This window comes from Humulus lupulus, chromosome 4, assembly GCF_963169125.1.
Source record: "Humulus lupulus chromosome 4, drHumLupu1.1, whole genome shotgun sequence".
Classification (NCBI taxonomy): Eukaryota; Viridiplantae; Streptophyta; class Magnoliopsida; order Rosales; family Cannabaceae; genus Humulus; species Humulus lupulus.
In genome coordinates, this window is record NC_084796.1 from 175,805,677 (window position 1) to 175,949,855 (window position 144,179).

Here is a 144,179-nt window from a genome sequence, read left to right on the forward strand (position 1 = left end):
CATAGTTGTGTTGCAGGGCATGGCCTTATATGATTATGTGCAGGGCATAGCCCATTGATTATGTTAATGCGTGTTTAGGTGTTTGATTAATTATGCTATGTATGTAAATATGTGAATGATTGGCAAGAGTCGGGAACAGTGAAGGCCGAGAACGGCAAGGGCCGAGAATGGCGAAGGCCGAAAGCGGCAAGGGGCTGGTAGCAGCGAGTTGCCAGGGCGACACCCTAAAGGATGCCTGGGATATCCTTACGGTGTGGACCGCAAACCCAGGGCCTGGTAAAGTGCTTGGGACGGCATTGCCGTATGTGTTTAGCTTAATGATGGTCTGTTTATATGTTGAGTGATTTATATGCATATGTTGTCTATTTGTGTGGGGTTTTCTTGCTGGGCTTCGGCTCACAAGTGCTCTGTGGTGCAGGTAAGGGCAAGGGGAAGATTGGCCAACCTTGAGTACGGAGGGCGTGAGGCGATGGGTACATGTCTGGTCTGCATGGCTGCCACGGCCAGGGGTATCTTTGGGAGTTTTTTTGTACTGGATTCTATTTTTTCGTTTAATCGACTTTAAACACATTTTGAGTTGTAAATATTTATGTAACGCCCTGGATAGCCAAGACCATTACACTGTGTGTTCATAAAGTGCCAGACTTGCTAATCAAGTCAATCAATTGAAAGCGTGTCATCGAAACTACAAAAGAACTAGGGTTTAAAATGTTTTGGTCTCAAAAGCCACATTTTCATTAAGAAACGTTATTTATTTACACGGGATCCCAAAAATATCAGTTTAAAGGCCATTTACAAAAGTTATAAAGTTCATATACAATAACCAGCCATACTAAGGCAAAACAAGCAGTTAGGTAATCCCTGTCCTGACTCACTCCTCGACCATGGTGATCGAACAGCTGGCTATGTACATTCCACCTCAGAGCTCTCCTTCTCAGGCTTGGTCCATCTTGCCCTTGCCTTTACCTGCACCACGTAGCACCCGTGAGCCAAGGCCCAGCAAGAAAACACAACAACAACGGAGCATAAGCAATTAACAAACAAGTCAATATCTCACATTGCATTACATAACCTCAACCATATCATCAATCAGTATAATCAAGCATTCCATATACTAGGCATATCAATTTATATCATTTACACTTCACAAATGATAACTAGGGCTAGCGCCCTCAGGCTGCTCCCTCCGTTATCCCGTTGTCCTTAGCTACCAGTGGCCAATCTGCACCCTGTGCACTAATATCATGTACGACACTCTTAGACCGCTTTTACATGTCCCATGGCGTAATACCAACATTGACACGATAAAATTCTCGGGAGCACTTAGTCCCATCATAGTCATACAACCGGGTGCAGTTTTCTTACCTTTCAGTTCACTAGCTTCCGATGCCCCAAAGCCACGAGCACGGTCCTCTACCCCGAGCCTCTCCAAAGACCTAATCACAACACAAATGAAACATCCTTTGTTACTAACCAATCCAAAACTACTTCCCGAAACCAATCCCACACTCTCGGAATCCCCCAAATCCCTAAAACAATGCACCGAAGACATCCCCCGAACCCCTGGAGCAAAGGCTCAAAATTGCAAAATCCCATGCTCTGAAATTGGCCTAGCACCACGGCGCTGCCCTATAGGGCCGCCGCGCCCAGCAAGTCAGAGAGCTTGCTCTGCCCAGAATCAGCCTCGCGCCGCGGCGCCCAAGAACAGAGCCGCGACACTCCTTTGCGAGCCCAGAAATCTGGGTTTTTCCTTGCGTTTTTCCCGAACCCAAACCTCTCCAAATCATTCCAAACTCATACCTAAACCCCAAAAACAATTCAAAACCCCAAATAGACCATTCAACAACCTATAAACATCATAATCTAGCTCAATTACACAACCACTCCCAGAATTCATACTTAAGTTTCAGATTCATACACTTAAACCAAAACTTGGGAAAAGTACAAACCAGACCTCTAGATTCTTAAACCATAACAGCTATGAGATTTCAAACATGTTTAATACCCTTACCTCAATCAGAAATTCAACTTGAGCTTCCTCCAATCCAAGCTTTAAACTGAATTTCCCCTTGACAAACCATTTGAATTCCCATGCAAAACAAGCCATGGCTATCTTTCAATTCCTTCCAAAATCAAATTCAGAACTTAACAAAACAGGGACTAAATCCTTACCTCAGTGTAGACCTTGATCTGTGTTTTATTCCACACCCTTAAACCCTTTACTAGCCTCAAAGAACACATCTCAACTCCTCTTCCACTTTGCCTTCTAGGTTCTTAATTCCCCCTTTTTCCTTCTTGATTCCTCTAGCCTTCCAAACCTTAATTTCAGTTATACTTAGCATAAAAGAACCGTGTATATCCACTTCCCTCAGCCAAAGCCATCTAAACCACTGCCAAAAGACCACCTTATCCCTCCACTAATATCCCTTCCTAACTAAACCTCAAGGGCACTCTTGTCCTTTTACTTACATTACAATTCTACCACTTCTCCAACAAAACCTGTTACTCTCTATGGTTACTAGCAGTTACATAAGTTACCAAATTACAAGTTACCATTATATCACAAGAACTAAATTACAAAATCCCCAAATTACCCCTAGGCTCCTCCCGAGCCGAGTATAAAATCCTGTTGTGACTTTTAAGTTATCTAGCTTTCTAGGACTGTCTCGGCACGTGCATCACATTGATATCACCACACCCACGTGGTACAAATCACATAACATAATACACATAGTCATGCATCTCAAATACTCAAATAGTCATATAACATGCTTTAAATCATAATTATGCATCTTAATCATTAAAATCATACATAATTCCCATTATGCCCTCCAGGCACACTAATCAAGGCCCTTAAGCCTTATTAGCCAATTTGGGTCGTTACAATTTATAAACAATACTTTATTTTGGGATCCCTAATGTAAAACACTCATAATTTTCAATGAATGATTACATTTTCAAATTATGTGATTTTCATACAGTTTAGTTACACTTTTGAGCTTAATGCTTGGTTAGCAAGCTGAATGCACCTTTTGAACTCACTTAGTAACGGCTCTAAGGTAGTAGGGCGTTACAACTTGGTATCAGAGCGAGCCAAGGTTTATGGTTCCTGGAGATTGACCGAACATGTACGCTTGCTGTCAGTGACAAGCTCGACTCAAGGTTGGTTGGTAATAATTGACTTATATGTTTGAGTATGTGCTTAAATGCCCTGTTTGCCTGTTTATTTCACATAGAGCATGATGAATGAGTTGACATATGCATGATGCCAGGGCATGGCCCGCTGAGTGTTATATGTTATTTGTCTAATACGTGGATCGTTGTTATGGTTGGCTGATGTGAATTGGGAGGTTGTTTTGGATTTTGTTATCATGCCTAATGAGCGGCGTCGTTGATTACAGGCATATTGTTGTGATGCCTCAGCAATCATCTATACTCCGCTGCAGCTGGGCCGAGGATGAAAATCAAGGTCAAGACCCTCCACCTGCCCCACAAAATTGGCAACAGATGTTCGCCGAAATGGAAGCGAGATTGCAACGAACAGAAGAAGAAGTCCAACAGCTGAGGCAGCATGCCCCTCCACAGGTCACTGGGTTGCCAGTTCAGCAGGTTGTGGCGCTAATGCCGGTTTAGCCTGTGATGGAAAATAGGTGGGAACCTTTGTATGAAAGGGTTAGGAAGCAGCATCCTCCCACATTTGAGGGTGGACCAGACCCACTGCGGGCAGAGCAGTGGATGATTATGGTTTCCTCTATCCTGGATTTCATGAGGGTTGAGGGGAACAAGAGAGTTTCCTATGCCAGTTACATGTTTAGAGAGGATGCCCGCATCTGGTGGGATGTGGTGATTCAGAGAAGGAATGTGGCAGTCATGACCTGGGAAGAATTCAAGAATATCTTCAACGAGAAATACTACAGTGTAGCAGTCTGAGCGGCAAAGGTTGACGAGTTCATCAACCTAACTCAAAACCAGTTGATCGTGACAGAGTATGCTTTGAAATTTGATCGATTGGCAAAGTTTGCGCCAGCTTTAGTGCAGACTGATGCAACAAGAAGAGATAGGTTTGTACGGGGATTGAATGTTATGATCGCCCGTGATGTGAAGATTACTTTGGACCCAGAGACTACTACCTATGCTCAGGTTGTGGACAAGGCCCTTACAGCTGAGGGGGCCGAGGATCAGATTTGGAGAGAGAGCGTTGTTAGGCGCGATGCTAGGAGGACCGTGCCTTTTTTATTGGATCCAATGAGCAGAAAAGGAAGGCCCCAGATTCCTTTGTTCCTCCCAGTTCTGATAAGAGGGCACGGGGTGCTTTTAGTGGCCGTCAGGGCGGAAGTGACAACTGGAGGAGTTTCCCATTGTGTCCTCGGTGTAGACGACGACACCAGGGTGAGTGCAGGATTAGGGCCTGCTTTGTCTGTGGGAGTGCCAATCATTTGAAGAAGGACTGCCCGCAAGTCAAGAAGGAGGAGCCGAAGCAGGGTGACAGTCTCGCTCCTGCCAGAGTGTTTACTTTGACTCAGAATGAGGCGGAGGCTAGCCCCTCAGTTGTGACAGGTCAGATTTCTAGTGCTGGTTCTTTGTATACTGCATTGATTGATTCGGGAGCTACCCATTCATTTGTGTCTGCTAGAGTGATACATCAACTGTGTAGACCTAGTGCTTTGTATGCTAGGGGTTTTCAGACTTTATTGCCAACTGGGGAACTGGTAGTCTCTAGGAGATGGATTAGAGCTTTACCAGTAGAGGTAGATGGTAGGGAATTGTCTGTTGATCTGTTTGAGCTTGCGATGGATGACTTTGATATAATCCTAGGGATGGATTGGTTATCGAAGTATGGGGCGATGATTGACTGCAAGCGTAGGATGGCGAGTTTTGAACCAGAAGGGGAGGTACCCTTTGTATTTGTGGGAATATCCAGTGGACCGCGGGTACCTATGATTTCAGCGCTGAAGGCTAGAGACCTGATGTAGGAAGGTTGCATAGGATTCCTAGCAAGTGTTGTGGATACCTTCAAGGTTATGTCGGTTGGACCGGGAGAGACCAGATTGGTGTGTGAGTTTCCAGATTTATTTCCAACGGATCTAGCAGGGTTGCCGCCACAGCGGGAGATTGATTTTGTTATAGAATTGGCACTAGGGGCAGAGCCAGTATCTAGGATACCTGACAGAATGGCTCCGGCAGAGTTGAAAGAGTTGAAGATTCAGTTGCAGGAGTTATTGGTTTTGGGGTTCATCAAACCAAGTTTCTCGCCATGGGGTGCTCCAGTGTTGTTCGTCAAGAAGAAGGATGGATCTCTTAGGATGTGTATTGATTACAGGGAGCTAAACAAGTTAACTATCAAGAACAAGTATCCACTGCCTAGGATCGACGACTTATTTGATCAGCTACAGGGTAGTACGGTGTTTTCCAAGATTGATATCCGGTCAGGTTACCATCAGTTAAGGATTAAAGAGGAGGACATACCAAAGACCGCTTTCCACATGAGTTATGGACATTATGAATTCCTGGTTATGTCCTTTGGATTAACCAATGCTCCAGCACCTTTTATGGATATGATGAATAGGGTTTTCAAGGACTATTTGGACAAGTTTGTAATCGTATTCATCGACGACATTATGGTGAATTCTCAGTCAGAGATAGAGCATGAGCGGCATCTACGGCTGGTATTGCAGCGGTTGAGGGAGCATAAGTTATATGCTAAGTTTAGCAAGTGCGAGTTCTGGTTATCACGAGTTACATTTCTGGGCCATATTGTTAGTAAGGAGGGGATTTTAGTCGATCCAAGTAAGATTGAGGCAGTGAGACATTGGCCTAGACCGATCAATGTTCCTGAAGTGAGAAATTTCCTGGGATTGGCAGGGTATTATCGACAGTTTGTTGAAGGGTTCTCCAGGATAGCTATGCCATTGACAGAATTAACAAAGAAAAAGACAAAGTATGTTTGGACAGATAGATGTGAGAACAGTTTTAAAGAGTTGAAGCGATGATTGATCACCGCGCCAGTGTTGAGTTTGCCGACAGATAATGAGAAGTTTGTGGTCTACAGTGATGCTTCCAGAAAGGGTTTGGGGTGTGTGCTGATGCAAGCTGGTAAGGTGATAGCCTATGCATCGAGACAGTTAAAGGAGTATGAGCAGAGATATCCCACGCATGATTTGGAGTTGGCAGCGGTGGTATTCGCACTTAAGATTTGGAGACATTATTTATATGGTGAGAAGTGCGAGATATACACCAACCATAAAAGTTTGAAGTACTTCTTTACTCAGAAGGATCTGAATATGCGCCAAAGATGGCGGTTAGAGTTGGTTAAGGATTATAATTATGATATCCTATACCATCCTGGGAAGGCTAATGTAGTTGTTGATGCATTGAGTCGAAAAGGCCCAGGACAATTGTTCAGTTCGAGACAGTTATTCGATAAGTTAGCTGAGGAGATGACTAGAGCGGGTATAGAGTTGGTGGTTGGTCAGTTAGCCAACATTACTCTTCAGTCTACACTCCTTGAGAGGATCAAGGAGGCACAGGGGAAAGATTCTCAGTTGAGAGGTCACAGAGAGAACGTCCTAGTCAGAGCGGCTAAGGACTTTTCCATTTCAGATTTGGGATTACTGAAGTACAAGGGTCCGATTTGTGTTCCGGTGGATTCTGGTATTCGACGGGAGATTTTAGATGAATCGCATACCACTCCCTATTCCTTGCATCCGGGTACGACGAAGATGTACCAAGATTTGAGAGCTTTATATTGGTGGTCGGGCATGAAGAGGGATGTGGTGGATTATGTGGCCAAGTGCTTAACTTGTCAGCAGATCAAGGCTGAACATCAGAGGCCAGTGGGGTTGCTGCAGCCTCTAGGGATTCCAGAATGGAAGTGGGAAGATATCACCATGGATTTCGTGGTTGGTTTGCCGAAGACCGTGGGTCAGCATGACTCGGTGTGGGTGATTGTGGATAGGTATACCAAGTCCGCTCACTTTCTACCAGTTAGGACGACTTATACTGTGGAGCAGTATGCAGAGTTATATGTGAAGGAAATTGTTTGACTTCATGGAGCTCCGAGGTCGATAGAATCTGACAGGGACCCCACCTTCACCTCCAAGTTCTGGGAGAGTCTGCAGTAGGCTATGGGCACGCAGTTATAGTTTAGTACCGCCTATCATCCTTAGATAGATGGACAGTCTGGGAGGATGATTCAGATATTGGAGGATATGCTGCGAGCCTGCATGCTGGATTTTGGAGGATCTTGGAGTAAGTATCTCCCATTGATCGAGTTCTCGTACAACAACAGTTATCAGGCGACCATCGGAGTGGCTCCATATGAGATGCTTTATGGAAGGAAGTGCAGATCACCTATCCACTGGGATGAGACAGGTGAGAGGAGTTATTTGGGTCCTAAGCTGGTTCAAAGGACCAGTGAAGAGATAAAAAAGATTAGAGCTCGAATGCTCACCTCCCAGAGTCGCCAGAAGAGTTACTCAGGCCTGAAACGCAGGAGCGTGGAATTTCAGGTTGGTGACCATGTGTTTCTTAGGGTTTCACCTTTGAGAGGAGTGAAACAGTTTGGTGTTTAGGGCAAGCTGAGCCCTAGGTTTTTTGGCCCCTTCGAGGTTCTGGAGCGGGTTAGGGAGGTAGCCTACAGGTTGGCAATGCCTCCAGCCTTATCAAGGGTTCATGGTACTTGTGATTTTGGTGCTCAAGAAGCTCAGGACACAGGTAAGAAAACCGTTGTACCCTTAGATCAGGGCGAGGCCCCATAGTTGTGTTGCAGGGCATGGCCCTATATGATTATGTGAAGGGCATAGCCCATTGATTATGTCAATGAGTGTTTAGGTGTTTGATTAATTATGCTATGTATGTAAATATGTGAATTATCGGCAAGAGCCGGGAATGGCGAAGGCCGAGAACGGCGAAGGCCAAGAGCGGCAAGGGGCCGGTAGCAGCGTTTAGCACGCGGAGTGCGAGTTGCCAGGGCGACACCCTAAAGGATGCCTGGGATATCCTTACGGTGTAAACCGCGAACCCAGGGCCTGGTAAAGCGCCTGGGACGGCATGGCCGTATGTGTTTAGCCTATTGGTGGCCTGTTTATATGTTGAGTGATTTATATGCATATGTTGTCTATTTGTGTTGGGTTTTCTTGCTGGGCTTCGGCTCACAGGTGCTCTGTGGTGCAGGCAAGGGCATGAGGTGATGCGTACATGTCTGGTCTGCCTGGCTGCCATGGCCAAGGGTATCTTTGGGAGTTGTGTTTGTACTGGATTCTATTTTGTCGTTTAGTCGACTTTAAACACATTTTGAGTTGTAAATATTTATAAACATTACTTTCTTTTGGGTCCCTAATGTAAAACACTCATAATTTTCAATGAATGATTATATTTTCAAATTATGTGATTTTAATACAGTTTAATTACACTTTTGAGCTTAATGCTTGGTTAGCAAGCTGAATGCACCTTTTAAACTCACTTAGTAACGACTCTAAGGTAGTAGGGCATTACACTACTACTCAATTTAGTAGAAATCGAGGTCCCGAAGGCTAGCTTTTGTTACCTAAGTATTTATTTGGTTTTAGAATTGATGATTACCCATTGATTTTGTGACTAGGTTTATCGCCAAGGCTCAGGTCTGAGGATCTTGCTCAAGATCGTTCTGTATTCTTCGCTCGGGATTTGAGGTAAGAAAACTACACCCATGTGTCGTTGTGAACGAGACTGAGATTCCCAATTATTGAATGCTTGTACTACGCATTTGTAAGATTGATGTGATGTACGTGCATAAATGGCCTAAGAGAGCCAAGGCTGACAGTAAGCGTATTGAACGCATCTCGATCTAAGCGACTCGGGGCCAGTGAGATCAACGGGGTGCTTGGCATAAGTGTGTCGACCCTGAATATTTTTGAGCTTGAAATTATGTGATTATCATTGATTAGTTGATTATTCGTACTCTGTTTTATAGTTGAATTGAATGAGTTAAGATTGATTGAATACCATTATTACTACATGTGTCTGTTGTTTTCTTGGGTTTTCTTGCTGAGCTTTGGCTCCCGGGTGCTACATGGTGCAAGTACAGGTAAAGGGAAGCTAAACCAGCCATGAGTTGGAGAGCTCTGGGGGCAAGGTGTACATTGCCAGCTGCTCGTCCGCCACGGTCGAGGGAAAGTACAGGGACAGGACCTTAAATTTTGTATTTTTCCATTAGAGTGGCTTTTGGTTGTATAAAACTTTTGAGAATTGTAAATTATCACTTATACCCTGTTTTTGGGATCCCATGTATTAAACATCTGTTCTAATGAAAATTAACCATTTATGTTCAAAATCTTTTAACCCTAACTTAATGGTTGACCTTAAGATCATATTTTTTTCCAAATGACTTGATTAGCAAGTCTTGCACTATTTCAAGTACACAGTGTAACGGTCTTAGTTATCCAGGGCGTTACAACTTGGTATCAGAGCAGTCTATGTTTAAGTGTTCCTAAAGACTGGCTGGGCATGTTCACTCGCCGCTAAAGACATGCTCAACTCAGGGTTTGGTAACTATATTGTTATCCCCATTTCCTGGAAGGGCTTTGGGCCTTCGCCCTGGCCCACGGTCAGAGGTCCGGCTCGGCGTATGGGCCTGGCCCCTAGTCCCTTGGTTTGAATATCGCCCAAGGGAATTGGTACGGACCAGGGACCCTAGACTGGGCCCTTTTGGAGGGGTCCGGGACGTACCTCCGGGTTCGTCTTCATCTTGAACAGTCCTGGCGATGTCCAGAGCGCCCGGACAGTCGCGGCCTACGCATCCCTATCCCGGAGCCTGGTATGGTCTGGGCCCGAGGTAAACGGAGCGGGCCAACGGTAAACGGACCTGGATCACCTCCTCCCCAGTTGAAGGGCCAGGCGTCCAGGATCCTGAAACCGCCTCATTTCGCGTGGGTATTGTCCCCCACTTTTCGCCTGCAGAAAAGGTCGCTTCGGGATTGCCCACTGGAGTGTCAGGACTCCGCAGCCAAGTACCTTGACCGGTCTCGTCTCCTGAATCAGCCTCGTGACTCGAAGTGGTCAGAGCCAAAGCGCCATTTTGTCAGGCGAAGGCTTGTGTCTCAGGTGAACCAGTTGGGCCTTAGCTGGTTTAAATTTTGTGTATTGTATACCTTTTTGTATTGGGCCTCCACTAGAAAGGCCCCTTGTAACCATTTCTCTGAGGGGCCCGGGTCGGATCCGGCCCAGACCCGGTGTTCCCCTCAGCTTATAAATATAAGCTGTCGAACAACGCACAAAGGGAGGAAAAAAGGGAGAAACTCTGTTCAGATAGAGTCAGAAAACTCCATTGTAAAAGCTTCTTATAGCTCTAATATATAGACTCGTGGACTAAGGCTAGTTAACGCCCCAACCACGTAAAAACCTCGTGTCGATCTTCTACTTTCATTATTATTATCAGTAAATATTGTTCATTAATATAGTTGCCGAAAATCTCGGTTAACAGTTTGGTGCTTTCATTGAGAGTTGAAGGAAGCTAGCGCCAACATCAGGCCTTTACTACGATGGTGAACACGCGTCACACCACCTTCGACCCTACTTCCAGGCTCACGCCATAAAGGTCTTAACCAACCATCCCCTGCGACAGGTGTTGCAGAAACCTGAGTCGTCAGGGAGACTCCTGAAATGGGCAATGGAGCTGAGCCAATTTGATATATCTTACGTGCCCCAGGTGTCCATTGAGGGACAGGTCCTGGCCGATTTCATCGTCGAATGCTCCGGGATCCCCCCAGAAGAGAGTGTTCCCGTGGCCCCCGCGGCGCCCGTTTGGAAAATCTTCGTGGACGGAGCCTCGAACGAGAACGGGGCCGGCGCTAGGATCATCTTGGTGTCATCGCAGGGGCACCAGCTACAAAATGCCCTCCGTTTCCAGTTTAAAGCCTCGAACAACGAGGCGGAGCATGAAGCTGTCCTAGCCGGCCTGCGTCTGGCCCGGGAAGTAAGGGCAACGAACCTCGAAATTTATAGTGATTCTCAGTTGGTAGTCAGACAGATTTCGGGGGAGTATCAAACCAAGGGAGAACGAATGGCGGCATACGTGACTCAAACGAGGGAGATGCTCCAAACGTTCGCGGCGCATTCCATCCGCCAGATCCCCCGGGAGAAGAACGTGTTCGCAGATACATTAGCAAAGCTGGCAACCGACGCAGAGGCCGAACCGGCCGGACTGGTTCCCATCAACCATCTCCCCATCCCAAGCATCAGGGCTCCCACCGTCAATATGGTCGACCACTCCACTTCCTGGATGGGGTCGCTGATCCAATACCTGTCCACCGGGGAAGTTCCGAACGATCGAGCCGCGGCCAGGAAACTCCTATACCAGGCCCACCGGTACGTCATGATGGACGGGAAACTTTATCGCTGGGGACTGTCTATGCCTTACCTCAGGTGCGTGTCCGGGACCGAGCTGGGAGCCATCATGCACGAGGTCCACAAAGGCTTTTGCGGAGATCACACGGCCAGGCCCAGTCTGTCCAAGAAGATTCTGCGCCAAGGATACTTCTGGCCCACCATGAAGAAAGACTGCATAGACTACGTCCGTAAGTGCGAGCAGTGCCAGAGGTACGCGAAGATCCCTTGGGCCCCCCCGACAGAGATAACCTTGATGAACAGCCCCTGGCCCTTCGCAGTGTGGGGAATCGATCTTGTGGGATCTCTCCCGACCGGGAAGGGAGGGGTAAAGTATGCCATTGTGGCTGTAGACTATTTCACGAAATGGGTCGAGGCGGAGCCCATGAACATGATCACGTCCAAGAAGGCCTTAGATTTCGTCGTCAACAGCTTAGTGTGTCGGTATGGTCTCCCCTACAAAATCGTGTCCGACAACGGGAAGCAGTTCGACAGCTTCCACTTCACGGATTTTTGCGAAAGACACGGTATAGTGAAGAGTTTCTTGGCAATTGCCAGACCACAAGCGAACGGGCAGGCCAAAGCTGTGAACAAAATCCTAAAAGGGACGGTGAAGAAAAAGCTCCAGGCCTGTAAGAACAAATGGCCCGAGGAACTCCCCCGCGTATTGTGGGCCTACCGGACGACCGAAAGGACGTCAACCGGGCACACCCCCTACTCAATGGTTTATGGATGCGAAGCCGTCATCCCAATTGAAACGACCATCCCATCCCATCGACGCGACACATATGATCCTACCCAGAACCACGCCTTACTCCCGGAATCACTGGATCTTATCGAGGAGATCCGGGAAGAGTCGCAAGTGCAGTTGAAGATGTACCAGGGCAAGATCGCGTGACATTTCAACTTCAAAGTCAAGAACCGCAAGTTTGAGACCGGAGATCTAGTCCTGCGGAGGGTCTTCCTTGCCACTCAGGATCCGGGAGTATGGGTTCTCGGCCCTAATTGGGAAGGGCCGTATGAGATCCAGCACGAGGTCTGCCCCGGAACGTACCGCTTGAAACGGCTCGATGGTTCCGAGGTTCCGCGAGCCTGGAATGCGAAGCATCTCCGCAAATACTACCAGTAGTCCTAGAGCTCGTCCTAGTTTAGTATTTACGTTGTAAGCAATGTACGCCTCAGGGCTAATTCACTTTTGAACAATGAAAACGACGTGTGTAAAACATCGTAAAGGGCTATTGTCACCAAGAAAATGTATGCCTCAGGGCGAATTCCTTTCGAATTTCTTTCCCAAGTGACCCCAGACCCGTCTCCGCTCACTTGCGAGGGGTGTCATCCCAGGCACATGCAAAAAAGAGGACCGAGCCCAAGGCCGGTCCCACCCCGGCTGAAACGATGTCCGGGGGTATATTAAAAAAGGGACCAAGCCCAAGGCTCGTCCCGCCCCGGACGAAACGACGTCCGGGGATATTAAAAAAGAGGACCGAGCCCAAGGCCGGTCCCACCCCGGACGAACGATGTCCGGGGGTATATTAAAAAAGAGGACCGAGCCCAAGGCCGGTCCCACCCTGGACAAACGATGTCCGGGGGTATATAATAAAAGGGAACGAGCCCAAGGCCGGTCCCACCCCGGACAAACAAGTCCGGGGGTATATAAAAAGGGACCAAGCCTAAGGCTCGTCCCGACCCGGACGAAACGATGTCCAGGGGTATATTAAAAAAGGGACCAAGCCAAGGCTCGTCCCGCCCCGGACGAAACGACGTCCGGGGATATTAAAAAAAATGGGACCGACCCCAAGGCCGGTCCCACCCCGGACGAACGAGTCCGGGGGTATATAAAATGGGACCAATCCCAAGGCTCGTCCCGACCCGGACGAAACGATGTCCGGGGGTATATTAAAAAAGGGACCAAGCCCAAGGCTCGTCCTGACCCGGACGAAACGATGTCCGGGGGTATATTAAAAAAGGGACCAAGCCCAAGGCTCGTCCTGCCCCGGACGAAACGACGTCCGGGGATATTAAAAAAGAGGATCGAGCCCAAGGCCGGTCCCACCCCGGACGAACAATGTCCGGGGGTATATAATAAAAGGGAACGAGCCCAAGGCCGGTCCCACCCTGGACGAACGATGTCCGGGGGTATATAATAAAAGGGACCAAGCCCAAGGCCGGTCCTACCCCGGACAAATGAGTCCGGGGGTATATAAAAAGGGACCAAGCCCAAGGCTCGTCCCGACCCGGACGAAACGATGTCCGGGGGTATATTAAAAAAGGGACCAAGCCCAAGGCTCGTCCCGACCCGGACGAAACGATGTCCGGGGGTATATTAAAAAAGGGACCAAGCCCAAGGCTCGTCCTGCCCCGGACGAAACGACGTCCGGGGATATTAAAAAAAAAGGGGACCGAGCCCAAGGCCGGTCCCACCCCGGACGAACGAGTCTGGGGGTATATAAAATGGGACCAAGCCCAAGGCTCGTCCCGACCCGGACGAAACGATCTCCGGGGGTATATTAAAAAAGGGACCAAGCCCAAGGCTCGTCCCGCCCCGGATGAAACGACGTCCGAGGATATTAAAAAGAGGACCGAGCCCAAGGCCAGTCCCACCCCAGACGAACGATGTCCGGGGGTATATAATAAAAGGGAACGAGCCCAAGGCCGGTCCCACCCCAGACGAACGGTGTCTGGGGGCATATAATAAAAGGGACCAAGCCCAAGGCTCGTCCCGCCCGGGTGTTTTCCGGGGAGATAAAGATATCTGGTTTGCCCCGGGGTAAGGTCGGGGCCTAAAACTGAAAAGGATGAAATGCCCAGTTGAGCCGAGCCCCGGGAGCCTTGGACCGAGAGCCAAGGCTAGAGACTTGGAAAATTTAGTTAGGCCTAGTCCCGGCCGTTGGAACCAGGACTAAAACCCCTGCAATTAGTTAGTCGCGGCAACAAATCGAAATCTCTACTGAACAATGGAAGGAAGCTTTCTTAAAAAAAAACAAAAGAAAGTAGCAAGGTTTTAAGTTTAATTACAAGCCAAAAACAGTAACAAAAGCACAAGGCCAGGACACGGGCCTACAATGCATCCGCCCGGAGGTCCGCATCCTCCCTCTCCTTGGCCTCATATTCGGCACGCTTCGATTGTGGATCAGGGAAGACGTGGAGGTTCATGTTCTTATCCTTGCACCAGGCCATATAGATGGCCTCGTCGAAGGTAACATCCACCAAGTTATCGGCCTCCTCCTTCTCCTGACGGGTCGTCTCATGCGCCGCCTTCTCCTGAAGCAGGGAGTCGCCCAGTTCGCAGACTCGGGCTTTCAAGGCCAAGATCTCCTCCTTGTCCAGGGCGGACTGTGCCGCGGCTGTCTCCAAGAGCGTCGCCCTTTCATCGGTGACTTTTGTCTTCCGGGACAGCTCCTCTTCCAGCCCAACCTTGGCGCGGCCAATCTCCTCACGCTCCGCCTTCAAGCGGGCCACTTCTTCCTGGAGATGGGCCGTTTCCCGGCTGAGGGTCTCCTTGATGGCCTCCCTCTAGTTCACGGCCGCCTCCAGCTCCAGCTTGGTCGTCTCCATCTTTATGGCAAGCTCGGCTACTAGATCGGCACTCCTCTGGGACAGTAAGTCAACCTGGAGCAAAGAAAAGTTAGAAAATAAAACAACCAACAAATGATGGAAGGAATATAAGTGAGGCGAACATTACCGCGGTGGCCTGGTGGCGGAGAGCCTGAGAGATGAACAGCACGTCTAGGTTAGCTATCGTGGCGTACCTCTTCAGCTGGAGGTTGGACATAGTGCTCCCAACCTGATCCAGCAAATCAGCAGCCATGGGGGCGATGTCTTGGCCCAGCTTGGGGCGGAAGCCCGCCTCGGCAGCTAGCCGGTCCACGATCGGCTGGGGAGCGCTGAACTCTGCAGGACGGTCCGAGAACTCGACCTGACGACGGATTGTCAGGGCCTTGTAAGCGTCATCCCTCCAGCACCGGCCGTTTTTCCAGGTCCGGTTGATCAGCCGGGACTGTTCGTCCCGCAGGGCGATCTCCCCCTCCTCGAGAAGAGTTGGGTGGAGGGGAAGGACTGGCGGAGCAGGGATCTCCTTCGCGGTTAGCCGACTCTCCCCATGCGACTCCTCAGCTGTTTCCGACCCTGTTGCTCAGGGCCTCTTCCCGGGGTTGCCTTCCCCGGCATCGACTTCCAGGCCCCTCTTCCCCGAGCTCCGGCTAACGGCCTCTCCCGCTTCCAAATCAATCACCGGGGGTTGGTCCGAAGAGAAGTCGGCGGCCGGCTCCACGGCTCAGAAAGGAACCACGGCCAGAGCCTCGCCTGGACAGGGCACTATCCCGGATGTTCCACTGGCGGGGAGGGGCTCCGTGCCCGCCACAACGTTTGGCCTCCTGGCTGCCTTCTTGACCGACCGTTCCTTGATGAGCCTCCTCATTTCACTGGTCGGGTTAGACATGTCGGAATCCTCTGCAAAAGTACAGGAGAAAGGAGTTAGAACGATAAGCAAAACAGATGAAAATACACAATAAAAAATGGCCCGGGACGAACCCTCATCTAAGCCCTGGGCAAGACTCAGTTCCTGTAAAGAAAACGAGTGGATCCGGTCTCCTGCGTCGTCCGGGGTCAGGAACCCCCCGTATTGGAGGAACCCGGACAGGAACATTAATACCTCTGATCCCACAGGGACGGGAGATGAAGGCCTCATCTCCCCATCAGCCCCAAACGCGGGGTCCGGCGGCTCTAGCCTATCCCTAGCTAAGTCCCCGACTTGGGGAGCATAAGTTAAGATTAGAGGGGAGTTACCTCGCCCCGATACACTAGCCCCGGGAGTCCCAGCGTTTGGTAGGGCATCTTCGAAAAGCTCCTCCAGCTCTTCTGAGGTGGCCTCTTCCGCCGGAGGCTGGTTCTTCTTACGCTGGGCTGCGGTGGCCCGCGCCGCTCTCACCACCTCGGCGATGAGATCGAGGGCCAGCTGCTCCCGAACCTCGGCGTCCTTCTCACATGGGATGCCCCGAAAGCTCGGGACGACAATGGTCTGGGTGGCTGCCAACAACCCTATTAGCCGAAGGTTGTCATCATTGACATAGCCCCCAACGTCCAGCTGCTCCGCGGTCAGCTTGGCATAGAATCTCCTCCTTTCCAGGAGGAACTCAGTGAGGGGGGTTTGAATGAAGGGACCTACGACCCGGAAGATGCGATAAAAGGTGGAAGGAAAAGATGAATAAAAGAGAGGGTCCGGAGGAATACTTACCCACTCGCTGGAATTCCAGCAGAAGTGTGGGGTTCTTGTCAATAAGGAACCCGGATGTCATGAACCAGTAATGCCGGACATTCGGGGGTGCTTCCAGGTGCTGGTAGGAGCAGGGTAGCCACTCCGCGGCTGCAGCCTGTAAAAGCCGTCCAAGCTCTTGTCTTTAACATTGACTTGCGGAACCAACTTGTAGAAGTACAAGACTTCCGCCGGAGTAGGCTCCGCGATCTCCTTCGCGACACAGAACACCTTCCACCCAGCAAGCAGGCGGTACGCTTGCGGCAGCAGTTGGAAAGGTGCGATCCCCACATATGTCAGGAACCGCACAAAGTAGTCATGAAGCGGGAGCGTAGCTCCCGCACTAATATGTCCGACGCTCCAAGCCCTGAATCCATCCATGGACGTATGCGCTCGTTCCTCTAGCCTAGCCATGCGATTGTGGAAGAGGCCCGGAGTCGATTCGATGCCCAGCTTCGTCTCCAGGAGCAGCATCATCCGGTAGTTCTGAAACGAGTTGGCCGTTATGTCCATTTCCCACCTGTTGCCTTTGGGCGTCTTGGATCCGGGAGCGACTACAGGGGCCCTGTTGACCTCTTCTTTGGAATGGAGTGTAACGCCCGTGACCATAACTGATGATCTGGGAACAAAGAAAGAAAAAAAAACCAAGCAGTCAGTACCTAAACCCAAAAGAATCGGTCAAGGTACAGGGAGTATCCTAAGGACTGCTTGGAGTCCTGTCGGATCAGGCCCGGGACCCCGACGAGCCCCGGGACCCTGATCGGGAGAGAAGACTACTAAGGTCCGTCCCTTGTCCGGGAAGCATCCGAGTACGGTGCAACCCAAACCAGACAGCCTTCCTAGCGAATTCTAACGCACAGAGCCTAGACGCATGCATCTAGAGAGCATAAATTCACAAAGTTGGTAACAAGATAAAAAAAAAAAAAAAGAGGGAGACTTACTGTGTGGTGTCGACCGCTGAGGCTGGTGGCTGTCCGACCGTAAGGATGGCAGAACTTCGTTCTTGAAGTGGCACAGCCGATGCAGTAATTCTTCGACGGCACAGACCCGAGAAATGCCGTCAGGTTGAGGAATGAAGGTTGAGGCTCTGGGAAACAGGCGGTGGCGCAGAACTAGCAAGCGGTGGAGTAGTTCGTCGGCGAGGTCGGACATGCAAAGCTCTAACAAGCGTTTGGGTTTTTTCTTAAGCTGGTTCGAAAATGGAAAAGTGCCGAATGTTGTTCTCTGAGAGTCTTTATATCAGCCCCCAAATTCGGGCCCACGATCCAACGGTCAAGTGCCTCTTCATCCGACGATCAAGAATCGCGCAGGGGGCATTTATGAGTCCTTTTGGTCTGGATCCTCGACGTCTCAAATCCGACGGCCCAGGAGTGGCGAATGCCAAAGGACGCCCCATCCTACGGTCCACCTCGTTCCAGGGACATTAATGATGCCTTCCCCCCATGCGGATGTGACGCCTCGTGACGTGCGCTGACCCCTAGTCTAGGCCTAGCAGTCTCTGGGAGGCCTAGGCGACTCTTCGAGGCCCTTGCAACAATCACATGGCGACACGTGTGTCATTTTTCTTAAAGCGGGCCAAAGGTAAACGTCCCCGGATCACGGTAAACGATCCGGGCTGAGCAATCTGCCACTGCCACGGCCTTTCGGCCAAGCCTCCTAGCTCGGGCAGGAACTGGGGAGACAACTTGGCGAGCGCCGCGAGGGTGATGCAACCCTCCTCCCGGCAAGCCCGGGTGAAGGCTTGGGGGGTAAATGTTATCCCCATTTCCTGGAAGGGATTTGGGCCTTCACCCTGGCCCACGGTCAGAGGTCCGGCTCGGCGTATGGGTCTGGCCCCTAGTCCCTTGGTTTGAATATCGCCCAAGGGAATTGGTACGGACCAGGGACCCTAGATTGGGCCCTTCTGGAGGGGTTCGGGACGTACCTCCGGGTTCGTCTTCATCTTGAACGGTCCTGGCGATGTCCAGAGCGCCCAGACCGTCGCGGCCTACGCGTCCCTATCCCGGAGCCTGGTATGGTCCGGGCCCGAGGTAAACGGAGCGGGCCAACAGTAAATGGACCTGGATCACCTCCTCGCCAGTTGAAGGGCCAGGCGTCCAGGATCCTGAAACCGCCTCATTTCGCGTGGGTATTGTCCCCCACTTTTCGCCTGCAGAAAAGGTCGCCTCGGGATTGCCCACTGGAGTGTCAGGACTGCGCAGCCAAGTACCCTGACCGGTCTTGTCTCCTGAATCAGCCTCGTGACTCGAAGTGGTCAAAGCCAAAGCGCCGTTTTGTCGGGCGAAGGCTTGGGTCTCAGGTGAACCAGTTGGGCCTTAGCTGGTTTAAATTTTGTGTATTGTATACCTTTTTGTATTGGGCCTCCACTAGAAAGGCCCCTTGTACCCATTTCTCTGAGAGGCCCGGGTCGGATCTGGCCCAGACCCGGTGTTCCCCTCAGCTTATAAATATAAGCTGTCGAACAACGCACAAAGGGAGGAAAAAAGGGAGAAACTCTGTTCAGATAGAGTCAGAAAACTCCATTGTAAAAGCTTCTTATAGCTCTAATATATAGACTCGTGGACTAAGGCTAGTTAACGCCCCAACCACGTAAAAACCTCGTGTCGATCTTCTACTTTCATTATTATTATCAGTAAATATTGTTCATTAATATAGTTGCCAAAAATCTCGGTTAACATATATATATATATGTGATTACATGTTTAAATGCTTGAATGAAATATAAATGTTTTAATAGGGAGCATGAGATAGTGATAGGGCCTGGCCCTTGACTGTTGTGTGATCATAATGAGGCATGCTTATTAGGGTTGCTACTACATGTGAATGAATGTTTGATTACATCCTAATTTCATATGGGTGGTTGAGTTTCAATGGTGGATTATGGAAAGACTATTAACCTGTCATCATTGCATGTCTGTCGAGTCATTGATTGCAGATAAACTTGGATAGCTATGCATCCAAGGTGATCGATATGACTAGCCAACACAAGGTTTGAGGCTAGAGATGATGAACAGGGCCAGAACTCTCCGCTAGTCCCTGAGAACTGGCAGCAGATACTTGCTAATATGCAAGCTCGATTACATAGTCAAGAAGAGTAGATCCATCTTTTGAGACAGCAAGCTCCATCAGGGAATGTTGAACCTATTATGCCACTTGTTGTGGCATCAGTCGTACATCCACCTGAGGTTGGGAACATGTGGGAGTCACTTTATGAGCGGTTCAGGAGATAGCACCCTCAAACTTTGAGGGGGGACCAGATCCACTTCCATCTTGGATTTCAAAAGGGTGGAAAGTAATCACAGGGTGGCCTGTGCCACCTATATGTTTAGAGAGGATGCTTGTATTTGGCGGGAGGTGGCATCACAGACTAGGGATATTTCTACTTTGAGTTGGGATGGGTTCAGAAATCTATTCAACCAAAAGTATTATAATGTTGCCATCAGGGCAGCGAAGGTTAATGAATTCACAGGGTTGGTACAGGGCAACATGTCAGTTACATAGTATGCCTTGAAGTTTGATAGGCTAGCGAAGTTTGCATCAGACTTAGTGCCTACAGATGCGGCCAGATAGGACAGGTTCATCTGGGGGCTTAATTCCAAGATAGCCCGGGATGTAACGATTACATCAGTACCTAGGCAAACGACTTATGCCCAGTTGTTGACAAGGCTCTTACCGCTGAAGAGGCATAAAACAAGATTTGGAGGGAGAACGCGGCGAGACAGGATGTTTGTAGGGCAGTGCCTCCATCCATAGGGTTTGGTAGGGGCAGAGGCCCCACTAATCTGAAGAGGAAGACCCCTGACACTTCAATCACTGCTGGTCCTGATAGGAGGGGTCAGGGTGCTTAGGGTGGCTGCCAGGGAGGCGATGAGACATGGGGGAGTTACCCAGAAAGCACGAGGTGCAGAAAGCAACATCCGGGTGAATGTCGGGCAAATGCTTACTATCTATGCAGGGTGGTGGGAAACCTCAAGAAGAACTGCCCAACAACGAAGAAGGAGAAACCAGGGAAGGTGGACAGCTTGACTCCAGCTCGAGTGTTCATCTTGACGCAGGTAGAGGCCAAGGCTAGTCCCTTAGTGGTGATAGGTCAACTTTCTAGTGCTGGCTCCTCTTATACTGTATTGATTGACTCTAGTGCTACACATTCGTTTGTCTCTAGTAAATTAATTGATATATTGTGTAGACCTAGTGAGTATTATACTGCGGGGTTCAGGACTATATTGCCAACAGGGGAACCGGTAGTTTCTAGGAGATGGATTAGAGTAGTGTCAGTGATAGTAGATAGTAGGGAAATAATAGTAGATTTGATCGAGTTGAGTATGGATGACTTTGATATGATTCTAAGGATGGAGTGGCTAGTCAGATATAGAGCTACAATAGATTGTAGGAAGAAGATGGTGACCTTTGAGCCTGAGGGTGAGGATCCTTTTGTTTTCGTGGGTGTTATGCATGGACCCTGCATACCCATGATATCAGCATTGAGAGCTAGAGACCTATTACAAGGAGGTTGTATAGGTTTCCTAGCTAGCGTGGTGGATACCACCAGAGTTATGTCAGCAGGGCCGTGAGAGACCAGATTGGTAGAGAGTTCTTGGATGTGTTTCCTGAGGACTTACCAAGACTGTTGTCGCACACGGGGATTAAGTTCGTCATTGAGTTAGCGCCAGGTACAAAGCCAATGTCAAGGGAACCATATAGGATGGCTCCAGCGGAACTGAAAGGATTGAAGATACAGTTACAAGAACTTCTTGATTTGAGGTTTATCAGACCTAGCTTCTCACCATGGGTTGCTCCAGTTTTATTTGTGAAGAAGAAGGACGGGACTCTGAGAATGTGTATAGACTACAGGGGGTTGAACAAGTTGACCACCAAGAATAAGTACCCCTTACCAAGGATCGATGACCTATTCAATCAGTTTCTGGGAAAGACGGTATTCTCGAAGATTGATCTTCGATCTAGTTATCAAAAATTGAGGATCAAGGACAAGGATATTCTGAAGATGACCTTCCGAAGGAGGTATGGGCATTATTAGTTTCTGGTCATGTTGTTTGGGATGAGCAATGCCCCAGCATCATTCATGGACCTGATGAACAGGGTGTTCAAGGACTTCTTGGATCAATTTATGATTGTCTTCATTGGCGATGTCTTGGTTTACTCTAGTTCAGAGGAGGAACATGAACAACATCTCTGACAGGTACTGCAGAGATTGAGAGAGCACTGGTTGTATGCCAAGTTTAAAAAATGCGAGTTCTGGTTACCAGAAGTGACATTCCTTGGACACATTGTTGGTGAAGATGGGATTAAGGTGGATCTAGCTAAGGTCGAGGCGGTGAGAGATTAGTCGAGGCCAAGGAACGCCTCAGAGGTAAGGAGCTTCCTTGGACTAGCAGGATATTATAGACAGTTCGTGGAAGGGTTCTTGAAGATTGCTTCACCGATGACAGAATTGACACGGAAGAATTTGAAGTCCACTTGGTCCGACAAGTGTGAGAATAACTTCCAGGAACTGAAGCAACAGTTGATTACTACTCCTGTGTTGAGTCTTTCTTTGGAGGGAGGGAGATTTGTGGTATATTGTGATGCATCGAGATTGGGGTTGGGATGCGTGTTGATGTTGAATGAGAAGGTTATTGCTTATGCGTCATGGAAGCTGAAGGAGTATGAGCAGCGGTATCCTACCGTTGATCTAGACTTAGTAGCGGTGGTATTCGCACTGAAAGTTTGGCGACATTACTTGTATGGTGAAAAGTGCGAGATATACATTAATCATAAGAGCTTGAAGTATTTCTTCACGCAGAATGACGTGAATATGAGGCAGAGACGTTGACTGGAGTTGGTGAATGATTATGATTGTGATATCTTTTACCACCCAGGGAAAGCCAATGTAGTGGCAGATGCATTGAGCCGGAGGGGCCTGGGACAGTTGTTCAGCTCTACACAGATATCAAAGGAGTTGGCAGAGGAGATGGCTAGAGCGAGGATAGAGCTGGTTGTGGGCCGATTTGCCAATATTACCTTACAGTTGACCCTTCTAGAGAGGATAAGAGAAGGCCAGTTGGTTGATGTACAGTTGCAGGGAGTTAGAGAGAATGTCCTAGCTGGAGTGGCTAAGGATTATTCTATTTCAAAGACTAGTTTATTATGGTATAAGGGTCGGATTTGTGTCCCGACAGATATTGAAATTAGATAAGAAATATTTGATGAATCTCATGCTACACCAAACTCACTCCATCCAAGCACCACGAAGATGTATCATGATCTACGAACTTTATATTGGTGGCCTGGGATGAAGAAGGATGTAGTGGAGTACGTGGCCAAGTGTTTGACCTGTCAGCAGCTGAAGGCTGAGCATCAGCGACCAGTGAGGTTGCTACAGCCTTTGGGTATTCCCGAATGGAGGTGGGAGCATATTACTATGGATTTTGTGGGAGGTTTACCCAGGACAGTGGGGCTACATGACTCGGTGTGGATGATAGTAGACAGATATACCAAGTCAGCTCACTTTCTGCCAGCGAAGATGACCTATACTGTGGATCAGTAAGTGAAGTTGTACATGAGGGAGATTGTACATCTCCATGGGGTTCCCAAGTCTATAATATCAAATCGAGATCCCATATTTACCTCTAAGTTTTGGGGTAGTTTGCAGAAGGCTATGGGGACTCAGCTGAAGTTCAGTACGACCTTTCATCCTCAGACTGATGGATAGTCTGAGAGGACCATTCAGGTATTGGAAGACATGCTTAGGACATGTGAGTTGGACTTTGAGGGGTCTTGGAGTAAGTATCTCCCATTGATTGAGTTTTCATGTAACAATAGTTATCAATCAATGATTGGAGTGGCTCCATATGATATGTTATATGGAAGAACGTGTAGATCGCCAATTCATTGGGATGAGATGGGTGAGAAGAAGTATTTGGGATCGGATTTGGTTCTGAAGACTAATGAAGATATCAAAAAGATCCGAGCTCGAATGCTCGCTTCCTAGAGCAGACGGAAAAGCTACGCTGATCCTAAGCGTAGGGGCATGGAGTTACAGGTAGGGGACCACATGTTTCTGTGAGTGTCACCACTGTGAGGGGTGAAAAGGTTTGGGAAAAAGGGCAAGCTAAGCCCTAGATTTAAAGGACATTTTGAGATTCTAGAGAGGATCGGGCTGGTGGCCTACAGATTGGCACTGCCACCATCGCTTTCAAGGGTTCACGATGTATTCCACATTTCTATGCTTCGAAAGTATTTCTCGGATATGACTCATGTATTGAAATATGAGAATTTGGAGTTGTAGACATATTTATCATATGAGGAGCGACCTATTCAGGTCCTAGACAGGACAGACAAGGTTCTACGGAACAAGACAATTCCTCTAGTCAAAGTGTTATGGAGGAATCACAAGTTTGAGGAAGCGACCTAGGAGCTTGAGTCAGCGATGCAGGATCAGTATCCCGAGTTATTTAGGTAAATTTCGAGGATGAAATTCTCAGTAGGTGGGGATAGTTGTAACGACCCAAAATTGCTAATTGGGCTTAGGGTCGTGATTAGCGTGTTGGGAATTCATAATTGGTTTATATATATGTTTAATTGGTTAAATGTGTGACTACATGGCATGCATGATTAATACGATTATTTGAATATATTATATGCATGTTTATGAGTATTAGATATGCATGTGGGCCCTTTATAGCTTATAAGGGCATATTTGTAATTTAGTCCTGTTGAGGGCATAAATGTAATTTTGTGTGATAAATTGTTGAGACCACATTATTATGTGTATATATTGGCAGTATATGGCTCGAGACAGTCCTAGTGAGCTGATTAGCGAAATAGTCACAGCGGGGTTTAATACCCGGCTCGGGGAGAGCCTAGGGGTATTTTGGGAATTTTGAGAATATTTTGGGGTTGATTGAGTAATGAGAAAGTATTTGGTAATTAATTAGATGTGGCGGGGTTAATTGGTTAACGTTAGGAATACTTAAGGTGTTAGCGGGAATTTAGGAAAAGACTATTCTACCCTTAGAAATCATTAGAAGGTTGAATTAACTTAAGGGCAAAAAGGTCTTTTTAGGGGTTAAGAGATATACTCAGAGGTGTAGGAAGTAATCAGAAACTCTAGGAAAAATTCTCACACCTTCCCTTTCCCTCTCACTCACGAGTCTATCTCTCTATTTCCCTCTCTTTGTACCTTGAAGCTAAGGAAGAAAAACACTGAAGAATTTGGGTCTTAAGCTGGAAATTTTGGAAGAAATTCAGATGTGGAAAACTTGGGAATTTAAGCTCCAGGATTGAAAGTTTGAAGCTGAGTAATTGGGATGCAACATGAGGTAAGAATTTGTGTTAGTTTCTCTAGAATTCTATTGGGAACCATGTTAATGTTTGAGTTTGCATGAGGCTTAGTTTTGTTAGCTGATTTTGGGTGTTAGGAAGAATAGAAATTGTTTATAAGGTTGGATATGATGTTTAAGTTGTGGGGATAAGGATTCTGGGTTTGCTTATAAATTTGGCTAAAGGTTTGGTTGAATTTTTGAGGTTTTTGGCTAGGAAGGATGAGGAGAAAACCCATAAATTATGGGTACGTGGGGGCGTGCCACGACCCAGCTCAAGGGTGTCGTGACCCTCATGCCTAGAATGCCCTGGGAGGGCTCTCTGTTGAGGGCATGCTGCGACCCTAGGGGCAAGTCGTGGCTCGCCTCCCCCAGATGCGTGGGGTTGTGTCTCTGACTTGAGGGCGCACCGCGACCCTAGGGCTAGGTCGCGACTCACCTAGGGGATTTTGGCCTAGGTTGGTTTTTAGGGTTAGTAAGGTTTAGGGGTTCGAACCTAAGTGCTCGGGACGATTTCTACTACCCTGTTTAGTAGAAATCAAGGTCCCGGATGCTAGCTTTTGTTACCTAAGTATTTATTTGGGTTTAGAATTGATGATTACCCATTGATTTTGTGACTAGGTTTATCGCCAAGGCTCAGGACTGAGGATCATGCTCGGGACCGTTCTGTATTCTTCGCTTGGGATTTGAGGTAAGAAAAATGCACCCATGTGTGGTTGTGAACGTGACTTAGATTCCTAATTATTGAATGCTTGTACTACGTGTTTTTAAGATTGATGCGATGTACGTGTATAAACAGCCTAAGAGAGTCGGGGTTGACGGTAAGTGTACTGAACATAGCTCGACCTAAGCGAGTCGGGGTCAGCAGATCAATGGGGGGCTTGGCCTAAGTGTGTCGACCCTGAATATTTTTGAGCTTGAAATTATGTGTTTATCATTGATTAGTTGATTATTGGTACTCTGTTTTATAGTTTAATTGAATGAGTTAAGCGTGATCGAATACCATTATTACTACATGTGTCTGCTGTTTTATTGGATTTTCTTGCAGAGCCTTGGCTCACAGATGCTTTATGGTACAGGTAAAGGTAAAGGGAAGCTGGACCATCCATGAGTTGGAGAGCTCTGGGGGTGAGGTGTACATTGCCAGCTGCTCGTCTGCCACGGTCGAGGGAAAGTACAGGGACAAAACCTTAAAAATTGTATTTTGCCATTATAGTGGATTTTGGTTGTATAAAACTTTTGGGAATTGTAAATTATCACTTATACACTGATCATTGGATCCCATGTATTAAACATCCATTCTAATGAAAATTAACCATTTATGTGCAAAATCTTTTATCCATAACCTAATGGTTGACCTTAGGATCACATTTTTTTTTTATTCAAATGACTTGATTAGCAAGTCTTGCACTATTTCAAATACACAATGCAACGGTCTTGGTTATTCAGGGCGTTACACCCACCCACGTCCTAAGGAAAAGGGAAGGAAGTCTAGAACCGCGAACTGAAGTTTGCATGCTTGTTGACTATCCTAAAGGAACTAGGGGTGGACTTATCTATAGTCATTCAGAAAATAAAGTGTTTACTTCCACGAATGCTATTTTTCTAGGAAATGACTATGTCCAAAACTTCAAATCGCGCAACAATGTAGTTTTAGAGGAGATGGTTGAAGAATTGAGTCCAACCAATGTTCCATCATCATCAACGCAAGTTGATGATGAAATTACCACACTTCATGTCCAACCGATGCAAGTTGATTTAAATGAAGAAAGTACCATTGTTTCTGAGTAAACAATCACGGAGCCTCGTCGTAGTGGGAGGGTTTCTAGGAACTCAATTCGCTATGGTTTGGATGATGAAACCAATATGGTTGTTGGTGACACTGGTGACGATGATCCATTGTCTTTCAAACAGACAATGTCTAGCCCTAAAAAGGAATTATGGCTCGAAGCCATGAAACAGGAAATGGAGTCCGTGTACTCAAATTTCATCTAGGATCTTGTGGAAGCACCTAGGGACTTTAGGGCCATTGGGTGCAAATGGATCTACAAGAACAAACAAGGTGTTGTTGGAAAGATTGAAACTTATAAAGCTCGATTAGTGTCAAAGGGTTATACCCAAGGAGAAGGCGTGGACTATGAGGAAACTTTTAGTTCGATAGCCATGGGCAAGTCCATCTGCATCCTCATATCCATAGCAGCCGCTCTCGACTATGAGATCTAGCAAATGGATGTCTAGACAGCTTTTATTAATGGGAAGTTTGACGAAGTCATTTATATGGATCAACCAGAAGGATTTAAAGTAGATGGACGAGAAGGAAAAGTTTTCAAGTTGAATAGCTCCATTTATGGACTTAAGCAAGCTTCTCGTTCCTGGAATCTTAGGTTTGAAGAGATAATCAAAACCTATGGCTTTGAACAAAATATTGATGAGCCTTGTGTTTACCAACTGAAGGCAAATCAAATAGTGGTATTATTGGTTCTTTATGTTGATGATATCTTACTCATTGGAAACAATGTTAAGAAATTATCAGATGTGAAGAATTGGCTGAGCACTCAATTCCAGATGAAGGATTTGGGTGAAGCGAGTTATGTTCTAGGTATCCAGATCATTAAAGATAGAAAGAACAAACTCTTAGCTCTATCTCACGCAGCTTACATTGATAAAGTGCTTGAACGTTTCTCAATGACGAATTCTAAGAAAGGACGTCTACTGTCCCCCATGGAATTCATCTTTCAAAGAAGCAGTCTCCCCAAACTCCTAAAGTGGAAGATGCAATGAGAAAAGTTCCTTACACATCTGCAGTTGGAAGTCTGATGTATGCGATGTTGAGTACTAGACCAGATATTTTTTATGCAGTGGGAGTAGTGAGCAGGTATCAGTCAAACCCAGGACCAAAACATTGGATAGCAGTTAAGCATATCCTGAAGTATTTAAGACGAACTAGGGATTAAATGTTAGTCTACAAGGGTGGTGTTCTGAACTTTGTAGGCTACACCGATTCAGATTTACAGACTGATGTCGATGACATGAAGTCTACTTCTGGAATGGTGATTACTCTTGGGAGTGGAACTGTGATATGGAGAAGCGTAAAGCAGTCTGCAATCTCATATTCCACCATGGAGGTTGAGTACATAGTTGCATCTGAGGTAGCTAAATAAATAGTCTGGCTAAAGAAGTTCAATTCAGACCTTGGTGTTATTCTAGATATGGATTATCTGCATGTGTTGTTTTGTGACAACACAGGAGCAATAGCCATCTCGAAAGAACATCGAAGTCACAAGAGGAGTAAGCATATAGAAAACAAGTATCACATAATTCGAGAATATAAGGACAGGGGAGATGTGAAGGTTATGAAGATTTCATCTGAAGACAATCTTGTGGATCCGTTTACAAAGACATTGCCAGAAGCGACATTTGATAATCATATCAAGGAAATGGGATTAGTAGAATTAAGGCATTAGTTTCAATTAGTGCAAGTGGGAGTTTGTTATGGTTTTATGCCCTAATTAAAACTCAATTTCTTTGTAATCTCATTTTATTATCTATAAAAGAATAGAATTCATTTTTGACTTGGTCAATCACTTTGCTCACATGTTTTATTTTCATGATTATATGTTTAACATAAACTTCTGTTAAATGCTGAGCATATTACTAATCATATTTATAGTGATGTAATCACTGTTGAATATAAATATGATTATATGTTCAAAATAAATTAGTCCTAAAATTAGTTAGTGCATAGGATTTACACTGACTTGTCAATCTACGATATGATATACTTACACATTGTAGTTTCATGTTCTTTCCAGAACATTAGCAAAGTAGATAAGATCGGATGTATTTGTTACATCGGACTGGACAGATACTGACTTTAGATAAATAAGTAAATGTACCATTATTATCTAATATAGTCATATCATAAATTTGACCATAGGTCAATTCAATCTCAATTCTGAGTGGTTAGTATTCTAACTGAGTGTATTATTCAAGTCCTTTTATTTGTTCGTTTCCAGCTTACCCTACGGACTAGCCCATACTTACATCTTGGGGACTTGGTAGTATAATTGAGTGGGTGTGTTAATCATAGATATGAACATCTATAGCTTCCATCAAGAAGTGAAATGTTGATCACCTTATAGCTTGGTTCAACGAGTTAAGTGATTGAGTACTCATTTATGTCGTTAAAGTTCATGAAAATATCATTTATAAGGAACTTAGTGTATTTAAGGATAAAATACTGTAACATCCCACAAATTCTACCATGAGAATTTTAAGGGGAAAATAATACTTAATTAGAAAGGGATATAATTGGAAAATTATGAAAAATTAAGTCAGTATTGATTTAATTATGTATTGGGATAATAAACGAATATTTATGTCCCAAATTATGTTTTATTCTTTGGAATGGTTAATAAATGATATTAAAATTTAGAAATGGAAAATAATGTGAATTTAAAGAGTTTTGTCTTTTAATTTTAATTATTGTTATTATTTATTGGGAAATATATAATAAGAAATCTTTAAATTGATAAATAGGAATTACCAATTTTTGAAAATTTACATTTTAAATTATGAGATTTAAAATAAAAGAAATTTTGATTACTCAATTATTATGGTATTTATGGAAATAATGTAAGATGTTTTTATTTTAATAAAAAGAGAACTTTATTAACTAATTGTGATAAATTGATGTAAAATGCCATCTAATTATATTTTGGGATTAAAATATAATCAAGATAAATATTAGTCCAAATTTAAAGTGTTTATTTTAGCAATTAAGGGTTAAATTAATTAATAGAATAGATAATAAATAAATAAAAAAGTTATATAATAAAATCAGATTTCAAATAAAAAGAAAAACGTTAATTTTTAAAATAATAGCTTTCATTCTCTCTCTTTTCTCGGATGCCCTCTCTCTCCCTCGTTTCTCTTTCTCTCACGCCAGTCGTCTTCCCAAGCTCTGACGACCACCTTGCCGACCTCCGATTGGTACACGCGCCTGACCAGAAGATATAGAGGCCACTGAACTATCGGCCACTCGGGCCACCGGACCTGAATCGCCGATTAAGCCTCCCAAACAGTCGCTCAAAGTTTCGACGTCAGTTATGGTTTTATCTTCGATCCAGCCGCCTTGAGCCTCCGTTGGCCCAAGCTACCACCACCATCATGTTCCTTACTTCATAGGCTTCAAAACCCACTAAATGATTGGCTTAATGGCCATCAGAGTTTGAAGTTGACGTTCGCCGCAATCCATGGAGATTTCTGAACTATCAAGTTTAGATTCGAGTTTTTCTTAGCCATTCCAAGCTAAACCACCACCACAACGATATTTCCCATGGCATGGGCTTCAAAACCCAGTGGTTAGTTTCCCAAACCACCACTGTGGAGTGGTGGCACCGCCGCCATCATCGGAGCTCCACCGTGAGTCACGGTCGGCGACCACCTCAGGGGCTTCAGAGCCTCTTTTTTAGCTCCATAGAGAAACGCTCAACTCGTGTCGAGTCCCAAACGTTTGGTATAATTTCTAACCCCGATTTTAATTGTTTTGGATTTTAGAAATTAATTGTGATTTAGGAAATTAAATGCAATCATGTATGTTGATAATATGTTATGAGATAATAAACCTATTGTAATGTTATTGGACTGCTCTAGGACTGTTATATGTCTTGTTTGTAGGATTTTAAATTTGGGGATGTCCGATTTGCTATTGTTATGCTGCCCGTTTTTTAAGAAATTTATGGACTCATGTCGAGTTAATTTTTATAAAAATCGTTATCAAAGGGTAAATTATGATTTTTGAAATCCCTGACGGAAATTTAAAGTTAAGACATAATCTTTACAAAAAAAAATTGTTAATTGAGAGTTATACATTGGTAGGGGGTTAATTCTCAAAAGTTGATGGTTTAAAGTATCGAGCTCTTTGATAGAAACCATTTAGAACCTGAGAGGCAAATTTTAAAGCCTAATTACATAATTGAACATAAATTGGCATCTAGATAGATTTGTTTTTGTATAAAGGGATTTTGAAAAGGAAATTCACTATTTTGAGTATAAATATTGTTATCAACAATTGCTTATGTCTAATTAATGTGTTATTATGAATTGACCAATGTGATGTTGATAATGAAATTGGAATTTTTATAAAAAGGAAAATGGTTAACTCACGATTTTGGGTGGATTGGAAAGAAAGAAACAAATGGAGTTTAAATTGTTTAGTTCCAGTAATTTCAAACTTAAGGTCTTGGAGCATTGTAATGACAATAATATCTATAGTGGAAGCCAATGAACGATATGTTGGGGTTTTATTTCCTAATTAAAACTCAATTTCTTTGTAATCTCATTTTATTATCAATAAAAGAATAGAAATCATTTTTTGACTTGCTCAATCACTTTTCTCACATGTTTTATTTTCATGATTATTTTTTTAATATAAACTTATATTAAATCATGATCATATAGCTAATCATATTTATAATGACGTAATCACATTGGAATATAAATATGATTGTATGTTAAAAAATAAGTCAGTCCTAAGATTAGTCAGTGCAAAGGATTTACACTGAATTGCCAATCTAAAATATGGTCTACTTACACATTGTAGTGTTATGTTCTTACTAGAACATTAGCAAAGTAGATAAGATCAGATGTATTTGTTACATCGGAGTGGACCGATATTGACTTTAGATAGATAAGTAAATGTATTGTTATTATCTAATGTAGTCATATCATAAAGTTGATCATAGGTTAATTCAATCTCAATTCTTAATGGTTAGTATTATAACTTATTGTATTATTCAATATTAACTAAGAGTCTTTGTAAATCGGTGTGAGCATATTTACACCCGTGATAACATTTGTGACCTGGGGACCAATGCTTACCCTTGGTGGGATTGCATGTTTGGAATGGATAATGTTGATGTTCGATTCCCAATTTTATTGGTATGACTGTTTAGGGGTACCTATTGGCCCCAAATTATTTTGGTTACTCCCAAATTGACTTCTAAGGTTAACTTTGGTGTATTGTCAACTACCTTGCAGGTTAATGGTATTATTGACTATTATCTCCGTGAGTTGAATTGTCGTTGTATTGTTAGATTTGGTGCAAGTCATGAACGATTTGAATTAAATGCTCGAATTAGGTTCTATAGAGGTGATCAATTAAGGGGAGTGGTTAGATAAATCTAATTTAGGAAATTATGTCAAGAAGGACTTGTAAGAGTTTGATCATAGTCCATGACCAGTCTTAACATGCTAAAGAGTACACATAGGTTATCGTTGTCCAGCTAGCCTTGTGACCTAATTAGGCATCTCTTTCTCTGGCCTCAAGATTAGTATACAACTCTACCATTTTGTATGTTTGTTAGAGTGTTAATTGCCAAGCCTTTATACATAATATGCTATATTGAATAGCTAAAGGCTTATTAAGGAAGAATGTAGTTATAACGTCTCAAATTTGCTAATAAGGCTTAGTGCCTCGATTAGTTAGACGTGAGGGCATAATTGGATTTTTATGAAAAATTAATTGAATACATGTGTTATTATGTAGCATACTATATATATACATGTTTAAGTGTATTAAATATGCATGTGGGTCCATTCTTTTTAATAAGGGCATATTTGTATTTTTGACCCATTGAGGGTATAAATGTAAATTATATGTGCTTTGTGAGTGAGACCACATTATTATGTAGATATATTTGAGATGTGTGGCACGAGACGCTCCTAGTGAGCAACCTAGCGAAAAAGTCACATCGGGGGTTAATATCCAGCTCGGGGTGAGCCTAGGGGTATTTTAGAAATTTGGTGTGTGTTATTGGGGATGTTAGAGTATGGGTTAAAGTTGGGGGAAAATACTAGTGTTGGGAAGACTAGCAGGATTAATTAGGGCTTTTAGATGGAATTTGAGGTTTAGTGGAAATGTGGCAAAAGAATAAATTTCCCTTAAGGGCATTAAAGGGTAGGCTTAATAGGTAGGGACATTATAGTCTTTTTCCTGGGGATAAGTCAGACTTAGCCTGAGGCAAACCTCTCATTCACGCTTCTTTCTGTTACTCTCTCTCTCTCTCTCTCTCTCTCTCTCTCTCTCTCCCTTGCAAGTGGTTCTCTCAAGCTTGTGAAGGGAATTTGTTGAGTTTCAAGCTTAGGGCTGTCCTTGGTGGGAATTGGAAGCTAGGACTTGGGAATTAGAGACTGTCAAGATAAAGGATCCAACTGGGGGAACTTGAATTCTAGGAGGTAATCTTAATTCTCAAGCTTTTAGTTTATGGTTTTCGGTATTTTGGTTGAAATCTTAGAGTTCTGAGTTTGGTGGTGTTTAGAGGGTTTTGATGATTGCTTTGTGGTTGTTTTGTATTGCTGGTGTAATTATGTGGTTGAATTGGGTTAGAAATAGAGCTTGGGTGGATTGGGAAGGATTTGCGATTTCTAGAATCGCAGGAATTCTGGGTTCGTGGGGTTTTACCGTGGCGCTGTTCTTGGTGCGCCGCGACCTGCACGAACTCAAAGGCCTAAGGGGTTTGCTAAACTGCCTTAGCGCCGCAGCGCTAGGTAGATTGCGCTGCGGAGCGTGTCTAGAAAATGGACTTGGGAGGCTCTTTAACTTGAAGAGGGTCGCGTCGCCTTTGAGGAGCAATGCGGCTCAAATAGAGAGTTTTATCCAATTGGGGTTTTTAAGCTTGGGAACTCAAACCTAAGGGCTCAGAAAGGATTCTACTATCTAGTTGAAACTTTTAATTGGTTTAGTCCATGATGGATATCCATTATTATGTTGTGACTAGGGGTACCGCAAGGGTCGAGAAAGAAGGGATCGTGCTCGTTGTCACCGTACCCTATCATTGAGGACTTGAGGTAAGAAAATCGTTTCTTGCACCTAGTGTAGGGTGTGTGTCCCAATTGTAGGGCACAGAAGGAAGTGTGCCATGATACCATTATAGTTGAATGTCTGTGGTGAATGAATTTATGCTATTATAATTATTAGTATTGAATGTCTGGTCGGGAGACCGTTAACTACATCACATGTGCAATGTGCGTCGTAGTGGCGAAGCCATAATGAAGAATTGGGATCCGCCACAATGGTAGGGCCATTATGAAGATGGAATGTCCATCCACTCGGCATGAGTTGTATAATGTTTGGAAAATATATTGTTGGAAAGTCTATATGAATATGATGTGGTTATAGAGTATGAAATATATTATAATGTTATCTACTTATACGTATGATTGCTGGGTTTTCTTACTGTGCCTCGGCTCACGGGTGCTTCATGGTGCAGGTAAGGGCAGAGGAAAGATGGACCGACCATGAGTTGGAGAGCTATGGGGGCGGTGTGTACATACTCAGCCTGCTCGGCCACCACGGTCGAGATATTTTTAGGGAACAGGAATTTAGTTGGAATTTTGCCGCTTAGGTCGACTGAGTCTGCAATTATTTTTGGATTAACTTGTATTTATTTGAAACCTTTGGGATCCCATGTAATTACTTAAGATTTTAAATTAAAAGTCCAACTTTTTAATCAAAACTTTTGATACTTAAAACTTCATTTAATCCTAATTACACTTTTAAGTCCAAACGACCCACTTAACGAGTTAAGCACTATTTTTAACACACGGTGTAACGAGCCTGACTATTCAGGATGTTACAACTTGGTATCAGAGTTGCCAAGGTTTATTAGTTCCTGAAGATTGGCTGGGCATGTACACTCGCCGCTAAAGATAAGCTCGACTTAGGGTTTGGTAATTAATGAGAAGATTATGTGCTTAATTGTTTAAATGAAATATGTGTGCCTTATCTGCACCCCTGATTAGGGAGCATGAGCTTTACTGATAGGGCCTGTCCCTTGACTACTAATTGAATATGAGAATGTATGCTTGTTATATTATTGATGCATGTTGAATGCCAACTAACATGATGTCTGTGAATGTTGTTTAGTTGCTCGATTATGAACTGTGGGGCAGTTGTGGAATTTGTTATCATTGCCTGATGAGTCGAGTCGTTGATTGCAGTTATACTTGGAGAGTTATGCCTCCAAGGCTATCAGTTCTACTAGTCGGCACTGAAATCTGGGCTGGAGATGATAACCAGGATCAGAACCCTCCGCTAGTCCCTGAGAACTGTCAGCAGATGCTTGGTGAAATGCAAGCCAGAATGTAGAGACAAGAAGAAGAAATTTGTTAGTTAATTCAGCAACAAGTTCCAGCAGGGAACACTGCGCCATTCGTACCACCCGCTGCCCTTGTACAAGTTGTACAACAACAGACAGAAGTATTGAACAGAGGGGAACCCTTGTATGAGCGGTTTAGGAAGCAACATTCTCCTACGTTTGAGGGAGAGCCAGACCCAGTGTGAGCAGAGCAGTGGATGAGTATGACCACCTCCATTTTGGACTTTATGAGGGTGGTAGGTAATGATAGGGTGGCCTGCGCCACTTACATGTTCCGGGAAGATGCCTGAATCTGGTGGGACGTTGTATCTCAGACCCGGGATGTTGCTGCTTTGAGTTAGGATGAGTTATGGGATCTGTTCAACGAGAAATACTACAATGACACAGTTCGAGCTATGAAGGCAGATGAGTTCACCAGACAGAATTGACACGCAAGAATCAAATGGGTTGTATGCCCTGAAGTTTGACAGGTTAGCCAAGTTTGCTTCTGAATTGGTGCCAGCTGATGCTACCCGGAGAGACAAGTTTGTTCGTGGATTTAACCCCATGGTAGCACGGGATGTTATGATCACCTCAGTGCCTAGGGTTACTGCATATGCTCAGGTGGTTGAGAATTCCCTTACTGTTGAAAGCGCAGAGGATAGGATTTGGCGCGAGAGCGCTACGAGGCATGATGCTAGGAGGATGGTACCTCTACTTACTGGGTATGGTAGGGGCAGAGGTCCCAGTGAACAAAAGAGGAAGACCCCTGACAGTTCTACTACCCCTAGTCCTAACAGGAGGGTTTAGGGTACTCAGAGTAGCCGTCAATGCGGCAATGAGGCTTGGAGGAGTTATCCAATGTGCGCCAGATGTCGAAGACGCCATGTGGGAGAATGTTGTGCTAAGGGATGCTTCCTTTGTGGGGTATTGGGACATTTCTAGAGAGATTTCCTGCAATAGAAGAGAGAAGAACAAAAGAAGGTTGACAGTTTGGTGCCAGCTCGAGTTTTCACACTGGCCCAATCAGGGGCTGAGGCTAGTTCCACAGTAGTGATAGGTTAGATTTCTAGCGATGGCTCTATTGACACTGTATTGATTGATTCTAGTGCTACCCATTTATTTGTTTCTAGTAGAGTGGTTGATAGATTGTGTAGGCCTTGTGATTTCTTTATTGTGGGGTTTGGGACCTTGTTTCCTAATAAGGAACTAATAGTTTCTAGGAGATGGATTAGATCCTTGCTAGTAAAGGTGGATGGTAGAGAGTTATCAGTAGATTTGATTGAGCTAGCTATGGAGGATTTCGATATGATTTTGAGCATGGATTGGTTAGCCAAATATGGGGCAACCATAGATTGTAAAAGGAGGATGGTGACCTTTGAGCCCGATGGAGAGAACCCGTTTGTATTTATGGGCGCTGTGAATTGGCCTCGTATTCTGATGATCTCAACACTGAAGGCTAGAAACCTATTGTAGGGAGGATGCATGGGATTCCTAGCTAGCGTAGTAGATATCACCAGGGATGTGCCGGTTGGGCTGGCAAAGACTAGATTGGTCTATGAGTTTTTAGATTTATTTCCAGACCTGCTGGGATTACCACTGCAGCGAGATATTGAATTTGTTATAGAGGTGGCACTAGGGAAAGAACTAGTATCAAGAGCACCATATAGAATGACTCATGCAGAGTTGAAGGAATTGAAGGTATAGTTACAAGAGTTACTGGACTTGGGATTCATTAGACCTAGCTTTTCACCATGGGGTGCACCAGTGTTGTTCCTTAAGAAGAAATATGGGACATTGAGGATGTGTATCGATTAAAAGGAATTGAACAAGCTGACTATTAAGAACAAGTACCCACTGCCAAAGATTGACTTGTTTGATCAGTTTTAAAGTAGGACAATATTCTCAAAGATTGATCTTCGATCTAGTTATCACCAACTGAGGATCATGGATGATGATATTCCGAAGAAGGCATTTCGTACAAGATATGGACATTATGAATTTATGTTCATGTCGTTCGGGTTGACCAATGCCCTGACATCTTTTATGGATCTGATGAACAGGGTGTTCAAGGACTGCCTCAACAATTTTGTGATTGTCTTCATTGGCGATATCCTAGTCTACTCTCAGACAGAGGTAGAACATGAGCAACATCTCCGATTGGTACTTCAAAGGTTGAGGGAGCACAGATTGTATGCTAAATTTAAGAGGTGTGAGTTCTGATTACCTCAGGTGACCTTCCTTGGTAACATTGTTAGTAGAGATGGAATTAAAGTTGATCCAGTTAAGATTGAGGCAGTGAGAGATTGGCCAAGACCCAAAAGTGCCTCAGAGATTAGAAGCTTTCCTGGATTGGCAGGATACTACCAATGCTTTGTAGAAGGATTCTCGAAGATTGATACACCACAGACATAATTGACACGCAAGAATCAAAGATTTGTATGGTCAGAAAAATGTGAGAACTACTTCCAGGAGTTGAAGCGACGATTGATTATAGCTCTAGTATTGAATCTTCCATCTAATCAGGAGAAGTTTGTGGTTTACTATGATGCGTCAAGGCAGGGGTTAGGTTGTGCCCTTATGCAGGCAGAGAAGGTGATCGCTTATGCATCACGATAGTTGAAAGAGTTTGAACAACAATGCCCTAGGAATGATTTGGAGTTAGCAGCAGTGGTCTTTGCACTGAAGATATGGCAGCACTACCTTTATGGGGAAAAGAGTGAGATCTACACTGACCACAAGAGCTTAAAGTATTTCTTTACCCAAAAGGATCTGAACATGAGACAGAGGCGTTGGATGGAGTTGGTGAAAGATTATGATGGTGTGATTCTTTACCACCCAAGGAAAGCCAACGTGGTGGCAGATGCCTTGAGCCGAGGGGTCCGGAACAGTATTTCAGTCTAAAGCAGATCGAAGGAGTTGGCAATATGACTCGAGCATGGATTGAGTTTTTCATGGGTCAGTTAGCCAAAATCACCTTGCAATACACTCTTTTGGAGAGGATAAAGGAGGGTCAGTTGAGTGATCCTCAGTTGATGAGGCACAAAGAGGACGTCCTAGCTAGAGTGGCTATGGACTATACAATTTCAGAGATGGGGATGCTAAGGTACAAGGAGTGGATTTGTGTTCCGATGGACTTTCCTATGAGACGAGATATTCTAGATGATCTCATACAACACCATATTCACTTCATCCAGGCACCACGAAGATGTACCAGGACCTAAAAACCTTATATTGGTGTCTTCGGATGAAGAAAGATGTGATTGAGTATGTGGCTAAGTGCTTGACATGTCAGCAAGTCAAGGAAAAACATCAGAGACCGATAAGGTTATTATAACCTTTGGGTATCCCTGAATGGAAATGGGAGGATGTCACTATGGAATTCGTAGTTGGGTTACCCAGAACAATGGGTCAGCGTGATTTAATGTGGGTGATTGTGGATCGGTATACCAAATCAGCCCACTTCTTGCCAGTAAGGACGAACTATACAGTGGATCAGTATGCTGAATTTATGTGAAAGAAATAGTATGTCTCCATGGGGCGCCTAGGTCTATCATGTCAGATCGAGACCCCATCTTTACTTTCATGTTTTGGGGGAGTCTATAGAAGGCTATGGGAACTCAGTTGAAATTTAGTACGGTTTACCATCCTCAGATAGATGGTCAGTCAGAGAGGACGATTCAAATACAGGAAGACATGCTTCGAGCATGCGTTCTGGACTTTGAAGGGTCCTGGAGTAAGTATTTTCCTCTGATATAATTATCCTACAATAACAGCTACCAGTCAACCATTGGAGTGATTCCTTACGAGATGTTATATGGTAGGAGGTGTAGTTCGCCCATTCACTGGGACGAGATTGCTGAAAGGAAATATTTGGGTCTTGAAGCAGTTCAGAGGACCAATGATTCCATAGAAAAGATTAGAGTTAGGATGCTCGCATCACATAGTAGACAGAAAAGTTATACAGATCTGAGGCGCAAAAATGTGGAATTCCAAGTGGGAGACTATGTCTTCCTTAGAGTTTCACTGCTGAAAGGGGTGAAAAGGTTTGGGAAGTAGGGAAAGTTGAGCCCTAGATTTTTAGGACCATTTTAGATCCTGGAGAGGATTGGTTAGGTAGCCTATAGGTTGGCTTTACCACCGGCTTTTTCAGGAGTTCACAATGTGTTTCATATATCGATGTTGCAGAGGTATGTACCAGATGCAACTCATGTATTGACATATGAGGATCTGGAGTTGCAGAAAGACTTGTCATATGAGGATTGTCCAGTATAGATTTTAGATGGAAATGATAAAGTCTTAAGGAACAAGATTATACCTTTGGTTAAAGTGTTGTGGAGGAACATCAAGGTCGAGGAGGCGATCTGAGAGCTAGAATTAGACATGCGGGATCAGTATCCTAAGTTGTTCAAGTAAAGTTAGAGGATGAAATTTTTAGTAGGAGGGGATAGTTATAACGTCCCAAGTTTGCTAATAAGGCTTAGTGCCTCGATTAGTGTGCCGAGAGGGCATAATTGGATTTTTATGTGAAATTAATTGAATACATGTGTGATTATGTAGCATACATTATTTATATGGTGAAATGAATATATATATATACATGTCTATGTGTATTAAATATGCATGTGGGCCTGTTCTTATTAATAAGGGCATATTTGTAATTTTGACCCGTTGAGGATATAAATGTAAATTATATGTGCTTTGTAAGTGAGACCACATTATTATGTTGATATATTTGAGATGTGTGGCACGAGTTGATCCTAGTGAGCAACCTAGCGAAAAAGTCACATTGGGGGTTAATATCCATCTCGGGGTGAGCCTAGGGGTATTTTAGCAATTTGGTGTGTGTTACTAGGGATGTTAGAGTATGGGTTAAAGTTGGGGAAAAATACTAGTGTTGGGAAGACTAGCAGGATTAATTAGGGATTTTAGATGGAATTTGAGGTTTAGCGGGAATGTGGCAAAAGACTAAATTGCCCTTGAGGGCATTAAAGAGTAGGCTTAATAGGCAGGGGCATTATAGTCTTTTTCCCAGGGATAACTCAGACTTAGCCTGAGGCAAACCTCTCATTCACATTTTTTTCTATTGCTCTCTCTCTCCCCCTCAAGTGGTTCTCTCAAGCTTGTGAAGGGAATTTGCTAAGTTTCAAGCTTAGAGCTTTCCTTGGTGGGAATTGGGAGCTAGGACATGGGGATTAGAGGTTGTCAAGCTAAAGGATCCAGCTGAGGGAACTCAAATTCTAGGAGGTAATCTCAATTCTCAAGCTTTTAGTTTATGGATTTTGATATTTTGGTTGAAATCTTAGAGTTCTAAGTTCTAGGTCCTGAAGGCTAGGAATCAATTTTAAAACTTTTAATTGGTTTAGTCCTTGATGGATATCCATTATTATGTTGTTACTAGGGTTACTACAAGGCTCGGGAAAGAATGGATAATACTTGTTGTCACCTTGCCCTATCGTAGTGGACTTGAGGTAAGAAAACTATTTCTTGCACCCAGTGTAGGGCATGCGCCCCAATTGTAGGGCACGGAAGGAAGTGTGCCATGATACCATTATAGTTGAATGTCTGTAATGAATTAATTTATGCCATTATAATTGTTGGTATTGAATGTCTGGTTGGGAGACCGTTAATGGCATCACATGTGTAATGTGCGCTGTAGTGGCGAGGCCATAATGCGAACCTGAGATCCGCCAGTGGTGGGGCCAGTATGAAGATGGAATGTTCATCCACTCAGCATGAGTCGTAAAATGTTTGGAAAATATATTGTTGGAAATTCTATATGAGTATGATGTGGTTATAGAGTATGCAATATATGATAATGTTATATGCTTATATGCTGGGTTTTCTTGCTGGGCCTCGGCTCACGGGTGCTTTGTGGTGCAGGTAAGGGCAAAGGAAAGTTGGATCAGCCATGAGTTGGAGAGCTATGGGGGCGGCGTGTACATACTCAGCCTGCTCGGCCGCCACGGTCGAGATATTTTTGGGGAACAGGAATTTAGTTAGAATTTTGACGCTTAGGTCGATTGAGTCTGCAATTATTTTTGGATGAACTTGTATTTATTTGAAACCTTTGGGATCCCATGTAATTACTTAAGCTTTTATATGAAAAGTCCAACTTTTTGGCCAAAATTTTGTTACTTGGACCTCTTGTGGATTTAGTAGCAATGAATTTTATGAATAGTATTTTCAGAAGTCTTGTATTATTGTATAAGTTTAGTTTAATTCGAATTGGTAAATAACCAAGTGTTATTAAAGTTCAAATTTTTTAAATTTTCCTCATTTTTATAGACTTTGAGTTCTGGTTTTATTGTTAGAAGCCTGTCATATTTGTAGGATTTGTCCTATGAGTGTGCGGCAAACGTACCTAACGTAGCGTGTCGCTACAAGTGGTATCAGAGCTAGAGTTTAGTTGATTCTGTAGACTCTAGAATAATAGGTTTTAGTGACAAGATACGCTACTGAGTTCCACCGCAAGACAAACCACATGCAAATGGTTAGTATGTAAGAGTTCTGTTTAATTTAAGTGTATGCTCATGATGGTGTTATGAGCCATAGAACTCTGCATGTGCATAAGCCTTCATGATGAGATTATGTGTTACGGCTTTGATGTTTATATCAAATTTTGGACTTTAATTGAGAAGATTACTTGAACATGTTCTAAATTGCCATCGTTGTGATGATTAGTTGATTATATGGAATCATTATTTTTATGTTTCCTTTGGACAAGGTTTTTTATCGAAAGTCAGCCTTAAGTAAAACAAGAGTATTCATGTAACTTTGTGATGGCAAAAGGAAATGTGAGAAATTAAGCTTAGAGTTCTTTGGCTAAAATATGCTCTATATACTTTTGAGAATAATAGTATATAGGCAGCAATATGAGAGCATAAGCGATCAATTAAGAAGAAAACCGAAAGACAAAACAAGTGTTTTAGATGTACGTACTCAAGAGAGGTGTAGAAAATGTGCATTAAAGATTGGGTCTTTAGCACGACCCAGCATAGTAATTGACTTTGTGGTCAAACCATGTGGTATTCTCTAGTAATTTAAAGAATAAGGGTGCTTCCATTTATGGTTGTAGAAAAATTCAGCTACTAGTGGAGTAAAACCTCACCTTCCTGGGTAAATCTTATTACCTTGCGTAAACCCTAAATCCCGATCCGTTGCATGATGAGCTGTGTAATTAAAGGATTAACCTCTAGTGCTTTAGTAAGTGAAATATTGGCTTAGGTCAACGAATGAGGCTGCAACTAAAATAGTAATAACTAGAGAGTTATTTATACTCTGATGATCAAATATCATAGTCAAGTGGGTAATCCCTATATGTTCAGACTTTGTGGGTTATATTATTAGCAATGAGATTATTGGCCGATACGAAATTACTCGTAGTGATGAGGCCGATAGTAGAACAAAACTTAAAACATTGAATTTTTAAGGACTTAGATTACCTGTTCTAGAATGTTTTGTAAAAAGGTACATAGGAAAATGTGGCAAGAGTTTGGCAAGTAGTAATTTTTTTACCATAGTAAAACCAGACCCAACTCGAGTTATGAAGTAAAATATGAATGCCATTTCTTTTCGGGGTTGGAAATAAACCCAGTATGAATAGTTGGTTGTAAGAATTACTATGTAGAGTTTACAACAACTAAAGCTTGATGAACTTATCATAGAGTAAAGAGGGTAAATAGTAGGAGTTGTACCTCTTTATGTAATTAAAAAAAATTAGAAGTATGCATTATTGGTCATTTTTTTAAATTGTCTTATTCTCACACATAAAATTCAAAGTTGATTTAATCGTCTTCATGACGAAAGACCACAGAAAGGGAGTTAAAAATAAATATTTTGACATGGTTATGACTGTGTCTGAGTGTTGGGACATTGAGTCTCCCATCGTTGTTTACATATTGCATTCAAGGCTAAGGTTTTAGGACCACTTCCTTGAAAATATTTGTGTGATTGGTTCTGTAAGTGATTGTGAATGTGTGTGATTTTCAGAAATTACTTGGTCGGGTGAAAATAATTAATTTTCTAACTATTTAATGTCATGACTATTGGATTTGACTGAGAAATGTTACGTGATATATGCTATTGAGTTGTGAACTCAATTTACGTCGTGATTGACAATTTATGATTGAGGCACTACGCCTAGTAGAGCATGTATTATGTTCTAATTGTTAGGGGAATTAAGATGATGAACATGAGAAACCTAATGATCAAAGTTAATTATGTTCAGACATAAGATTCCTATGCCATGGTGTTATATTTTGATATATGAAATGTTAAAATTGGATTTTGAAATTGATATTTGAGAGCTAGTGAGAGACAGGCTTTTCTGGATTGGTACCTAATGGATAGCTTATCTCACGACCTCTCATCAATGGCATGTGTTTGAAATGTTTACTTACAAAATGCTTTGAAAGTTAAAATATATTGAATAAGCTTAGTTATGATGGTTAATCGTTAACCACTAAGTCCAAAATTTCAATAGTTTGACCTTCATTTTTCCAAAAGGTCACTTTTTACATGATTTTTGACAACTCTCAAAGTATTTTTACAGTAAAAATGTTTTACAAAAAGACATGCTCGAGACATGCCATGCTCATGATTTTGAAATCTATTTTTTGATATAGATTACAGGATGAATTCCTGTGTGGAATATTTTATCGTATGGGATGTGCTTATTTCTAAAATAAGTGTCAGATAGTAGTAATTTCCGTACATTCACGTTGTATTTTAATTTCGAGGAAAAAATTCTTGTAAGAGGTGTATATTGTAACATCTCGCAAATTATACCATGAGAATTTTAAGGGAAAAATAATACTAAATTAAAAAGGGATATAATTTGAAAATTATGAAAAACTAAATCACTATTGATTTAATTATATATTGAGATAATAAACGAATATTTATGTCTCAAATTATGTTTTATTCTTTGGAATGGTTAATAAATGATATTAAAATTTAGAAATGGAAAATAATGTGAATTTAAAGAGTTTTGACTTTTAATTTGAATTATTATTTATTGGGAAATAAATAATAAGAAATCTTTAAATTGATAAGTGGGATTTACCAATGTTTGAAGATTTACATTTTAAATTATGATATTTAAAATAAAAGAAATTTTGATTACTCAATGATTATGGTATTTAGGGAAATAATGTAAATATTTTTATTTCAATAAAAAGAGAATTTTATTAACTAATTGTGATAAATTGATATAAAATGTCATCTAATTATATTTTGGGATTAAAAATAAGCAAGATAAATATTAGTCCAATTTTAAAGTGTTTTATTTAGCAATTAAGGGTTAAATTGATAAAAGAATTAATTAATAAAATAGATAATAATTAAATAAATAAGTTATATATTAAAATTAGATTTTAAATAAAACGAAAAACCTTAATTTTTAACATAATATCTCTCTTTCTCTTTCCTTTCTCGGATTCCCTCTCTCTCTCCCGTTTCTCTCTTTTTCTCTCACGTCAGTCGTCTTCCCGAGCTCCGACGACCACCTTGCCGACCTCCGATTGCTACACATGCCTGACTAGAAGATTCAAAGGCCACTAAACTATCGGCCACATGGGCCACCGTACCTCACTCGCCGATTAAGCCTCCCAAACAGTCGCTCAAAGTTTTGACGCAGTTATGGTTTTATCTTCGATCTGGCCACCTCGAGCCTCTGTTGGCCAAGCGACCCCACCATCATGCTCCTTACATTGCAGGCTTCAAAACCCAATAAAGGATCAGACTCAATGGTCACTGGAGTTTGAATTCGACCTTCACCAGAATCCATGGAGATTTCTGAACTTTCAAGCTTAGATCCGAGTTTTTCTAAGCCATTCCATGCTAAAACACCACCACCACAACATTTCCCATGGCATGGGCTTCAAAACCCAGTGGTTAGTTTCCCGAACCACCATCGTTGAGTGATGGCACCGCTGTTGTCGGCGGATCTCTGCCGTGAGTCACGGTCGGCGACCCCCTCAGGGACTTCAGAGCCTTTTTTCGAGCTCCACAAAGCAACACTCAACTCGTGTCGAGTCCCAAACTTGTTGGTATAATTTCTAAGCCTAATTTTAATTGTTTTGAGTTTTAGAAATTAATTATGATTTAAGAAATTAAATGCAATCATGTATGTTGATAATATGTTATGAGTTAATTAGCGTACTGTGATGTTATTGGAATACTCTGGGACTGTTATATGCCTTGTTTGCAAGTTTTAAAATTTTGGGGATGTTTGATTTACAGCTGCTGTGCTGCCCATTTTTCTAGAAGTTTATGGACTCGTGCCAAGTTAATTTTTATAAAAATCATTATCAAAAGGTAAATTGTGATTTTTGAAATCCCTGACATAAATTTAAAGCTAAGTCATATTCTTTACCAAAAAAAAAAAAAAGAAATTTGTTAATTGAGAGTTATAAATTTAGGCAGTTAATTCTCAAAAGCTAATAGTTTAAAGTGTAACGCCCTACTTCCTTAGAGCCGTTACCAAGTGAGTTTTAAGACAAAACAGTGCAATGAACTCGCTAACCGAGGTTTTTAAAACAAAAGTGTGACTAATAAAAAGTTAAGGCTGTAATCTTTGAAAATGCGTCGTTTCATTAAAAACTTCTAGTATTAAGCATTTGGGATCCCAAAATAAGGTTTGAAAACTATTTACATCTTGAAATAAGTTTACAGTTGATAAATTATAAAATCATAGATTATTACAGCCATTTCTCAAATAAACCCCCAACCAAAGCAGTCGGGCAGGCCAAACATGTACGCGTCGCTTCACGCTCTCCATACTCATGGTTGGTTGACTCAGTCTTTGCCCTTACCTGCAACACAGAGCACCCGTGAGCCGAAGCCCAGCAAGAAAACTCATGCAGAACATAACATATGCAATTTATACAGTTTATCATATCAGATAATCCACAGATAAACAAGTCAACCATTAGACTAAGCAAACACGGCCATGCCGCCCCAGAAGCCTTACCAAAGCTTGGGGTCTCGGTCCTTACTGTAAGGATCTCACATGTATCCTCTGGGTCCTACCCTGACTATAAGCATCCCGTGTGCTAAGTGTTACTTCTGGCCCCGCTACCGTTCTCGGCCTTGCCGCCCTCGGCCATAGCCGTTCATTTCACTATAATCACACATATAGTATATCTCAAAATAACATTCAAACAAATATCAATTCATTTAAATCTGCACCCTAACATGTAATGCAATATAGGGCCGTGCCCTGCAATCATCTCATCATGCAACATGCAATATAGGGCCGTGCCCCGCAATCACACTATGGGCCCATGCCCCATCCTACGGGTGTTATAGTTTTCTTACCTGTATCCCGAGCTTCACAATGCACCAAAGTCACGAGCACGGTCCTCTAGCACGAGCCTCTCCAATAGCCTAGTCACAACACACATAAAATATCCTTTAATACTAATCAATTCAAAACCACTTCCCGAGACCAATCCCACACTCTCGGGACTCCCAAATTCCTAAAACAATTCATCGGAAACATCCCCCGAACCCTCGGAGCAAAGGCTCAAAATTGCGAAATTTCCCATCCTGAAAATAGCCTAGCGCCGCGGCGCTGCCCTAGAGGGCCGCGGCGCCCAGCAAGTCAGAAGCCTGACCCTTCCTGGAAATAGCCTCGCGCCGCGGCGCCCAAGAACAGGGTCGCGGCGCTCCTTCGTGAACCCAGAATTCTGGGTTTTCTCTTGCGTTTTTCCCGAACTAAACCTCTCCAAATCATCCCAAACAAATACCTAAACCCCAAGATCAATTTAAAACATCAAATAAACCATCTAACAACCCATAAACTCTAGATTCAAGCTCAAAACACAAACATACCCAACAATCCACCCTTACATTGCAAATTTCAGCAACTTCAAACTAAAACTTTAAAAACTTAACTCAAGCTTTAAATTTCACAAATCAAAACAGAAACAACTCTTAAATATGCATAAAATCCTTACCTTAAGTAGAAAATTCACCCAAAAGCCTCCTTGATCTCCTCCTAAACTCCCACTTCAGCCCCTTTTTCTCTTCTTCTTCTTCTTCTCATTGCCCTAACTTTCCTTCTCTTTATTTTTAACAAAGCCATCAAATAACCCAAATGCCCAAACCGTGTACCCTATAATCCCAGCTGAAAATTGTCTAAACCCCTTGCCAAATGACCATGCTACCCCTCCAAATAATCCTTTCCCAACTAAGTCCTCAAGGGCACTCTAGTCCTTTCACTAATATTTCAATTCTACCATTTTCCAACTAAACTTGCTACTCACAGCAGTAACTAATGGTTACCCAGGTTACTCAATCACCAATAACCATTACCCGCTAAATCTCAACTTAGCCATAAAATTCCCGAGGTACCCCTAGGCTCCTCCCGAGCCGGGTATAGAAATCCTGTTGTGACTCTTAAGTTAATTTTCTCTCTAGGACCGTCTCGGCACGTGCATCACAATAATAACACCGCACTCACGTGGTACAATTCACAGAATACAATTATCACATATATGCCCTCAGCGGGCTAAAATTACCAATTTACCCCTATCATGCAAACGGGGTCCACATGCATATTTATTTCACCTAACATGCATACTAACCACGTAGTCATGCATCTCGAATGTTCAATTAGTCATATAACATGCTTTAAATCATAATCATGCATTTAACTCATAAAATCACACATAAATCCCAACATGCCCTCCTGGCACACTAATCAAGGCCCTTAAGCCTTATTAGCGATTTTGGGTCGTTACATAAAGACTCAAGCACTTTGATAGAAATCATTTAGAACCTGAGAGGACAATTTTAAAAGTTAATTACATAATTGAACATAAATTAGCATCTAGATAGATTTTTTTTTTTTTTTGTATAAGGGGATTTTGAAAAGAAAAATCGATATTTTGAGTATAATTATTGTTATTAATAATTGCTTATGTTTAATTAATGTGTTATTATGAATTGACCAATGTGATGTTGATAATGAAATTGGAATTTTTATAGAAAGGAAAATAGTTAACTCATGATTTTTGGTGGATTGCAAAGAAAGAAACAAATGGATTTTAAATTGTTTAATTCTAGTATTTTTAAACTTAAGGTCTTGGACTATATTAATGACAATAATTTTTGTAGAGGAAACCAATGAACGATATGTTGGGGTTTTATGCCCTAATTAAAACTCAATTTCTTTGTAATCTCATTTTGTTATCTATAAAAGAATAAAAATTATTTTTTGACTTGGTTAATCACTTTGCTTACATGTATTTATTTTCATGATTATTTGTTTAATATAAACTTCTATTAAGTCCAGATCATATAGCTAATCATATTTATAGTGACGTAATCACAGTAGAATATAAATATGAGTATATGTTCAAAAATAAGTTAGTCCTAAGAATAGTCTGTGCATAGGATTTAAACTGACTTGCCAATCTACGATATGGTCTACTTACGCATTATAGTGTTATGTTCTTTCCAGAACATTAGCAAAGTAGATAAGATCGGATGTATTTGTTACATCGGACTGGACCGATATTGACTTTAGAAAGATAAGTAAATGTACCGTTATTATCTAATATAGTCATATCATAAAGTTGACCATAGGTCAATTCAATCTCAATTCTGAATGGTTAGTATTCTAACTGATTGTATTATTCAAGTCCTTTGATTTGTTCGTTACTAGATTACCCTACGAACCAGCCCATACTTACATCTTGGGGACTTGATAGTATAATTGAGTGGGAGTGTTAATTATAGATATGAACATCTATATCTTCTAGCAAGAAGTGAAAATAATTATCACCTTATAGCTTGGTTCAACAAGTTAAATGATCGAGTACTCATTTCTGTGATTAAAGTTCACGAAAATATCATTTACAATAAACTTAGTGGTATTTAAGGATAAAATACAATGACGGGTAAAACGGTAATTTGTACCCGACTCAGTTGTAGATCATCTATAGAAGATTGAATGACAAATTATGGTTGTAACAATGGATAATGTATTTATTTTAAGTGTAAAGCGTTCTATGAGTTCAAGAGTGCAATTCCGAGTCTTTAGTAGAGTCGCCAAGAATTAATAAGGTAGTAAAATTAATTTTACGGTAACTTATTGGAGCTTGAATTCATGGGTCCATGGGCCTCACAATGTCTTTGATTAAATTATCTAGATAGTCTCGATTAATTAATTTAATTATCAATTAGGATTGTCAAAATTGTTTTGTGTCAATTTTAGACAATTTTACTAAGATGTGGATTTTAGAGAAGAAAAGAGATACTTGAGCAAATTTATTAATTATGAAAAATTGGTGTCAAATTGATAAATAGTATTAAATCAAGGTTCACATTATAATTAGTTAATTTGAATAAATGATTTAATCAATTAATTAATTAATTTTTAAATATAATTATAATTATATATTTGTATATAAAGTTTTAATAAAAACTTATTAAAACTTTATGAGGTTTTTTAAACGAAATCAGTTTATATTATATTTATTTAATTAATTAATAATAGATTTGTTTTATTATATAATTATAGAAAATAATAGTATTTGAATTTAAAGATTTTTATGCTTTGAATTTAAAAATAAAAAAATCCCAAGGCTTGGCAAAATATCTAAAATTCAGCCATATAGAGATTTTTAAGCTATTATTTTAATAAATTAATTAAACTGAATTAACCTTAAAGTGTTGCTATAAATAGGTACTTGAGTGTAGGATTTTGGGATCTGAAAGAAGTGAAAAAAACAAAAACATAGGCTCAAGAGACCTATTGTAGTCTCTCTTCTTCTCTATAATTTTTCTGTTTCATGTGTTGAGAATTGCCTACTCTAGTCTAGGTGATCAAAGGAAATTGTGGAAGAGTGCGTAGTTTAAAGATCTTGTTTAGTCTCTTGTCATTATTTTGCGACAGAAAGAAACAATGGTTAGAGAGAGTGAAGGAAGAAGTCTCAATATCCGCTGCGTAAAAGTAAAATTCTTAAACTCTATTATTTGATTTACTTAATGAAATTCATTGGAAACATGTTTCTAGGTTATTTTATATGTTAATTTGTTTAATAGATGAAACATACATGAAAATATTTATGATCTTGTAAAATGTATTCCCAACACGATATTATTATCACAACTTAATTGATTACTCAAATTTTTATAATAAACGTAAGAGATTATAATAATCTATTTTGATTCATTGATATTTGAAGAATAAATTAATGGTTTCCAAACAAATCAATTCAGGGCTTAGAAGTTTGAGATTTAAGCTATTTGTTGTTCTAACCACTTGAATTAAGTTAATGGGTTATGGGCATAGAGAGATTATCCAAAACTAAGGACTCTATTTTAAATCAGCTATACTTATACGGCTTTGATATTTTACGTGAGTTGTTGTATTATTGTTTTATCAATATGAATATTAGTATAACTTGGGTCAATACTAATAATAATAAAGGTTTCTGTGATTGTGTTTATTAAATGGTTACGACTTTGAAGTCAGGGCCATTATTAGATGATAACTAATATTATCATTTTGTAAATTTTGTCACCCTTAGTATGCACTAGATTTTTAAAGTGCATAATTTGGTGAGTTAGTGATTAACTCAATTACGATCCTTGGATAGGATTAAAGGCTATGGGAAAAATATTGGTTGATAGCTCTTGCTGAACAATCTTATATATCTAAGGACCTAAGGTAAGTAAATCTCACCATACGTGATTTACTTGATTATGTGTTTTATTATATGGATGCATATAAACTACATGACTTATGTACTCTTAGATATTATTAAGATACAGACTCTATGGATGTGTACGTGTTGCCTGATTATGTGATATGAGGTGTTTCGATAATTGAGAAAGATTGATATTGTAATGCCCCAAATTTCCTAATAAGGTTTAGGACCTTGATTAGGTGGCCGGGAGGGCCATAATTGATTTATTATAGTATTTAATGATTATATGCATGATTACGTGAATTATATTGTTATATGATGGTGAATGCATGCATATGGGCACATATGTTAATTATGTGGGTAATTTGGTAATTTGGCCACTGTGGGCGTAATTGTATATTTTGGGTGCATGATTGTGATTAATTAATATAGCCACACTATAAGGTGGATTGGTTCGAGCTATCGACATGAGACGATCATGAGATGTAAGTGTTCGGTCTAGTCATAACGGGGTTAAGTTCGGGGCTCGGGGTGAGTCTTGGGGTGAATTTAATGATTAGAGAATTACCGGGAATTAAAGGGTAATGGGATATGATTTATTGGTATTTGGGAATGTTGAGATTAGCGGGAATTGGTGAGCGTTAATTATAATTAACGGTATAGGTTAGAAATGACGAATTTACCCTTGGGAGTGTTTAGAAGCTTTTAAATTGGTCTAGGGGCATTATGGTCTTTTGACCTTAAGGATTTATATCAGATTTTGGGGGTTTGGAAGGCTGTAGAAACAGAGCAAAACAGAGCCTAACCTCATCCTTTCATCCTTTCTCTCCCGTACAAACTTTCCTTCATCCTTTTCTTTGAATTTTGAGAGCCACCTTGAGGAGTTAAGCTTGGAGATCAAAGGGGGAAGCTAGGGAACTTGTCACAGCCATTAAAGGGGATTCAAAACCGTGTTTGAGGTGAGTTCTAGTTATGAATTTAAGGTGTGCTCTGTTTTTTTGAGTTTCTTAAGTTTTTAAGCTTAGGATTGGACTTTGTGAATTTTTGAGTTTTTGGTTGGTTTGAGCTTCAGGTTTTGGTGGTTTTGGACCATTGAGAAGTTTGGTAATATTTATTTGATGATTTGGAGATGTTTAGATGGGTTTTTGGAAGGTTTTAGAAGTGGAAAAACGAAGAAAAATGGCTGGTGCGAAGTTGGGCCGCGGCCCTGTTCTTGGGCGCCGCGGCCCTAGCTTGAAGAAGATGGTGGAGGCTCTGTCTGGGGGGGGGGGGGGGGGGGGCGCCGCGGCATGGTCCATGTAGGGCCGCGGCCCTTAAGGGAAAAAAAAATACTAAATGGTGGTTTTTGTGATGGGAACTTAACTCTAAGGGCCTAGGATCGATCCTACTACCTAGCTGAGTGGGATTTGATATTCCGGAGGCTTGGGTTGGGTTTGGAAGTATTTAATTACTCATTTTGATGAGGTTTTATATTTGGTTATGACTAGGTGACCACTAATGGACTAGAAGTTGATCGTTCTCAAGGGTCATTCTTTTGATCGTTCTAGCTCGACTTTGAGTTAAGAAAACTGCACCCTGTGTATGTGTGACATGCATGGCTATTATGATGCATGTTGGTTGATTATTGAATATGACATGCATGGCTATTCTTGATGCATGTTGGTTGGTTATTAAGCGTGGCATGCATGGCTGGTATTGATGCACGTTGATTGCAGGATATATTGCATATGATGCACTAGAAACATGTGATTAAGACATGCTTTGTATACTGGGTATGATATTGTTCAGAGCTTGAACCTCTGTGTTCATGCATAGTCCTAATGGTACTAACACCTGTTAAGTAAGCATGCTGAATACCTTGTTTATGGATAATAGACATGTGATATATGTTTGGTGGCATGGCTTACCTGTGTATGGCGCTGACTTATTAGTCAGAATCGACAAAGGTGTCAGATCCGTCGGTGAAGCTGTGACTTATTAGTTAAGTTCACCACGGGCTGAGCACTGGTCGTGTTTCACCGATCCAAGGGTCAGAAATGGCAGTGCGTTGTGAACGCCGGGCCAAATAAAGATTGGATCCAATCAAGGTCGGCATTGAATGACTCATATGGGGTATTAATGCTGGACCGACCGGAAGGTCAATGAGAACTATAAGCGCTTGCCTGGTCTACGACCAGATGACTATAGCCAAGGTATATGACCCCGGTGACTGTTTGTCACATGGCTAAGGGACGTTGTCCATAGTTTCGACTCTAGAGTCGTGAGGAAGGTTATGTTGGTGACAAATCACCATGCACCTGTCCTAATCAAACTTATGAAAAGATCACTTATCAGTTAAGCCCTGGTGACCCTATCGTCACATGGCTAGAAGGAGCGATGCTCATTATTGTGACTTTTGGCTATTTGTCACCTATTTGCTTGGACTGATAGTCCTGAATGGTTACTATGGTTATTGTTGATATTATATCATGTTATTCTGTGTTTTCTTGCTGGGCTTCGGCTCACGGGTGCTACGTGGTGCAGGTAAAGGCAAGAGGAAGCTGGACCATCCTTGAGTTGGAGAGCTTAGGTGATGACGTGTACATATGCAGCTGCTCGTCCGCCACGGCCGAGGTTTTAAAGTGGAACTAGGGTTGAACCCTGTTTTGCCGCTTAGAACGGCCTGTTGTAAATATTTTCTGTAATAAACTCTGAAACTTTATTTTTTGGGATCCCAATGTATAAATTAAACGTTCTAGTGAAACGTTACATCCTAACCAAAGTTTTTAATCCCTAAACCGCTAATCATACTTAGTTCACGATTTTGGCCAAATGACTCGATTAGCGAGTTTAGCACTGTTTACAAGGCACACTGTAACGGTCCCTGGAGTTTGGGGCGTTACAGATATGGTGATTGTTACCCCAAAAATTTACATGTATGACGTGGCACCAAAATTGGATACGCAGAGCAGACTGGGTACACCCCCCGGCAGGTTGGTTAGTGTATACCTGCAGGGTATACAACAAGCTACTACTCAACATACTATCTCCAAAGGCTCAGCTACTCAGCAGGACCACCAGAAAACTTTTTGGTCAGTATGACAGGCAGAGTGGTCGGAATACACTTGACAAATGAATAATACCCACTGCTCGATACGCTTGCCAGGAGAGCAGCTGGTTGGTATGACGAAGAGACGTACCTGCTCATATGAAAGTAGTTACACTCTCCTTTAGAACTCCGCAAGAATCGCCCAACCACCCGCAAAGAGCGCCTAACAGCCCTAAAGACTCGGTCAAACCTCCTAACAAATAGGATTATAACTACCTACGAGAAGAAAGGGATATTTCCCCATCAGTTATGCTCAAGCGCAACCCTTGGGCGATAGGGACAGTATAAATACAAACCCTCCACCACAATGGAGGGGGTTCACGAAAATAGCCTACCGACCAACATCAAAAATATACCGAGTAGCCTGGCTTGGTAATTAGCAGCGATTCTGTCATTCTGTATTGTTATTTACACCTAGAAATCTACCTGTATTCACTGGTCATCTTGTGTTAACCTTTAAGATCAATAAAAATCTAAGAGGAAGTAGGTCATTACCAATTCTTGGGGTCGAACCTCTATAAATCTTGGTGTTCTTTATTATTTATTTCTAATAGTTATCAAGTTCTTGGCTTATTTATGGTTCACTGATTGTCTAATTGAAAGCTCTCTAATTAATTTTTGACTCTGTGTTAGTTGAATAAAAACCCAGTAAACATTTTGGTGTTTTCATTGAGAGCCTAAGACAATCATATTCAGATTCCAGTGCTATAAGGATGGTCGTATCAACCAAAAGGTCAAGCCAAGAGCCTCCAGAGCCTGAGGCTGAAGTCTCTCACCAAGTCCCATCAATGAGCAATTTCAATGGGAAGCGAAGTGATTTGCCACCTAGGAATCCATCTGGTGTCGGGGGGCAAACCATTGGGCCCACTGCACAAGGATGCGGAGCTACTGCCTCTGTTGGAATCATCCATGCAGGGACTTCAGGAGGAGTTGCTGCATTGGGTACTGACTAGCCAGGACCCATGACTGGAGGTCCTAGACAGTATGAGTTCCATGTAGATATTGAAGGACTTTACCCTAAGATTGATCAGATAATGGAAGTCTTGGGGCAGATGCAAGATCAGCTTGCCACCATGAACCAGGGGCGAGCTACTGCTCAGGAGGCCCTTAATGAGGCTTTCGAAAAACAAAGGAGAGACTTCCAAGAATAGATGGATCGACATGCTCGGGAACTGCAGGCTCGTCAGGAGGACATGGAGCGCCAGACTAGGGAGGCCACTGAATCCATCCACAATTATATACAACAGCAGCAGCAGACTCAGGGTATGGGAACTACAGTTGGAACTACTACCCAGAACCAATAGCGTCCTCTTGTTTTTGGTTTCGTTGAGGTTGTCATGCAAGGACCAGAGACTCAACCTCAGAATGGGAATCAAGGTTCTGCTAGGAGTCATAGGTCTGGTCGGGGCGCCTAAGTCAATAACAATAGGCAACCCTTACCAGCTGATGAACAGGTCCTGCCAAGGCGTGGCATGGGACAAGACCATGCCGGAAACTTTCGACCAAGATCTCAGGGCAGTGGTCATGACAGGAATACTGGTGCTGCAGGACGGGACAGTAACTCACGAGCTCCAGTGCATAATAGAAGTGGTCAGCCCCAAAACTACCAGCAACAACCTAGTCGGTGCAGACAGCATCAAGAATACCAACCAAGATCCCGAAGAGATGAGCCGGAAGTTAGTAGTGCATACAGACCCCATTATGTTGATGGGTATGATCATGATGAGGCCACGAGCCAAGTTCTCCAGCCGCATGATCAAGGTCAGAGAGGTAACCAGCCCGAAGGACCGTTTGTCCCACAAGGGTAGGATATCCTGAATAACCAACCACCCCGAGGTGGAGGGTTTCAGGGAGTACCTCAAGTACCAAGTTGAGCAGACAGCCAGAATGTTGGGGGCAGGCCTCGACCAAACTCTGTTTTCAACCGAATGAGACCCATGGGAGGTGAAGACCTTCGAGATGCTTTTAATCGCAGTAGGGAAAATCGGGATTCACACAACATAGCTCTGCCTGAGCTTGTTCGGGACCCGAGAATGGATGAGGTCCACAATGCAGCACAGCCCCAGGCAGCTGTAGACCCTAACATCCAGGCCTAGCTGGATCTATTAACCTGACTGGTAAGGGACTTGACAGCCCCCAAGTTAACAGATATTGAAATGGAAAGACAGCGAGGTTCCCCATTTTCAGACTGTATTAATCAGCTGCCCATACCTGTTAAATTTAAAATGCCGACATGGAAGATGTACACTGAACTGGAGGACCCAATATCTCATGTTCACAACTTTGAACTATAGACTGACTTACAGGGAGTTCGGGATGACGCCAAGTGCAGGATCTTCCCAGCCACTCTATCAGAAATCGCCCAGCAATGGTTCTTCAAACTACAGTCGGTGTCGACTACATCATGAGATGGATTTGTATGCACATTCTATTCCCAATTCTCCTCATCAATGCCCCTCCCCGCTGATCCGAATGACCTGGTGGACATAAGGCAAAGAGATAATTAACCTTTGAAGGACTACATTCAACGTTTTATGCGGGAAGCGACCAGGGTGAATTCCCTTACTAATGATGGCAAATTGATAGCCATCAATTCGGGAGTCAAAGTAAAGAGTCTATTATGGAGTAGTTTGAAAAGGAAGTCTGCACGTACCACCCAGGAGTTCCTCGATCGGGCAGAAGAATTCATTAAGTTTGAAGAAGCCGAGCAAAAGGTGGATAATCTAACTCAGATAGTTGCTAACCTAGGGAAAACAGATGCCGGGAATATCACCAAGTCTGCAAAGGGAGGTAAGAATGGGGCTAAGAATGGAAAACACAGTAATGGGGCTGGGAGTAACGGTAACTAGAATGACCAGTAAGAAGCCCAAGACCTCCGAGCCGCCGAAACTGCTAGAGTATGTGCCCAAATTTATTACTTACTCCATCATGTTAGAGACCCAGGCAGATGCTTTTAATGCCACACAGGCTGCCGTACCATACAGAAGACCTCCACCAATGAAGAAGGATGTTAATAGACGGGATATGACCAAGTTCTGTCGGTTTCACAATGACTATGGTCATGAAACCAATGAATGTAACCACCTAAAGGAGGAGACATAATTCCTCGTTTGACAAAACAATGCTCATATGAAGAGGTATAGGTCGACTGCCGACCAGCATCCTCAATAGGCTCCTTAGCAACAGTCTTAACAGTAGCAAAGCAATCAACCCCTTCTACCACCACCAGTTGTTGGACGACTAGATATGATCTGCGGCGGACCGCATTTGGTCGGAAACTCCAAGGCATGAGCAAGAGGACGATGTGTTGGCTTTCCAAGAGCATACTCCCAAACAACCTCGTTACGAGTGTGAGCCCATCACATTTAGCAAGGAAGACGCAAGTCACGTACATCATCCACATAACGATCCATTGGTGGTAGAAATACAGATCACTAATATGATTGTGGTTTGAATGATGATTGACCATGGGTCATCTGCCAACTTCTTGTTCAAGAGCACCCTAGAGAGGATGAATTTGAGCATCAGAGATCTAGAACCATGCAAGAAACTACTATAATGGCCTTATTCGTAGTAATCGAGATCCCTTTGTCGTACAATGCCATGATAGGTCGACTAGCCCTATATGACCTCCGAGCAGTCACTTCAATCTTTCATATGCTCATCAAATTCCCAACCTGGGTAGGAATAGGATGTCTCAAGGCCAAATGGTGGCTAGAGAATGTTATAATTCATCAGTAAAAAAGGTAGGGAAAACAATTTTCACCGCACAGCCTGCAGGACCTAGTCACCAGAAATAGGATGCAGCCCAAAACGGGGGGGAGGATATAGATCCTCATTTTGGGGATATCGATACAGGGGTGGGTCCATTCGAAGAATTAGAAGAGGTCCTACTTGACCCAAAACACTTGACCAGGGTTGTCAAGATAGGGAAAGGGTTGTCTGGGAACATAAGATCTTCCTTGATACAGTTCCTATGGAACAACCAAGATATATTCGCATGGTCTCATGATGACATGGTGGGAATCTGCCCAACTATTATAAGCCACGTCCTCAACATCAATATTGAAAACTTCAAACCCATACAGCAGAAAATGAGGTTACTGGATCCAACGAGGGAAAAAGTGTTGAAGGAGAAGGTGGAGAAGCTTCGAAATAAAAACTCCATTAGGGAAGCCTTCTGCCCAGTGTGGGTGTCCAATCCCGTATTGGTACCGAAGCCTAATAAAAAGTGGAGGGTGTGCATAGATTTCACAGACCTAAATCAGGCATGCCCAAATGACTGATTCCCGCTTCTAAGAATTGACCAGTTGGTGGACGCTACAGCTGACCACGAGATCTTAACCTTTATGGATGCCTACTCGAGGTACAACCAGATAAGTATGCATCCACCCGACCAGGAGTACACCAGCTTCTGCACAAATATGGGGCTGTACTGCTATAGAGTTATGCCTTTCGGCCTAAAAAATGCTGGAGCCACGTATCAGCGACTAGTAAACCGTATGTTCAAAGATCAAATAGGAAATAACATGGAGGTTTACATGGATGATATGTTGGTGAAATCCAAAAATGCTGGGGGGCACGTTGAGAACTTGAAGGAATGTTTCAACATCTTGAGGCAATATTGAATGAAGTTGAACCCCCTGAAGTGCTCTTTTTGTGTAGGGTCGGGGAAATTCCTGGGATTCATAGTTCCAGAGGAATTGAAGCAAACCCCGAAAAGATAAAGGCACTGTTGGACATGCCCTCACCAGCTAGAATCAAGGATGTGCAGAGCCTAACAAGACGCATAGCAGCACTTAGCAGATTCATGTCCAAATTCATTGATAGGTGTGTTCTGTTTTTCAATATCCTCAGAGGCACCAAGAAATTTGAATGGACCAAGGAGTGCGAACAAGCCTTCCAAGCTCTAAAGCAGCATCTGGCATGACCCCCGATCCATTCAAAACCTCTGGAGGGCGAAGAACTGTGCATATACCTAGCAGTAACTCAACACGCTATCAGTACAGTCATGGTCAGAGAAGAAAACAAGGTTCAATATCTAGTCTACTATGTCAATAATAGACTAATCGAAGCCAAGAGCAAGTATCCCCTAATTGAAAAATTAACTTACTGCTTGCTCCTGTCTTCCAGAAAGCTTCGTCCATACTTCCAAGCTCATCCCATAAAGGTTCTTACCAACAAACCATTGTGCCAAGTCCTGCAGAAGTCGGACACCTATGGTCGGTTACTCAAATAGTCTATAGAGCTCGGGCTGTATGAAATTAGCTATCAGCTCCGAACAACAATTAAAGGACAGGCTCTTCTAGATTTTGTAGCTGAATGTACCAGATTCCCAGGAACAGATGAAGAAATGACCAAGCAGTCATCAGAGTCTGGATCATCGCTCAGTACAGACGCTGGGTAGAATACAAAGGACCCAACATCCAGCACTGTTCATCCCAAAGAAGAACCCTAAGTCTGAAAGTTGTATGTCGATGGCTCATCTACCGACCAGCTGTCTGGGATTGGTCTCACACTAATCACTCTTGAAGGGCAACGCATCCATTGTGCACTTTGTTTTGGATTTAAGACATCTAATAACGAGGCGGAGTACAAAGCTTTAATTGCAGGCCTGAGATTAGCTAAGGAAGTAAAGGCTGAATTCCTGGAAATATATAGCGATTCACAATTGGTTGTCAATCAAGTCCTCGGTTAATACACTGCTCGGGGAGAAAAAATGATGGCCTATTTTGATAAGATCAAAGACCTGCTCGCTCAGCTCAAGAAGTACAACTTCCAACAGATACCAAGAGAACAAAATGCCACAGCAAATGTGCTGGCCAGACTAGCCAGCAGTGATGTGGTGGACAAAGCCAACTTGGTTTCTATTGAATACCTAGTTGAATCAAGTATCAACCTGCCAGAGCTAGTCCTTCTAATAGACAATACTCTATCTTGGATGACCTCGATTACAGCTTATCTAGAATACGGAGTCCTACCTAGCAATCGCAATGAATCCAAGAAACTGATGAGGAAAGCTGCTCGGTACCTAATCCTCGGCGGTTAATGTTAAGAAGGGGGTTTTCCATGCCATTGCTCAGGTGTGTCAACCAAACAGAATCAGGAGGGCTCCCGAAAGGAGGTACTTGAGGGTTTTTGTGGGAACCATGCAGGCAGCAAAGTCTGTCTAAGAAGATTTTAAGGCAAGGCTACTTCTGGTCAACTATGAACGAAGATGCCTTTGTATATGTTCGAAGGTGTGATAAGTGCTAGAGATTTTCCAAGATACCCCGAGCAGCCCCAAACAAGCTCACTCAAATGCAAAGTCCATGGCCCTTTGCCATTTGGGGAATTGACCTTATTGGTCGATTGCCAAAGGGAAATGAGGAGTACAATATGCAGTGGTAGCAGTAGATTATTTTACCAAGTGGACGGAGGCCGAGCCACTGGCAACCATTACTTCAAAAAATGTATTGGACTTTGTAGTGAGAAATATAATCTGTAGGTTTCGTCTACTTCAGAAGATAATTTCCGACAATGGCACCCAGTTTGACAGCCAAATGTTCACTGATTTCTATGCTACACACGGCATCACAAAAGGTTTTGCAGCAATCTCACACCCTCAGGAAAATAGGCAAGTAGAAGTTGTTAACAATACTCTCAAATAGACTCTGAAGAAGCGTCTAGAAGAAGCTAAACGAAACTGGCCTGAGAGACTGCCTAAAGTACTCTAGTCATACAGGACTTCCAAACAAACAGCAACTGGTGATACCCCATTTGCACTCGCGTATGGGTATGAAGCAATGTTGCCAGTTTAGGTGACTCCACCATCTCACCGGCGTACAACATACGACCAAAATTGTAACCACAAATTGTTGGTCGAGTCTGTAACGCCCTGGATAACCAAGACCGTTACACTGTGTGTTAAAATAGTGCAAGACTTGCTAATCAAGTCATTTAAACAAAGTGTGAATTCAATGTCATCAACGGATTAGGAATAAAAGATTTTGGTCACAAACAGGCTATTTTCATTAAAAATGACAGTTTAATACATGGAAACTCAAAACAGGGTTTAGATGTCTTAGTTACAATAAATTCCGAGAGTTACAAATAACTCAAGCCACTCTAATGGCAAAATATACATTTTAGGTTTCCTTCCCTGTACAATTCCTCGACCGTGGCGGCCGAGCAGCTGACAATGTACATCTCGCCCCTAGAGCTCTCCAACTCATGGTTGATTCATCCTACCCTTGCTTTTACCTGCACCACGTAGCACCCGTGAGCCGAGGCCCAGCAAGAAAGCATGCTAACATAGCAAGATCAACATCATTTATCAAATATCCCACAATGCACAACCAGGAACTCAACATTTCATAACATTTATCCAATCAGTGATAACACACAACAGATTAACAGTTTGTCATCCAAACAACCAACAAATCATGTTCATAACACAATATTCACGATCATAATCCACAATTTATCACATCCATCAAATAATATTCAGGGTTAGCGCCCTTAGTCGCACCCTCTATTTAACACACTGTCTTCGGCTCTCTTAGGCCGCCCCCAATGTAATACTCACTGACTCCGGCCAGCTTAACCGAGCTTAGTGATAGATAAGCTGCCTCAGCTAGCAGTGGCTGAGCCGCGCCCTGTGCGCAAATATTTATTCCGACACTCATAGGTCGGTTATTGCATGTCCCATGGCATAATAATACCATCTCATGACATGATATACAAATGTCAGAGCTCTTAGTCCCATCGTGTTCACATGGTTAATAATATTCACATAACAATGCATACAAGCATAGGGAACACTTAGTCCCAACCTAACCACATAATCAGGTGCAGCTTTCTTACCTTTCGATTCACTAGCTTTGATCACTTGACTCCTTGAGCACGATCCCCCTCGAGCCTTAGCGCTCACCTAAACACAATCATAGGTCAAAGTCATCACCAAATCTCAAGTCCAAAACCTAGCCTTGGGACCAATCCCGAGCCCCCGGGAAGTTCTAGTTCCACTAAACAAGGTGGTGGAACCAAACCCCAAACCCTTGGTCAAAAACCCTTGCAAATAACCCTAAAATCCCTTTCTGGAAACAGGGCAGCGCTATAGCGCTCTTAGGAGGGCTCTACAGCGCTACAAGCAGAACCAAATTCCCCCAGAAAGCTTGGCCTAGCGCTACAGTGCCCAAAGGCTAGCGCTGTAGCGCTAGTCACAGACAGGCCAACTCCAAATTTCTCTTCCTGCGATTTCCTCAAACCAAACTCAACCAAAACTTCTCCAAACCTTTTCCAACCTCAAAAACAACCTTATAAACATAATCCACTCATCCCAAGCACCCCAAAAACTCAAAACCCAATCACATGCATCTCTAATCCTAGAATTCATCATAGCTGTCCCTAAGCTCAGAAACTCAGCAAAACCAGTCAAAACATCAGAGTTGGAGGCTTAGAATTCATACCTTTAATGGAGTTTCTATTTCAAGACAGCCTCTACACCTCCCTAGCTTGCTCTTCCTCACCCCTTTGGCCTGAATTCCCTAAAGTTCCCACCAAACTCAGCTTATGCACCATAGTTCAAAAACCAAAACCAGAAACTGAAGAAACTATAGAACCTTACCACAAGTGTTAGGTTGTTCCTGCTAAACCTCTGCCAAGACTCCAATCCTAGCTTAGGATTCTTGATGCTTAGCCTAACCCAGTTCTTCTCTGAGCTTTTGCTCCAAGAAAACCTAAGGAAAATGGTGTGAGAACCACAAACCGACCCTAGAGAAAACTCTCTGTTTCCCTCTCCTTTCTCTTTTCTTTCTTTTCCTTCTTCAGACTTCTATAGTATTCTACCACTTCCACTAACATAAAACCTCAGTAATACCTATCTTTAAAAAAGCCAAATGACCTTAATGCCCTCCCTTTTATTTCTAACCCTTTTAATCCACTTAGGGGCATTTTAGTCATTTTACCCAATTCCCGCTAACTCCTCGAGTGTCTCTAACATTTCCCGCTTAATTCCCGATACCTAAATAATCTCCAATTATATTCCTCGATGTTAAAAATAGACTCCAATATGCTCACTAAATTCCCATTTATACCCCTAGGCTCACCCCGAGCCGGGTATAAATCCCCGCCATGACTTTTTCGCTAGTCTGCTCACTAGGATCATCTCGAGTCACAGATCACAGATATATCCACATAATAATGTGGTCTCAACATTAGCTTACCAATATATACACAAGTATGCAATTATGCTCTTCAATGAGCCAAATTACCAAAATACCCTCACAGCAGAGTATATAGCCCCATGCATGCCTTTATCATCATATAATAATATGACCCACATAATCATGCATATAATCATATAATAGCACAGTAAATCAATTATGGCCCTCCCGATCTCCTAATCAAGGTCCTAAACCTTATTAGGAAATTTGGGTCGTTACAGAGTCCTTGGACCAGATTGAAGAGAGACGTGAAAAGGCCAACATACCCTGGGTTGCCTACCAGCAAAAGGTTGACAGGTACTTCAACTCCCAAGTTAAAAAGCGAAAATTTGACGTGGGAGATCTAGTCCTGTGAAGAATATTTCCAGAAACTCGTGATGCTTCAGCAGGAGTGCTAGGGCCAAGCTGGGAAGGCCCTTACTAGGTTACAGAGACAGTATCACCAGGCATGTACAAGCTAGCACGGTATGACCAAGATCTCTAGTTAGTACCTGTCCCCCGTTATTGGAATGGGGAACACCTGAGGAAGTACTACCAATAAAGATCATTTTTTAGTGATCGTTGACTGGCCAGTATAGGCACGAACTGCCCATACCACCGACCAGCTCAAGTTAGCTGTATTAATTATGCACAGACATGATTTTCCAATTTATTGTAATAATTAATATTTATAAATGTAAGCTACATTGTAGCGACACAACTTGTATGGCTACATTTTAATCAATAGGACACGATTTTTTTCCCATTAGTAAAAGCCTTATTTTTACAATGACTATCTTGCTAACTGGTGATTTATTTCACGAATTGTCAGTAGTGTATGAGATATTTTTTTAGCTTTTGGCAAACCCAAGTAGTCCCAGGCAGGTTATTACAAGCAGCTCTGGTCAATTAGCAAGTGACCAAGAGGATAACCCAAGAGTTATGAATCCTGCTCGGTCAATTGGGGGCACCATAGTCATACATGGACAAGCAAAGGAAAAAGTGTGTAATTAAAAGGACTTAGAAACATTAATTTTTAATGTTAAAGTGCTTGCGCGTTTCTTGGTATACACCAAGCAATAAAAAGAGCCATAAACAATATATGTAGATAGGGTTGAATAGTTTTTGTTTACAACTCATTCGAAAAAATTGAATAGGTCCAATGAACAGAGTCGTATAGCTCCAAAAAGCAGTTCACGCCAAGCAGTAATAATGAATAGAGTACGAGCAAAAATTTACTCTAATAAAATGCATCTTGTAGATATGTGTCAAAGGCCCAGCCATTTTGTTCAGGCTTAAAGGAAAGAAATTCAAGAATGTGAAATATTGAAAATAAAAAATGGATAAAGTTTGTTAAGAGCCCTGGATGTGCTGGTCGGGCTCAGCAACAAGGGTGTCGACTAGGAGGCTGGTGGACTGGTCGGCAGGTGTTGGAGCCTCAGTGGAAGTATTTGGACTAGGGGGCAAGGCATCCTATTCAGGGGCTGTGATGGTCGGCTCAGTGGGTGGCATAGCAGAGTCTGGCTCGGAGGCTGGGGGTTGTTTGGTAAGGACAGCCAAGGCCTATTTCTTCTCCGGCTCAGTGCAATAGTGTATGAGCTCATCGAAAGCTTCCCCCAGATAGCTATAATCCACCCCTTTATTGCCCACCCAGAAGTCATAGAAAGTGCTCGTGCCAAAAGCCTCGTAGGATGCAGCATCAGCAGCCTTACCACCTTTCTCTTCATCAAGGGCCTTCACCAAGTCATCCCTCTCTTCCTGAATGGCTTTCCCCTCAGCAGAATTCCTCATTGAAATGTCCTTCAGCTCGTCCACCCTTCTCTCCAGTCGATTTCCATCAAGATTCCTCTGCTCGGCGACATTCTTGGGCCCCCTCATTTTCTTTAGAAATATGCTCCGTGGTCTGCTGAAGATTTCGGACTTGCTCGGTCAGTTGGGAAATTTGAGAGGCTTTGTCCTCGGACTCTTTCACTAATCCAACCACATGTTTGCTCACCCCCTTGGCTCAAAGATGAGCGTAGCTGAGAACTAACATACCCTACAATATGAAATGAAAAAATTCAGAACAAGTAACAAAAAAGAAAGATTAGTTGAACAATGAGCATATCAATTATTTACCCTATAAACTTCCTAAAGGCTGGTTCCGGTGATGTATTCGAAAGATTGTCAAATTATTTTATAATATAATGTAATACTATATTATATTATAATATAATGTTTTAGATTAAATAAATGTGACAAAGAGTGTCACATATTGTAACATATAATAAAGAGTTACAATATTTAGATATATGAGAAATATCCAAATATGTAACATATTTGGTGTTACAAATTCAGCTACAAATTTGTAACTTCGAAATTTTAACATTTATTGTGTAAAGTTGTTGTTACACAATATTGAGATGAATTTCATAAAAGTCATATGTGAAATGATTGTTAGAGATATGATTTTAACCCCAATAATGTGTTTTGGGGGTTACAAAATCATTTGGGAGGGTTTGGAACCGTTTGGAAAAATAACACATTTTCAAGTGCTAAAATTGGTCAGTGGCCGCGGCCACAGAATGTTGGTGGTCGCGGCCTGTGGGACAGAGAGCAGTGGCCGTGACCACAGGTGTAATTTTGACCAAATTTTCAGTTTTTCAATCTTTGTTGAACAGTTCTAAAAACCCAAATAACTCACAAATGTCATTTTTAATTCCATAAAAATCCAATTAATCATTGGTAACATCCATGGGGGTTGGTGGAATTTGAAATTCAAAGGGTGTCTCTAAACTCTATAAATATGAGCCTATTGCTCACTTGAAACACACAATTTTTCTATCCATTAGAGCACTTGACTAGAAACACCTTGAGGCTTGATAATTCCAGAAAGCATTTCCTATAATCTGTAAGAGATCCCTTAGTGCTTAAGTTCGGGGGAAATAAGCTTTTGGACAAAGGTTTCAAACCTTGTTCAAGTTGGTGATCCCCAACACTCTTCACTTTGGTAGTGTGAGTGAGAGTTGTTTATCTTTTGTTTCTTGTTCCTTTCTTTTATTCTATTGCTTTTCATCTTTATATTCTTCTTCTCTATTTATTTGTATTTCTTGTTTAAGAGTTGTAATCTTTTCTTTTCTTTTGTTTCAAACACTTTACTTTATTTGTAATCTTTTGCTTAGAGTTGTATTTCACTATTCTTTTCTTCTTCTTCTTCTTTTGCTCATTTGTATTTTCAATTATAGAGTTGTAACACTTTATTTAATCAATCCTTGTCTATTATAATATTCTTCCATAGAGTTGTAATTTTCTTACCATTTCCATTGAGACAAATACTATTTTTCATAACAGAGATTTGGTACCGAGGGTATCCATAAATTCAGCTTGGGAGGAAGACACCATTTTTATATGTCCTTATTGGATGGCCATGGCTTTCTTCAAAGGCCCGTGTATCTCCTCAGTAGGGTCCTCAACAACGCCTTTTGGAGCTCTGCTCGGGGTGGCTAGCCTTGGTGTGGTAGTCGTGTGGGTAACCTCCTCGGCAGGGAGTCATTTGCTCTTGCCAGATTTGCGCGACGGTGTACGCGCCTTTTTATGAGAAGGAGTCTTATCAGAGGTCTTCTTGACCTACTTGGTAGCTTTGGCAGGAGAGTCAGCTTTCTGACGCTTGGCCGAGGGAGACTCACTACTAGGACCACTTGTATGCTTCTGGCAAACTTCTTGAAAAATACAGATGACATATCTGCAAAATAAAAGCAAAAGATTAGTAAAGGTGCTAAGCAGGGTCAGAGCAAGCAAAAGATCATAATTAAGCCAAAGTAAAAGCAAGTCATGAAAAGAGAATCAGATTACCCTCTTCGGCTCCCCCTGAGCAGTCGGTTGCCTCGTGCGGAAGGTCCCCATCATTGCTTGGTGAGTCTGAATCTATATGCTCTACTGCAACCTATTTTCCCTTTCTAGGCAGGGGGCAACGACTGTTTTGGAAGCACCTTGTTTAGTAGGCTCCTTGATAGTGACTCCGGCCGAGCTTCTTATTCGATGGGCAATGCAGGGTCTGGACAAAGGAATTGATGACTTGGTTTGCTTCTTGCTAGGCAGTGGACTGGGCGACCTAGTGCTGGACCAAGATTTCCTAGGCGGTTGCCTAGTAGGGGTGGCACCCTTGGCCCTCGTCTTGGGATCAGGGTAGAGCCTAGTAGATGTGAGTCTTTCTGTGGTGGTTAGGGCCACTAGATCTTTACGGCAAGGGTCAATGGCAGCTTGTTTTTTGGCCCTTGTTTCCATCTCTCTGGTGAGGGTCGGCCAGCTAAAGGGGTCGTTGCGACGGAAGGACGGGTGATTAGCAACAATGTCTGTTGTGACAAAGTAATGGCTGGCATACTCCCCAACCTTGGAGACACCGTCTGTATTCGCTAAGTAAATGTTGGAGTCTTGGTGGCTAAACTAAAAATACCCTGACCTGCCCTGTCGAGGGATGGACTTGAGGTCAAAGAGATAATTTATTTCATGTGTAGTTGGCACTGGCCAATTTAAGGACTTTTACAGAACATAAAGGGCCGAAAGGAAACAGATGCCCTTAGGACTGATTTGGGTGGGGCAAAGCCCAAAATAATCTGTCACACTGCGGAAGTATGGCAGAAGTGGAAGAGTGGCACCAACGTTAATATGAAATCTACTCCAGGCGCAGAATTGGGCTCTAGGGTGCTTGACAATTTGTACACCAGCAGGTTTGATAATTGAGACATCTTCAAGCTTGAAATGCTCTTTGATGTTCTGCAGCTGTTTGTCAGAAATAGTGCTAGTAGGAGCTATGTACAAAGGAGCTTCCTTCGTCTCCAATGTAGGGTTAAGAATGGCCTCAGTATAGATCATTGTGGTGTAGTCCGTTCTAGCTTCCCATTTTTGCCCTGAGGTGCTCCGCTCTTCCTCATGGGGTGGGAACTCCTGCACATCCCCCACGGTGGCATGACGTGCCACATAGGGATCTTCCTCCTCCGTGCCATGGTTATTTTGTTTGACGCGATCCATTAATCGTTCCAAATGATGGGTTAATAGGTCGGTTCAGTGGTCACCTTCCCTCTGCGTACACAAGAAAAAGGGAAAGGTGAGGTGAGAGCACCAAACAATATTGGTCGTTAGGGATGTCATAGGTTATACCGACCAGCCCATAACAAGCACGGGATGACATACCGTACAGCAGGCAGATCAGATTAAAAGCAAGTGAACCCAAGAAAGTGGAGGGTTTTCCCCAAATTTTTTTTTTGAGTGGTGTTCTTCGTGTTCTTCAAGAACACCAAGCCTAAAATCAACAAAAAGGGGACGTTAAAACCTAACTTTTACAAAATCAGAGGTTCAAATGGATTACCCAAGCCGAGGGTCACTCAAGTTATTCATCTTTCTAGAGATTCAAGCAACATGCATTCAAGAAATCTAGGAATTTATCAAGAAATTTCCCATAGTCGCAATGAAAAAACGTAAAAAAAGAAAGAAAGCATTTTGCATGAATTACATGAATAACAAAAAGGGAAAGTGGAAGACTTACTGGTAGCAAGCGACTGGAGCGAGTGCGGTACGAAGAGCTTTGGTAGAGCAAGACTAAATGAAGGTTGGTGTGGAGGTTTGAGGTTTGAAGAGCTTCAGGTACTGGTAAGGTCTAGAAGAGGAAGAGTGTAAAATGATATTAGGGAAGGAGGAGGCTATTTATAAGCCAGATGCAACGTCTTCTCTCCTCTCACAACATTGATGAGTCATCTCTTCAGCTGCTGCATCCACTCCTCCCCAGACACGTTAGCACGTCCTTCTAATCACATCGCCTCAACCGTCAGGTACGTCAGCCACTTTTTGGTAATTGCACGGTACAATTAGTGGAGGAGCATTATGGCATTTTATGGTTCCAAAAAGAGGCGGGAAAAACTAAAAATTCATTTCTTGGAAATACTAAGGCTATCAACTACACCAAGTGTTATGCCACGTAGCAAGGGGCATGTACCCCTGAACAGGCTGGACGGTATGGTCCCCAGAAGAAAAGTTTCCATGATGCCTTTACACCATTACAAACTTGGGGGCAAATGTTATCCCAAAAATTTACATGTATGACGTGGTACCAGCAATTCTGCCATTCTATATTGTTATTTACACCTAGAAATCTACCTGTATTCACTAGTTATCTTGTGTAAAACTTTAAGATCAATACAAATCTAAGAGGAAGTAGGTCATTACCAATTCTTGGGGCCGAACCTCTATAAATCTTGGTGTTCTTTATTATACATTTCTCATTGTTATCAGGATCTTGGCTTATTTATGGTTCACTTATTGTCTAATTAAAAGCTCTCTAATTAATTATTTGACTCCGTATCAGTTGGCTAAAAATCCAGTCAACAGTGATTATGAGTGCATTTTTAGACAATTTAGAAGATGATTGGTTTTGTATTTGTACTTACTTTATCTGAGTAATTAAGAATGACAAACTTTATGATTATGCTCGCATAGTTTGATTTTATATCTATGGGTATTTTGTTGATGAATGAGTTCGCGTCTCTGCGATGTTGTGCAGTTGGTATGACTAGGGTGAACTTTGTGAATTGTTTTGCTGGAAGTCAACCTTTTGACTTCTCTGGCCAAGACATGAAATAGTTGTGTTATATACGTTAGTATAGGAACACAAGCACATGCATACACTTATCATAGAAGATTTACATAGATATTGTAACCTAGTAGGGCTCGTCATGATGCAGTCTGACCCGCTCACAATTATTATCAGTTCGTGACAATTACCATCGACCCGGTTCAAGTCTGTGACAATTATATTCGATCTGGTTCAAGTCTGTCACAATTATTATCGGTCTGGTTCAACTCTGTGACAATTACTATCGGTCTGGTTCAACTCCGTGATAATTATATTCGGTCTGGTTCAAGACCGTGACAATTATTATCGGTCTGGTTCAAGTCCATGACAATTATATTCGGTCCGGTTCAAGTTTGTGACATTTATCTATTATCTGGCCTGGTTCAAGTTCGTGACAATTGTTATCAGTCCTGTTCAAGTCCATGACAATTACTATTAGGTCTGGTTTAGGTCTGTGAGAATTATTATCGGTCCAGTTCAAGTCCGTGACATTGGGTCATTATCTTGTCTGATTTAAATCTTTGACAATTACTATTAGGTTTGGTTCAAGTCTGCGATAATTTGACTTAGACGAGTAACGCAATATTAACTAGGAGTCTTTGGAAATCGATGTGAGCATATTTACACCCGTGATAACATCTGTGACCTGGGGAACGACGCTTACCCTTGGTGGGATTGTATGTTTGGAATGGATAATGTTGTTGACCTAGATTTTGGCCAACTGACACGGAGTCAAAATACGCTTGACGTGGAAGGATACGTTGAAATAAATGTAATGACGAAAATAATAAGAACACCAGATTTTAGAGTGGTTCGGCCCCAGGATCTTGTAATAACCTACATCCACTTGGATTATTATTGATATAAGATCAAAAGGAGTGATCAAAGAACTAGGGTTCAATGAGTTTCACCAACCTCTGAAGAACAAGACAATATCTCAAATAGAATCCCTCTAGTCTCAAATAATTCGAAAGCCAAAAGTCCCTTCCTTGAGCTATCTTCCTCTATTTATAGGCTCAAGGGGGATTACATGAATTTGTTACAGATATTCTTTCCTAAATAATTGGATACTCAGGAGATTGTGAGAGTCAATTTCGGGATTTACAAAGATCTTTATAGAAACATCATGAAGCATGCGGAACCTACGACCATACTGATCGCAGGTAAGTTTCGGCTGCCTACTGCTTATAATTTGTCTTTTGGTCGATATCCTAGCAGATTTCCTCCAAGTGTCAGCCACGTGTCCGGGAATCACTTGCCACATCATCCATGCCAGTATTTTGGATAACATTTGCCCCCCAAGTTTATTTATTACGAGCAATAAATAAACTTTTGAGGAAGCGATCCTTCGGTGACCCCGCCGTACCTGTTAGAATCCTTCGTGTGTTCTTGGAAGAAGCAACCTACTCTTGTCTAATCACGGCTTTTCGCTTCCCCAGTAATATTTTGACGGCTATCTCGTTTCCCCATACTTCGAAAAAGGGGAAGCTGATGATTACTCCCTTTTACTGCCACAGACAAAAATATATATATAGCGTCTCTGAAGTTCTCCTTTTCTTTTTACGCACGCCATTACTCTTTCAAGAAACCCTAAAACCAGAGCTTCCATTTTCTTCTGGAGACCGTCCTTCTGCGTTTTCAAGACTCAGTCCGCGAGTTCCCTGATCTCCGAAAACTCTTACCAACCTCCACGATCTTCTTCCTGGTAAGTCTTGGAACCTTTATGTTTCATATTTTTGTAGTGCATGTTTCTGTATGTTGACTGTTGAGTTCATCTATTTCTGGGTTGAGATGCTTGTCAGTAGAATGTCTTGTGGGTGAAAAAATTTACGAGTTAGTTTGATAGTCGAGATCATACTTTTTAGGACGTAAAACCGAAGTAAAAGTTCGATTTTTATGCCAGCCGAAAAAATAGGTTTTTTCCTGCCCTAAGAGGAGTTGAAAAAGCTTTTACAAAAAACTTTTTGCTTTCACCTTTTGATCTGTTTCTCAAACTGTTCGCGTGGAAAATTTTAGCCTTTTGTTAGAATGTTGCTGTATAAAAGCTTAACTTTTATACTCAACCAGCGTTATTCTAAATTTTTTTAAAAATTCTCTATCCTCACCTCCCCATTCTTCTGTTTGCAGACTTTAATGCCAGATTTGTGGGGAGGTGAACGGCCCATCGACGACGATCTTCTTGCCCAGCTGCTCGAAGGAGAAGAACAACCGACCGACCCAGTTCACGAAATCCCATTTTCACGATCTTCTTCTAGACCTCGTCCATCACCTCCTCAAATGGCTCGTTCTAAGTCTTTAGGCAAGAAAAGACCTGACTCCAAAAATAGCCCAAACTCTCCTGCCCAGCCTGATTCACAGGCTAGGGTTCCCTCGACCAATGGTCGAGAAAATGCCGCCCCAGACCCTAGTATCCAAGTCAGGGCCCGCCCTCATCATCAAAACCTTCCTGATGTCGAGTGGTATCTCTCCCCGACCAGCCAAGTGACTCTTCGGATGCTTGCCAACTACTGCAGGAAGTATCCTCTTACAGGGGTTAATCTCAAAATTCTAGCTGCAGACCACAGGGCTAACCTTCCCGGAGGTGTATACAGTGCTTGGTCTAGATATCATATAGAGGCGGGGGCTATCCTCCCTCTACATCCTTTTTATCAGGGGGTGGCCAACTATTTTGGTGTCGCCCCCTTTCAAATTACTCCGAATGGATATAGAATGCTGGTCGCACTCTATATCCTGTACAAACTTAAAAAATGGCCAGAACCTACCCCCCATGAGGTCAATTTCCTTTTCGACCTCAAGTCCAACCCTCAACAGTATGGGACGGGCTTCTTCCATCTTTGTCACCAGGAGACGAGTCGGAAGTTCCTGAGTGACACTACGCACATATCCAACGTGGGGCAGTACAGTAAGCAGTACTTCCTCACGCCGGACATGACCACCAACAATCTGGCCTTCGCTCGAGGAGGTAAATGCTTTTTTTACTGGTTGATACTTTTCATCAGCGAATTTTCCTTCATTTTTCTTAAAGTACACTTTGCCTTTCAGGACCATGGCTACGTCCGACCCCAGCACCAGACATGGTGTTGAGGTCCACCGCATTGGCCAGGATGACAAACGCAGAAAAAAGCGTCAAGTCCCTGGTCACTGATGAAAATCTGAGGCTATCTGGCCTCCTGGCTCCTCGTCATGAAACAAGAGGACCTGTGGTAGCAGATGCCATGGCCGAGGGGGATTCCGAGCAGCAACCCCCAGCGTCCCCTCCTCGAAGGAGGCCGACGGGGGTTACAATCAGGGAACCCACGGGTAATCCTTTCGCAGAAAGGCCTTCTGCACCCCAAGGTAAGGGGAAACAAAAGGCAACAGAGTCTGTTGTGGACTTGGGTGAATCCTCCGATGAAAACGGTACTATTATTTCGCTTTTAAATAGTTTGCCAATTCCCTGTCACTTGTTTGACGGGGAGGGCAACTTTACGTATACTCCAAATCTAGGGCCAGGCTTCTTCGTGCCAGATAGTGAATGTGTGACTAATAGAGTCAATAGTACAGCGACCAGTAGTTGTAGCTCGGGTATTAAACTTTGTGACCTCTTTTCTGTTTTATCAAGAGTTTTTATCCGCCTTTATCTTATCATTTGCATATGTTTATTTGTACGCAGATATGGCCGCTCCCAACGTCTTCGATTTGTATCAGACTAAGGAGGAGGTAGAAGTCCCTCTAGTTCGGCGAAAGACGTCAAGGAGGCACAACGGCGAATCGAGCCAAGAACCTCCTGCCAAGAAGGGTCGAACAGAAGATCCTTCCAAGGACGTGCCAACTAGGCAAGCTTCTGCCCAGCCTTCGACTCCTGTTGAGAAGGAAACCCAGCCTGCTATGACGAATCCTCCACCTACAGCTGCTAAAGAATAATCCCAGCCGGCCGAAGCTCCTGGGGCCAAACTTTCAAACCGCACCTTGCGAGCAGCCAATGATCGCCTTGAACACATCGTGAGGTATGACCGCTGCAAGGATGCGATGGCTGAGGCAGAGAATATGGGGGTTGACCAAATTCTGAATAGGGCCCTAAACGAAATTGCCAGCGTAAGCATTTCTTGTCTCTTTGGCTTTCGTTTTTTCTTCCTTGCAACAGACTCTAACTTTATCCTTTGTCCACAGGCCTTGCTGACTGCAACTGCTGCTCGTACCCGTGCCCAAGCTACCATCGACCAGGCTCGGGCAAAGGCCATCGAGAGGTACCAGGTGAAAGCTGCTGAGGAGCTTCAGGCTGCAGAAGCCAAGCATGTTGGGGAGTTGGAGGTGGTCACCGAGCAGAAGGATGCTGCGGTGGCAAAGCTGGCGGAGGCTGAAGCTTCCAAGGCAGCCTTGAAGAAGCAGAGGGATGAGTACCAGGATTCCAGCCGAGTCCAATATCGTGAATGCAAGAGACTCAAAGAGGAGCATCTTGCAAAGGATAAGGCCATAACTGTTCTTGAGAGCCAAATAGAGCAGCTGAAGCTTACCAATGCCAAAGATCTGGATAGGTACAAGAATGCGACGCTTCTGTGTTTTTACGATTTCTAGAAACACAACCGGGGTGCCAACTTTGACTACCTTCCAGAAGATGCCAGGAATGCTGAGCTGGCCCGCTGTACTGCTCGATTGGCTGAAGAAGAGGAAAGAGCAAGGATCCCTGCTTCCCCAAGCATCGCTGGCGCAGAGGAAGGAGGAGCTGTTGAGGACACGACCAATCAAAATGTTGATAAAGACCCTCCTGCTCCTAATGCTTCTTGAACTTTTTATTTTTTCTTTCTTTAATTACACGACCCACGGGTCGTGATGTAAAGACTATATTTTTTAAATTTGCTGCATGGGCAGCAAACTTTCCTTTTATTTGAACAATTACATCCAAGCGGTGATGCTTGCGGTGTAAAAGACTGCATTATAATGTTATAATATTTTCATTTACTATAACATCTGTCCGTATGACCGAACTTAGCATAGTACTTTGGTTTGATTTAACAAAATATAAATTTTGAAAAATACTCTAAGTACCTTAGCATGCTTTCACTTATTTTGTTCATGTGTTTACATACCTTTTGGTATGCTTTGCTATCGATGTACCTTATATGCCCCCCAAGTGATCAAGGAGCTTTAGGTCCTTGGTCACTTGCCTTGACCACAACCTGTTCGAACATTTCTGCTCGGTTGGAAACGTAACACTTATAATACAGCAAAACAACACACGTAATGACCAAATACTTGTAAAAATAAATTCACAAAGGTTGGCAAGAATGACTGGCTGCGCACAGTCCCTTATAATCTCGTATTAAAAATGGACTAAACATGTCTTTATGAGTGATCCTAAAAAAGGATCTTACATTTATAAGCGATTAGTCATACAACGTGGCTAACCTTTTTTTTCAAAACTTGTAAAAAGTAAAATTTTAATACAAGCTAGTCCATTAAAAAGGACTGTTCACTGATAATACTTGCGCAGGTGTTCTCCATTCCAATAGCGTGGAACGAGATCTCCGTTTAGGCGTGCAAGTTTGTAGGTGCCCGGGTGAAGGACTTCTTCAACCTGGTAAGGTCCTTCCCAGTTTGGCCCGAGTACTCCAGCAGTAGGGTCGCGGGTGTTCAAGAAAACTTGTCGTAGCACCAGGTCACCGACGTTGAATTTCCTTTCCTTTACTTTCGAGTTAAAGTACCAGGCGACCTTTTGCTGGTATGCAGCAACTCGGAGCTGGGCTTTCTCTCGTATTTCATCAATTGAGTCTAGGGACTCCATCATTAGTTGGCTATTCTGGCCCTGGTCGTATGTGATGCGTCGATGTGAGGGGGGATCTAACTCGACAGGTAACATGGCTTCATATCCATAGGCTAAGGAAAACGGAGTATGACCTGTCGCTGTTCGGTGAGAAGTTCTATACGACCAGAGGACTTCAGGCAGCTGTTCTAGCCATGCTCCCTTGGCGTCTTCAAGCCTTTTCTTCAGGGTGTCCTTAAGCGTTTTATTTACTGCTTCGACCTGTCTGTTTGCTTGTGGATGCGCAACTGAAGAAAAGCTTTTGATAATCTCATGTCTTTCGCAGAATTTGGTGAATAAGTCACTGTCAAATTGGGTTCCGTTGTCTGAAACAATCTTTCGAGGCAAACCATACCAGCAAACAATGTTCTTGATGACAAAGTCAATAACTTTCTTGGTCGTAATGGTAGCGAATGGTTCAGCTTCGGCCCATTTGGTGAAGTAGTCAACTGCCATAACTGCGTACTTCACTCCGCCCTTTCCCGTTGGCAAGGATCCAATCAAGTCTATCCCCCATACTGCAAAAGGCCACGGACTCTGCATCTGTTTCAACTTGTTTGGGGCTGCTCATGGAATTTTTGAAAACCTTTGACATTTATCACATTTTCGTACAAACTCCATCGAATCTTCGTTCATGGTCGGCCAAAAATAACCTTGCCTTAGAATCTTTTTTGCCAAACTTTGCCCCCCAGCGTGATCCCCGCAAAAGCCTTCATGTACCTCTTTCATTAGCTCCTTAGCTTTTTCTAGTGTAATGCACCTGAGTAGTAGCATGGAGTATCCTCTTCGGTACATAACACCATCGACCAGTATGTACCTAGCAGCCTGCCTTTGTAGGGTTCTGGCCTTGTTTCTATCTGTTGGTAGTGCACCATTTGTCAGATACTCCAAGTAAGGTGCCATCCATGTGTCTTCTACCTGGATTTCCATACTGGCTCCAATTGCTTGTATGCTTGGCTCACTCAATCTTTCTACTGGCACAATGTTCAAAGTGTCAACATCTTTCGCGCTCGCGAGTTTGGCTAAGGCATTTGCATTCGAATTCTGATCTCGCGGTATTTGCTGGAGGGTATACTTCGTGAACTGGGCTAGCAGGTCTTTGGTTTTATTCAAGTAGGCCACCATCTTTAGGCCTTGTGCTTGATATTCCCCAAGAACTTGATTCACTACCAGCTATGAATCACTGTAAATATCAAGCGTCTTTATGCTCATGTCTTTCGCCATTCTCAACCCAGCGAGGAGTGCTTTGTATTCAGCTTCATTATTTGACGTGGCGAAGTCGAACCTAATGGCACAGTGAAATCGATGCCCTTCTGGCGTTATCAATATCACACCCGCTCCTGCGTGAGATTCGTTGGACGACCCATCCGTGAATAACTTCCACGAAGGAGCTTCATCTTGAGGCTCAGGCGCACTAGGCTGTTCGCACTGCTCGCTGTCTGGGAGTTCGGTGAAATCTGCAACAAGATCAGCCAAGACTTGTCCCTTTACTGCTGCTCGCGGTGAATACGTGATATCAAACTGCCCTAGTTCGACTACCCATTTTAATAGGCGCCCAGCCCTTCTGGTTTTTGGAGGACTTGCCGAAGGAGCTGGTCAGTTAAAACCGTGATAGAGTGGGCTTGAAAGTAAGGACGTAACTTCCTTGAGGCCAAGATTAAACAGTATGCTAACCTCTCGATGGGAGGATACCTCAATTCTGCTCCAATCAGCCTCTTGCTTACATAGTAAACTGCTTTTTGTACGCCCTCTTCCTCTCGTACTAGTACCGCACTAGCAGCAACTTCAGTGATCGCCAGGTAAATGAACAAAGTTTCTCCTTCGATTGGCTTTGATAAAATGGGAGGTTGTGCCATATGGGCCTTCAAAGCCTGAAAAGCTTGCTCGCAATCTCCTGCCCACTCAAATTTCTTATTGCCCCTAAGTAGATTGAAAAAAGGGACGCATTTGTCTGTTGATTTTGAAATAAATCTACTTAGGGCTGCAATCCTCCCGATTAAACTTTGTACATCTTTGATCTTTTCTGGCGATTTCATGTCGATCAGGGCTTTTATCTTGTCGGGGTTGGCCTCGATTCCTCTTGAATTTACAATGAACCCCAAAAACTTCCCTGATCCAACTCCGAAGGAACATTTGAGAGGATTTAGTTTCATCTGGTACTTGTTCAATACATCAAAACATTCTTGTAAATCCCTTACATGTCCTTCTGCCTTCTTCGACTTTACCAGCATGTCGTCCACGTATACCTCCATGTTTATCCCGATCAATTCTTTAAACATGTGGTTAACTAACCGCTGGTAAGTCGCACCTATGTTTTTCAGTCCGAAGGGCATTACTTTATAATAGTACAAGCCCGTATCAGTCCGAAAGCTGGTGTGATCTTCGTCAGGGGGATGCATGCTAATCTGATTGTAGCCTAAATATGCATCCATGAAGGAGAGGATATCGTGTCCTGCAGTAGCATCGACCAACTAGTCGATTCTTGGGAGTGGGAAGCAGTCCTTTGGGCAGGCTTTATTGAGGTCTGTAAAATCCACACAGGTTCACCATTTTCCGTTAGGCTTGGGAACCAGCACTGGATTGGAGACCCGCGATGGATAAAACGCCACCCTGATGAACCCATTCTCCTTTAACCTCTCAACTTCTTCTTTTAAGGCTCTCGATCGATCTTTATCGAGCAGCCTTCTTTTTTGTTGCACGGGCGGATAAGTCTTGTCTATGTTCAGGACATGGCTGATAACTGCAGGGTCTATCCCAGTCATGTCTTTGTGCGACCAAGCAAAGACTTCCTGGTTCTTCATCAGAAATTCCACCAGTGCATGCTTCGTGGTTTGTTCCAGGTTTTTCCCGACCTTCACGACTCTGGTCGAGTCTTTTTTGTCAAGTTGGACCTCTTCCAGGTCCTCGACGGGTCCTACGTTTTCTTCAAAATCCCCAAAGCGAGGATCTAAATCTCTATCCTCACTTTGGGCAACACCCTATTTGGTGACTTCATCACCGGATTGGGCTTGTGTATCAATTTCCATCTGCAGCCTATCTGGGGGAGTGCTTTTTGACGTTCCCTTTTTCGCCTTCGTGACTGAGGCGTTGTAGCACTCTCTAGCTTCCCTCTGGTTTCCCAACACGCGTCCTACCCCTGCGTCTGTTGAGAATTTCATGGCTAAGTGCCACATAGAGGCGACGGCCCGTAGATCAACCAGTGTAGGCCTTCCAATGACGACATTGTACGCCGAAGGATAATCGACTACTATAAAAGTAGTGAGTAATGTCCTGGTAGCAGGCGTTGTACCCGCTGTCACCGGTAGTCTGATTGACCCTGCAGGGGCGAGTCCCTCACCAGAGAAGCCGTATATTGTTTGGTTGCAGGGCTCCAGGTCCTTAACGGACAACTTCATGCATTCCAGTGAAGACTTATACAGGATATTCACCGAACTTCCCGTATCAATTAGCACTCTCTTCACCATCATGTTGGCCATTTGGATATCCACGACTAGCGGATCAGAATGTGGGAACCGGACATGCTTGGCATCGCTATCAGAGAAGGTTATCTCGCCCTCTTCTGATCGAGCCTTTTTTGGCGCACGGTCCCCCACAGTCATCATCCCGATGTCCTGGTCATGGCGCAGAGTCTGAGCGTATCGTTCCCTAGCCTTTCTGCTATTTCCCGCGAGGTGCGGGCCTCCACAGATGGTTAACAATGTGCCATTCACGGGGGCAGGCTGCAAAGGTGGCGAGCGTTGGCGTGTGGGCGCTTGCTCGTTGCCTCCTGAAGCTTCTCGTTGGGAATTCCCCGAGGCCCGTACATATCTTCTCAAGTGTCCTTGTCTGATAAGGAACTCGATCTCATCCTTCAACTGGTTGCACTCATTTGTGTCATGTCCGTAGTCATTATGATAACGACAGAACTTGGTAGTGTCTCTTTTCGAAATATCCTTCCGAATGGGGGCAGGCTTCTTATAAGGCACACTGGAACTCGTGGCTTGATAAACCTCTCCCCGAGACTCAACTAGGGCAGTATAGTTAGTGAACCGAGGTTCATAACGGTTACCCTTGGCTCGTTTATTGTCAGAGGTGGAAGGCTCATTGTGTGGTCGTTTCCCCCCATTCTTTCCATTGCCGCTGCCGTTCCCGTTGCCCTTGCTGTTGCCGTTAGGCTTAGACCCATTGGCGGCTTTGGTGGGCTCGGTAGCCTTCTTTTCCTTGCCTAGAGGCTTTCCATTGTCGGCAATGGCATCTTCGAGCTTGATGTAACGATCAGCCCGGTCCAAGAATTCCTGGGTAGTTCTAACCCCATCTTTTCGGAGGCTTTTCCAGAGAGGGGTGCGACGCCTAACCCCTGCGGTTATGGCCATCATTTTGCCTTCGTCCCCCACTTTTTTTGCTCCAGCTGCTGCTCGCATAAAGCGCTGGATGTAGTCCTTTAGTGGTTCTCCATCCTGCTGCCGTATTTCAACCAGCTGGTTTGCCTCGGTTGGATGCACTCGACCTGCGTAGAACTGTCCGTAAAACTCCTTTACGAACATCTCCCAGGAAACTATGCTTGCAGGAGGGAACTTGAAAAACCACTCCTACGTGGCATCAGAAAGTGTTGCAGGGAAGATCCTGCACCAAGCATCTTCGGACACTTTCTGAATGTCCATTTGTATCTCAAACTTATTGACGTGAGATACCGGGTCACCGTACCCATCAAAATTCGGAAGCGTAGGCATTTTAAACTTGCTAGGAGTCTTTGCCATAGCTATCCTCTGGACGAAAGAAGTGCCTTTCCTCCTGTCGTGGTCGATGTAAGATGTTCTTCCCCCAACCAGCTGTTGCACCGCCTGGTTGAGGGCATCTATCTGGGCCTGCACAGCGATAGGAATCGATGTGGCCTCTGTTGCTAGGGGGATGTTCTCGCCATGTCGCTCACGACAATAATTGAGCACATCTCTCAAATCCTCGTCTCTTCTCCGCTGCTCGCTAGCTCCGAGCTGGTTGAAGACGTTATTTTGCATGGGTTGCCCCCCAGCGTCCCGTCTGTCGGGTTGGTCATCTTGAGGTGACTGGCTCCTGTTTCCACCTCTTTCGTCATTCCTCCGACCGGCATTTCATCTGCCGAAATCGGCTTCATCATAACCATTGCCATCTCTGAATCGTGATTGGCTCTGACGGGATCGACTGTTCCCTCGATTTCCTTCCCGGGCTGAAACGTCCCGAGCGTTAGAGGGTGGCCTACGTTGGTCGTTAGGTCCCCGTGCATTATCATGCCGTGGGGGACCTCGGACCACAGAGCCTAACTCTGAGTTCCTCCTGTTACCAGGAGGGTGCTGTCCTCTGTTCGGAAGGTTTGGGTCGTCGCCCCTATGGCGTCTAGGACTGGGAGGCTGATGCCCGGTCCTATTCTGCCTCTGATGCGGGGGATTGCCGCGACCAGCTTGGGATGGAGGCTGTGCCTCAGGGTCCAGTGGGACATTGTCATGGGGCACCTGAGGCTGTTCGGGCCTTTGCGGACTCGAGGGTTGGATAGGTGGGCAAGGATTAGGACCCCTTTGTGTTGGTCCATTCGTAGGTTGATCAGGCTGCGAGGCAGGTGCAGCCTGATTCCTAGCCAATTGCAAGGCTGCCTCGAGGGCTGCCATGGCTTTGCTCTGGCGATGGTCCATCTCCGCCTGCCTCTCTCTTAACTCCACGCGCTGCCGTTCAATTTCTTGCTGCTGTCGCGCCATAATTTTGGCAGCACTTTCCTGGCTGACCCTCAGATTGACCAGCTCTTCGTGCAACGCCCCCAGAGTACTTTTTAGCGTCGCGTCATCCATTTCTTCCTCCTCAAATTCCAAATGTGGCTCATCCTCAGCCACGTTGGGAGGGGGAGGAGGAGGCGGGTTAGATGGTGCAGCGCCGGCCGCCTGTCCAGTTTTCCTGGTGGTTTTCGCCATTGGTTTTCTCAACGGTGATATATCAAGCTCTCAATGAAAGCACCAGAATGTTGACCCAAATTTTGGCCAACTGACATGGAGTCAAAATACGCTTGACGTGGAAGGATACGTTGAAATAAATGTAATGAAGAAAATAATAAGAACACCAGATTTTAGAGTGGTTCGGCCCCAGGATCTGGTAATAACCTACATTCACTTGGATTGTTATTGATATAAGATCAAAAGGAGTGATCAAAGAACTAGGGTTCAATGAGTTTCACCAACCTCTGAAGAACAAGACAATATCTCAAATAGAATCCCTCTAGTCTCAAATAATTCGAAAGCCAAAAGTCCATTCCTTGAGCTATCTTCCTCTATTTATAGGCTCAAGGGGGATTACATGAATTTGTTACAGATATTCTTTCCTAAATAATTGGATACTCAGGAGATTGTGAGAGTCAATTTTGGGATTTACAAAGATCTTTATAGAAACATCATGAAGCATGCGGAACCTGCGACCATACTAGTCGCAGGTAAGTTTCGGCTGCCTACTGCTTATAATTTGTCTTCTGGTCGATATCCTAGCAGAGTTCCTCCAAGTGTCAGCCACGTGTCCGGGAATCACTTGCCACGTCATCCATGCCAGTTTTTTGGATAACAAATGTTGATGCTCGATTCCCATTTTTATTGGTATGCATGTTTAGGGGTACTTGTTAGCCCCAAATTATTTTGGTGACTCTCAAGTTGACTTCTAGGGTTAACTTTGGTGTATTGTCAGCTACCTTGCAGGTTGATAGTATTATTGGCTATTATCTCTGTGAGTTGAATTGCCATTGTATTATTAGATTTGGTGAAAGTCATGAACGATTTGAATTAAATGCTCGAATTAGGTTTTGTAGAGGTGATCAATTAAGGGGCGTGATTAGATAAATCGGATTTAGGAAATTATGTTAAGAAGAACTTGTAAGAGTTTGATCAGAGTCCATGACCAGTCTTAACATGCTAAAGAGTACACATAGGTTATCGTTGTCCAGTTAGACGTGTGACCTAATTAGGTGTCTCTTTCTCTAGCCTCAAGATTAGTATACAAGGCTAACATTTTGTATGTTGGTTAGAGTGTTGATTCCTGAGGCTTTATACATAATATGTTATATAGAATAGCTAAATGCCCGTTAAGGGAGATTATAGTAATATGATAGTCACGAAATTATTATTAGTGGGGTAAGAAAGTAAAAGTTCTCAGTTAGGTTTATGTAAATAGGTGCTCAAGAGATTATCATAGACCATAGTGTTGGCACGGAATAACGTTTTGACCATTGCGGTCTTGAGGGTGTGGTATCACCATAATAACTAAAGTTGTCGCCACCCATCAGTGAAAGGTTATAGATGAACCCTAGTTGAGGGATTTTTTTTGTTTTTTTTTTGCGTTGTACTATGATATCAAATGAACATAAGACTATGCTATTTTCTTTCAGTAGCTAATACTTATGGCCACTACTTTGTCAGATGTATAATTGATTATTGGAGCATGACTATATAATGTTTGAATTAATGATGACAGAATGTGGACTCATGTAATTTTCCTATGTATGTTACGCTCATGGCTATGTTATCTTGTCATACATTATCAAGTCACGACATATGTATATATGCATACATGCATTGCATGGGATTTACTTACTAGGCGTTAGCTCATTATTTTGTTGTTTTCCCCTTTTTAGGTGTGGCTTTATGTTGTCCAAAAAATTAGCATTGGTGACGTGGCAAGTGATCCCTGGACACGTGGCTGACACCTGGAAACGTTCTGCTAGAGTATCGACCAGGAGACACATTAGAAGCAGTGCGAACTTGTCTTATCTGCGACCAGTCTGGTCGATAGCTCCGCATACAAGGCAACATTAATGGGAAGATCTTTGTGAATCCCGAATTTATCTCACACAATCTCCTGAGTATCCGATTATTCAGGAAAGAATATCTGTAACAATCTTTTGTAATCCCCCTTGAGCCTATAAATAGAAAGAGATAGCTCAAGGGAGGGGACTTTTGGCTTTTGAATCATTGGAGACTATAGTAATTCTCCGAGTAATATTGTATTGTTCTTCAGAGATCAGTGAAACTCATTGAACCCTAGTTCTTTGATCACTCATCTGATTTCGTTATCAATATCAACCTAAGTGGACGTAGGTCATTACCAGATCCTGGGGCCGAACCACTATAAAATATTGTGTCTTATATACTTTCGTCATTACGTTCTTCTCATTACTTTCATTCATATCAAGCATATTCTGACTCCGTGTCAGTTGGCCAAATCGTGGGTCAACATTCTGGTGCTTTCATTGAGAGCTTGATTTATCGTTGTTGAAAAAACTAATGGAGAAAGCTGGAAAGAAAACTGGACAGGCGGCCGCCGCTGCATCGTCAAACCCGCCACCTCCTCCTCCTCCTGCAAGCATGGCAGAGGATGAGCCACAACTGGACTTTGAGGAGGAGGAAATGGATGATGCAACGCTGAACAGTACCCTGGGCGCGTTGCAGGAAGAACTGGCTAGTCTGAGAGCCAGTCAGGAGACTGCCGCTGAAGTTATGGCGCGGCAGCAGCAGGAGATTAAACGGCAGCGCGCAGAATTGAGCGAAAGGCAGGCGGAGGTGGACCGCCGCCAGAGCGAAGCCATGGCAGCCCTCGAGGCAGCCTTGCTATTGGCTAGAAATCAGGCTGCACCTGCCTCGCAACCTGACCAACCTGTGAATGGGCCACCCCAGAGGGGTCCTAATCCAAGCCCACCGATCCAGCCTTCAATTCCGCAAAGGCCCGAGCAGCCTCAAATGCCCCATGACGAGGCACAGCCACCATCCCAAGCTGCTCGGGGTAATCCCCCGCAACAGAGGCAGAATAGGGCCGAGCATCAGCCTCGCAGCCCTAGACGCCGTAGGGATGATGGGCCGAACCTACCGAACAGAGGTCAGTACCCTCCTGGCAACAGGAGGGACTCAGAGTTAGGCTCTGCGGTCCGGGGCCTCCCACGGCACGATGATGCACGGGGACACCACGACCAGCGCAGGCCACCCTCTAACGCTCGGGACGGTTCAGCCAGGAACGGACATCGAGGGAACAGCCGATCTCACCATAGCCAGTCGAGGTTCAGAGATGGCCACGGATATAATGAGGCCGACTCAGGCAAAGGAAATGTCGGTGGGAGGAATGAAGAAAGAGGTAAAGGCAGGAGCCAGGTACCTCAAGATGACCAACCAAATAGACAGGATGCTGGGGGGCAGCCCAGACAAAATAATGCCTTCAACCGGCTCGGGGGTAGCGAGCAGCAGAGAAGAGAAGAGGACCTGAGAGATGTACTCAATGATCGCCGTGAGAGGCATGGAGAGAACGTCCCCCCGGCAACGGAGGCCACAGCGATTCCTGCCGCTGTACAGGCCCAGATAGACGCCCTCAACCAGGCAGTGCAACAGCTGGTCGGGGGAAGGACTTCTTACATCGACCACGATAGGAGGAAAGGCACTCCTTTCGTACAGAGGATAGATAACACCGAAACTCCCAGCAAATTCAAGATGCCCACGCTCCCAAACTTTAACGGATATGGAGACCCAGTCTCGCATGTCAATAAGTTTGAAATTCAAATGGACATTCAGAAAGTGTCCGAAGACGCTCGGTGCAGGATCTTCCCTGCAACACTTTCTGAAGCTGCGCAGGAGTGGTTCTTCAAATTCCCTCCCGCAAGCATTGTTTCCTGGGAAATGTTCGTACGGGAGTTCTACGGACAGTTCTATGCTGGTCGTGTACACCCAACCGAAGCAAACCAGCTAGTCGAAATTCGCCAGCAGGATGGGGAGTCAGTGAAAGACTACATCCAACGTTTTATGCGAGCAGCAGCTGGAGCGAAGACGGTCGGGAACGAAGGGAAGATGATGGCCATAACTACAGGAGTAAAACGACGTTCTCCCCTCTGGAAGAGTCTCCGAAAGGAAGGGGTGAGAACTACCCAAGAATTTTTGGACCGAGCTGATCGCTATATCAAGCTTGAAGAAGCCATTGTCGATGATGGAAAGCCCTCAGGCAAGGACAAGAAGGCTTCTGAACCCGCCAAGGCCGCCAATGGGCCCAAACCTAGTGGCAACGGAAAAAGCAACGAGAACGGCAACGGTAATGGCAAGAACGGTGGAAAATGGCCGTATAACGAGCCTTCCACCTCCGACAACAAACGAGCTAAGGGTAATCGTTATGAGCCTCGGTTCACTAACTACACTGCCCTCGTTGAGTCTCGGGGAGAGGTTTACCAGGCCACAAGTTCCAGTGTGCCTTACAAGAAACCTGGGCCCATTCGAAAGGACATTTCGAAAAGAGACACCACCAAGTTCTGTCGTTACCATAATGACTACGGACATGACACTAATGAATGCAGCCAGTTAAAAGACGAAATCGAATTCCTTATTAGACAAGGACACTTGAGAAGATACGTACGGGCCTCGGGAAATTCCCAACGAGAAGCTCTATGTGGCAACGAGCAGGCGTCCACGCGCCAATGCTCGCCACCATTACAGCCTGCCCCCGTGGCTGGAACACTCTTAACCATCTGTGGAGGCCCGCACCTCGCGGGAAATAGCGGAAAGGCCAGAGAACGATATGCTCGGACTCTGCGCCACGACCAGGACATCGAGATGATGACTGTGGAGAACCGTGCACCAAAAAAGGCTCGGTCAGAGGGAGGAGAGATAACCTTCTCCGACGACGACGCCCAACAGGTCAGGTTCCCACATTCCGATCCGCTGGTCGTAGACATCCAGATGGCCAATATGATGGTGAAGAGGGTACTGGTCGATACAGGAAGTTCAGTGAACATCCTGTACAAATCAACACTGGAACGCATGAAATTGTCCATGAAGGACTTGGAGCCCTGCAATCAAACGATATACGGCTTTTCTGGAGAAGGACTCGCCCCAGCCGGGTTGATCAAACTCCCAGTAACGACGGGTACAAACGATATACGGCTTTTCTGGAGAAGGACTCGCCCCAGCCGGGTTGATCAAACTCCCAGTAACGACGGGTACAGTGCCTGCAACAAGGACATTACTCGCCACTTTTGTAGTGGTCAATTGTCCTTCGGCGTACAACGCCGTTATTGGAAGGCCCATACTGGTTGATCTACGGGCCGTCATCTCTATGTGGCACCTAGCCATGAAGTTCCCGACAGACGCAGGGGTAGGACGCGTTTTGGGAAACCAAAGAGAAGCCAGGGAGTGCTACAACGCCTCGATCACAAAGGCGAAAAGTGGAACGCCGAAGAGCACTACCCCAAATAGATTGCAGATGGCAGTTGATACACAAGCCCAATCCGGTGATGAAGTCACCAAATAGGGTGTTTCCCAAAGTGAGGATGGAGATTTAGATCCTCGCTTTGGGGATTTTGAAGAAAATGTTGGACCCGTCGAGGACCTGGAGGAGGTCCAACTCGACAAAGAAGACCCAACCAAAGTCGTAAAGGTTGGGAGAAACTTAGAGCCTACCACGAAGCATGCACTAGTGGAATTCTTGCGAAAAAACCAGGAGGTTTTTGCCTGGTCTCATAAAGACATGGTTGGGATAGATCCCGCGGTAATCAGCCATGTCCTGAATATAGACAAAACCTTTCCACCTGTGCAACAGAAAAGAAGGCTGCTCGATAAAGATAGATCAAGGGCCTTAAAAGAAGAAGTCGAAAGACTAAAGGAGAATGGGTTCATATGGGTGGCATTTTATCCATCGTGGGTCTCTAATCCAGTGCTGGTTCCCAAGCCTAACGGCAAATGGCGAACCTGCGTGGATTTTACAGACCTCAATAAAGCCTGCCCAAAGGACTACTTCCCACTCCCGAGGATCGACCAACTGGTCGACGCTACTGCAGGACATGAGATCCTCTCATTCATGGATGCATATTCAGGCTACAACCAGATTAGCATGCATCCCCCTGATGAGGATCACACCAGCTTTCGGACTGATACGGGCTTGTATTGTTACAAAGTAATGCCCTTCGGACTGAAAAACGCGGGTGCGACTTACCAACGGCTAGTCAACCACATGTTCAAGGAGCAAATCGGTGTAAACATGGAGGTATATGTGGATGACATGCTGGTAAAGTCTAAGAAGGCAGAAGGGCATGTGAGGGATTTACAAGAGTGCTTTGATGTGTTAAACAAGTACCAAATGAAATTAAATCCCCTCAAGTGTTCCTTTGGAGTCGGATCAGGGAAGTTTTTAGGGTTTATCGTAAATTCAAGAGGAATAGAGGCCAACCCCGACAAGATAAAAGCCATGATCGACATGAAGTCGCCAGAAAGGATCAAAGATGTACAAAGTTTGACCGGGAGGATCGCAACCCTAAGTAGATTCATTTCGAAATCAACAGACAAGTGCGTCCCATTCTTCAATCTACTTAGGGGGAATAAGAAGTTTGAATGGACAGAAGACTGCGAACAAGCATTCCAAGCGTTGAAAGCTCATATGGCACAACCTCCCATCTTGTCGAAGCCGATCGAAGGAGAAACTTTGTTTATTTATCTGGCGACTACCGAAGTTGCTGCTAGCGTGGTACTTTTACGGGAGGAAGAAGGCATACAGAAAGCAGTCTACTATGTCAGCAAGAGGCTGATCAGTGCAGAATTACGATATCCGCCAATCGAAAGGTTAGCATATTGCCTAATTCTAGCCTCTAGGAAGTTACGTCCTTACTTCCAAGCCCATCCTATCACAGTTCTAACTGACCAGCCCCTTCAGCAAGTCCTCCAAAAACTTGAGGCGGCTGGGCGATTGTTAAAATGGGCAGTCGAACTAGGGCAGTTCGATATAACCTATTCACCGCGAGCAGTAGTAAAGGGACAAGTCTTGGCCGATCCTATTGCAGAGTTCACCGAGCTCCCATACAGCGAGCAGTGCGAACAGCCTGAAGCGCCTGTGCCTCAAGATAAAACTCCTTCGTGGAAGCTATTCATGGATGGCTCATCCAACGAATCCCACGCTGGAGCGGGAGTGATATTGATAACGCCGGAAGGGCATCGATTTCACTGCGCTATCAGGTTCGACTTCACTGCATCAAATAATGACGCGGAATACGAAGCACTCCTCGCTGGATTGAGAATGGCAAAGGATATGAGCATAAAGACGCTTGATATCTACAGTGATTCACAGCTGGTGGTGAATCAGGTTCTGGGAGAATACCAAGCGCGAGGCTTGAAAATGGTGGCTTACTTAAATAAAACAAAAGACTTGTTAGCCCAGTTCACAAAGTACACCCTCCAGCAAATCCCGCGAGATCAGAATTCAAACGCAAATGCCTTAGCCAAACTTGCAAGCGCAAAGGATGCTGACACTTTGAACATTGTGCCAGTAGAAAGACTGAGTAAGCCAAGCATACAAGCAGCTGAGTCCAGTATGGAGATTCGGATGGAGGATACATGGATGGCGCCTTACTTGGAGTATCTGACAAATGGTTCGCTGCCAACAGAAAGAAACAAAGCCAGAACTCTACAAAGACGAGCTGCTAGATACATACTGGTCGATGGTGTGATGTACCGAAGAGGATATTCGATGCCACTACTCAAGTGCGTTACACCAGAAAAGGCTAAGGAACTCATGAAAGAGGTGCATGAAGGCTTCTGCGGGGATCACGCTACTTCTGGGCAACAATGAACGAGGATTCCGTGGAATTTGTACGAAGGTGCGATAAGTGTCAAAGGTTCTCGAAGATTCCGCGAACGACTCCAAACGAATTGAAACAAATGCAGAGTCCATGGCCTTTTGCAGTATGGGGGATAGATTTGATTGGATCCCTACCTACAGGGAAAGGCGGAGTAAAATACGCAGTCATGGCAGTTGATTACTTCACCAAATGGGCCAAAGCTGAACCACTCGCTACCACCACAACCAAGAAAGTTCTCGACTTTGTCATCAAGAACATTGTCTGTCGATATGGTTTTCCCAGAAAGATAGTTTCAGACAATGGGACCCAATTTGACAACAATTTATTCACCGATTTCTGCGAAAGACATGGACTCATTAAAAGCTTTTCCTCAGTCGCACACCCCCAGGCGAATGGGCAAGTCGAAGCCGTAAACAAAACTCTTAAGGACACCTTGAAGAAAAGACTTGAGGAAGCTAAAGGAGCATGGCTAGAGCAGTTGCCTGAAGTCCTCTGGTCGTATAGAACGTCTCACCAAACTGAGACAGGACATACCCCATTTTCCTTAGCCTATGGATATGAGGCAATGTTGCCTGTCGAGTTAGATCCCCCCTCACATCGACGTCTAACATACGACCAGGATCAGAACAACCAGCTAATGATGGAGTCCCTAGACTCAATCGATGAGATACGAGAGAAATCTCAACTCTGAGTTGCTGCATACTAGCAAAGAGTCGCCCGGTACTTTAACTCCAAAGTTAAAGAAAGAAAATTCAACGTCGGAGATTTGGTGCTATGACGAGTTTTCTTAAATACCCGCGACCCTACTGTTGGAGTGCTCGAACCCAATTGGGAAGGACCTTACCAAATTGAAGAAGTCCTTCATCCAGGCACCTACAAACTTGCACGCTTAAATGGAGATCTCGTTCCCCACTATTAGAATGGAGAACACATGCGCAAGTATTATCAGTAAACAATCCTTTTTAAAGGACTGGCTTGTATTAAATTTCAATTTTTACAAGTTTTGCAAAGAGGGTTAGCCACGTTGTATGGCTAACTGCTCGTATATGTAAGGTTCTATTATAGAATCACTCGTAAAGACATGTTTAGTCCATTTTTAATACGAGATTATAAGGGACTGTGCGCAGCCAGTCATTCTTGCCAACCATTGTGAATTTACATTTACAAGTATTTGTTCATTACGTGTGTTGTTTTGCTGTATTACAAGTATCAATTTTCATACGGACAGGAATGTTCGAACAGGCCATGGTCAGGGCAAGTGACCAAGGACCTAAAGCTCCTCGATCACTTGGGGGGCATATAAGGCACATCGATAGCAAATCATACTCGCAAGGTATGTAAACACATGAACAAAATGAGTGAAAGCATGCTACAGTACTTAGAGTATTTTTCAAAATTTATGTTTTTTTAAATCATGCCAAACTACTATGCTAAGTTCGGTCATACGGACAAATGTTATAATAAATAAAGATATTATAGCATCAAGATTTAAGCCTTTACACCACAAGAATCGCTGCTTGGATGTAACTATTCAAGTAAAAGAAAAAAGATTTACTGCCCATGCAGCAAAGTTTAAAACAAAAATATATTGTCTGTACATCACGACCCGTGGGTCGTATAGCCAAAAAAAATAAGGGAAAAGTTTAAGAGGCATTTGGGGCTGGAGGGTCCTGAGCAGCATCCTGGTTGGTCGTGTCCTCAACAACTTCTTCTTCTTCTACAACAACAATGCTTGGAGAGGCGGGGGTCCTCGCTCTTGCCTCCTATTCGGCCAGTTGGGCAGTGCAGCGGGCCAACTCGGCAGTCCTGACTTCCTCCGAAAGATAGCTGAAGTCGGTACCCTGATTATGTTTCCAGAAGTTGTAGAAACATCGGAGCGTCGTCCTCTTGTACCTCTCCAGATTTTTGGAGTTGTCAAGCTCCAGCTGCTTCACTTTGCCTTCGAGAGTAGCAATGGCCTCATCCTTGGGCTTGAGCATCTCTTCCAGCCTTTTGATTTCGCGAAGATGGGTTACGCTGGAATCTCGATACTGCTGCCGCGACTTTATTGCAGCTTCAGCCTTTGACAGCTTAGTCACTGCAGCATCCCTCTCTCGAGCCATTGCCTCCAACTCTTTGGCATGCCTAGCCTCTGCAGCCGAAAGCTCCTCAGCTGCCTTCACCTGATGCCTCTCAGTGGCCTTCACCTTAGCATGCTCGATGGAAGCCTGGACACGGGTACGAGCAGTAATAGCAGACAGCAAGGCCTGTGAATAAAGGAAAAAGTTAGAGCCTGCCGTGAAGAATAAAAGACTAAGGCTTAAGAAGTGAAGAAGTACTCACACTGGAGATTTCATTCAGGGCCCTGTTCAGAACCTGGTCGGCCCCCATGCTTTCAGCCTCGACCATTGCATCTCTGACACGATCACCTTTACTGATGCGTTCAAGGCGATCCTTGGCTGATCGAAGGGCACGGCTCATGAGTTTGGTCCCGAGAGCTTCCTCACGAGTAATTTCCTCTCTGGCGGGCGTAGCCGGAGGATTTGGCGGGGCAAGAGGGGTCTGCTTCTCAGTAGGAGCTGGAGGATGGGCAGAAGTTTGCCCAGTTGGCGCGTCCTTGGGAAGGTCTTCTGTTCGACCCTTCTTGGCTGGAGGACCTCGGCTGGATTCACCAGTTCTCCTTTTGGACCTCCGGTGGAGTTGAGGAACTTCCTCCTCCTCCTCAGCCTGATACATGTCAAAAATGTTGGGAGTAGCCATGTCTGCATGCAAGTAAACACAGGAAAATGATAAGAAAAGAGGCAAATGAAAATTTATTATACAACAGAAAAGAGGTAACAAAGTGAATACCCGAGCTACAACTACTGGTCGCTACACTATTGACTCTATTAGTCATATACTCATTATCTGGCATGAAGAAGTCTGGCCCTAATTTTGGAGTATATGTAAAGTTTCCTTCCCCATCGAACAAATGACAGGGAATTGGCAAACCATTTAAAAGTAAAATAGTGTTGCCGTTCTCATCAGAGGACTCTCCCAAGTCCACAGCTGGCTCTTTGGCCTTTTGTTTCCCCTTGCCTTGGGGAGCAGAAGGCCTTTCTGCGGAAGGATTGCCCGTGGGCTCCCTAATAGTAATCCCCGTTGGCCTCCTCCGAGGAGGAGACACAGGAGGTTGCTGCTCGGGAACCCCCTCGGCAGTGGCTTCGTCCACCACGGACCCTCTAGTTTCATGGCGAGGAGCCAGGAGGCCAGACCGCCTCAAGTTTTCTTCAGTTACCAGGGTCTTGACGCTTTTTGCTGCGTCAGACATCCTGGCCAAGGTATTGGACCTCAACACCATGTCTGGTGTTGGGGTCGGACGTAACCATGGGCCTGAAAAACAGATTGCAGTTTGAGAAATATGAAAGGGAACACATCGACGAAAAGTATCGACCAGTCGAAGACAAGCACTTACCTCCTCGGGTGAAGGCCAGGTTGTTGCTGGTTATGTCCGGGGTAAGGAAGTACTCCTTATTATACTTCCCCACATTCGAGATATGCGTAGTGTCACTCAGGAATGTTCGGTTGGTTTCCTGGTGACAAAAATGGAAGAAACCCGTTCCGTGTTGTTGCGGGTTAGACTTAAGGTCAAAAAGATAGTTGACCTCATGGGGCGAAGGTTCTGGCCATTTCTTAAGTTTATACAGGATATAGAGTGCGGCCAGCATTCTATATTCGTTTGGAGTAATTTGGAAGGGGGCGACACCGAAATAATTGTCCACCCCCACAAAAAAGGGATGAAGAGGGAGATAAGCTCCCGCCTCAATATGATACCGAGACCAGGCGTTGTTTGCACCTCCGGGGAGGTTAGCCCTCTGGTCTTCGGCAGGACGTATAATGGAAACCCCTGTGAGAGGGAATTTCCTGAAGTAGTTAGCAACCATCCGAAGAGTCACTGATCTAGCCGGGGAAGTATACTACTCGACATCAGGCAAGTTCTGATGGCGAGGGCTGGCCCTAATTTGGATATTAGGGTCAGGAACAAGATTTTCTCGACCACTGGTCGAGGGAGCCCTTGCCTGCGAATCAGGCTGGGCAGGAGAATTTGGGTTGTTTTCAGACTCGGGCCTTTTCTTGCCTGAAGATTTGGAACGGGCCATTGGAGGAGAAGGATAAGGTCTGGAAGAGGATCGCGAAAAAGGGATCTCGTGGACACGGTCAGCTGGTTGTTCTTCTCCCTCGAGGCGAGAAGGTCGTCGTCAATAGGCCTTTCACCTCCCCACAAATCTGGCATTAAAGTCTGCATACAGAAGAATGGGGAGGTGAGGATAGACAACTTTTAAAAGCTTTTTAGAATAACGCTGGTCGAGTATAAAAATTAAGTTTTTATACAACAGCATTCTAACAAAAAGCTAAATTTTTCTACACAAACAGTTTGAAAAACAGATCAAAGGGTGAAAGTAAAAAGTTTTCTGGAAAAGCTTTTTCAACTCCCCTTAGGACGGGAAAAACTTGTTTTTTTCAACTAGCTTAAAGATCGAATTTTTACTTCGATTTTACGTCCTAAAAAGCATGATCCTGGATTCTAAACTAACTCGTAACTCTATTGTGCCTACAAAATATTCTGTCTACAAGCGTCTCAAACCAGAAACAGATAAAACTCAAACAGTACACATTTAGAAGCATGCACCACGAAAAATTAGAAGCGTGGGAATTCGAAAACTTACCAAGAAAAGTAATCGTGGAGATGGAAGAAGGGTCTTCGGAGATCAAGGAGCTCTCGAACGGGGTCCTGAAAGTACAGAGGGAACGGTCTTCGGGAACGATAAGAGCTCTGGATTTTAGGTTTTCTGGTGAAGACGATAGCGTGCGTAAAAAGAAAATAAAGATTTCGAATGTCTTATATAAATTTGTCTGTGGCATTAAAAAGATGTAATCATCAGTTTCCCTTTTTTTCAAAATATGGGGAAGCGGGATGACCGTCAAAATCTTTTCTGGGGAACCGAAAGGACATGATTAGACAGAAGTGGGTTACTTTTTTCAAGAACACACGAAGGGTTCTGACACGTCAGGCGGGGTTACCGAAGAGTCGTTCGTTCAAAAGTTTATTTACTGCTCGTAGTAAATAAACTTGGGGGGCAAATGTTGTCCAAAAAATTAGCATTGGTGACGTGGCAAGTGATCCCTGGACACGTGGCTGACACCTGGAAACGTTTTGCTAGAGTATCGACCAGGAGACACATTAGAAGCAGTGCGAACCTGTCTTACCTGCGACCAGTCTGGTCGATAGCTCCGCATACAAGGCAACATTAATGGGAAGATCTTTGTGAATCTCGAATTTATCTCACACAATCTCCTGAGTATCCGATTATTCAGGAAAGAATATCTGTAACAATCTTTTGTAATCCCCCTTGAGCCTATAAATAGCAAGAGATAGCTCAAGGGAGGGGACTTTTGGCTTTTGAATCATTGGAGACTATAGTAATTCTCCGAGTAATATTGTATTGTTCTTCAGAGATCAGTGAAACTCATTAAACCCTAGTTCTTTGATCACTCATCTGATTTCGTTATCAATATCAACCTAAGTGGACGTAGGTCATTACCAGATCCTGGGGCCGAACCACTATAAAATACTGTGTCTTATTTACTTTCGTCATTACGTTCTTCTCATTACTTTCATTCATATCAAGCATATTCTGACTCCGTGTCAGTTAGCCAAATCGTGGGTCAACACTTTAGCAATGACTTTTATGAATAGTATTTTAAAAAATCTTGTATTATTGTATATGTTTAGTTTAATTTGACTTTGTAAATAACCAAGTGTTATTAAAGTTCAAAAATTTTAAATTTTCGCATTTTTATAGACTTTGAGTTATGGTTTTAGTGTTAGATGCTTGTCATATTTGTAGGATTTGTCCTATGAGTGTGCGACAGACGTGTTCGACATAGCTGGTCATTACAAATACAATAGGGTAAAACGATAATTTATACCCGACTCAGTTATATATCATCTATAGAGAATTGAATGACAAATTATGATTGTAACAATGGATAATGTATTTACTTTAAGTGTAAAGCGTTTTATGAGTTCAAGAGTACAATTCCGAGTCTTTAGTGGAGTCACGAGAAATTAATAAGGTGGTGAAATTATTCGATAATAATTTTACAGTAATTTATTGGAGCTTGAATGCACAAGTCCATAGTCCCCACAATGCCTTTGATTAAATCATCTAAATAATCTCGATTAATTGATTTCATTATCAATTAGGATTGTCCAAATTGTTGTGTCTATTTTGGACAATTTTAATAAGATTGAGAAATTTAGAAGAAAAAAAAGCAAATTTTGAGCAAATTTATTAATTATGACAAATTAGTGTCAAATTGATAAATGGTATTAAATCAAATTTCAAATTATAATTAGTTAATTTGAATAAATAATTTGATTAGTAAATGTTTAAATCTAATTATAATTATAATTATTATATTTATATATTATAAATAAAGAGTTTTGTTTTTTATATAATTATAGAAAATAATAGTATTTGAATTTAAATGATTTTATGCTTTGAATTTAAAAATAAAAAAATCCCAAAGCTTGGCAAAATATCTAGCGAATTTTTAAGCTATTATTTTAATTAAAATAAATTAACCATAAAATATTGCTATAAATAAATACTTAACTCTATTGTCAAAAAAGTGTGATTAAGCAAAAATCTAGACTCAAAAGAAACTTATTGTGGCAGCCCATCACTACTCTCTTCTTCTCCTTAATTTTCTCATCTCATGTGTTGAGAATTGCACACCATAATCTAAAGGAAATTGTAGAAGATTGTGTTTGAAAATCAATTTTACTCTCTTGATATTACTATGCAATGAAAGGAAAAAAGATTAGAGAAAGTGAAGGAAGGGGTTTCAATTTCAGCGGTGTAAAAGTAAGATTCTTAAATGTTGATATTTGATTTACTACTAGTCTTGAGCAAATGAAGATTATGCATTGGCAATGTTCATACTTGGAAGTTGGTCCCTACAATCCAATCTCACTATGACTAGTGAAACCATGATAAGCTAGCTTTCTTCTCGACTAGCAAGATAAAGTCTGTCAACAGCTAAGCTAAAGTTGAATCAGGGAAAGAACACCAAAAGCAACCAGTATTACTTCAAGTGCATAGAATGTTCATATATGATGACATGTTATACTTGTCTGCATGGTGGACAGACATACACAACAGATTATTTTCCAGATATCAAGCCCAGCCGAACCCAACAATATCTAGGCATGAAGCTCAAACTCTAGCATATTGTTAGGTAGATCTCCATTAGGAATTGAGCACACACCTTAAGAGAAAGCTATCGACTGCACCACTCAACCTATCCAGTAGCAGAAATCAGGTCCTACATCATTAGTTGAGTTTAGCTCAATTATTCAGAAATATATCTCTAACTTATATTTAATTTGGTTCTCAATTTGATAAAAGGACAAGCAAACTTAGTCAGGGAGATTTACTGCCAGCAATTAAAGTTTACGGATGATGGCTTACCTTCCAAAATAAACAGGAAGCTACTCCCCCAATCTTGATCTTAACAATAAACCATTAACCTAACTTCACCTTTTTATATCTTTTTTTAAGTAAATCTAATTATCAAATGATATAAATTGTAATGGCTTCGATATTGTCAAGTAATATAAACCCTTCATAGAATATCTTTTCCAAGACAAATAAGTACTTAAGATAGGATTTTGGACTATACTTAATTGCACCAAAGAGCTAGTCAGACACCTCACAGAAACCACTAAGGATGCAAAACTTGAATCAAGTTCTGTCGCACTTAAAATCAGAAATATGTTATGAAGAAGACAAACACAAGGGTAACAAGATGGATTAGAGCTTCAAATGCATGCTGTTTCAGGTTTTCCAAAAAGTATAACTAAAAAATCAAAGAAAGAGATTGCGTCTACACTTAGTCTTGACTGTTAAGCAAAAGATTGCAGCAACATCACACAGCATATTACTACTGGCTTTCAAAATTGTCCTTCAAATTCAAACTATTAAGCAAAAAAGCACATCTTTGCCTTTTTGTCAACATCCATTATTTGTACCTTTCACACAAAATCCATCCATATACGCAAAACCACTCAGTATCAACAATTAAGCAAAAGAAAGCAAGCAGTAACCTTAATAATACAAACATCACTAGATTTCAGATTCACACTGTTAAGCTTAAAAAATATGTCTTTGCCTTTTGACAACAACCATTATTTCTATAACATCCACAAAGATACATTCTTGAGCGTAAAATCCACAAGCATGGCGAAACCACTCAGTCTCAACAATTAAGCAAAAGATAGCAGTTACCTTAATAATACAAACATCACTAAATTTCAGAATTGTCTTTCAGATTCATACTTTAAGCGGAAAAAAAAGTGTCTTTGCCTTTTGTCAACTTCCATTATTTCTATGACATCCCCAAAGTTACAGTATTAGGCATAAACTCCACCATATATGCGAAACTATTAGGAAATTAAATTTCTAAGGAAAAAGAAAAGTACACTCACGCAACAATGTAGATACCAAAAACGAATGCTATGTGGATACCATCTTATGTTTCAAATGTTGAGACCAAAACAGTGATTTCAACTCAACTTTAGACCTCACAGATTGATTCAAGATATACCAACCTATAATCTAAACACTACCAAAGGAGTCTTCGGTTTACCTACAATCTAAACAAAACTATTAACCAAAAACAGAAGGGAACGAAAGAAATGGGCAACCTCACCGGAATAACCAGCTAGTGAACATCTCAATAAAGAAGCAAAAATTCTAAGCCCATTTCTTTCAGCTCCTCGAACCCGCCGTCTCCCTCTCCACCTTCTGCGAAAAAAGCTTGGTTGCAAACATGTTATCATCAAAGTACTCTCTATAAGGATGCTCCTTGGGAATCAGCCTCCTGAACTTATCGAACTGTTTCTCAGCCTCATTTTTCTTCTTTAGCAGGGTATATATAATCCCTTGGCACAAATAGGGTCTGAAGTCCCTCGGCTCATCCTTGGCTAGTTCCTGGTAAAGCTTCAAAGCATCCGAGTAATTGGACTCCATCACTCTAATTTGAGCAATGAGGAGTTTAAAGTCCCTAACTTCGGATTTATTCCTCTGCTTCTCGCACATCTTCATTGCCTCCTCGACTCTCTTCGCCATAGCTTCCAAATTACTATCCTCAGACTGAGAAGCCGCCATTACCAGCCCATGATAAGCCTCGACGCGTAAGGGGTCTTTCTTCAAAATCTCCTCGAATTCATATTTGGCCAATTCAAGCTCACCCATGTAGCTATGGATGTTGGCTTTAAGCACAGGCCACTCGTTATCGTCCGGTTCGAGCTCAATGAGCCGGTCCAGCACTTGAACCGCTTCTTGAAGCTTATTCGCTTTGATCCTGACCTCCATAAGTGACCGAAGCGCTTCCATATCATCAGGGTTACGACTCAATTGCTCCTCAATGAGCTTCTCTTGGTCATCATTCGCAGCCTCCTCGGACGATTCTTCGACCGCCGAGGGTGCGGCAATCGGGGCAGCAGCGAAGGCGGGTTTGTAGTGGAACCGGACGAAAAAGAGAGCAGCAGCAACGACGGCGACGCAAGTGGTTTTGAGAATGGGGGAGGCGATGTATGCTAGGAGCGAGGGTTTATGGTTATGGGAAGAAGAGGAGGAGGCTTTAATGGAGAGGGAGTTGAAGGGAGGTGGGGATGAGGATGATATTCGGAAAGAAGAAATGGGCTTAGGGAATGATAGACGGTGGGGATTGAGGGAGAGGTGGAGAGGTTGTTGGAGCTTAGCAAGGGACTCCATTGTAGAGGGTTTTGATTTGGAGTATTGATGGAAGGTTGAAGAAGAAGAGTTTGAAAAACCCTTCACTCACTCGCGGAGTCAGAACCCAGGGAGGACCAGATTACGAGAAGAATATGCCGTTCAACCTGGGCCCCTTGGGACTCAGCCAACGCAATTCAGTCCAGTCCAGCCCTAAATAAATATTATAACTATGGCCCGATTCAGTCCAGCCCTAAATCACTATCGTCCAATTCAGTCCAGCCCAAGTCCAGTCCTCATTCATGGCCCATTTCTTGTTTGAACAGCGAGCGGATTGAACGGATTTTGGGCGGTTTGTGCTAAATACAACTCATAACTGCGGTTTTTTGTGGTCATATTTATGTGATTTTTTATTATGTTAATTTAAAAGTTTAAAATTATTAACTTATGATATTTAAAAAAAACAATAAATTATAGACTATAAATTTTAAATTTATACCATCTTTACTCATCAATCTCATCATGAATAATAATTTAATAAAAAAAATTATAATAATTAGTATAATAATTATCTAAATTATATAAATTACATATAATATTAAACTCATCAACCCATACATTAATAATTTTAAAATTTTGAGTTTTATTACGAAAAGTTTAACTAATATTTAAACATCAATACATCTATTTTTCCTAAACAAGTCTTTATATACAATGATTAAGTTACCACATTTAATCTCATGGCAACGAAATTTTTCATTAAAAAAAATTAAGTCTTTGGACCTATATTAATATATGTGTATAAATATAAAGAATACAATAATTCACATCTCAAAATCTAATATTTCCATTAAAAAAACTAAAAGGGTCACAAGCTTTATAATTTTCGATGAACTATTTATGTGTTGTATTTTAGGTTTAGATTATTATTAAAATTTATATATACAAAAAAAAACTAAGTAGCGGGTGCGGGTTGAACCCGCCTTATTTTATTGCAACTCATGCCTAACCTATCTTGTGGGTTTGGTTCAACCCAACTCAATTTTAACGGCTTTTTAATGGACAGTGTTGACTGCGTTTTTAGCCAACGACGTGAGAACGTCAATTACGACAAGCCTTTAAGAGAATATAAACGACAACAGACGATATAAACAAGAAAAGTAAATAACACAGGAGATTTTTATAGTGGTTCAGCCCCGATTGTCGGTAATAACCTAATCCACTTAGAGTTGTGATTTATAGTTCTATACTCAAGATCAGATGGACTGAGCCAACTGAGTTTCTTCAGTACAGATTGTGAAAATACAAGAGTTCTCTCAAATATCAGCACTTTCTCTCTCTAGAATACACAGACCCAATTTTCTCTCTCTAGAAAGAAGAAGCAGAAGAAGCCCATCTCTTATCCCATAAGCTCTCTATTTATAGGTCTGGGATCCTCAATTGATATCCCCTTTCGATAGGGATATTTTATTATTCATCTTATATTTATATTACAATAAATGTTTAAAATACAACTGATTCCTCAATTTGAGTGAGGAGTGAGAGATTCCCGGGTGCCTAGAGCAATTCTTGCTAGAGTCGTTCTGGGGACTTTGACGTAGTCTCACATGCATGTTGATTACTCCTTCAAGCTTTCCTTGGACCAAAGGTGGTATATGCATGGCTCTCCTCGGACCAAAGGTCATGCAAGCTTGGCTCCTCACCTTGGGTAGGTCCGAGGCAATTCTCTTCTTTCTCACCTCGGACAACTTTGAGCATACCTCCTCCATTCAAGGTCCCTTCAGACCTTGTGGTCCGAGGCATCCTCCTCTTGCCTTCTCCTTGGACCAAGGTGGTCCAAGGCATCCTCCTTGACATCTCACCTTGAACAAGCATGAGGCACTCCCCTTTAGCATCTCCCAACTATGTCCGTTCGAACATTGTGTAGGCTCTCCTTGGCAAAATCTAAGTCTCCATTCTTGGCTTGCATGGGACTCCTCCTCCTTAGCTACTTACCTTGGACACGTTCGAGCCAACACTTAGGAAACATTGGGAGGCTTACCTCAAACACACCCTTGGAGTCTCCTAGGACCACATCCTCCTTGGGGTCTCCTAGGACCACTTTCTCCTTGGGTCTCCTAAGACCACTTTCTTGAGTTCTCCTCGGACCTCATCCTTGGGTTCTCCTAGGATCACTCTCTTTAGCTCTCCTAGGATGCACTCCCCTTAGCCTCCTAGGATGCACTCCCCTTAGCCTCCTAGGACCAAGGTGCACTTGGCTTGGTTATGACATCTTTCAAGCAGTCCAAATTCTTCGTCAGTCTGCCGGGTCACTTTATCACAACTCTGAGGAGTCAATGTATTTATTGACTATTAACGTGTCTTTTACTGACCATGCACTGCTACTTGTCACATTTATTGCCACGTCCTTGATCTCCAATTTTTGGGTATAACACACTGATTTTGATGGGTTGGGTGGGTGGGGCGAATTAACAGTTTTTTTTTATGCACCCCTAATTTTTGGGCTATGATGTATAAATAAAGGGGAATTTTTATAAATATGGTTTTTTAATCTTTAATGTATATTAATATGGCATTACCATACACAAAACTTTAATAAACTTAACTTTTAAAAACCAATAACAAATATGGTAAAATTATGCGATTAACTTTCTTAAAAATGTTAGAATACTGTAATTTGAATTTAGCCTAATTAATTCATGAGAAATCTAACTATAGAATCAAATATTAGCGGAAGCGTACTGGAGTCCATTGAATCGTTTGTAAAAGGGTATGATCTTCCAATTTTGCATCAAAAACCTTTGAAGCCTTATTTTCCTGATGATGGGGATTCAGGAATCTGAAAAATACGATATGATGCAAAAATGGGGACCATTACCCGTTATATTACCAACTGCCAAAACAGTTAGTAATATTTATTAACTATTTCTAATTTGGCTCCTCATCAAATTAGAAATTGTCTAATTGGTATCCACATATTAAAATCATGACAATCATGCCCTTAAGTCATAAACTTTATTCCAAAATAGACCACATAAATTTGACTTATTTATTTGATGACCCAACACACATTTTATATATACAATTGTGATCCCAATAAATTTCTAACAATCTCCCACTGGGATACATATGTATATATATAAATGTGTTAACCTTATTGAGCTCATAACTTTGTCATCATAACCATAGGCATATGCAATCTCGTCCATTAACTATATCAACATAGGATCAAAGCGATTTTCGTTGTATCAATCACAACTAAACCCATCAATGGTCACATATACCGACACAGTTAAATGACATAGATCAATCATGATAATGTGGTATGAAAATTACATGCATGGTGATCTATTCATGTCAATTTTCAATTGGTCCTACTTTACTTTATAGAGATCAAAACTTTAGCTTAATGTACAAAATGAAATAAACTTAATAACATAAATTCTGATCAGAAAAATATCTAAATACACAAGTTTCATGAAACAAATAAAACACAAAGGATAATAAAAACAAACTCCCACTGAATCTAGATATCCTCATACTCTAAAACACCCATACGAGCAGTGTGCTCATGAAAGACCTTGGGTGGCAAACCCTTAGTAAGGGGGTCTGCAATCATGGAGTTTGTACCTAAGTGTTCTATACAAATCTGTCCACTCTGTACCCTTTCTTTTACAACAAGGAACTTGATGTCAATGTGTTTTGACTTTGTCGAGCTCCTGTTGTTGTTGGAATACAATACAGCTGACTTATTGTCACAATACAACTTAAGTGGTCTTTCAATTCCATCCACAATGCGCAGCCTAGTGACAAAGTTTCTCAGCCATATACCATGGTTGGATGCCTCATAACATGCAAAAAACTCTGCTGCCATGGTAGATGAAGCTATGAGTGTTTGTTTTGCACTCCTCCATGATATAGCTCCACCACCTAACAGATATATGTAGCCCGAAGTGGATCTCCTACTAGCTTGGCATCCTGCAAAGTCGGAGTCAGAATATCCAATGATCTCAAAGTGATCTGACCTCCTATATGTGAGCATGTAATCTCTTGTTCTCTTCAAATATCTCATAACCTTTTTGGCTGCTTTCCAGTGATCAATTCCTGGATTGCTTAAGTATCTGCCTAACACTCCAACAATGTACGCTATATCCGGACGCGTACAAACTTGAGCATACATTAGACTCCCAACAGCTGAAGCGTAGGGAATCTTTTGCATTTCTTGAATTTCAAGGCTTGCTTAAGACTAAATTTGTCTCCTTTAACGACAGGGGTATCACCTGGTCTACAATCTTGCATGCCAAACCTTTTTAGTACTTTATCGATATTAGCTCTTTTGTGATAATCCAAGAATACCCCGAGAATGATCTCGATGTATTTGAATTCCTAAAACAAAAGAGGCGTCACCAAGATCTTTCATCTCAAAATTTCTTGACAGAAATCTCTTGGTTTCGTGCAACATGCCTATATCGTTTGTGGCAAGCAGTATGTCATCAACATACAAAACCAGGAAAACATGTTTACTCCCACTGAACTTGTGATACACACAATCATCAGCAACATTCATCTCAAAACCAAACGAGAGAATCACTTGATGAAATTTGTGGTATCATTGACGGGAAGCTTATTTGAGCCCATAAATGGATTTGGTCAATTTGCAAACCATCGTCTTTGGGTCTCCCGACACAAAGTTTTCAGGCTGCATCATATATATTGTTTCATCAATGTTTCCATTGAGAAATGCTGTTTTCACATCCATTTGATGAAGCTCTAAATTATAATGTGCAACAAGTGCCATGATTGTCCTAAAAGAGTCCTTTGATGAAACTGGAGATGTAACGACCCAAATTCACTAATAAGGCTTAAGGGCCTTGATTAGTGTGCCAGGAGGGCATGATGGGAATTATGTGTGATTATTATGACTTGAGCATGTTATATGATTACTTGAGTACTTGAGATGCATGACTATGTGTGTTAGTGTGCATATAGGCCCAGATTAGGTTAGAAGGGCATAATCGTAATTTTAGCCATTATGGGCATAAATGCTTTGATATATGTGATAATTGTTGAGACCACATTATTATGTGGATATATCTGTAATCTGTGACTCGAGACGGTCCTAGTGAGCAAAGTAGCGTAAAAGTCATAGCGGGGATTTATACCCGGCTCGGGGTGAGCTCAGGGGTGTAAATGGGAATTTAGTGGATAAGCTGGAGATTATTATGATATTGAGGAAGGCTATTGGTGATTAGTAAGGTATTGGGAACTAAGCGGGAAATAATAGGGACACTCGAGGAAGTAGCGGGAATTGGGTAAAAAGACTAAAATGCCCTTAAGAGGACTAAAGGATTAGAGATAACTGTGAGGGCATAAAGGTCATTTGACTTTTAAGGAAGGGTATTACTGAGGTTTTAAGATAGTGGGATTTATAGAATATCAAAAGGGTCTGAAAAAGAAGGGAAAAGAAGGGAAAAGAAGGAGGGAAAACAGAGAGAGTTTCTTGAGTCGGTTTACACTTTCCTTCACCTATTTCTGGAGAATTCCTGGAGTAAAGCTTAGAGGAGAGCTAGGATAACTAAACCTCAAGGACTTTGATCTAAGGCTAAGGAATTGACAGAGGTTTAACAGGGTTTCACCAATACTTGAGGTAAGATTCTAGAGTTCATCCATTTCTGTTTCTGGTTTTTAAGTTGTGGTACTTGTGTTGAATTGAATGGAATTGAATGGAACTTTAGGGAATTCAGGCTTAGGGCTGAGGAGCAGCAAGCCAAGGGGAGCCTAGGGTTAGCTTGTGGGCGAAATTCTATCAAAGGTATGAATTCTAAACTCTAGTTCTGATGTTCAGCTGGTTTATGTTAGGTTCTGAAGTTTGGAGGTGGCTATGGTGAATTTTGAGTTTGTGATTGCATGTGCTTGGAGTTTGGAGGTTTAGGGTGCTTGGGATGAGTGGAGTATGGTCATGAGGTTGTTTTTAGGTTTGGGTAAGAGTTGGAAGAGGTTTGGTTGAGTTTGGCTCGAGAAAATCGCACAAGGGAAATTTTGGTGTTGGGCTGCCTGTGACTAGCGCTACAGCGCTAGCCTTTGGGCGCTGTAGCGCTAGGCCCATATGCTGGAAGGGTTTTGGTTCTGTCTGTAGCGCTATAGCGCCCTCCCAAGAGCGCTGTAGCGCTACCCTGCCTTCTGAAGGGGATTTTGGGGTATTTTGCAAGGGTTTTTGACCTAAGGTTTGGGGTTTGGTTCCACCACCTTGTTTGGTGGAACTAGGACATCCCGGGGGCTCGGGATTAGCCCCGGGGCTAGGTTTTGAACTTGAGGGTTGATGTTGACTTTGGCCATGATTGTGTTTAGGTGAGCGCTAGGGCTCGAGTGGGATCGTGCTCAAGGTGTCGTGACATCAAAAACTAGTGAATTGAAAGGTAAGAACACTGCACCCGAATGTATGATTGTGATGGGACTAAGTGCTCCCGAGAATTGTTTTGTGTCATCGTTGGTATTATGCCAAGGGACACGTATAAGCGGTCTAAGAGTACCATTCATGAATTTAGCGCATGGGACGCGATTTGGCCACTGAGAGCCAGAAATGAAATACCTGATTATTGATATGCCTTGTATATGAAATACTTGACTGTTGCTATGCGTGAAGTTTATGAGATGTCATATGTGAGATTGACCTGACAGCTAAATGTGCATGCTCTATTATTGATGTATGTTCTTGCTGGGTCTTGGCTCACGGGTGCTACGTGGTGCAGGTAAGGGCAAGGGCAAGTTGGACCAGGCCTGAGGTGGAGAGCTCCGAGGTGGAATGTACATAGCCAGCCGTTCGATCACCATGGTCGAGGAGTGTGTCAGGACAGTGATCACCTAACCGCTCATTTTGCCTTAGTATGGCTGTTAATGTATTTAGACTTTGTAACTTTTGTAAAAGGCTTTTAGACTGTCATGTTTGGGATCCCATGTACATAAAAAATGTTTAGTATTGAAAATGTATCTTTCGAGAAAAAAATGCTTTTAACCCTAGTTCCTTCACTATCTGAGTAACACGTTTTTACTTTAATGACTTGATTAGCGAGTCTGGCACTTTATAAACACACAGTGTAGCGGTCTTGGCTATCCAAGGCGTTACAGGAGAAAAGGTCTCCTTAAAGTCAATCCCTACCTTTTGAGTATATCCTTTTGCTACAAGACGAGCTTTATACCTTTCCACATTACCTTTTGAATCCCGTTTTGTCTTAAAAATCCATTTTCAACCAATCGGTTTCTTTCCTTCTGGTAATGGGACAAGCTCCCAAACTTTATTGTCTTGCATAGACTTATACTCTTCATTCATTGCTTCAATCCAATTTTGAGAGTTAGAACTTTTCACGGCCTGATGAAAGTTGATTGGGTCATCTTCCATCATTCCATTGTCATCCTCATGTTCTTGGAGAAATATAATATAATCATCCGAAATAGCACTTCTTCTTTCTCTCGTGGATCTCCTTAATGACACTGGTTCTTGAGGTTGTTGAGTTTGTTCTTCTGAAGCAATTACCTCATCTTCAATTGGGGTTTGTTGAGGTTCCATATTCACTTTCTGATCAATGATAGGTGTAGGAACCTGAATATTGTCAAAAGTGATAGCAGAAATTGGGTTTGAATCCAATTCCTCTTCAAAAGAAATATCTCTAACCTTATTTCTCCCCCCAAACTCAACATCCTTGAAAAATGTTGCAGTACCCGTCTCAAAAATATTTTTAAGTGTGGGATCATAAAACTTATAGCCCCTAGATCGCTCAGAATAACCAATAAAGTAGCTGCTCACTGTTTTGGAGTCCAATTTATTTTCATGTGGCCTATAAGGCTTTGCCTCAGCTGGACATCCCCAAATGTGAAAGTTCTTTAAACTAGGCTTTCGGCTTGTCCAAAGCTCATAAGGTGTTTTTGCAACTGCTTTAGTTGGTAATCTGTTCAGAATGTAAGCTGTTGTCTTTAATGCTTCTCCCCAGAGAGACTCAGGTAAGGTAGAATGAACAATCATGCTCCTTACCATATCCTTAAGAGTCCTATTGCGTCTTTCAGCTACACCATTCATGCTAGGTGATCCTGGCATGGTGTACTGTGGGACAATACCGCATTCCTCTAGGAATTTAGCAAACGGTCCTGGACGTTGTTCGCCTGAGCCATCATATCTACCGTAGTACTCACCACCACGATCGGATCTGATGTTTTTAATCCTTTTGTTGAGTTGATTCTCAACTTCAACTTTATAAGCTTTGAACACATCCAGAGACTGTGACTTTTCATGAATAAGATATAGGTACCCATAACGTGAGTAATCGTCTATGAATGATATGAAATATTGTTGACCATTCCATGATGCTGTAGGGAATGGCCCACAAATATCTGTATGAATCAATTCTAAGACATCTGTAGTTCTGTTGGCACCTAATCTCTTAGTTTTGGTCTGTTTTCCCTTGATACAATTGACACAAACATCAAAGTTTGTGAAGTCAAGAGACTCTAAAATGCCATCAGCCACAAGACGCTCAACTCTACCCTTTGAGATATGACCTAAGCGCTTATGCCATAATGAGGCTGAATTTTTCTTATTTAATTTGCGTTTAGTACCACGCGATTCCACATGCAAAGTTTCATTATAGGATGCAATTGTTTCTAGCAAATAAAGGTTGCCATAAGCATTCAAGCAACCAGTTCCAACAACATTTGAATTTAAAGACAAACTAAATTGATTGTTTCCAAAAGAACAACAATATCCAAATTTGTCCAATAATGAAACAGAAACTAAATTCCGTCTAAAAGACGGTACAATAAAAGTGTCTTTTAAATCCAAATAAAAACCAGTTCCTAATAACAACCTAAAATGCCCAATAGCTTCAACTTCTACCGATTGTCCATCGCCCACAAAGATGTGTCTTTCACCATCACTTGGCTTTCGGTAGCTCAGGCAACCCTGCATAGAAACACTTATGTGAGTAGTAGCACCAGAATCTATCCACCAAGTGTTTCTAGGTACTAAAGATAAATTAACCTCAGAACAGACCAAAGTAAGAAACATACCTTTCTTTGCATGCCATGCGTGATATTTTGTACATTCCTTCTTCACATGTCCAGGCTTGCCACAAAAGAAACAACCTGTTGGTTCCTTATGTTGTTTCTTTTGCACTAAACCCTTAGCAGCTTCATTTTCATGCTTTCTTTTCTTGCCCTTATCCTTAGAGGCACTGGCCAAGTGAACACTTTCAGTTTTATCTTGCTTCAACCTTTCTTCCTCTTGCACACAATGAGAAATGAGCTCGTTTAGAGTCCATTTCTCCCTTTGACAGTTATAACTGACTTTGAACTGATTAAAATGTGCAGGAAGCGATATTAAAACCATAAGAACAAGAAAATCCTCAGAAAGCTCGATCTTAAGTGCCTTAAGTTTTGAAGCAATTTGGTACATTTCCATAATGTACTCTCTAACATTTCCTCGACCCTTATACTTCATGGACATCAAGGAAGCCAGAAGTGAAGTCATTTCAGCCTTATCATTTCTAGCGAAACGTTTTTCAATTGCATCGAGGAAATCCTTGGCCTTAGTGATCTCTTCAGATTCTGTGCCTCCGAAGGCTTCTGGAATGCATTGTTGCATGTTCATTAGACTCATGCGATTAGAACGATCCCATCTCTCAAACTCCATCTTTTCATCAGGAGTGCTTTCTGCAGTAAGAGGTGAAGGTTGTTCTTGCCTTAATGCATAGTCTAATTCCGTGCAACCAAGGTTTACAAGTAATTTTCCTTTCCAAGCCTTGAAATTTGTCCCATTAAGCACGGGAATAGAGTTAATGTTGGCAGTTATTGTGGCAGGAGTAGATGAATTAACTGAATATATAACAAAATAACAAAAAACAAGCTCACATAAGAATCCATATAAAACAATAAAATCAAATAATGGTTAATCCCATCTCAAGATACCAAACACATCATTAATATTAAGTCTTTGGACAATAATATTAACTGTAAGCGGTACTCTTGTTGTAGCGATCAAACATTGACAATAAATTATGCCAAACAATATGCAATCTTTGGACTAACATATTATTTGCAAAAAAAAAAAAAAACCTTACAATTGCCACATATTTATCACCACAGGTATGCATAAAATTCGGACAAATATTAACTCACCTTTGGGTTAATTAATAAATGCATGAATTATATACACATTATTATCTTGATATTTTAATTAAATTAATCTACACAAAAGAGATCACTTTGGTGATATTTTGTTTCAATTAATTTAACTAAAATACAAGATATCCTTAATAAATTCCAAAACCAAAATCAAAATTTATTGTTACTGTATTATTCCAAAATTAATAAACTGTATATAAGAAATATATACAGGTAAGTTAATATAAGCAATTATATGCACACATATATAAGTAATCATGTAATATAGTAATCATATGTCTGTTTCTTATGTATTATATTAACGTATATAATACAGTAAATTAATTAAGCAATTAATTAAGCAATCATGTCTGTTTTGTTTAACTTATGTATTATATTAACTTATGTATTATATTACTTAAGCAATCATGTCTGTTTTGGTTATTCTCCTCAAAAAATAAGCAATCGCAATATCAATGGAACCAGACATAATTTCCTTTTGAATATATATATATATATATTCAGAACTAATAAATATATCCTTTTGCGCAGCAATTCCTCATATAAACAAAAAAGAAACAGTCATGATTACTACAAATAGGCCCTTGAGGGATCATATATAAGCAATCCCAAATTCTGTATTACGGTATCAATGGAACATGATTACTTTTATATATATATATATATTCATTAACGAAACTAAAACAGACCTAATCCTTATATCACCAAAGTGAAATAATATAACAGAATCGCATGAACAATAGGATTAGAATTAGCAGAATCGCATGAACTAATAAAATATATATATATATATAAACGATTGCAAAAATTAATTTCATGGAAGACCAATACTACCACATATTCTCAAGAATTAATTCAGGGATGCTCTGATACCAAATGTTAGAATACTGTAATCTGAATTTAGCCCTAATTAATTCATGAGAAATCTAACTATAGAATCAAAGATTAGTGGAAGCGTACCGGAGTCCATTGAATCGTTTGTAAAAGGGTATGATCTTCCAATTTTGCATCAAAAACCTTTGAAGCCTTATTTTCCTGATGATGGGGATTCAGGAATCTGAAAAATACGATATGATGCAAAAATGGGGACCATTACCCGTTATATTACCAACTGCCAAACAGTTAGTAATATTTATTAACTATTTCTAATTTTGCCCCTCATCAAATCAGAAATTGTCTAATTGGTATCCACATATTAAAATCATGACAATCATGCCCTTAAGTCATAAACTTTATTCCAAAATAGACCACATAAATTTGACTTATTTATTTGATGACCCAACACACATTTTATATATACAATTGTGACCCCAATAGATTTCTAACAAAAAAGCCATAATAAAATTTAACAGGCTTTCCAAATCTGATTTTCAAATTGAGTGGAAAAATTGTCATACCACGATCTTGAGCTTCGCTCTCATATTGCTCCTCCATTGATCAGAAATGAAAATGTGCATCAACCTTGTACTCTGATCGTTCATTAAGCTTATTTTCCGATTGAATTTTGTTTATCGACAAACGGAGATAACGTTTCACATAGCTTCTTCTCCGATCGATTCCGGCAATCTCCAGCAAGCTCCCACGCTACTGTTTTTTTGGTCTGATTCAAAGAAAAACACATCAAATGATCCAAGCAAAATAGAGAATGTGAATTTAGAGCTCTCAAACTAAATTTGTCAACCAAAAACTTCACCACCATTAATTCCGATGAGAGTTGAAGAACAGAGTAATCGTAGATTCAATTCTCTCCCATTTCTAATCTGAATCATAAAACTCCGAAGAAGAAACAAATACAGAACAACAATCAAAAGTGTCGAGACACAACAGGTAAAACTCTAAACAAATTTAATTCATATATTTAAACTTCAACAATTTGAAAATTGAAAACACAAGATTTTGAAAAAGAAAAGAAAAGAAGGATACTAGAAAAGAGAACTAGTTACAACTAATAGGCAAATTTAATCCTATTTTGATTTATAAAAGCCAATTGATTAAAAAGCATACAAAACCACTAGAAAAATTAATAAAAAAAAATTACTGCAAAAAAAAAAAGATTAGTTAAAGACTTGTAACACTTTTAAAAACTGAATTGCTTGTGAAATATTGGATTTTGTTATAACCAGATACAACTATAAAAATTTGCTTGTTTATAAACTTTGTTGCTGTAACTTTTTTGCAAAATAAAAAAAAATGAAAAGTTAAAAACTGGTTACACTAATAAAACCTGAATTGCTTGTGAAATAATGTATTACGTTGTAACCAATCACAACTAGAAAAAGCAGGTTGTTTATAAACTTTGTTGCTGTAAGTTTGGTCCAAACAAAAACTTAAATACAAGTTCACTATTAAAATCTGAATTGCATATGAAAAATTGGATTCTATTGTAACCAGTTATAAGTTTAAAATTTGGTTGTTTATAAACTTTGTGCTGTAAGTTTGCAGCGAAAACAAAAAAAAAATTAAAATTTAAAAAATTGGTTACACTATTACAAACTGAATTGCATGGGAAATAAAGGATTCTGTTGTAACCAGTTAAAACTATCATAATATACTTGTTTATAAAATTTGTTGCCCTATGTTTGTTGAAAAAAAAAAACTTAAAAACTGGTTACACTATTAATAACTAAATTGCTTGTGAAATATTGGAATATGTTGTAACCAGTTACAACTTTAAAAATCTAGTTGTTCATAAACTTTGTTCCTGTAAGTTTGCAGCAAAAAGAAAAATATGAAAAGGTAAAAAATAGTTACACTATTAGAAACTGAGCTGCTTGTAAATTAATGGATTTTATTGTAACTAGTTACAACTATAATAATCAGCTTGTTTATAAAACTTTGTTGTTGTAAATTTAATGAAAAAAAAAAAAAAAATGTAAAATCTAGTTACACTATTAGAAACTGAATCCCTTATGAAATATTGAATTCTGTTGTAATTAGTTACAATTATAAAAATCTCGTTGTTTATGAAATTATTTGTTGTTAATACATACAAATAATAGAAAGAATGCTTCAGAAAACATCATATATATTTTAAATCAGTAGACACTATAGTTGGTGACACAATAACTAGTTTGTGCCTTTTTTCGCTCCTTATTTTGTCATTTTTATAGGTAAAAATGTCGGTTACAGTAATTCTTCATCATGGAGGAGTGTGGACAAATTTGAAATATTATGCAGACTATACACTTGCTCGTGTGTTGCATCCTAGCAATCACACATTTGAAAGTTTGATGGAATTGATAAAGAAAGAAATTCAGCCTAAAAGCTCCATGGAAATCAGCTACCAAGTTCAAAAGAGATTCAACCAATCAAATTATTGACAGACAACTCAATAGTCTTCTACATGGAGCTCAAAAAGCAAGAAAACTCAGTAAAAAGCTTACCATTGTGTGTCAAAAGTGTAATGGACAACTCTTGCAACACAACATATCAAGTTACAACCATCCAAAACAATACAACAAATACAAGACATGCAACTTGGATCAATACTTCACCAACTAAATGAAGAACCAATTTCAGAACACATGTACCTTCATGGAGTTGACTCAAGCAACACAAACATTTCCACTAATTATAATCAAATCATGCCAACACTACAAGAAAAAACAGTATTCATAACACTTAAAAACTGCTAACCGGGACTATTGATAACGCTTCTGAAAATGCTAACATAGCCCCTATTATTAAAAGTCCAGTCTTTTCTATAACAATATTTGAATGTTATGTTCGGCGTTATCTTAAACTATTCAATAACACATTTTTAGTTGCTATAATATTCAAATAATAACATTTAGATAGAGTTTTTGGTTATAAATTTGAAGTTTAATCTTATACTTTTTTCATAACACTTTTCAACTGTTACATTTGATTATTTTGATAACATTTTTAGTTTGTTATATTATATAAACTATAACGATTTTTTACGCTTATAATATATTTTTAAATCATAACATATAGTAATAAAATTGTTACTTTAGTGTGGATAATATATTTTAAATTATTTTTTGATAAGTATACTTATATGGTTTTTTTTAATTAAAAGATTTTCATTATTGTATTTTGATAAACAAAATCAAAATTAATCATAAAATGTAATTCTCAATAAATTGATAAATCATAAGTATTACATTAAACAATAACTAATTCAAACCATGAATGTGTCTACTTCATGAGATCTTAGTTCTAACTTAAATTTGAAAGCTTAACATAATAAAGTTTATAATCTTGAACATTTTTTACTTCAAACTATAGTTTGGATGATGCTATTGTTGCTACTGCTGTTGCTGATGTTGTAGTTGTTCTTCAGCTTGTTGTGCTTGACTATGAACCCCAGATGGTGTACTAGTCCTTCGAGAGAACTTGTTCAAACTCTCTGAAAAACAAATAGAGAAAGATAAGCAGCAAATATAAAACTGCATGCTAACAAGAATGAAACTATTCTCATAAGAAATATAATCCAAGGTCAATAAGTCTTGGAACCCCTTGTAATCTGGTTTTGGTATCAATAAAGATTCATTCTAGTTATTCAACATACTAGTGTGCATCAGCAATACAAAGACCCACGAACAGATTAATGGTGTATTCAAGAGACCACTGACACTCTTTAACCACAAAATATAACTCACCTTCAAGAAAATCTTTTACACTACCCACAACTTCATTTATTCATTTTTTTTTACCTTTTATTGGGAGCCTAACATCTAGCAGAATTTATCAAAAATTTGAGGCTTTCCAAGTCATCATCCTCTAATAGCATGAAGAATTTAGCCGAAATCAGCATCATTATGAAGTGATAAACCAGATATTTCTAGACAAGTTTAGATCTATTTTGTTCCTTTGTTTACTTTTTAGTTTTAGGATATACACAAATAAGATTTAACAATAAATATATCTTAAACAAAGAAAGAAAATAATTTAAATGTTATAAATTCTATAGATATAGGTGCATCTGTAATTAAACAAAGAAAACTTACAGTAAAAGTAGTTACAGTTCTTTTGGTGCACAGATCCAGCCTCAAGTCCAGATTCTTTTCATGGCAAGATATGTCTCTGAGCATGTGACGAGTATAGACATGTTCAATCTAAAAGAATAATTAATTGGAGATGTTTACCGAGTTTTTCGGAAACGAATACAAACAGAATAATAAAAAGATAAGAACTGTAGAAGTGCAGGAATATAATTAGACAAACAGGTTTTTTACGTGGTTCAGGCGTTAACGAGCCCTAGTCCACGAGTCGATGTTATTATACTTGTAGAGAATTATAGTAAGATGGCTGGTGTACAAGAACTTCACACACTCACAGTGTTTCTCTCGGGTTCTCTTGGAGAAGATGAAGCTAGAGAGATTTTAGCAGAGTTCTTGCTATGTAATTTGTTGGCCGTCCCCTCTATCGTAAAATGAGGGGGTTTTTATAGCTAGGGTTTTTGATTAGGGTTTTACTCTGTCCCATTAGTCTTAATTACACCAGCCACAAATAGGGGATACAATTACTGTAGTAGCATGGCTACAAGACTCTATGTGGGTATATTTACGTGAAAGTATGGGGAATACACAAAGTCAGCCGTCTTTTCCAAGTTGTCAGCGGAACAGTAGGCGAAAAGGTACCCTTAGGCGTGCTGGGATGTGTGCGGCTTTGACCTGTCGGGCGTGTCAGGCGGGATCCTGTGTCAGGTGGATATCATTCCAAATATGCCTCCTCCATGACTCGACCGCTTGGTCTTGTTCCGTGCGTGGCACAGAACTGTTTCCGCGAAGGCAACCTGAAGAGCTTCTCCTGGAAGGAGCTTCCCCGAAGGATATCCCTTCGGGAGTCCGGGAGAGTTGACGAGCTTTCGTGTCGCGTTTGCTTGAAAGAGTAAGCCGGACACTAAACGGGAGATGCGAAGCCTTTCTGTCCATCCGCGAGCTCTGGTCACTTTCTATGAAAGACTTTGATAATTCTGCTTCCCCGAGGATATCCATCTAAACGCTATCCAGAAATCTGGATAACATTTACCCCCCAAGGTCACGGAGCTCTGAGAGATCCGGGAGCTTGTACAGTCCTCCGGGTATTCTGGTTTCTAGATTAGGCGAGGGGTCACCTCCTGTGTTCCTGGAAGGGTTCCTTTTTCCCGCCTGAGTGTTAGTATGAAAAAGAAAAGAAATTTCTTCTGTTTGAACTCAAGTACTCAAGTGCGACAAGGGCCACGCGTCATGTCGGGAGTGACTCTGCGACCAAGACGTGTGCGTGAGGCGACTGGCTGAGTATGCGTGCATCAGGCATCTGAGTAATGATTTGACGGTTTTTAATGGTGCACCGGGCCCGAGATGGTATAATGATGGGAAATAAATACTTTATTCCCATCCGAGGAGTCATAAATAGGATCGGCGCTTCATCTCCAGCCGTCGGATCTGATGCATGCGGTATGGGAAGATCAGGACCGTCCATGTGTAGGATTCGAAAGGACTTCATTCCTGCTATAAAAACCAGGGAACGGGCCTCTCTTCCTCTTTACGCTCTCAAATTCTCTATCTTTCAGATTTTCAGATTCCCAAACCTTCAAACTCTCAGGTTTCCAAGCTTCCATTCCTTCGGACTTGCCACTTCTTTTGTTAAGGAATCTAGAAACTTTTCTTTTGATTTGGCAGTGGGTTTGTTCGCCGAAGTTCAGGGTTTGAATCGTCGTTTGTCTTTGCAGCTTTTACTTCTCGCGATTGTGCTGTGCAGTGATCCGGTTACTCCTTCCATCTTCAACTACCCGAATACCAGTAAGTATTTCTACTTTCCTTTTTCCTTCCAAACCTTAGGTTGTTGGTGGTTGTTAGAGTTGAGTTTTCTGCCAGTATCGTCTATGTGCATGCGTGAATAGGGCTTTGATAGGCATGTGACTGATGTGAGTCAATAAGTAATCTTTTTGCATGCTTTGACGATTGGCGTTTGGAAAGTTGTTCCTCGTTTTGCTGTTTTAGGGCATAAGCGTGAACGCCTTTAGGGTGTCTTTCTCTGGAAAAACACTTCTCTCGGCGGGCTTAGGCTCGGAGTTTGAGTTTGGTTCCTTGCTGCCTTTCAGGTGGCCTGGTGCCAACCCCTCGGCAAGCTCGGTGGGAGCCTCTCCAAGCAGTTTTCGGGGAGGTTCTCCCCGACGCCTTTGATACCGTTAGGGTATGACAAGGGTGCTGAATGCTTAGAGTGTTTTCTTCTTTGTTTCTTTTGTTTAGTGATGAACACCTCAAAGGAACGAACTGTCGCTGCGGTAGAGGCTGAATTCGCCTAGGAGCGAGGTTCCCCTGTCGCTGGCGCAAAGGGGAAAGGAAAGACAAAAGTGGTCGCGGCTAGCCCACCGACTACCAACAGTTCAATCTGGGAGATGGACCAGAAGCCGAACCTGTTCAGGAACTACGGCATGCTGGAGCTGTACTCCTCAGAGGCAGGCCTGAAGAATATCCCAGGCCTGATGTGGCACCGTCTGTCGGTGCTGGGTGAGTCTGCTAGTCAGAGTCACGAGGGTTTTGGTGCCTGGAGCTGGGCACACATAGTGTGTGGGGCGCACTTGCCCCTAAGAAGTTACTTTGCCAATTTCTGTGTGAAGGCGGGGATTGCCCCCTTCCAGTTGATTCCCCCCAGCTACAAGCTCCTAGCGGGGTGGTACATCTTTTGCAAGTCTCGAGACCTGGAGGCTCCTACCCCGGAGGAGGTGCTGTACTTCTACGGGTTGAAGTCTCAGCCCATGAGAGGTCACCCAGACAAGGTGGGATTTTACAGGCTGGAGAGGCACCCGGACGTGATGTGTCCCACCTGTCATACCGCAAGGGTTCCAGACCTCCGGGAGTACTGGTTCCTGACGACTGGCTTCCCACTGAAGAGGGTGCCAGCCCTATCTTTGGACTTCAAAGTCCCTGGTAAGTGCTCCTTCCTCTCCTTTTTAACTTTGTTTCTTTACGTTTGGTTTGCCTTTCGGGAGGATCTCTAATACTCATGTTTGAATTTTGCAGAAACCATCCCGCGGACGCCTCGCTGCGCGGAGATGATAAGGAGGTCGCAATTCTACGAGGGGTTCTCTGAGGAAGAGCTGAAAGTGGAAGGACTTGTGACCACCGAATCTCTGCAAGAGTATGGGCTACTCGCCTCCTTCCAAAGTATTGGGCCAGTGAGTGGCCGGGGGCAAAGTCAGGTGTCCGCTGACGTCCGGGAGCAGATTGCCCTGGAACTATCCAAGGTGATCTGCCAGGCAGTCCAGGACGAGAATAATTTGTCCCCCAGTTGGGCGGAGAGGTTCCCCGACCCCCAGTCGGAGGAAGAAGAAATTGAGGCTCGCTACGCCGCGGCTTACCCCAATGAAGGGACTCCGGGAGCTGGCACCTCCGGGATAGGTAAGGCTAGCTTTCGATTGATTCACACCCCCAGCCTATCTGAAGTTTCCCGGACCTCCCAGATGGGGTTCGATCCCCGCTTCCTTAGGCTAGATCCGCGTAGGATACCCTTTGACAGATATTGCGATAGGGTAGATGAGCTTCTCGGGTGTTTGAGTGACGGTAGTCTGCCAGAAGGTGTCATCACGGTTGACCCTTCTTCCCTCAGCATGTCATTCTCGGACTTCAAGGAGTACGGGAGCTTCTTGGAGCAGGAAGCAATGTTTTGTTTTGCTCGGGGAAGACCATCCACGTTTCTCGTGCATGGTCGTCCCTCTCAAATGTCTCTCTTTTTTGTTCCTTGTTCCCTGTTGGCGGACTTGATTGTGCTTTTATGTTGTTGATCGTCTTGCCTTCTGTTTATTTTCTTTCACATTGCTTGCTGGTTCGTTAACCTTGCTTCGTACATTTCTTGCAGAACATCCTGAAGCAAAAATGTTGGGGAGAGCTACCTCGCTTATAAAGAAGGCTGCCACCAGCCAAGACCCGTCCAAGGGGAAAGGACGAAAGGCCAAAGCTGGTAGGGGTGGTAAAGCTGCCACTCCCAAGAAGACAAGTAGCGAGGCGCAAGTGTCTCCGGAGGTAGAGAAGTCTCCTGCCGACGGGCCTTCCGAGACCATGCTGGTCTCGGGTAGCAGCAGCGATGGGGAAGGTCTTGTGTTCCCCGTGAAGACGACCGGGGTGAGCAAGCGTCCTGGAGGAGAGGTTGAGGGCGACAAGAGGAAACACCTCAGACATTCTTCCCCCAGAGGTGACGGAGACCTCCGGGCCGCGCGCAGTCCTCGCCAGACTACCCTCTCCCAGCAGTAACCACAACTCCAGCAGCAAGAGCAACAAAGGAAATCAGCACCGCCACAACAGCAGCCGAAACAACAGCAACATCAGCTGCAACAACAGACCGGGGTGGTAGTGTCTTCGCTACCGTCCCTAATACCCCGTCTTCCTCCTCCTCCAGCCCAAAGGGAGTCCACTCTTTCGGGGTCTCCTTCTTCTCAGCAAACAAACCTTCCTCTGCCTGGCCTAAAGTTCCACTTCCCTCAGAAACCAACCCGTTTCCCCGCTGCCCTCCTGGAGGGTGTAAGACGGGCCGATAATTTTTTGAAGAGGCGGTTGGAGGCCGAGAAGGCTGTTACTCAGGGAAGGGCAGACAACTTGTCTGCCGTGAAGAGAGCTGAGCTGGCCGAGGGGGTGAGATCCCTTCACCCGGCTGGAGCGGTTTTGGATGGCCCAGCCTTGGAGAAGAGGCTGGTGCCTAGGCTCGGACGTGCATTGGCGCCGTTCGGAGCGGAGATGATGGAGGACATGGCCTTGAGCTTGTGCGAGCTCAATTCTGAGAAATGGGCCATCAGTAGCAGTAAGGATCCGCTGTTGCTGACACATGCCGTGAAGCAGCAACTGTCCGGGGTAAGCCGTCAGTTGTGTCTTGGGATCATCTGACTGAGTGCATTTGGTTCTGCTTAACTTATTCTGTTGTCTTTCCTTGCAGGCCTCTCTCATCGCTGAACGCTCGTTCCGGGAGGTGGGTGCAGTTCTGGTTCAACTGGAGGAGAGCCAGGTGGCTCGCCAGGCCTTGGAGGCGGAGAAGCTGAAACTGACCCAACAGGTCGAGAGCATAAAGGGGGAGGCTTCGGAGAAGGCTGACCGGGCCCGGCGCACAGCTGAGGAAGAGGCGGACAAGAAATATCTTGCCAAATATCGAGAGTACCGGGCCAGCGCAGAGAATGACTTCAAACAGCGGTCGGATGACTTGAAGGCTGAAAACTCCAAGCTCCGGGAAGAGCTATCCCAAGCCAGGGTGGAGAAGGATACCTTGGAAGCCCGCTTGCAATCGAAAAATGATCTCCTCCTTAAGCAGCAAGAGGAATATTCCACTCTTCAGAATAAGCTGCACGAGGAGGAGCAACTTCATAAGAGGAGCAGGGATCTCGTGTCTATGCTGGAGTTGGGGCTCGCCGAGAAGGATAAAGAGATCGGAGCCTTGCAATTCACTGCCAGGGGGCATGTGACCGAGAAGCAATCCGTGCTGAACCAAAATAAGGAGCAGCGCAAGGAGATTGATTCTCTTAAGGGAGAGCGGGATGCCTCCAAGGCCGAGATGGAAAAATTGAGGGCTCAACTAGCTGTTGCGGAGGCACAGCTGGCAACCTCCGAGGCGGAGCGCTTGAAGGAGAAGGAGGATGCCGAGGTGGTACTGAACAGGACGATTAATATATCGCACGTGGTCCTCATGCATCAACTCTGGAAAGCGAACCCGGAGGTATTAGGCTATCTGGGAGAGGATGCCGACGCCATGAGGGAGAAGCTACAGGTGTGGGATCAAGGCCCAGAGGTGTACGTCCAAACTTACAACATTGACGAGCTGCTGGAGCCCCTGAGGCAGAAGTCCTTGAAGAGGCGGGGACCTCTGAACTTGCCACCGATGACGTTCCATCTTCCAATGAGCTGACTCCGCTAGCCCCAGTTGAAACTGCTGTCTCTGAGACCCCGGTCGAGGATGCCACTGCCACCCCCAGTGCCTGAAGGGCTCTTATTTTCCGTGAAAAATATTCTTTGCTGATTATTATTTTTCATTTGTGTTTTTCTTTGGGGCGAAGCTCCCTGTACTCTTTTCTCATTGCAGACATATTTGCCATAATTATAGCATTCTCCTTTGTTTTCTGCCGAGTTCCCTGTTTAACTTTGCGTTTAGGGTAGACTTTTATACGGTAGAAACTGCTGTAGGGGCGCATGAGGTTTTGGTTCCAACGGCCAAAACCTATGCACTTCCAATTTGAAGCTCTACGACTGATGTCTTTTCCCACGTAGTTTCTAGGTTACGAACGTTTCCTGGCTCCAACGGCCAGACTCCTTTCACCGTATTTCAGCTTGACTAAGGCAAATAGCCAATCCCGAGACTTGCAGTTATACTGTTCGCTGGGATTGCTAAGGTGAGCCGTTCCATGGTGCTGGAACGGGAGTTCTCTTGGTGAGCGTCGCTAGACTTGAGGTTAGATCTTTGCGAAGCAAAACTAACTGTCGTTGCGGACCTCATGGTGGCTGACTTCAGGGACCTGGCATGGAGCCCTGCGAGGCAAGGCTCGTTGCGGTCGGGGAAATCGCCACGCCCACCATGTGCGATCCCGGAGCAGGGGCTTTGCGAAGCAAGGCCTGCTGTGAATGGGGGATCGACCATATCTGCTCCTGGAGCTGAAGCTTGCAGTGGTCGAGGAGGTCGCCATGCATTATTTTGTGAGATCCGGAGCTGAAGCCTACGAAGCAAGGCTTACAACGGTCGCGGATCTTGCCATCTTTCGCCTTGCGGGACCCGGAGCTGGAGCTTGCGAAGCAAAGCTCTACAGCGGTCGCGGAGTATTTTTTGAAGGGCTTGCCCGGAGGTTGGGGGTGTTTCGGCGTAGCTCTCTGAATGTGCCCCAACCCCCAGTCCTGTTCATCGCTGGGCTACACAGGAGATAATTTTCATGATGCATAATGGCAGGCATTTCAATGGCAATTTTCACATAAACACATAATGCACACATGACACGTAATGCAAGCATGTTCATGGCAACAAATTAACCTAAGCTTAACAATTTAAAAATCTCAAACACAATGCTAGCACATAAGTGGTGTTCTGTGTGTGTTTTGTTCAAGGGGCGTATGGCTATGCCTTATCCATGTATACCCCCCCAAGTGAGCGTGGGGTCCGGACGTCTCCGGACCGCGTGGTCACTTGTTAAAACGCAGCTTTGAACACAGGGATAAAAATTGCAGTAAAAGCGGAGTGAATCTCTCCGTGTTTCATTAAATTAGCCTGTTAGGCACGTGTTTTACAGCAGGGACGATTATTTCCACATTTTACACTTTTGCTACGTCCACCAAGGACTTTCGACTAGATAGTCCGGGGCCTATTGGTAGTAACGGCGGAGGTGCTCCGCGTTCCAGGCGCGGGGGACTTTAGATCCGTCGAGTCTCTTTAAGTGATACGTCCCATGGCCCACTTTTTCTTGTACTTCATAGGGGCCTTCCCAGTTGGGTCCGAGGACTCCCACTCCTGGGTCCTGCGTAGCAGGAAATACTCTTCGTAGGACAAGGTCTCCAACTTCGAATGTACGGCTCTTGACTCTTGTGTTGAAGTGTCGGGCTATCTTTCCTTGGTACATTTTGAGTTGGACCTGTGACTGCTCCCGGAGCTCTTCGATCATGTCCAGGGACTCCTGGAGAAGGGCGTGGTTCCGGGCAGGGTCGTAGGTGTCCTGCCTGTGAGATGGGATCATAGTTTCTACTGGGATGACGACCTCGCAACCGAAGGTCATGGAATAAGGTGTGTGCCCCGTCGAAGTCCTCTCTGTCGTGTGATAGGCCCAAAGTACTCGCAGAAGCTCTTCCGGCCAGTGAGCCTTGCATGCTTGGAGTTTTTTCTTCAATGTGGTCTTTAAGATTTTGTTTACTGCTTCCACTTGCCCATTAGCTTGAGGTCTGGCGACTGCGGAAAAGCTTTTGATGATTCCATGCGAGGCACAGAAGTCCGTGAAATGTTCACTATCAAATTGCTTCCCGTTGTTGGACACAATTTTTCGTGGAAGCCCAAAACGACACACTATATTCCTGATGACAAAGTCCAGTGCTTTCTTAGACGTGACCGTGTTCATAGGTTCGGCTTCAGCCCATTTGGTGAAGTATTCTACCGCGACTATGGCATACTTCACTCCACCCCTTCCAGTCGGAAGGGAACCTACTAGGTCAATGCCCCAAACGGCGAACGGCCAGGGGCTGGTCATTAAGGTAATTTCTGTAGGCGGCGCTCACGGAACCTTGGCGTACCTCTGGCACTGCTCACACTTTCTGACATAATCCACACAATCCTTCTTCATGGTGGGCCAGAAGTATCCTTGTCGAAGGATCTTTTTGGAGAGGCTCAGCTCGGAGGTATGGTCGCCACAGAAGCCTCCGTGAATCTCATGGATGATGGTGCTGATTTCGGTTCCGGCAACACACCTAAGGAAGGGTATGGACAACCCCCTGCGGTAAAGCTTTCCATCCATAACCACGTATCGGGGAGCTTGATACTGGAGCTTTCTTGCGTCAGCTTTATCAGTGGGGAGCTCTCCGGTGGTGAGAAATCTGAGGATGGGTCCTATCCAAGAATGGGAATGGTCGATGATGGCATTTACCCTCTGTGTCTCGGTACTAGGTGCTTCTAAGTGCCCGATGGGCACCAGGCCATATTGCTCAATCTCCGGGTCTGTTGCAAGCTTGGCCAGTGTGTCCGCGAGTGAGTTCTGGTCCCGGGGGACCTGGCAGATTTGGTAGCCTTTGAAATGCTGCAGGAGGCCGCGGGAGAGAGACACGTAGGCAGCCATTTTTTCACCTTTCGTCTGGTATTCCCCGGATATTTGGTTTACCACAAGTAGAGAGTCGCTGTATACCTCGATTTTTTGGGCTCCGACTTCCCTGGCCAGTTGCAATCCAGCTAGCATGGCCTCGTGTTCTGCCTCATTGTTGGATGCTGGGAACGCGAAACGGATGGCACTCTGGAGCTGATGCCCTTGGGGAGATACTAGGATGACCCCTGCTCCAGCTCCTTTTTCATTTGAGGCTCCGTCTACATAGACCTTCCATGTGGGAAGTTCCGGGACAGGATCTTCCGGGAGGTCATTCATTCCTGAGCATTCCACAATAAAGTCCGCGAGAGCTTGTCCTTTTATGGAAACACGTGGCTGGTAGTGGATGTCAAACTGGCTCAGTTCCATGGCCCATTTAAGCAATCTGCCAGAAGACTCGGGCTTCTGCAAGACTTGTCGGAGAGGGTGGTTGGTGAGTACTCTGATGGTGTGCGCCTGGAAATAGGGCCTTAGCTTCCGCGAAGCGATTAACAAGCAGAGGGAGAGTTTCTCGATCATTGAATATCTGGACTCGGCGTCCAGTAACCTCTTGCTTACGTAATACACAGGGAGCTGGATACGGCCGTCTTCCCGGACGAGAGCGGCACTCACGGCGTGCTTTGTCACAGCTAAATACAAGAACAACGCCTCTCCTTCGACAGGTTTGGACAGAATGGGAGCTCGGGTTAGATGTTCCTTGAGGTGTTGGAAGGCTGCTTCGCATTCGGGGGTCCATTCGAACTTCTTGTTTCCTCGCAACACATTGAAGAAGGGGATACATTTGTCAGTGGCCTTAGATACGAAGCGGCTGAGAGCAGCTATCCTTCCGGTAACGCTTTGGACATCCTTATGCTTCCGGGGAGAAGGCATATCTATGAAAGCCTTAATTTTTTCAGGGTTGGCTTCCACTCCGCGGGAGCTGACAATGAAACCGAGGAACTTCCCAGACGAGACCACGAAAGTACATTTCTTCGGATTCAGTTTCATCCCGTACTTTCGGATCACGGCGAAAGCTTCCTCAAGGTCGTCACTGTGGTCCCCGGAGGTCTTGGATTTTACCAACATGTCGTCTACGTACACCTGCATGTTCCTCCCCAGCTGGTCCTTGAACATCTTGTTTACTAGACGCTGGTACGTCGCCCCAGCATTCTTCAATCCGAAAGGCATGACCACGTAACAGTAGACACCCTTGTCCGTGAGGAAGCTGGTGTGTTCCTGGTCCGCGACATGCATCTTGATCTGGTTGTATCCGGAGTACGCATCCATGAAGGATAAGAGTTCATACCCGGAAGTAACGTCTACCATCTGATCGATTCGCGGAAGAGGGAAACAATCTTTCGGGCAGGCTTTGTTTAGGTCTGTGAAGTCAATGCACATTCTCCAGGACCCATCGGGTTTCGGGACAAGAACTGGGTTGGCCAACCACACGGGATAGTGTGACTCCTGGAGAAAGCCTATGGACCTCAACTTGTCCACTTCAGCTTTGACGGCTTCGGCCCTCACTGGGTCTAACAGCCTCCTCTTTTGGCGAACTGGAGTTGCAGATGGGTCTATGTTGAGTGCGTGGCACGCAACATTAGGATTAATCCCCGTCATATCAGCCTGGCACCATGCCAGGATATCCTGATTATTTCTCACAGTGGCCACGATCTTTTCTCGAATGGCCGACGGCAGGTTTTTCCCCACCTGAATGACTTTGGTGGGATCTCCCGGGTTGAGGATCACCTCTTCGACTTCCTCCATCGGTTCTATCGCTTTCTCGATCCCCACTCTAGGGTCGAGTTCGTCAAAGCATGCCCCTTGGGCACCCCCAGTTTCTGGTAATTCTTCCGCCAAAGGAACGGCTGCAACCGTCTCCTGGACCGTGTAGACGGATCGGACGGAGACGTTATAACAACTTCGTGCACTTCGTTGGTCTCCTCGGAGGGTGCCGATACGCCCATCGTCGCATGGAAACTTCAAGCATAAGTGGCGTATCGAGGTTATGGCCCCACACTCTATTAGGACCGGTCGGCCTAGGATGGCATTATACGCCGTGGGGCAGTCGACCACCACGAATGTGCTGTGCTTGAAGGCACAAGCGTCGCTTTCTCCTCTGAGGGTGACTGGAAGTTGAATTTTGCCTAATGGCATGAGTGCATCCCCATTGAACCCTTGAAGTTGGATGGGGCATGGGGTCAGGTCTGTCTCGGTTAATCCGATCGCGTGGAAGGCCGCTTTGAAGAGGATGTTTACGGAGCTTCCGTTATTGACCAAGATCCGTGAGACCTTCTTATTGGCAATCTGGGCTTCCACCACGAGGGGATCGTTGTGGGGGAAGTGCACATGTCAGGCGTCGTCCTCCGTGAAGGTGATGGGAAGCTCCATCATTCGGGGACGTTGAGCAGGTGATTGAACCAAGGCACACATCTCCCCGGTGTGTTCTAACTCCCTCAAGTACCTTTTCTGGGAGTTGCGCGTGCTTCCGGCAAGGTGCGGTCCTTCGGAGATGGTGGCTACGTGTCCGTCAACGGGTGGCGGAGCAAGGCCGGGCGGATATGGGTTGCCAGGTCCTGGAGCCAACAAGGCAATGGGTGCCGGAGCGGTTGGAGCAGGAAGCGCTGGGAACTGAGACCCAGGAGCTTGTGGGTGACCGGCTCCAGGAGCGCTAGCGGTCCCCCTCTGTCCTGGGGAATATGCAGCTCCGTGAACTACTCCCTGTCCGGGATAGATTATGGGTATCCTCACCCATTGACCAAGGTGCCCCGCTCTTGCCAGGGACTCGATCTCATCCTTCAGCTGAAGGCATTCGTTTGTGGTGTGCCCCACGTCTCCGTGGAACTCACACCTCTTATTGGAGTCTCGCGGACGCCTTCCTCCGTGAGACACTTTCGGGGGTTTCCTGTAGTTGACCATATTACAGGTCGCCCGATAGACATTCTCTCGCGAGTCTATCAAACTGGTGTACTCCGTGAACTTGGGCTCGTAGTTCTTCCGGGGTTTCTTTGAATGGTCCCCCCGGTTGGAGTTTCTTCCGCCTCGTTTATTCCGCGATTGGCTCAGATTTTGTTCTGGGCCTTCCGCTTGCGGTTGCGACGGTCCGGGAGCGATACTACATCCGGTTTGTACTGCTCCGTACCCAGAGAAATGGGTTTGACTTGGCGTCTGAGCAGACGCGGAAGGCCCATACACGCTTGGAGTGAACTGGGCTCCTGGAAGCGTGAGGGCTGGTGCGGGAGCATGCGAAGCAAAGCTCGGCGCAGTCACGGAAGGCGTCGGAGTTGGGGGAACTCCAAAGGCCTGCTGGTAGGCATCCTCAAGGTTGATGATTCCCTGAGCTTTTGACATGAATTCGGACAGCGTTTCTGCCCGTCTCCTTTGCATTTCCCCCCACAGCAGGGAGCCGACAGTAAGGCCCGATTGAAGGGCGATCAGCTTCATGTCATCGCTGACCTTGGTCTTTGCAGCAGCTTCCATCATTCTCTGAATGAAAGCTTTGAGGTTCTCATGGGGTAGCTGCTTGATGTTGGTTAAGGAGCCAACCTCCATGTCGTGGTCTCGGGCAGCAATGAACTGCCTTCTGAATGCAGACTGTAACTCCTTCCAACTATGGATGGATCCGGGAGCTAATCTTTTCCACCAGTCCTCCGCGGACTTGGTAAGGGTGAGTGAGAAGCACATGCATTTGGCGTCCTCACTGACGCGCGCCACTTGCATCATTTTTTTGTATTTAGCTAGATGGGTGCGCGGGTCTGTCCTCCCCTCATATAATTCTATGTGAGGCATTTTGAAGTTATCCGGGAGGGACGTTTCCGCGATCCTCCGAATACATGGTTCCGGGTCTTCCTCCTCAGAGTCTGACAGGGCCCCACTTTGCTTCCGGACCAGCTTGGTCAAGGCAGCAATTTGTTCCTCGAGCCTCTTTGTATCACTCTCCGGGAGGTCACGTCCCCGGAGCTTGTCATTAAGATGATTTCGGAGGTCATCTCCGCGAGGCCGAGCCTTTTCTCCTTTGGCCTTTTCATACTTGGCCTCCAACCTTCTTCTTAGGTCCACCGTGGACCAGCTATCTTTGGAGTGCGTATCCGCTGCCCGACCGTCCTGGTTGACGGAATCACTGGGGCGGTTGTTCCTTCCCCTAGGCCTGGGTGCCTTAGCACCGGGCCCTTTAGGCACAGAGTGCCCCCTTGGGGCTGAAGGACGTCTGGGCTTAGGAGCGCCAGAGACCTTCTGCGCGCGGGGGGGGGGGGGGGGGGGCAGTCGGCCTGGTGATTCACGCCTTTAGGAGGTGCAGGGGCGTCAGTGCGCACAGGCTCCCCAACTTTTTCTTTGCCCTTGTTAGGGGCGGCTTTGGATGGTTCAGCAGCGGCTGGATCCGGCATGGGGGCATCAGAACCACCTAGAACAGAGGCATCCTCGTCCGAGTCGCCTAGATCTCCGAACTTGCTTTGGAGGCGCTCCATCATGCGTTGCATTTTTTCGGAGACGCGCTCCTGCTCAGCAAGCTTGGCCTTAGTGACCATCAGTTCTTCGGCTACTTGGACCAGTTCTGGATCCTTCTCATAGTAGCAGCCGTCCTTGTAATAACCGTCTTAGACATACTCTTCTTCGTCTTCTAAGTATGTCGTATCTTCAGTACTGACCCGATCCTGGCGGGATGTCGGGTCTTCACCTTGGTAGTCCAAGGGTTCGTTTTGTACCGCATCTTCCATCATAGTATCGGGGTTGACCCTAGCATTTTTGTCAACCGCGGATTTTCTCGTAGTCACCATCTTTTTAGCACGGAGTGAATACAAAAAAGGTACACAGAAAAAGAGCTAACTAACAACTTCCTACAGCTCTCAATGAAAGCACCAAAATGTTTACCGAGTTTTTCGGAAACGAATACAAACAGAATAATAAAAAGATAAGAACTGTAGAAGTGCAGGAATATAATTAGACAAACAGGTTTTTTACGTGGTTCAGGCGTTAACGAGCCCTAGTCCACGAGTCGATGTTATTATACTTGTAGAGAATTACAGTAAGATGGCTGGTGTACAAGAACTTCACACACTCACAGTGTTTCTCTCGGGTTCTCTTGGAGAAGATGAAGCTAGAGAGATTTTAGCAGAGTTCTTGCTATGTAATTTGTTGGCCGTCCCCTCTATCGTAAAATGAGGGGGTTTTTATAGCTAGGGTTTTTGATTAGGGTTTTACTCTGTCCCATTAGTCTTAATTACACCAGCCACAAATAGGGGATACAATTACTGTAGTAGCATGGCTACAAGACTCTATGTGGGTATATTTACGTGAAAGTATGGGGAATACACAAAGTCAGCCGTCTTTTCCAAGTTGTCAGCGGAACAGTAGGCGAAAAGGTACCCTTAGGCGTGCTGGGATGTGTGCGGCTTTGACCTGTCGGGCGTGTCAGGCGGGATCCTGTGTCAGGTGGATATCATTCCAAATATGCCTCCTCCATGACTCGACCGCTTGGTCTTGTTCCGTGCGTGGCACGGAACTGTTTCCGCGAAGGCAACCTGAAGAGCTTCTCCTGGAAGGAGCTTCCCCGAAGGATATCCCTTCGGGAGAGTTGACGAGCTTCCGTGTCGCGTTTGCTTGAAAGAGTAAGCCGGACACTAAACGGGAGAGGCGAAGCCTTTCTGTCCATCCGCGAGCTCTGGTCACTTTCTATGAAAGACTTTGATAATTCTGCTTCCCCGAGGATATCCATCTAAACGCTATCCGGAAATCTGGATAACAGGAGAAAAACACAAACCTCAGAACTTGATGATGAAAGTTAAATATCATCAACCTGTTTTCTTGTTACAAAATCTACTGTGATCAAGTATAGACTGCTCAACCTCAACTGAACTGAAGCAACAAAATAAAAGATTAATCAAATAACCTATATCAAAAGTTAACATTACAAAACAGTGGTAGATTTCCCTTTTTTTGCTAGAATAAACATCATAAGTATGCAAACACTAAGACTAAATCCCTCTGAAAGACTTCGATTGGCAGAGAGAATTAAAACTGGAAACAACATATTCCATCATAAAAAGATCTATTTAAACTATCAAGAATAGTCACATTCACACAAAACCAATATACATAAACTATGTTCCTCAAGCTATACAAAAGCTAAAAATATGCGTCCTCATATCTTACAGGTTGAAAAAATTACACTCAAACATCAGAATCCTGTCGTTCCAAAAAGTAATTTTAGTGTCCACATCATTATGTCAACATCACATGTTTTATTTATCTCAGTTTCTCCAAACATTTACTCATCAAAATAATTTGAAGCCCTGCATGGATTCTATGCTACATTACCCCCAATTAAATATGTGGAATTTCTAATAATAGGCACATCCTAGGTCAAAAATACATAGATAGAAAGATGTATAAATTACACAAGAGAAAGAGGGAGAAAGCGAGAGAATACATTGTAGGCAAAGGAAGCTCTGGTTTGACTCTTGGTGCCATAGTTACAATGTTTGTCTCAGGACGAGTGGCTTTCCCTGTTTCTCCCGTTGCCTTGTCTTTTTTCAGCTTTTTAACTGATGAGCCCTGCTTTCCTCCTTCTGCTGATCTTTTCTGAACACACGAGTAATATTAAGCATCACAAGAGTGGATGCCAGATAAATATCCTATAACTAGACAGTCACAAACACAGTCTAAACAGAGGTTACACAGATATGGATAGTAAAAGAAATAACGAAACATTTTTGTACCTTATTTTCCTCCCACTCCGACTCTTAAGTTTCTCCTTCCGTCTTTTCAGAATCAGAAAGCAAACCCCCAGTCTTTTCCAAGCGTTCTTCCAAAGAGTCTTCCAGCAACTATAAAAATATGGCAACTACTTAAATTTCCTATTACTAACAAACATATATGGGAAAGTGTCATATAGAAAGAAAAAAAAAACCTCTTTTAGGCTACTAAATAACTCTCTGTAGGTTGACCAAGTTTTAAATAATTAATTTAGAAAAGAAGAATGATGCCTATCATTCCTAAATAATTTTGAATGAAAATGAAAAAGGGAAAAACATGTGATAAATACTGAGATCAGAAGACAAATGAAAAAGAAATGAATAAAAGACATTTAGATTCCATTTTAACTTCAACATACCAACATGAATCAATGGATCATAAGTGTAATACTCAGAGCACAAAGAGGGGGAATTTTGACATCCTTCCAGAAGACTGCATAATACCAACACACTAATACAGTGCATAGGTTATTCATAACTCAGTATTAAATAAATTAATTACAAGAAGCAGTAGGCACCCCAACCTAAATAATTTACTATAAATTACAAGAAGCAGTAGGCACCCCGTCCTGTAAGTCACACTAATAATTTTTTTAAGCTATAAACGAAACTACTATATAGGATTTGGGCCACAGCTTTCCTATCAGTAAGAGGGTTAAAGCTTATGGAAGGTAGTTGTTTCAGTTGAGACATCTAGCCAACTTGCATAGGCCTTATCTCTACAGAAAGCAATGAAAAAGATTTCCCTATAAATTGCTGAAGGTTTTCCTTTCATCTCTAAAGGGAACCACAAGCGAGCTTGGCAAATAGGCTCCTGATCTAAAGGTCTCAGGTATACATATCCTATAACTATAATAATGGGGTATTCTTTCCCTTTTAAGTACTTTCTGCTCCCTGTTTATCAAAACGAAAGTTAAGATTGCTAACATCCTGTGGTGCTATTAATTATTAATAAAGTTGGTGTACCAAACAAATAAAATAGTTCATTTCGTTTTGGCAGCACTACAAATGACAAAATCCACGCTACCCTCTAAGTCAATAAAACAAAAGTTAATGAATTTAACGTTCAAAATGTATTGAGAATAAAACTTAAGCTTAGGAATACTATCTTTCATCGTGTAGGTGGCCAACTTAATGCAATGCTTACTGAGCCATAAAAATTAAGAATCTCAATGTTAACATTAAAATTGCTCAAAATGCAAAAGTAAAAGATCAGAAAAAACAAACCTGTTTCTTCAGCATCTGAGCTCCATTCAATTCATAAGTGATCTGGGCATCAAGACGTGTACGCATAGATGCTATCTCTTCAGGAGTTGAGTTAGCCATCTTACAGTAGGATTTGAACCTTTCCTCGCACACAAACTCACACACCCAACCACTTGAGTTAGCCAAGTGACTATAATTAATTTTATTTAAAATATTACTTTTGCAATTTTGTTAAACTAAACTATTTTGAATTTATTAATCTAATTTATTGATCAAAACAAAAATAAATATAAAAATTGCCCACAACTTGACACCCAACTCAACCTAATAAAGCATGTGCAAAATCCACAAATTTCCAATGCGCCAAAATGACAGATTAGAATTCGATCTTTAAAGTTATCATTGTCATTTCATAATATTTTTTCCACGTGATGAAATTGGGAAAAAGAAAAATGACAATTTAAAATTACATCTACGAGACAGAATTAGAGGGAAGTACCACTCTAATTAATGATTTTTGGAAACAATAAAAATTTAACTAGTGTATCATGCTAAAAAACATTATGAATATAGTACTATTATTGAGGGAAATGCTTTGTAAAGATAAATTTAATGAAAAAGTTTGTGAAATAATTTTCAAAAGAACTATTTGCAAGTTAGCTTCTATTTTAAGGATGTTTCAAGGATTTATGCTGATCAAAGTAGTCTTCTCAACAACACTCGTACATACTTCTCAGGGTGTCAAGTGTATTGAGAAGATTATTTCGAAAACAATATTTTAACATAAGCTATTTTGGCAAGGTAATGTTTTAAGTTCATTTTTCTATGACAAGTTTATTATAATTCAGATTTCTAAAGTTCCAATAAAGATTTCATGAGATATCTATTTATATTAATTATATTAAAAAAAAAAAGAGGAAAAAGATAATGCTAGTAATTCTAACTCCAAGATTTTAATATCAATCGATGTAGCATATTAGTTGCAACATTTTCAGTTGGTGAATTTATAACATTCATATGATACATCAAATGAATGTATGACAAACTCACCTACCACATCAATTGGTATCAAAATTCAGGATCCTCAGCATTGTTAGCAGTTAAAAAAACATCCAAACATTGAGTATTTTTTTTTACTATTGTAAGTGATCTAATGCTTGAATCAATGGATTCATATATGATATATCATGTCCCGATTTTCTGCTCCTCTATATCTCACCACTCACCAGCAAACAACTCAATTAAATGACAATCAATGCACATGTAAGGATAAATAAATAAAACAAAATATCATTTTGTGGTGGGACATAGAACAAACAGAGAAAAATGGGAACAAGAGATTTGAATCCTAAATCAATGCAATTTGATTCAAAGCACAAAAATCGAGGTATACCCAAAAATGAGCGCCAAACAAATTAAATTTGGCACCATAGTTATTTACCTTCCATATGAACATGTAAAACGATGTTATTGCAGCTTTGCTGCTCAAATCAATCGACTTGGCATTAGTCTAGAGTATTGAAGCCAAAATTGTGTGTCCCAATACCCAATCAAGGAAATACATATAAAAAAATCAACATTCACAGTACTAATCATCGTTGAGCCCTTGACATCGTAGCAAGCAACAAAGATAGTAATATTTGTGACAATACACCCAATCATTTTAAAGAGCTTTACTTTCTACAAAATTAGTATCTCAAACATTACCGTAATGACTTTGCTCCACAAGAAGCCAAATGATGCTCCTACTAAAAGTGCAACTGTATAAGCAATTTCAAGTAGTGAAATGCATATCCAAAACACCTGCACAATGTGATTTAGTATAGGAACAAAATAAGGTGTTCAAAAAGTGGTAACAAAATAGGCTAAACATTTAATACTAACCCGCTTTTGACCCAAGCGCACTGTAAAAGATCGGATGCCATAAATCCTGTCTCCATCAATATCAGGTATATCCTACACATTATTCAACAACAGAAAAAAAAAAAATTTATTTCAACTATGTCCGAGTTTGGTGTGCCCAACCAAGCAGAAAGGGAAAGCACACATCATAGTTCCATGGAAAAAAAACAAAAGTTGATACCTTAAATAATGCTATAACGACTGAGAAGAAGCTCATAAATGCAGTTGCAAAGATGAGAGGCCTTGAGAAGGCAGCTGGCCTTTTAAAGACACGGGTCTGAAAATCAATGCATATTTCAGTACTTGGAATCATTGAAATCTTTTCAATTTTAAAAAAAAATTATTGAAATCTGAAACGCATTACTATTATAATTTACATGATCATAGTAACAAATGGCTAAAATATGCAACTATTTGGTAAAACAGATACCCAAATAAACATTATTCCTTCCCCTTCTATTTATATGATACATGTTCCTTTTCATTTACATTCTTAATATCTATGTCATGCATGATTTAGTTATTTTTAGTTTATATCCATACAATAAATGGCATAATGAAAACTTATTTTTATTAAAAGACAATCAGCTTTGGGCACAAGAAATAAGAATGTTTGGATCATGCATAGTATGAGTAGAAAGAGACATCCAAAGTTCAACTTGGCTTGCAACAAGAGGAATAGATATAACATACTGTGTCCGACTCTAAGATGGGTCTCTCTGAAAATAGTGTTTATGAAAACATAGATGGGGATTCGAATCACGACAACAAACAACCAAATCGAATAGATTCGACAGAAGTTTCTTAAAAGGATAAGACACTAAGAAAAAGACAAGCTAAAGATAAATAAAGATAAAGCAGTGAAATATTTTAGCTTCAAAGTTACTGAAATCAATTTGATGATGATAAATTCATTCAATCAAATATGTAATGGCACATAACAATGAATCAAACACTAACAAGCTCGCGGGATGTGTGTTTTTCTAAGTTAATTGCTATACAGAATAAACCCTTTTATTTTCCAATATGGAACCTTTTTTTTGTTAAAGTCAAACCAAAATTTCTATGCATGTACATGATATACAACAAGATACCTCAAAGCTGCTTCCTCTGGATATGCTTGATCTCAAAAGATTTAGAGACTCGTCTTCTCCTCTGGATATACAACATGATTATTGTCTTGCAGCTGTTCATGAGGTTCCGAGGGTGAAAAAGATAAGATCTTCATCCTATAGACATAACAAGAACAAACAGGGCGATTATCAATACAAGAATCAATTTTTTTTCTTTAGAAAATTGATGAATTACGTTTTTCTGTGACCTAAACATACAGTTAATATCACAATTACATACAAATTTATAGCCTTTACGATATAACCAGACCAGACATGAAAACCCAGGTGAATGAAACCAACCCTCTTTTTTCATAAATTAGAATACATTACTAAATACAGTAAAATTCACATCAGCCAACAATCTGTATTATCAAATACAGCAGCCACAAGGAAGATAATGACATTCTACCAAAAGCAATGTCAAGTTAAGAAATTCAATCAATCTTTTATTCTCCTAAAAGAAATACCGTTGAAAAGGGACTGAGAGAGAGACCTAACAGAACCTTGAAAATGAATGCTTGGAATAGATATGGCTATAGTAATATCAGATATGCCTGAAGCAAATTCAGTCAAGAAAAGACAAAACTCCCACCATCAGAACTCGGGACCAAATTTTTTGAAATATAATCTTCTCAACTAAATCACAACCAAACTAACAATGAATGAAACACAGTTACCAATCCTAATAACCCAATACCCAACATCAAATTATGTAGTAAACACTCTGAAATAACTATCCGAGCAAACAGTTTCAAATTTTCAATCTCCCCCAAATATAAATAAAGTCCCAAAGCTTTCATTTTTAGCAATACAACAGAGCCAAATCCAGAAGAAACGAAAACCCAGCAAATCAAATGAAAGTACCTCATGGAAGTTGCAAATAGGAACTTTCTCAGTTGTTCTCTTGCCCGGAGAGCAATCAATATCAGCTGCAGTATTAATAATACATTACTAAAATATAGTAAAATATGATGAAGTAATGGCATCATACCTTAAAAAGACGTAAGCAGAGGAGAATACGAGTCGTGGTAAGTTGAAGAACTTTAGATAGTCGGCGTGATGTACAGCCTGCGATACAGCCATTGTGTGCTCCGGAAGCTCGTACCGACGTCGTGAGGTAGAGATAGATGAGACGAGATGAGAGTGAGAGAGGATAAGTGTGTGAGAGAGTGTGAATGGAGGAGAATATAGAGTGCAAGAAAGAGAGGCAGCAATGGAGGCTGAGAGAAATTGTTTGGGTATCTTAGGTTTAGGGATTAAATTATGGCTGAGAGAAATTAGACCCAATTTTTTCATTTGGCGCCTGGGTATATTTCATATGGCGCCAAAATATTTGTTCCGTGTTTTTTTTTAATCATCTATCAATAGCACTTTTGAATATATGTTATTTTTTAATGTAATATATACTAAAAATTGTTGTAGTGCAATCTTCGATGATTTCAACAAATACCTCCTAGAAAACAACCTCAATAAAAACAAGCTCTTGGAATCTCCAAGCACAATCATCACTAACTACAAGGTGCTAAATATCAATGAGGGGGATGTATACGAAGAAAAAAATGTATTAAAATCTACCATAAACTACTTATCTTTGTTCCACTCATTTCAGTTCAAGGTGAAAAGGTCATAACCAAGAGAATGTATGCTTATATGTGTAAACAAAAATCGTAACTGGTTTCTAAGAGCCTCCAAGTATAGAAACACAAACACATTTGTTGTGAGAAAGTTTGTAAGGAACCACACATGTCCTCTAGATATAATATTGGAAGATCACAGACAAGTGACAAGCAATTTCATTGGAGAAATGGTCAAAACAAAATACTTTTCCATAAAAAGAATCCACTCACAAAATTATATTATGAGGGACATGCTTGACAAATTTGGGATAACTATGGGATATGGAAAGGCTTGGAGAGCAAGAGAAAAAGCCCTAGAATTGGTAAGAGGCAACCTCGACGACTCATACCAGATTCTTCCCATTTACCTACACATGGTCAAGGTTGCAAACCCCATAACCATAACTCACTTGGAGACCGACCACAAGGATCACTTCAAGTACTTGTATGTGACGTTCTCAAATGCACTCAAAGGATAGGAACATTGTAGACCTGTTTTTGTTGTTGATGGAACAATTCTAACATCAGCTCATAGGGGTACAATGTTCACAACCTCTACAATGGACACAAACAACAATATATTCCCCCTGACACCGAGAATTATCAGTCATGGGAATGGTTCTTTGGAAGGTTGAGGGAAGCATTTGGATAGCGTGAAGGTACATTTACAAGATTAGTTACATCTATACATTAACAATAAATCACAAAGAAAAATAACTGCTGTAGAAGAAACTTGTTATAAGAAAATTATAAATTTCACTTGCACTAATAAATTGTAACCAGTTACAGTAAGAAAAAAATTAATCAGATACATCATTACTCACTTAACTTATCGCTGCAATTCTTTGTCTTGTGTTACCATGTTTAATAATAGTATTGGATAGGCACAAAAGTATTGTAAATGTAGTGCAAAGAGTCTACCCATATGTAATTCATGAAGCATGCATGCTCCACTTGTAAACAATCTAAGATCATGGTTTGGAGGCCACGGAGAAAAACTAAAAAAAAATGTATTCATAGCTGCAGCAAAAGCTTACACTGTACAAGAGTGTGAGTATTTTATGAAGCAATTGGACAAACTTGACATGAGAATAAGACCTCTTACTTGCAAACTATTGGGTATCCAATTTGGGCAAGATCATATGCACCCCAAAGAAGATATAGTATGATGACCTCAAACATTGCAGAGTCTGTAAACTTAGCAAACAAACCAGTAAGAGGAATTCCAATAACTACAATGGTAGAAGGGCCATGAAGCATGGTTCAAAAATTGATATGGAATAATCGAACGAAGCCCTCAGAACATTCACAAAAGTTTCAATAGAAGCTGAAACTGAAATGAGGAGCAATAGTATTGGATGCCTAAAATTCGAGATAATAATTGATCATATAATCTTAGTTTTTTTTTCATAAAATACTATTGAAACCAGTTACACAAAAAATTGAACAAAAATAACCTAAAGCGTACATATTTTTGTAACTGGTTATAACATATCATTAAAATAAAACAAAATAAACAGTACAATTAACCAAAACCAGCTCTTCTAACACTCAGTATTTTATGTAAAATCTCACATCAACTCTTTTGTTGCATATAACTGGTTACAAATGAGCCCTGCTAACAGTATCTTATACTCGGTTATTGAGAAAAGAGGAAACTTCGTAGTCAACATTCATGAAAGACACATGCAGCTGCAAGCGGTTCCAAGAAGATGCGATACCTGTTGCTATTAAATGATCAAATCAAAGGTGCGCAGCGGAATATATGGACTTATTTTAATAAATATTAATACCAGCTAGGATCATACACACATATAAATATTAAATCACATAAAAACAGATCAGGGATTACCTCTTGTAGCCTATCAAGTGTCCTTGAGTATTTTAGTATAAATCAACGATCTTCCTATCCAGTGTTCTGAGATCTCACACCCTGATCTTCTAGACCAATCCTCAACACACAGGGACGTGTGTGGGCACGTAGCATTCAAAAGGTTGATTTATGTGACTCCCTAGATGTACTCAACACATGAGATCTAGAAAATTTTGACAGAGAGAAGGTTTAGAATAGATTTCAGGTTTAGGGAAAACTATCGCTGTAGAGAGAGAGATAGTCTATATTTTCATTTCTCAAAAATAATAATGAAGTCTTCTTCTGAAATTCACTTACTATCAGACTTATAAAAATATTTAATCTAATTAAATAATCTTTATTTAATTAAAATACAATTTAAATTAAAACTGATTAGATATTTACATTTAATTATTTATTTAAATCATATTTTAAAAAAATTGAATAACTGATCAAACAAAATTATTTGAAATTCAAAATTCAAATCTCAGGGATTAAATCCCTGGTATAGGTGCCACACACTTTACAACAAAGTTTGTGTCGCCCAAGCCTATATCAGGGTTCCCTGATTTTCTCATTTGTTTGTTTAATTAATCTTTAAGACAATATATTTATCCCAACATAAATATGAGTTAATTCAAAATTAACTTGATCTTAAAATATCAATTTTAAATTAAATAAATAAATATCATATTATAAATAAGATATTTATTATTCTCTCTCTTTATATTAACACAAACAAGATTGATATTAATTTTAACATATAGTTTTTCAAAATAAAAACTATATAGTTAAATAACTAATTAATTTGCAATTAATCAATTACCCATAATTATCACATAATTATTTCCTTGCCCTGGAAAATTAATTTCTTTGCAATTTAGTCATTTCTCTTTACAAATCTTTCTTTTGACATCCTTACCCTTGACAGTGTAAGACAGTGGTGATCTGAGACCATGGACCTAAAATACGAAGCTCCAATAAACCAGATTATTAATTAAACTCTTTAATCTAATAATATTATTTATTAATTCCATGATTACTCCACTATAAATATGGAATTGCACTCTAAGTTAGTCCATTGATATAATCAATATATGTAGTTCTGTCCTTCATTATTGGTCCATTAATTAGAGCTGGTCAAAAAATTATCGGTTTACCCTTCTAATTACCTCTTGATCCTTAAGTACCATTAATTCACTAGCGAATAATTAATCTATAATGTAATTATAGATTTGAGCTCAATAAGTATTCAGTTCCAGAATTAACCCTTAAGGGAACCAATATTCAACCCATTAGGAAATCATGGATTCCATAATTGTAATTCATGTTCCCAGCCATCCATGATATTGAATCTCCAAAATAAAAGTCATTAGCCTCATTATTCTAAGAGACCTTAACGAGTGAATCAAAAGATCAAATAAACATAACTAGGAGTTCATGGATACTTAGGATTTAGACTGTTCTACAAATTATCATCTATTATGATAAGAATGAAATCTTTATGTCAAACGACAAGTTTATAAAGATAGTTAATTATCATTGGTCCTGTCATATATAATCTATATTATATACAACACCTTTACTAAGATGTCTATCCACATCAGTAATCTGAATCTAGATTACTTGCATCTCGTATGCTTAGTAAACCGTACTAGTAACCATTCATTAAAGATTCCTTACTTTAATATGTTAATGACTATTTTATTCATTATATATGATTTTAATTCTCTCGTACTAGTACAAGATCATATTCTCATGAATGAATAGGGAATTTTCTTGATATTATTATATAATTAATTCAAACAATAATTATAACATTCAAATATAATAAAATTGTACTTTTATTTAAAACCAATAAAATGTCATTACATTCTTTTAGGGCATTAATCCTAACAATCTCTCACTTTCCCTCAAAGCAAGTGAGGCATCTCCCTTAATCCCATATTGTGCATGTGACCCATGAACGACTTCGCAAGAATTGTCTTGGTAAACGGGTCAGCCAGGTTCTGTTCCGATGCTATCTTCATAACAGTCACATCACCTCGGTGTACAATCTCTCTTACCAGATTGTATTTCCTTTCTATATGCTTCCCTCTTTTATGGCTTCTCGGTTCTTTGGAATTAGCTACTGCTCCACTGTTGTCACAGTACAGGATCAGTGGCTTATCCATATTTGGAACAACTTCCAAATATGTGCAGAATTTCCTCAACAAAACTGCCTCCTTAGCAGATCACAAATCGTTATGTATTCGGCTTCCATGGTTGAATCAACTATGTTGGATTGTGTAATGCTTCTCCAGACAACAACTCCTCCACCAAGAGTGAACACTGACCCAGATGTCGATTTTCGACTGTCTTTGTCTGATTAGAAATTAGAATCAGTGTATCCAGTAGGGTTTAGATCACCCCCTCAATATACCAACATATAGTCTTTCGTTCTCCTAAGATACTTGAGAATGTGCTTTACTGCAATCCAGTGTTCCAAACCAGGATTTGATTGACAATGACTTACAATCCCAACTGCATAACATATGCCAGGCCTAGTACACAACATAGTATACATTAGACTCCCAACTGCTGAAGCATAGGGATACTTTCTCATATCCTCTTCCTTCGGAGGTGCCTTAAAACATTGTTCCTTGGAGAAAGAAATTCCATGTCTGGTTGGTAACTGACCTTTCTTGGAATTTTCCATAGAGAATCTTTCAAGCCCTTATCTATATAACTAGCCTGAGAAAGTTCCAAGATCTTGTTCTTCCTATCCCTTAGGATTTGGATTCCTATAACATAGCTCGCCTCATCCAAATCTTTCATTTGGAACTTTTCAGCTAACCACAGTGGATTCCTTCCCTATAAATACCTCGACAGTTTTATTTCAAACTTTACACATTCTACATATTCAGAGCAAAAAAAGAGAGCTTTTCATGTCCCAACTTGCCGACGAGCTTTTCTTGCGATTAGTCCATTTTTGTAGCTGTTTGTTTCCGACCAGGCCTCTTTCCGTTCAACCATCAGACGGTTTAGTCCTGGTTCAGCTAGCAGACGAGTTGTTGTATCATTTTCTCAGATTTAAGGCTGAGATTCTGCCAACTTTGTCGCATGAGATTTCACAAATTTCAAACCCAGCACCTCTCAGTAAGTTTTCTGGTCATTTTCCTTTCTCTGTTTATTTTTTTACTATAATGTTTTTCCTGAGACCATAAAACTGTTAGGGCCATGACCACCGCATAGGGTGGTCCTAGGTAGGATAGTGTAGGTCTGCATTGTAGATTTTCTAGGCGATAATTCCCGTGTAGTTGTCCCGGATCAATTCGGACGTCCCAAGGTTGACTTGGGAGGATTAGAGAAAACCTTCGAATTTTAGTTCCCGACCCAGGATCTTGGGACCTTCATTGATCCTGGATCCGAAGGGGACTTCTCCAAGCATTTTTTGGAGAACCCTCGTACCTAAACCAAATTTTTGGGTTTTGGTGCTAACTACTTGGCTTTTGTTTTCTTTGTTGCTTCCAAGTCCCTAATCATGAGTGGTGGTGTCACTCTTCATCCAGAGGACTTCGTCCAATCGGGCCCCATAGTCTTGGAAGGTCACAAACTTCCCACGGGCAATACATGGGAAATAGATGGGGAGAGGAACGAATTCTGGAACTATCAAATGTTGGACACTTTGGAGAAACATTTGGGAGTGGAGTCGACTCCACGACTCTTCTACAACCGACTGGCCCGGAAGGACGAGAAGGGCCATACCAACGTGGTCAAATTCGGGGCTTGGAGTATAGGCTACATCAGTGCGGGAGCTACTCTCCTACTCCATAATTACTTCGCATGATTCCTTAAGTTCGTGGGGATTGCGTTGTTCCTACTTTTTCCCCAAGCGTACAAGATGCTCGCAGGATGGTGCATCTTCTGTGTGTCAAAGGAGATCCCGATGCCTACCCCCGCAGAGGTGCTATATTTATACAAGTTGGAGCCGCAACTTAACTTTAAGGACAAGGCCCGAGAAATATTTTACAGATTAAAACCCCGTGGTAACTATCCGGCTCCATTCAGCACCTGGAAACACCCCCCAGATGTCAGACATTATTGGTTTATGACATCCGGGTTCCTCCTAGAGAAGAACCCCACATTGGTGCTGGACTTTCAGCGTGTGGGTAAGTCATTTTTCTTCTTTGTTTACTTAGATTTTTAGTTTTGTCTGCTCCCCACTCACGTTCCTAGAAAACAGGTTCGTACGCCCAGACTCTACTCACCAAGTCTGTCCTGGACCGCAAGAAGTACTACACCACCCTTAGCGCCAAGGAATTGGATGTAGGAGGCTTCGTAACCACGGACAACCTTCGGCTGGTCGGGATGCTTGCCGCCAACCAGTCAATTGATGCCCCTAGCTTCCAGGGGCTACAATGTGAGAGGGATCGCACCCTGAGGGAGAAGCTAGCCCTGGTTCACATCGAGGCTATGGAGGCCACGATCAAGGCGGACACAGAGAAGAAGAAGAAAGAGTAGGCCTGACAATCGGAGAGGGCCGTGTCCGAAGAGTTGGACGCCATTCTCGAGGGGAGGCAACCAAACATTGGAACTCCCAAAGCTATCATTTCAGGGCAAGGTAACTCGCCTTCGATTTTAACTTATGCTCCTCATTTTGAGGACTTAGTTAGGAATAGGCAACAGTACCGGGACTATCTTGTCAAGACCATCAATAAAGTGGGGCTTCCTTGCCCCATTGTCATAGATACACTGACCCTCATGTACTCGTCCTAGTTCTTACAATATGGTAAATTTTTGGACCTGGATGACATGGGGGACCGAATTCATTCTTTCGCCCTAGAGGAGTTGAGTTGTGCCCGTTCTTTAGATAAGGGTTCACCCCGGAGGACTTTAGACTAACCCTTGTTTTTTGACTTCTATCCCCATTCGTATATTCAGCTGATTAGTTTGTTTGTCTATTTTAGGTGATCTGGAGATGTCCAACCCCTTGGCCAAGATGAAGGAGATGATCGAGGTCAGGGCAGCAGCGACCAAGGCTTCAGCGAAGAGGGCCGCCAATGGCCCGTCTAAGAAAAAGGTGACAGAGCTGATATTCAGGGGATTCAAGACCATTCCCAGAAGTTTCTGAGAGGGCTCCAGCTATGAGTTCCCCCCTGGTAGAGCCTGCCGAAATGATCCCGCCCCAAGCTGCTCCTCTCCAGGTTATTAACTTGGAACATGAGCCATCTGAAGGTGGAAGGGCAGAGAAGAAGGCAGCGGACTCGGCCATCGTAGAGTCCCCGAAGCGGACCAAGAGGGCCAGTACCAAGGATCTTGCCTTGGCCGAGGAGCATTCTTTAGGGGAGAGCCTGATCGTCATGCAACAGCTCCTAGATGCGCCCAAGATCCCTTTCAAACCAGCCCTTCTTGAGGAAGGGGATCTGGTCCTCCAAGAGGAGAGGATGAAAATGGTGTTCTGGGCTTGGGACGATGGTCGGGACAAACGGGATGAGGTGTACCGGGCCTTGACCATCTAGTGGAAGGTGGAGTTTGCCAATCATCTGGAGGCTTTCAATGCTCCCCAACCCATCATGGACCGATTGGTAGCCGAGACCGGGTTTCGGCCTAAGCTGGGTAAAGACACGGCTCCGTTGGCTGCGGATTTGCTGGCCCAGGTGGGAACTACCATGTCCACCCTCCAGCTGAAGTGGTACGCTACCTTGTCCAGCCAGGATGCCCTGTTCGTCTCCAAGCCATTCATCACCAGGCCATTCGTCACCAGGCCACTGCAGTAAGTCACATGCATGTATAAACTTTTATTTTACCATACTTATTGCTTTTATATTTTCTAACTTTTGTTTGTTCCAGGATGCCCTGTTGGCCCATAGGAACGTGGATCTAGTGGTCGAAATGGCGATGAAGCTAGAGATGGCTCAGATGGAGCTGGAGGGGGCCGTTAACTTGCGGAAAGCTGCTAAGGAGGCCCTGGCCAAGGAAGCTGTCCAGATTAAGGCTGACCGCGAGGAGGCTGCTTGGGTTCAAGCCCAGCATGAGGAGGCTTTGTCCAGGAAGGATGTCGACCATAAGAAGTTGGTGGACAACTTGGAGGGAGAGTTGCATCGTGTTCGTGGCTCCAAGGCATCGATCAAGGCCCTTCTAGAGGAAGCTGAGGCCCAACTTTGCCAAGAGCAGGAGAAGGTGGCAAACCTTGAGTCCCGAAACCAAGCCTTGTATGGCATGGTTCAACTAGAGATGAAGCGGAGCGAGGAGGCTTGTCAAGCAAAGGAGTAGGCTGATTCATTGCTGGAGGCCACCTTTGATGAGTCCATTTACATGGTCTAGCTCTAGGATAAAGACGCGAACCTTTGCGTCCATCCAGATTCGGCTGCAAAAAGGGCTGAATTTAAGGCCAAGGAGAAAGCTGATGCAAAGCTTCTGGCTGGGGAAGAACAAGATGAGAATACTCCGGGTGTCCCAGATCAGCGTGAAGCCTAGGCTTGGGCCTTTGAATTTTAATTAGGGCTTCCTTCATGCCTTTTTATGTAATTGTACTAATTTTATGGAAGCGGATGCGTCCCAGACAATTTTCATCATTTGTATTGTTATATATTGATTTTATTTTCCGGACAATGATTTCCCTTTTATATTCATCTGTTTTTGCTCGAAATTCACTAAGTGTTTTATCACTCTGCATGAATCTGGGTCGAATGTTGGGTCATTGTTCCAATGGCCAGGACCACTAGGGAAATGTTTTAGAAGGTATTTAGCCTATCTTGAGACCCATGTTCGGGTCTTGACGGCCTGGACTGTTTTGGACTTATCAATATAACTTAACTGATTCACCTCGACTCTATAGTTCAGGCTCCAACGACCTAGACCGTTAGAGATTTTTTTTAGATATGAATTAATTAGTTAACTCGTTCTAAACCTAATGTTCAGTTTCCAATGGCCTGGACCGTTAAGGAGTTAATAACTATCGTCTGATTTATTTGTCTTGACTCAGATGTTTAGGTTCCAACGGTCTGAACCATCAGAGATTAGTTGATTAGCTTATTTCGAACCTAAGTTTTAGGTTCCAATGGCCTGGCCCATTTATAAGACTAATTTTAAACAAATTAAATCTAAAATTCATGTTCCAATAATTCTGGG

The 144,179-nt window shown here is 42.6% G+C and overlaps 3 protein-coding genes and 1 long non-coding RNA gene across 5 annotated transcripts; 1 reads left to right on the plus strand and 3 right to left on the minus strand.

The window, feature by feature from the left end:
- Positions 1-49,668: 49,668 nt before the first annotated feature.
- LOC133832694 (uncharacterized) lies at positions 49,669-94,908 on the plus strand. The gene is made up of 4 exons (XM_062263005.1): positions 49,669-50,034; positions 50,684-50,754; positions 83,006-86,255; positions 94,834-94,908. Exons 3-4 carry the CDS (start codon positions 83,655-83,657, stop codon positions 94,906-94,908), a joined length of 2,676 nt encoding a protein of 891 aa, XP_062118989.1. The 5' UTR covers positions 49,669-50,034; positions 50,684-50,754; positions 83,006-83,654.
- Positions 94,909-95,896: 988 nt separating this feature from the next.
- LOC133830989 (protein SLOW GREEN 1, chloroplastic-like) lies at positions 95,897-98,886 on the minus strand. Of its 2 annotated transcripts, none has more exons than XM_062261136.1 (2): positions 97,703-98,886; positions 95,897-96,292 (listed from the first exon to the last, which is right to left on the minus strand). In XM_062261136.1, exon 1 carries the CDS (start codon positions 98,767-98,769, stop codon positions 97,762-97,764), a length of 1,008 nt encoding a protein of 335 aa, XP_062117120.1. In that variant the 5' UTR covers positions 98,770-98,886; the 3' UTR covers positions 95,897-96,292; positions 97,703-97,761. The 2 variants fall into 2 exon arrangements, with proteins under 2 accessions (XP_062117120.1, XP_062117119.1); XM_062261135.1 differs by having other exon boundaries at positions 95,897-96,316.
- A 3,367-nt stretch (positions 98,887-102,253) lies between these two features.
- Positions 102,254-102,907, minus strand: LOC133832695 (secreted RxLR effector protein 161-like). Its single transcript, XM_062263006.1, has one exon. The coding sequence runs from the start codon at positions 102,905-102,907 to the stop codon at positions 102,254-102,256; it is 654 nt and encodes a 217-aa protein (XP_062118990.1).
- A 25,539-nt stretch (positions 102,908-128,446) lies between these two features.
- On the minus strand, positions 128,447-129,364 carry LOC133829288 (uncharacterized). Its single transcript, XR_009891662.1, has 3 exons — positions 129,340-129,364; positions 129,051-129,202; positions 128,447-128,476 (listed from the first exon to the last, which is right to left on the minus strand). It is a non-coding gene; the product is annotated as an uncharacterized LOC133829288 (long non-coding RNA).
- Between the last annotated feature and the right edge of the window lie 14,815 nt (positions 129,365-144,179).

Excerpts from the sequence above, each read along its gene's own strand:
- LOC133832694 (XM_062263005.1), top strand. The coding sequence starts at position 83,655 with ATGGAGAAAGCTGGAAAGAAAACTGGACAGGCGGCCGCCGCTGCATCG. Across the intron at positions 86,256-94,833 it reads CCGGGTTGATCAAACTCCCA|GATTTGTCCTATGAGTGTGC; the intron begins GTAACGACGGGT and ends TCATATTTGTAG.
- LOC133830989 (XM_062261136.1), bottom strand. The coding sequence starts at position 98,769 with ATGGAGTCCCTTGCTAAGCTCCAACAACCTCTCCACCTCTCCCTCAAT.
- LOC133832695 (XM_062263006.1), bottom strand. The coding sequence starts at position 102,907 with ATGTATGCTCAAGTTTGTACGCGTCCGGATATAGCGTACATTGTTGGA.